Below are 111,020 nucleotides of genomic sequence, written 5' to 3'. Positions count from 1 at the left end.
GGCAAGTGCTTTCTTGAGCAACCGGTGCCTGTCGTCGAACTATGAAAAAAGGACTGGAGCATCACCGGTCAGTATGATCTTTCCGGACTGGAGTCATCATGATCAGTACAAATCCTCAATACTTGCGTATCTCGGACGCACCGATACTATCCCCGTAGTTGCATCGTCATTCTATCATATCATGCATCAAGTACCGCCACGCTGGGGACTCCCATGGATTATTCGAAACTTGGATGCTTCGTGCTGTGCTGTCTCATGTGCATGAACGGTCAGCAACACGCGGTTAACTTTATTGATAGAACTTGATGGTCACCGCAAGACCAATCCATCTTCTTTAGGATTAAGTATTACTACTAAGTGCTGACCATCGCAGGCCAACCATCAGTGGAGGAGCGGCAACACCCAGCACCACAAGCGATATATGTTACATCATGTGCATTGCATATTGGTGTAAATTTACGCAGGCCGGTCAGTACTATTGTCACGGCGGCGAACAGGCGAAGATTTCGAATGATGCGATCTATATGCATATACAGTGCGTAGCGCCGAGGTGATCACCTCCTTGATCCTAGTAACGTCACGATGAATTGTGCGATCAGCAGGCCATGATACGTTTTCTCGCCCATCATGTCCTTTTACTTTTGCCCACACAGCACTACCAGCCATTCCGCCGTGATATCTTGTGCTTGCGATATCTATAAATATCTGCGCACTTAAACTCCACAAGACTCAAACTTCAGCTTGTCTACAACGGGACAATCAGGTCGAGAGTCTATCAAGCTTGAAGCAGATAGCCTGGTTCAGCGCGGTGCTGCTAATCCCCACTCAGTCTAAAACTAACGCGCATCGCACTAAACATAACTCTAGACCCTCATGGTACCCCTTTTTCTTAGGCAGCGACTCGGAGGACTCTGCGGTCGGCTGTCTGATAAAGTTTCGCGCTAAACATTGACCCAGGCTAGAGTCGTATTCTGGAATCTCCAGGACGTCACAAACACTCTGAAATCCATGTTATTGTTCTGATCCACTTGTACGAGGCCAAGCACTTGAATCATGAAGAATGAGATTAGTATGCGCGAGAATTCTGGAGATAGATAGATCGGTGCATCATTTTTCTACTTATCAATGATGTATTGCTCTAGAACAATTCCGACTGATAGTGTGGGCCAGACTCTAGTAAGGCGAGTGAACCTAAAGTCATGTAGAAATATATATACACACCCAAACAAGCCCAAACCGCGGCTACGACCAAGGAAGACGCACAAGACTTTACATACGCACTGTGAAATCAAGATCGTTAGATAAAAGCCGGTAATACTTGTAGAAGGGTCATTGTAGCCGGTCACCTTCAAGGGTCCGAGGAACATGTTGATCGTATTGAAAGTGACTTGTCGGTTATTGATTGCTAACGCAGTATCTTGTTTCTTGAACCACTTCTTGGGTACGTCTGATGCCTCTAATATTGTTATATATGGAATAGAGATATGAGCGTTGCCTGGACTACCAGGATCTGGTTCGGTAGCGAAACTGGGAGTGAGTGGTAAAGAATCCTGTGGCAGTCAGTATCATTATTTCATACAGTGCATGCAAAAGTTGCACATACCTGGCTTGTGTCAGTGTGGGTCAGAACTCGTACACTGAAACGTGCAGCTGCAGATTCCAAGGCTTGGTAGAGACGCCGTACTTGAGTTTGACGTGAGCACTGAGAGGGAAACGATAGGCTGTGAGGGAAAAGTTGTGAGTGACACTAGTCGAGACACGACGAGTGTGTTTAGTGTGAGTGATGTTTATGAGCACGAGGCGATGAGAGAGGAAGTTGGTGTTAGTGAAGACGAGACGAGTACTAGTAGAGGTTATTTTACGAGCTTCTGCGAGATTCAGTTGACTGATACCGATACTGATTGACGCCATTGAGGCTCGGCACTGAATTGACCGTTTTAATGCGCTCGTGGTTGGCCAACCAGTCAAGCATAAAACGATCAATTCAATGCTCAAGCTTCCCAGTCGAAAAATCGGTCGGACGCCTTCGTAAAATCGTACACAGATTCAAGTTGTTCAACAAGGATCAATGATTACCACGTAATCAATTATGTAATCAGGGTTTGACTTACAACTTTGTCGGTGTAGGCTATGTCATCATGCGACAGTCAACGTACACTTGCAACTGACATCGTCGCCACTTCCTGAGACGCCTGTTGGCATATCTATCATTGAAGTGTTGATGCGTGCATGCCCCAGGCCAACAGCCTTGCAATGACCGGCAAGGTATATCGTGGTACACTTCCGACTTCAGGTTCGAACGTTCAAGCCTGATAAGCCATATACAGCTACGCGGTTCTCCTTTGACTTACCATCAGCTGGAATCGTAAAGATAACGTCTTCCGGTGTTATATAATCCAAGTCAGCGGTAACTCACTAGTCAGAACACGGTAAAGTTTCTGGCTGATACCGTGACTAGTATGGACTTATCGTGCGTTCCTTGGGACCTTGGCATCTGGCAGCTGATAATGCAGTGGCACATTACTTGCTGTTGCTTTGAGCGGCCATGTCCTGCAAATTCAAAGTGCGACATTTTCTGCACGTTGCCTTTATCGTGGATTCGTCATCAACCAATTTCGAGTGCATATCTATCTGTGTATGTATGTCCCAACTCATCGCGCCAGCGGCAGTGTCCAGGAGAACTGTATTCATCATCTTGACTTGGTTCTTGATGATAACCTAACTTATCATGATGCCATTTTCAGGTGGAAGTCAACATTCTCATCGACCGGCTATCTTTTCGATATTTGTTCGAGTGTTCATCATCTTATTACAACATGCTGCAGGTCGACGCAGAGGGAGTGGCAAGTTACATGCTCATTGCAGTCACAAGAGGCGACTCCTAGCTGTCCATATTCTAAAGGAGTTCCATGAAAGACCATGCTTGGAGAGTGTTCCCATCCCCGGAACGCGTAGTAGGTTGAGTTCCGAGCTTTCGGCGCTACCACTCGCATATTTATCCGTTCACAATGATAACAGACCGCTCAAGGTGACATGTCGTGGAAATGATCTTAGATTTCTCGATCCTTCAAAGCTGCGTTGACTTGAAGGAAGACTATTCTTATTAGATGCGACGTCGCCGGATGGTTGCTCAGGTTTTATTTGTGATGCAGATTGTTGACATAGTCAGTCACCGCCGTCAAATGGCGTTAGCTTCGCGCTTCATGTTCTCGTTCTCTATTGGGATATTTTTAAACTTCGTCCTAAGCACAAGCTTCGCATGGGTCGCAGAACAGGTGCTCAGAGCTGCTGTTCAGTAAGGATCTACCAGATAACTGGGATCATTGATGGGGCATGGAGAGTGCAGGAATAGTTCCCTGCAATACTATCAGTTGCTAGTGCGTAGATGTCCGGGCGCGCTCCCGAAATAAGTACCGCATTAATTTTGCTCACTTTGTATGACTAGTTATGAAATGGGTGCGGGTGCCTCCGGCCAGGAATGATCTGAGAATATTACCCCATGTACACATGTCACTAATTCCCATTCACGGTCATTTACCACCAGGCATCTAGGATCGAGTCCTCGCCACCTAGTGGTGTTGTCTCATTCAACTCTACGGACGGGAGTCGAATGCGAATTACTTACGGTTCCGTTTCATAGCTGAATCAATGAACGTTCTCTCTACTTGTTTAATACATTTTGCGGACCCTTGCCTATTTATATTGTGTTGGTAGTAACCATAAGTGAAGTGTAAACTAAATTATCTTCAAGACGCGCGGCGGAGCTAATCCCCTTGTGATAATAATAGGGGTATCATACCGGGCAGACAGACCCGAAGAACAATGGTCGTGTCATTGTATCCAGGCCCAGCGCTCAGCCCACGCACGCAACTTGGGCGTTTTACGCCTGCCACAGCTTCGATCCGCCGCTGCTGGCTGCCGCGCTACTCGCAACTTTCCGGGTTCCAGTGCACCCACAGAAGTTCCAGAACGTTATGGAAGAATTTTCATACCAACGGAAACTGTTAAGATCTAGACGCTGTGCTCTGTGTGCTATCATAGGAGAGAAGGAAAGATGGTGTAGTACGGCCAACAGAATCGTTTGATGCCAGTGTTTTCCAGCTTAGATGAGGCTGAATCATTGGTATGGTACATTCTCTCAATGAGAACGTCACGAATCACACTCTGAATATATCAGACCACCGCGGAAACTGAGTAGAAAACATCGCCCTGCGGTTTCATATTTAAGGAACATACTACGTATTTAAATAAGTATCTAGAATATATAAGATAGAGCTAGGTACCTCTTCCGAATCGTTCGACAGCACAGCGTTCGCAGATAATGTACAGTAGATACAACAGTATCCTGAGATATATCACCAAGACCAGGACATGCATATATATGAGATACAAATATGTGGCTGGGAACCTTAAGGCCAGGATCCCGTCAGGGCGTTCATGGTTCGCAGACCTGGCGGAGAAATTAATGGTGGAGACGTACTTTTGGGAGACACGAGAAAGTCAAGGAGACATCAATTAGAACGTCCCATGAACCCGTCATATAACACGTATACTGGTGCGAGCACTGTAAAAAAGGGTGTCCACAGTACAACTTGTCGCAGTGCTATCCTCGCTCGGGGAACGTATCCATTCCTTGTGGCTCCTTCGGGTAAAAGCGTGATCAACATCACCCCTCCGGGGAGCATCAGAGTCACAGCTCTGGCGGATCCACGAAGCTTCCGAGTGAAGCACAGAGACAGGTCTTCTGTCCTTAAATTGGGGTTCGTCCATGAGCCCATACCACCCACAAGCATCCCAACCAGAACCTCGCTTCCCACAACCTCCATCAAGGTCCAGGCCACCATTGTGAGGACCGAGGCTCGCGGGAGAATCTGGCCGGGGGAAAGGCGTGAAGAGGGCGGGCAGAGATGATGTTGGAAGGTCATCCTCGGGCTCAGGGGTAGCACTAGGCGTAGGAAGCTGCGCAGTAACAGGATTTTGATTTTCTGCGTTGTCCTTGGCCTGCAAACTTTGGCTCACCACACCTGCCCCAGTCATTGTGAGATTCTGGCGATCTACACCGAGGGAAAGGGTCCAGTCATCCCATTGTGCTGCTTGTAGAGCCTTATCGGCTTCATGAAGGCCCCCGTCCTCTGAAGGAGGCGTTGGTACACATATGCCACTTCCTGGTATATCGATGCAGAAAGGCAACGACAATGTCCAGTCTGCACATGCAGAAGGGATGAGCGTATCCTTTGATGTGGTTCCGCTTCGCAGCAGGGGAGCAGATCTTCTGCGCTCCCGCGGAACCGCTAGAAAGGGTATTGTGGAAACAGCACTCGACTTCCTCCTTGTTTTTTTTGATGGAGTTGCGGGCTCGGGGTTAGCCTCAGCATGAATCTGCACGCGTTTCGGAGGTGAATCGGAACAGCTGAGCGCCCCCTTTGAACGTCGAGTGCCTGGTACCAGTATGCTCTTCATGAGTCGCACTTGAGCTTCCAAATCATCGGCTGCCTCTAATACCCCGATACTCGCACGCTTGCCTAGGACAGGGGAAGTGGCATTGGACATGCCGTTATTGGCAGGGGAACACGGAGAAAGTTCTCTATTTCTCCCTACTTTTGAAGGAGAGGAAGGCGGACTTGGTAGACTTGAGGGAAGAGGAACCACAATGCGTCCTGTAGCACCCCAGCTTAAACGAGAAGGAAGTCGCAGGCTTCCAGGAGAAGGAGGGATCGCAACTGTGCCTAAAGGCGAGTCAGTACGCACAGGAGTACGAGCACATTTTGAGGGAGTCGGGTTGATTGTTGGAAGTGGAACTGGAGCGTTGGGGGGCGTGATAACATCCGAATTCGGTGCCGTTAAAGTGGGTAGTGGAGGAAGGGGGCTACTGGGTGGAGGTCCCGGCAATGGCGGTGTCAGTATGGAACGGGAACCGGCCCGTGCACGAGACCAGGGGAAAGAAGAATTCGTTGAGGTAGACGATCTAGGTGCGCTAGGTGAGGCTGAAGGAATGCGGGATGAAGGTTGGCATGATGGTATGGATGCAGTAGGAGATGGGAGGGAGCACGCAGAGACGGAACTTTCAGTATCAGAAGGTACGTGAGGTGATGCTCCAACCGCTGGTTGAAGGCAGAGAGATGCAATCTCTTGAGGAGGAAGAACCAGTGTCAATGCTGAGGGACGTCGTCTTGTTTTAGACTGGACAGTACTGTCACTACTTCTATGCGACGAAATGGCAAATCCAGTCGCTCGAGGTGTGGCATTATCATCGATAGGTTCGACGACGTTGCATTCTATTGCTGAGGTGTCCGATCCTATTTCCATGACGTCCGGACTCGTCATTGGTCCTCTGCATGTGTTACTCGGTGATGATTTAATACCAAATAGGAGCTGTAGCGGTGAGCGCGGTGTGGGTGGAAAGTAAGCCGTTTGAATCGGAGAAAGCCGAGAACGTGTTGTGGCAACTGGTGAGGGGGATCTCCTTGTACTGAGGGCCACATTTCCTATTTCCGTAGATGCCACTACTTCCGCGAGATGCTTAGAGAGACGCTCAGATGTGGGTATCACTGAACCAAGACTAGAGGTTGAAGACATGCTAGTCAGTGCTCTGGAAGGTGATAAAACGGCAGAAGTGACACTGCATCCAGACGACGAGCGAGAACGATTTAACAAGACACTTGGGATGTCTTCCACCTACATAACATGAATATGAGCATTCGAGTGCAGAGTCGTGTACGCACCGGTTGATCCTCAGCTCGGCGAGACTTATGGGGCGATAAACGGGATAAACGCCAAGTAAATGCCATCTTGCGAGGGCTCGGTGTGACAGGCTCGTCTACCTGTTTCGTGGGCGAACGTGGAGTGAGAGGTAGATGTGATGATGAGCGAGCGAACAGGCGGTGAAATGTTGAGGTTTTCGGTTTTTCTGAGTTCGAAGGCAGTGGGTCGTGAAAGACAGTGTCGGGAACGTTAACGTTTTCGAATCTTTCCAAGTCGAGAGACTCGGTGAGAATATGATTCAACTCATTTATAGATAGAGTTGGCGGTCTGCGGGTACAGAACATTCTAATAGAAGGAGTGACTGAGTGAGTGAAGAGAGTTGGACAGACAATTAAAATAATCAAGACGACGCGAGTCGACGGTGGACGGAGTCAAGGCATTTCTTCCTTGGAGAACGTGAAGTCAGGGTTGGAGGAGCCTTACCCGTTCTAGAAGTGCAATATATACGATACGTACTAGCTTCGTAATTCAAGATGAACTTTCTATTAGTCGGAGATTATCGGTTAACTTGAATGGGCTACAGTCTCAGCTCAAGTGAGCAGCAGCTACACTGGCACTGGTAGGAAGATCACAGATGGTTGGACACGGCGTGAGCGACGTGAGAGGCAAGCCACGAAATTCGTCGGTTGGGATCGACGCGAGTAGTTATCAGCCTAAACACGAGGCAGATTACCTCTTCCAAAGTCGTTCGGTTCTTAAATGACAAGGTAGTACGTGTGTTACCTCACTGCCCAAGGTCAAGACCTCCAGCACCGCTTGGTAAGTCTTAAGCACAACCTTGCCAACTCTGTGACGCCCGACCTCATCCGCCCCGGTAACCTCCAACTTAGTACGCTCTTCCGTATCACGCACTGCCTCTACGTCTCGAAACACTATGCTGACTCGGAATCACCCCAGGGGTGAGGCCCTGCTTTCTCCGCCGTCGGGGTGTTTATTTAACCTTATTTCACTTACTAAACCCCGGCTCAATGACAGAATATTAGATTTAGTCCAACTTCGTCTTTATAAGGAAGACATAAGACATATCTCCATGTTTTTTTAAAAAAAACCTCGTCCAACTTCAATGCAGGGTCCCGAAATGGACAACAGGTCGAAGACAATGTTACCGTGCGATGATGGTGGTACTGGCGCAGGCTCGTATCGTTTTGAAGTACCTGGCAATTATAATACCGATAGATACGAGTCACCGGATAAGAACGAAGGCAGCGAACGTGGACCTGGTGGACGAGTGGAGTTTGGCGTGGTGGAGGTTGCATGCGACCCAACTCAGTTGTAGGTTAAGGTTTAGATGCGGCTATGACGAATTGTCATTGCCGTTCATGATGCTGGCCCAAGTTGGAGAGCGCCACAGTCTGCCACAGTCAAGTTGCCCTGTTCGTGGCCAAGAGGTTAGTCACACTGCCACCGCTGTTCATACTACTCGGGTAAGTCGCAGCTGACGAGGTTTTCGAGGTCTTGTCATAAAGTTCTTACCTTTTTTTTCAATAATTGGGAGCCGAAGCACACTTTAGTCGTAATAATCCAGCACCTAGAGGCCAGCTTTAGCAGACTTGAAGCACAATAATCACCTTCTGAGAATCCCAATACCGGGTATTTATCATAATGGATGACTCCTAGCTCTCTAACTAATATACTAATTTCTAGTGCTAAGCTTAAGCAAGGAACAACACAATAAAATGACCTTCTGAAAAATTCACCGTACAGCATGTGTACCAAACTTTCATCGTCCTCGGCGTCGGGCGATGTCAGCTTACGTCGAGTAATTGTCAAACTCATCTTCATACTTGAAGAAATTTTCGTTGGGACCCGAACTGGTATTTCAAAAAGCTTTAATGCTAGTAGTCATCTTCCAATTTTCCGATCTGACAACTTAATTTGAAACTTGCGTTTTGACAGATTGTATTAGGCCATTTGTTTGTCGGCCTCTCCATTCGAGGACAAGCATACTACTAGTAGTGTCTTGGGTGTTTTGTAACTCAATAATGCGGCGGCAATGCGGGTCTCAGCCTTTTTTTTTTTTTTCAAAGTTATTGGTCACTTTGGTGTCTTGCTAGCCAGAGCGTTCCGACACTGCAATATGCTCCCAAATTTTGTCTTTCACTGGTGAGACAGTCAGCCTTGATCTTCTCTTCTGATAGACGCCCGTGATACATCCCTGCAGCAGATGACTGTCTCCTGATCTTCCTAACGGTAATTCTTACCCCGGGTTTACTATTACTAGCCTCGGAGCTTTCGTAACAATCATGTGTCCCGACTTCGGACGCACTAGCCATGACGAACAATGCTTCAAGCGTTTCTGGATGACCATCCGGTCGTTTGTCGAACCAATTTTACATCATTGTCATTTCCAGATGCGCAAGCATATATTATAATATGCCCCTTAACCTTTCTGCATGTCACGGACACTTATATCCATCTTCCAACGATCCCGGCTCCGCATAAACTATACATCTAATGCCGCGAATCAAATGAACCATCGTTTTCTCATATGCCAACTGAGCGCACCCATGTGGTACCTCAAGGCCTCATGACTCGGACCAAAATATTAGATGACTCGAAGTCGTCGGTAAAGTCCGCTCAGGCGAGCTGCCCAATCCAACACGAATGATGATTAATGTGGACGCGATGCCCTGATGATACACGTATATTCAGCTGAACCACGAACCAAGATGTGAGAGGACTCACATATATTTGTGTCCCAGTGTAACTTAATACCGCCTCGGCAGGATTTTGAATGGCTACGAGGACGACAAGGATGAGTTGCGTGACCATATACAGAGCACCACTCTCGATGATGAGCATCATCGGGCGCCCACCAGCCGCGATTTTCAAAATCACAGGCTTTCCATGCTCGTTGATGATGGGAACGCGAGATATGTGCCAGAGACGACCAGCGATGAGCCCAGTGACCATGATATTTGTGCAAAGAGGCAAAACATATCCAGCAATAGTCAAGGGTACAATCGCAGTTGGAGGGATCGGTGATGTCGGGTCGATTGACAGAACGAGGGATGGTATGGGCAAAATGCACCCTGACACATGAAAGGTGAAAGTGAGCATTCTCATCTAAAGAGAAGATTGATGATGATTTACCAAAGCCCCCAAGAGCAGTGAGCAGAGGGAGAATGATCACATAAAAATTATTTCCCCAGACAAACCAGCATCGATATAGTAGGAGTAAGTCTCCAATTAAATCTGCAACAGAGCTCAGCAAATTGGCTCCCATTAATGCGGGAGTTTCGTCCCCGAACTCTGAGAACGGAGCGTGATCCTATACCAATGTAAGTCTTCATTAGATCATGAACTGCTATTCCTCACGAGTGTAATGTAGAAATGGTTGAACACTAGTGCAAAATGAGCCGTCGATGTCATAAAGAGGAGGCAGTTTGCGACCCAAATCACTCGGTTAGACACTCGATAGTGTTTGATGAGGATTACGACAGAGATGATGAATAGCGTGCAGTAGACTCCTGCATGGTGATGTTAGTGATTACTGATTGGGGAATTAGCAGCAGGGAATCGCGCACCGTACAAAAACGCCTCACATACTGTACCTATAGCTGCAGACATATTTACTGAGACGCCCATATCAACCTTAGAGGGAGAAGAAGGCGAGAGTCGCAGAAAATGCGAGACGTTTTACTACGATTGAAATAGATTCATATCTAGCAAAAACCTTTGAAGCACTGACGTGATTTAGCTAATGGGCATAATAGGGCTCCGTGAGCCGGTCAAATAGTAACTCTCAAGTAGTTGTTCACGTAGGTTACCTGCCTTAAGGCTCGGGCCTTAAATATTTGAATAACAGTGTTGTTGGCAGAACTCGGGAGTTTCGCGGTTTCCCAACCGGTCTGGTTGTGCCTGGTCCATGACGGAACTCCCAGGATCAGGGTATCTGATCATGAGACTCGTGGAGATGTAATTTGAGTTTGATAATGATTTCAACAGAACACAAAAACCTATATCCGTAAAGTAACATGGTGTATGCTGGAAGACGCCCCCCTCGCATCACTAAGTTCCAATAAAATTTCACCGACTCAAAAGTTTTGTCATGACGGTGGTCTCAATTGTAGGACATGCAGACGAAGTAGAGCACACATTCTCTGATCTCAGTGTGATCTCTTGGCAGTTGACACACTTCGTGCGAACCTTCGACAACACAACACCGTAAAAGCTTATAAAAGCCGCACAGGGGAAGTCTACCCGACATGCACACATGCCAGTGCACACCCATGAAGAGGCTGTTATTGCTGTTGAGACTGCACAAAATCTGGAAGAGGTTAGAGACTGCACAGGATCTTGAAGCGTCACCTCGCGTGGATACCTCCGATCTTGACCGAGCTTCGTGATGAAGATCACCAGAAGATGACCTTGCTGAGAGTATCTCGCCTTGTGATGTTGCTGTTGAATTTGCAGCTCTCGAAGAGTCGAAGAGGACTGAAGTTCAGAGTATCAACGCAGGTGAAGTGCTCGGGGAAATGCTTTTGACGCGTTGAATCGGGTTGAACAAGGAATAATACCACAGCGCCCAATGTGCCTAAATTGTAAGCACTTATACATAATAATTAGCCCTTGCACACGCATACATATATATCAAAGATTCAAAGGTTAAACAGATGACCACTGTTCCACGCCCAATTGTGCAGCTAACAGATAAATAAAGGAACAATCATTTCTCCATGTCAACCGACTGAGCTCATCCCTGTATCTTGTCATTGGGAATGAAACTCCATTTGAGTTATCGTTAACATAGTCTGCTCGGACGAAATGCCCAGCCCGACACGAATTATGATCAAGGTGGACGCGATGCCCTCATACGCATGGTTGATTCAGCTGAATCACGAGCTAGAACTTGAAAGCACAATGACTTACATATACCTGTGTCCCAGCTAAACTTAATACCCCCTCGGCAGGATTTCGAATGGCTACGAGGACGACAAAGATGAGTTGCGTGACCATATACAGAGCATCACTTTCGATGATGAACATCATCGGCCGGCCGCCAGCCGCTATTTTCAAGATCGCTATATTTCCATGTTCGTCGACAATGGGAATGCGAGATATGTACCAAAGGCGACCGGCGATGAGTCCAGTGACCATGATATTTGTGCAAAGAGGCAAAGCATATCCGGCAATAATCAAGGGTACGATCTTAACTGGAGGAACTGGTGATGTTGGGTCGATCGACAATACAAGGGATGGTACAGGTAAGATACACCCTAGCATATGGGGGCGAAGGTGAGCTTTTTCATCTAAAGAGAAGACTGATGATAATTTACCAAAGCCCCCAAGAGCAGTGAGCAGAGGGAGAACAATCACATATAAATTCTTTCCGCAGATAAGCCAGCATCGATAAAGTAGAAGCAGGTCTCCGATGACATCAACCACAGAGATCATTAAATTTGCTCCTATCAATGCAGGAGTTTCGTTTCCGAAATCTGAAAACGGAGCATTTCCCTGTAGTAATATGAGTATTCATTTCATGATAAGTCTCTTGCGTTTTCCTCACGAGCGTGGTATAAAAATGGTTGAACATTAACGCAAAATGAGTCGTCGACGTTGTAAACAGGAGGCAGTTTGCAACCCAAACCGCTCGGTTAGACACTTGATGGCGTTTGATGAGAATCCCAACAGAGATGATGAATAGTACGCAGTAGACTCCTGTACATAGAATAATGTCAGTGATGGGCCTGAATCGCTCAGAGAAAGAACATCACACACCATATAAAAGCGCTTCGCATACGAGACCTACAGCTTGAGTTGTGTCTATTGAGACAGTCATCCCACTGCGGCAACGTGGGGAAGATGCAGAAAAAATGATCCACTTCTTTGACTTGAAGACTTGCCAAGTACGCGTTTCAGATGTCGGATCTGGTGGGGACAGTCCGTACTATGCTGAATCATGATCCCATCAGGTCCCCGTGACAAATCGAAGGTCCATGCAAGGCCTAAATAGTTGGTTCCTACCCATCCTTAAGTCCTTCCGCGGGGCTTTGGCCCTTTCTAAGCCTTACTGTTAGGTAGTCTAGTAGGGCATAGATATGCTCGCGAAGTAACACAGCAAGTTCCGAAAACTTCGTGCCGCTGCCGATGATCTAGTGAGTACTGCGGTCATAATTGTGCGGGACTCATCGGCGGGACGTATTGCGCTACAGAGTGTTACAGGGTGCTACAAAGTGCTTTGTAGCAAACTATGTTTCTCTGATGGGCTTGCTATACCTTTTTTGTTCGACAGATTGGATGACGAGTGTTTAATCGGGACACTTGTCATAGCATTCGTTAGATGATCACAGCACAGCAAGCGTATCTATAGCGCTCACCGAACTTGAATAACCGATACGTGATTGTTTATGGATACAACTTGGGAAGCGAGGAAAAACTTGTAATCAGTGCCAGTCCTGTGTTTGCTATTATTATGTACTATGTAGTAGCTCGGAATATCGCGAATCGATTATTGGGTATCGATGTGATGAATCACAGGAGTAAGTTGTTGCAGTGCCGAGTGTTTACGATTAGGAATAAAAATAATTATCGAATGCGTGAGTAGTACTGAGCTCGTAAAAGTCAAAATGGGTATCATTGGGGTATCAAGCAAAGGTTTATCATAGCCGTTGAACGGGTTGAAGGTTGAGAATCAGTTGCATGCCCTGTCCCGTAGGAGAGTAGCTTAATCCCATCCATCTACGAACATCTCCTAAACAGTCTATACGCCGTGGTCCTTGTCGATATTCCCAGCCATGCAGCGTCGGACTCGTGGAAGCTCTCTCTCGTAAAGCCCACAAAACTGCTTCGCCACCGTCTGGGCTCACCCATTCGATGTGTTCCATCTCAACCCGAGTAAGAGGTGTCTGTAACCATTCGTAAATGGCATCGAGAACATCCTGGACCTTGATAGCGCTGGACCTTTGCACCCTGACGACATTCCGCATGTACGCCATGGGACAAGCTGGGATGGCAATTTCGATAATGCCAACCGGAATATCCGCAATGTGAGAGCTCAGAACGTTTGCCAGATCTGTGGAGATGTGTGCACCCGTCGTCAGCCTAGCGGTAATCGGGTTCTGGCGGACATCCCACTGAAGTATAGGCATGTCTGGTTGGAAAGGATTTGTAGCAAGGTAGGGTGCAATTTTCGGGCGTGCATCGAGCATCTGAGGCCACGGTACAGCAAAAAGTGTAGCAGGAGTCCACCGAACTGTTTCGGGTAAGTAGCTAAGTGCGTTCATGTGTGGGGTCCAGGTTAGATTGCCAGCTGGAAAAGACCACACATTGTGGTCGGGTTGTCTGGCTGGCAGCATAGGCGTGCTAACCCTGCTTGTGTCGACCCAGGCAGGCACCCGCCACATATATCGTGGCGGGAAGCCATTTCGCCAGGGAGGGGCCGATCCTAGATCATACACATGCATCCCGTTACATTGATGCACAAAAACCAGAGAACAACTTACCAGGGGTGTCATGGTCTACACTTCGAACACTTCTCTGCTTTGTGCAGCGGAGGGAATAATTGCGCCACCAACCACACAAGCCTCTACTGTGACTGGAACAATCACAGGACGCGTTGTCGCAATGCATTATGGAAGAAGGTGTTGAAGACTGAAGTGCCTACAGGAAAAGCTTTTGTACTGTCGGACAGTCTAAGGGCGAGCACAGGTGTCAGTCCCATACTACATGTGCCAAGGAACACCCCAAGAATCGATGCGATGCTCCAGTGGGTGCCTATCTCAACACAAAAGCATCGCGCACAAATCCCTGCGGAACTACAAGGCTACTTCAGCAAATAAAAATACGTCGCTAAGAGAGGATTACATAGTTGACAGCAGAACAAGACGAAGTTCACAAATTAGGGCAATCGTGAACCCATAACTTGCTGGCACAATAGCCTGGCTGCACACATATGTACACATGCGCCTACAAGGGTAGTACTACGCGAGGGAAAGCCGTGACACGACATCTCACCACACATGCACGAAAAAGCGCCTTTCAGGAGTAATCAAGTAAACTGTCAGACCGCCAACATTACCGTGAATCTATTTCAATATTTTACCGAAGTACGCCGACAGCGACTCGTGTATCGAAAGGAACACGTCTGAGAAGGTGCCAGACTCAGTGAGTGTACATAAACAGGCGTCGAAACTTACTGTCGCGCAGATGATTCAGCAGGTATGTCTGCACTGACACGCCGACTCGGAGGGAGGCCCGGAACCAGAGAACGACTCGGAGCATTTAACTTTAGTTGCAGGGCTGAAGTCGAGAGCCTGCCAGTGAGAACTTCAAGGTGAACATTAACAAGTATCGAACCAGTATGGGAGAGCGCTTGAGTGTCACCAGTGTTTGACCAGTACTACTATCCAAGCGTCATGCATTCGAAACCAGGCAGCTGTAGAACGTTGGCGAGTGGAAGCCATCTGAGGCTGGAGTCTTCGGCACCGGCATCCAAACATCACACGAGCCTATCAAGAATAGGAAGCGAGTCGACTGAGGCAACCAATTAGGATCGAATTCTTCTCTCACATTTCAACATCAATCCTCACGCACACGACCAGCTAAGTGTATTGACGTTGACAGATCTAGCCACCCGCTCGGTTCCGAGCACTGAGATGTGAAACCTGATAACTTCCATGACAAAATTAACGACCAACAAGAGCGCAACAGCCACCCTCCACGCGTCGTGACGCTTCGGTCGTCTGTGATGTGGCGTAAAAAGCTCAATAACGGTTTGGAGATAATCGTGAAGTAGAACATATAGAAACGCGAAACGTAAAATGAATTACTCCTCAACTTGAGCAAAAGCATGGATAATGGAAAGGAGGCGTATGATAGTGTCTATGACCATCCAAGCCGAATTATACAAACCGAAACGAGAGCCGAGGATAGGGCGGGGACGTGTCCGACATCATTCTGAATTAGCGCTGGCAACACGGTCGCGGAGACCCTCAGATGTCACCGTGTCGGTCGGCGCTACAGCACGCGAGATTGCCAAGTTTGACACGACAGGCTTCAACACAACGGTGTAAATCGTTTGTGCGCCCTAGAAAAGATATCAACCGCCTGCGTGTTCATTAAATTTCTCGACTTACGCGGAAGGTTGGGAGCTGCAACCAGAGGATGAACACTGTCTTGAATGCAAAGTACCATGGGAAGTAGTAGAGAACCATTCTGAGTGCAATGCTCTCGAGAAAGTTGAAGAAACCAAAAACAACCCAATACGTGAGCCACTGAACGTCATCCTGGTGACCGGGGCTCTCTAGCGCCCTGAAGGAGAGGTATGATGGAAGAGCCCATCCAACGAGGTTAGAAACAGGTGCGGCGAGAGGGTTGACGAAGTGGAAAAGGGTGAGGAGAAAAACTGTGCAGCTGACAAAGTAGGTCTTTGGGATCTGAGTTCGCTGCTCAAATGTGTTCAACACTGGATACTTCGTGAGCTGTTCAGGAGTTTATGTTAGTTGAAGGAATTGAGCCAAGAGACTGTTACTAACTTCCTTGTCAAGCTGTTGGATGTAATAATTTGCCTTGTTCTGCGCCTGGATGAAAGCAGGGTGCTGCTGAACCTTTTGGGTTGCGGACATCTGCAGAGTACGGGACAATAAACGGTTTTCTTGTCAAAAGCCAGAAATAATGATATCTAATTAACACGACTGACCTTAAGGGGACGTGAAATATGTACTGAGAAAACTGATTAGGAAGCAGTCAAGACGACGATGGTAAGAAAGAAAGAGAGTGGGGGCGGATACGTCGTTGATATGGGTTTGATGACATGTGTTTGGCGGCCACAATACGTCAGCTTACTGTCAGCTTTGCCTCAAGTTTCCGTGGCCCAGAATCATATATTAGTGCAGCAATCTCCGCAGCAGCTTGCTCCCCGTTTCAGATCCTTTCACAACTCGTGCTAAACGTCTGCTGCAGTCATGGACAATTACGAGGCAATTCAGGTATGTAGTTGATATCCACCGCATAGTCAGTTTAAGCCAGATTCGGACACGTCTCAACCACGCTGAACAGGCCCTCCATAAATCACTGCCTTCATTCTCACCTTATGTGCCCGCGTCTCTTCTGCCGTCCATAGCTCTTACCCTATTGGCATCAACGTTCGCTCTTGCATTCTACTTTTCAACGTAAGTCGCCGCTTTAAGCTTCTGTAATACGTGTTCCTATACCCATGTCCACAGCCTTCCAAAAGACACGTTTCCGCTACGCGAGACCGCGGTGGCATCATTAGCAAGTGTCCTCGGTGGTTTCGGAGTTGTCGCCCTGTTCTGTAGTGTTGGAGTGAACGTGTAGGCTTCTTCGTGTCCTGACAGTTCCAATCAAACGTTGGATATCCCTATCCAAAACATTTTACACTAATTGTTGACACGCCAACCGTGTTTGCAAGAGACACACTGAACAACGATACATAAGACGGGGATAACGAATGACGGGGGTGACGTACTGTGTATAAAATTGTTGAACCTTCATCAGCACTGCGCATCTGCGATCGTGGTCAGCTCATTTTTAGTGTTAACGGTATTAACAGTCTTCCTTGCCTGTTTCTCTTCGTAATAAGCTTCCAGATGTCCGCAAGCCGGGCATTTTTCTGACACCTGTTGATGGTGTGAGGAGGTTTTATTATCTCCAATACGTTGATGCTGGTCACCTTTGGTAAAACTTTACCCTGATGAACCTTCGTTTGGGTTTTGCGCTTTTGTCTCAGCGCTGAAGGAAATGCTTCAGGGTGAGACCGAGTGGTGATCTCAATATTCTCATAAGCTGCGGTATATTAAAATGATGATCTGTGTGGCTCAGAGAGTACACACATGATGCCGGCTCCTCATAGCTGCATTGTTCGCAGATGACCGTTTTCTCGTCGTCTTTTGGAGGACTGAGGAGAGTACCACAATGAGGGCAAAAGATCAGAGAACCTAGGAGTTGATCACATTTTCTGTCTCGGATCTGAGTTCAGTCCATCGACTCACCAATTTTATGTGCGAGAGTCGGCATGATAGGAAGCTGGAAATGATACTATGGAGCACCTAGCATACGGCGCCTGCGCGTCGTCGCGTCGGATGCAATAACGACTACTTTCACCAGTTTTAGAACAAGACCTTTTTGTCAGCGCCCACACCGACGACGGTCTAAACATTCATTCATCCTTGCGCCCACACTGTATCGATGCAAGTTGCTAGACCCTAGATATCGCTTTGTTTTCGCTCTTGATGTCCGACGTAACTATCGCTGAAGAAAGGCCGGCTGGTTAATGATCATCGCTGCCATCTGATGATCTGACGGCACGTTCCAATGGGTTGCTTTGACCTGCCTTCCATGTCAAATATCACCGAGAATCACAATAAAGGGACACCAAAACGAGTGGCACTTCTTTGTTCTTCTGTGCCGAGTCCAAGCTAATCTGACGTATGAGCCCCCCTAGACTCAGACTCATCACATATATATGAACGCCTTTTTTCATCCAGAAATCTCGGACCTTCTTCGTCATCCTTACTTTCCTTGCCTTCATCCGGCACGCAGGCGTGCTACTGACTTACTGGGCTGCTACTATACAATTTTTTACCTTCTTTTTGCACTCACCGACACGTAAAACGCTCATAATTTTCACTTCTACCATCACGCGCCACTCGCTCTGATCCACTTCTATTCAAATAACGCCATTTTATATGATGTCTTCTCATACCGCGCTCTCTGACGCAGCTCTCTCTGACCTCGCTTCAAAGCTACGGTACGCTAACGCGCGTTACGGCCAGATCGCTTTTCAACTGCGCTGTCGGATAACAATCACGCGCACGTATCACGCACAACGACGTGCTTTCTGGTCTGGCTTGCGCGTCGATATAGCAAAGGCTAAGGATTGTCCTTCGACTGCAATTTCAATCAAGCCCCTGCCTGTCCTTGACACGACACCGAGTCCATTGCCGCTTATGCTTTCACCGCTTGCACTTGCTGCCGAAGCCCGCAACGAACTTGGCTTGGAGATTCCAGACATTATCGTATCTCCCCCCGATGCCTACGCCCAGCCCCGCAAGCGCCTTATCATTCGGATCCCACCGCTTGTTAGCCTTTATGACCATATGTACCGCCATGAACATTGTGACACGTCTGCTCCGGGCGCGCCACTCATTCGGACCAAGGAATTACCCGACTGCGAGATGGATGAAGTGTTCTCTTCAAGTTCATGTAGGCTCTGAAAAGATTGTTGTATTTTTCGTGACTGAATGATCATCTTCAGCTTCTTCCGCGTCTTCCACCCCCCTCTTAACACCCGTGAGTCCTCTTAAGTATGTGGCCCTTTAGCACACTAAACTGCTGCATCAGATTGACATTGTTCACTCCGGTCTTCGTATCAAAATTCCGGCGAGGAAGCGCAAGCTTGGAGAGGCTGACGACGAAGATTCCTGTCCGGACAATTCTGACATTCAGTTTCCCAGGGTTTGTTCCTCCATGATTCGATGATGCAAATGCTGATGCCTTTATTCTAGAAGCACATGAGGAAGCGCTGGGCTTGTTCACAGGCGACTAACGACCGACTATATTGGTCTCCTCATCGGTCACAAATTGCCTCGCTTTGAGCTTGCGAGTACGATAATCACATCACGATTTTATGCGGTTTCTGCGAATACATACAATACCCAGCTTGTCAGTTCATTTAATACCTCTCATTGTTGTGGACACTGGTCATACGAGACTGTATCTTCTTCCATGTCATTTTCAGTTGCCTTTGAGGGACTCAATAGTTACTACCTGCCTAATGGTGTACCGCGAAGTACTGTTTGTGCCATCTTACCATAAGAAACCTTCTTCGGTTCTCGCGCATCCCAAAGCTGCGACTGCATTGAGATGTGAACGAAAGTCAGTCGCGACACCAGTACTGAGGAGAAACTAGCACTGGACATCAGCTGACAGCCCGGCATGGACTCCGATCGAGACAGAAAACTTGAATAATGGATCGAAGTTGACTCGGATAAAGTGGTACTACTGTACGGCGCTGTTTGCCTGCCTAATGTAGCCCGGACTGTAGCTTTTGTTCTTGCCTCGTCTTATATTAGTCCATTCGGTTAACGCTATGTGAGCGCGTGAGCTTCGAGGCAACAGTCGTTAAATAGGGTACTTGGATAGGAAGCTCGTCTCCATCGTGACCTCTCTCGCTTACTACTACCACAACCGTGACGCTGCCGCTTATGATGAGTGCCGAAACTACTGATCCAACCTCTCAATCGAACTATCGTCAGATCAGCACAAGCCACTTTTCTCTCGACTGGTCGATTGATTTCCATGAGAAAGTGATCAAAGGCTCTATCACGCACGACCTTACCGCGCACACGAGCGACTTAAAGGAGGTCATGTGTGTTTCAAATTACCTATCCATGTTATACGGCAAGTACTTATGTATATAGTTTCGATACATCGGATATCGTGATCAAGAGCGTGTACGTCGAGGGCGAGTCTTGTCATGCTCAGGTGCGCAGACAGTCTTCTTTGATGCACAGGTTCAAAGTGCCATGACGAGCTTATAGTACTCCCTGGGAGAGAAGCATGAAGTCATGGGCTCTGCGCTGTATATTCCACTTCCTGCAGGTCTGCAGCCAGGATCAGTCGGTGAAAGTGACGATCGAGTACAATACCACAGAGCTGGGATGCAAGGCATTGCAGTGGCTTGACAAAGCGTCAGTATCCATTGAACAACTTCTTGTTTCGTGTTAACGCTAAAGCTGCTGGGTCGGAAAGACAAACGCATGGCAAGACCCATCCTTACATGTTCAGTCAGTGCCAACCGATTTATGCAAGAGGTCTCTTACCATGTCAAGGCAAGTTTCAATATTTTGATACACAATATGCCAAAGCAGCTTAAATGGTACACGATACATTCAGATACTCCATCCGTGAAAGCTGTCAGTCATTGTTGGTCTGGCGCAGTTGTGATTTGAAATTGACATCTTCGAATAGACATATGAAGCAAGGATCACGTCCGTCTTTCCTGCACTCATGTCTGCTATTCGAGTGTCTCCGCCTGCGGAGGGCCCTGTACACGATGGAAAGATTATCGGGCAGGATGAAGTCACTTACGTTTACAACCAGGTATGTGGTGCCCAGCAGGATTATTAACCCTTATCCTGACCTTCCTTGATGTTCAGCCAGTGCCCATACCATCTTATTTAATTGCAATTGCATCAGCAAATCTCTGCTACCGTGCATTCGAGAAGCTCGAAGGAAAGGACTGGACGAGCGGAGTGTGGGCCGAGCCAGACATCATCGATGACGCTTGGTGGGAATTTAAGGAAGACACGACAAGGTTCTTGCCAGAGAATTAGAGTTGGTGAGACATTTGAGAACTTCTTCCATAGGTTTTTGGCTGCAGAGGAGGAACTCGTTGGCATGCCGTATAAATTCGGTGTGTATGACCTCCTAGTGTTGCCTCCGGCATTCCCTTATGGTGGCATGGTACGTTCTTTTATATCCCTTGGTCAGATTCTGATAGATATCCAGGAAAATGCATGCTTGACGTTTGTCACGCCGAGTTAGTGCATATGACTTATCATGTTGCGTTTCTGATCAAAGATTAGCTTTGTTGACTGGCGACAGGACATTAGTGGATGTCGTCGTACATGAGATCACACATTCCTACTTCGGGAATGGTATAACGTCAGAACATCTACCTCCCTCTCCTGCCTCTTTTTGACTGTCATTCATGCATAGACACGCAGATGCTTCACACTTCTGGCTCAACGAAGGTTGGACGACGTACATCGAGCGCCTCCTCCAGCAGATACTGCATTCCCCTGCTCATCGCGGATTCTCTTTCCTGACTGGTTCGAAGGATCTTTATGATGACCTCAAACTTTATGAGCAGCGCAACAAGAAATATCAGAAATTGCAGATTGAATTTGAGAAAGGCGAGAATCCTGACGACGCCTATAGCACAGTGCCATATGACAAAGGCGCCAATTTCCTCCTTCACATTGGTTGGTGCTCATTCAGTCCGAATGCTTTGCAGGATGCTGACGGCGTTTTTGGGCTTTCAGAACGGACGTTGGGTGGTTTAGATGTGTTCCTCCCATATGCAAAAGATTATGTCAAGACGTTCATGGGTAAAAGCATCACCACAGAGATGTGGAAGGAGCATCTTTTTGCCTACTACACACAGTTTGGTGGGGACGACGAGCTTGAAGCACTCAAAAGCATTGATTGGGATGCAAGTATTGATTTTTTCTCCTTCGCATCATCCTGACTCACGATTGCGTCCACGTAGGCTTGGCTTTTTGGAACGGGTGTGACCCTTCCCGTGCCTATGGAATATGACATGACCCTCGCGCAAAAATCTTACAAACTTGCTGAAAGGTGGAGCAAGACCAAAGATACATCCGAGTTCAGCGCCACTGATATTGGTGGGATGGACGCTAACCAGATCGGTGAGGGCGAGTGTCGTTCATGGTCATTCCTGCTGACTGTGTTATAAGGCGCTTTCCTTGAACGACTACAATCTTTCGACCCGTTGCCAGTAGCACATATTGATGACCTTGGTGACCTCTACGGGCTGGTTAATTCCCCCAATGCAGAGCTGCGTCTGAGGTTCTATCAAGTAGCTTTGCTTGATCCCAAATCTACTAAGTCGGAGCAATATGCTACAGCGGCTTTGAAATGGATTGTTGGCGAAGAGGATGGGATGGTCAAGGGTCGGATGAAGTTCTGTCGGCCAATATTTAGAGCGGTGTTTGCTGTCAACCAGGCCATGGCACAAGACAAGTATGAAGAACACAAGAGTTCATTCCACCCCATCGCACGCGATCTTATTGAGCTGGTGAGAGATATATAGGTTCCTCACCGATGAAACTAATACCGGCGCAGGATATCGAGTTAATTGAAGATCACGGGACTAATGTATAACGGACATTTATCTATCAAACTGTATCAGTGCAAAATCGATATTACTTGAAGTCACCCCAAAGATCCCCGAATACATCGTCCTTCTTGGGCGCGGGGTGCGCCTGAGAAGTGCCGGAAAGGTTGGTGTTACTGGGCGTGGAGACAGACGATCCCCAGATGTCATTTGTATTGAACGAGTTCACTTGAGATTGGGGCTGTTGTGCCATAGGAGTCACAGAGCTCCCCCATAGTGTATTTTGCGAGGGTGCAACGGGAGTAGCGTTCCAGCCCGAAGAAGCGCCCCACAAACCGGTGCCATTGGTCCCCATCATGCTTGTAAGCTGAGGTTGTGTCTGAGGAGCGCTTCCAAGTTGATCCCATGCTGATTGTGACTGAGAGGGTGATGCAAAAGTGCCAAAAGCACTGGAACCGACACCTGTTGATAGGTTGGAATGATTGGGGGTGACAGCGGGAGCAGAGGAAAAGAGGGACATGATGTCTGATTTCATATCTTTAGATGGCGGTGGTGAGGCTACCTTTTGAGCGGGTGCATGGAAGTCCAGTGAGAATAGGTCGTCTTGAGCTGGAGGGGCAGGCTGCGCCAACGTTGGCTGAGATGCAGTAGACGTCGGAGAGGCAATGATATTAACTTCAGAGTTGATTGCTCTGCCGGCAATTGCGGAGGAGAGCAACTGACGGGATTGAGGCTGACGTGTTGTGATGTGGGTCTGGAGTGTTGGAGATGCTGATCTTGCACCAGAGATACTGGTATGTGTTATATGAGTTGGGCGTGAGGATTGCGTAGCCGCAGGGGATGTCTGTCTAGCAGCTTGTGAAGCATCTTCATTCGAGGTTTCAGTCTCAAGAACAGATGGATCGGACGGCGGGGGCCCATCAAGTGCCCATCTTCGAGATTCATATTTTGAACGAATGAAAGACTCCATTTTACTATTGTAAATCGTGAACTTATGTTTTGATCGAAGGGTTAAAATTGACATACTGGTCTGGGGGGACATGACCAGACTTTAGATGAGATTCCCAGTACAAGTTGGCACGACGATTCCCCCATTTCTGGATCGACTGCGAAGTGAACAACGTTGAGCAAGTGATGAGACTAACATACGGACGATATGGCTTTACCTCCATCTGTTCCGGTGTCCAGATATCGAGATCAACGGACTTGACGCGGCTAATATGCGTTCCCATGCCACGATGGATGCCCGAACAGCGAATGCACAAGAAGACGCCTCTGGAAAGCATGGTAAGGATAGAGCGGAGGCGGTAATGTAAAACGCACAAATTCCATGATGCCCAACGAGGATCTGGTTTGAGAGTAATTTAAGAGGCTGGGAGATGGGCTACGGGGACAAGACTAACCGTTCCGCTTGCAGTCTGCACAGACCTTATTGTCTGACTGCTTGACCAAGTCTTTGAGAATCTTAGCATTTCTCTCTGTCGTAGCTTTATCTTGCCTGGACATGATGGTCGACGAGAAAACGAAGTGGTCAGAAACAAGATGAATAGATATTTCGGAGGAGAATCAACCTCATTCCTAAAACGTGTCACCGCAAAGGGTCCGCTTCCTATTATTACGCACTAGCAACGTTTTTGCCTACCACATCAATCGTCAAAAGGCAGACAGCGTACTGTCTGCATCCAATAAGGCTAAACTAACGACCGTCACGATGTCAGCTACAGCTCGCGCAGAGGCTCGTCGCAAAGCTATCCTCAGCAGAGGAACTGACCGTTTGTCGAAATTGACGACAACTGCTCGCGGAGAAGATGCTCCCGCATATTTGAGTGCTGGTGAGTGTTTTGACTTGACGCACTACAGATAGTATCGATGTTTTGTACTTTGTACCGTAGGCATTCCTCCCAGAGCTACAGCTGCTAGTTTTGTGGGCGAGAAGCCAAGCATGCCTTCTCAGCCACCCCTGCGCTCTTTTGGAGATGCAGGCATTGGCGGAGCAGCACCCGACCCAACCGTTTGGTCAGAAGAGCATCAAAGGCAGTTCCTTCAAGCTCTCATGAGTGGTACAGCCAATTCTCCACAATTTCCTCAGCCTCAGATCTCGGCTGCGGCCTCCAATAGCACAACTACACCTCCAGGTGACCCTTTCGCTGCTATCATGAATTCGTTGCAACAAATGGACCCATCTCTTGGTGGCGCTACAGGAAAAGTACCTGCTCCTCCCGCACCTGCAAAGCCTCTTTCGATCGTGCAGAGGTTTTCGCCATTGCTGCACATCCTGTGCACATGGCTTATTCTTGCCTTTTTATTCTTTTCAAAGAGCCCCAAACATTGGTTGAGCGCAGCGGTGGCTTTTCGGAAACTTTCTGGAAACGTTGGGCGGAGCTTGCCTGGAGAGGCTCTAGCATCGAGGGCTGGGGAGTGCAGTTTGTGGTCTGTGTTCCGCGCTTGCCTTAACATATCGCCGCTGATCAACGTATAGCCGTTCATGTGGACCTTCATGACTGTGCAAGTTATACTTCACTCAATACGCATATCCACGGGCAATGTAAGTTTCTTCAGGTTGCGAATGCATTGTGCTGATTATACTTGCACAGAACCAAGTGCAGCCCCCGGTTTTGTTGGCGCTAGCTCTGCCTCATTTGCCCCCTCCATTCCCATCCATCATCACGAATGGCTTGCGCTATATCCGGATGGGTAGCGCCATTCTTGATGATCTGTCGGCAGTCGTATTTGGAATTGGGATGGTTGTGTTGATCGCTGGGTGGTTTGCTGGATGATCGGTTCATGTAAATCCCGCCAGTATTATGAGTTTGGGATCATTTTTGAGTAACACATGCGTATGCCTATTAGCTGGAGTGAAAAAGTACTATGAAGTTATGGTAGTATGGCAGCAGCTCCAGTCTTTGGACGCTCAGGTGATGATAACATATTTTCCACCATGGCTTCCAGATTCTCTGGGCTACGCGTGCTCAATTTCGGTGTCCGTTTCTTAGTTGCTGCTAAGCGTTCCTTCTCCTCGCCTGGAAGAATGGGGAGACCAGCAGCTTGAGCAGCGGCCTTGTGCTCTTTCCATAGGTCACCGCCAGCAAGATCCATTAGTTCCTTGGTAATGGACGTGGACCATTTATTTGAAATGTCGATGGTGGTCTTGGCTCCGTCCTCTGTAAATTTGATAGGAACATCGGTGAAGGGGAGAACAGGGAAAGGCGTCAGAACGTGAAGTAAATTCAAAAGATGAATTGAGGTACCGAACTCGATGACCATCTCAGGTGTCCAATTGTCTTGTAGAGATTTTGGAAGTTTGTTGATTTCCACGTTGAGTTGTGGGTTAGCATAGCGTATGCGCCTGAGCTCCTCCTTCACAAAATGCCTAGTTTGTCTTAGGTATGCATGTACCAGAGTTGTCCATAAGATAGCTTACCGTGCCCCGAAATGATCGTTTCTTGCAGCCAGCTTCAAGCTTATCCCCCGCAGACCGGCCAAGGATAGCCTTGGTTCCTCATTCAACTGCTTCAGTATGACAGATAGGCGAGAAGGCCCTGGAATGAACTTGGGTTTCCGAGGCATGCTGAATGAACTTGAGAGTAAATTTAAATTTGTAGTACGGGCTGTAGGTTGTTTGCTCCTGTTGAATTCGAATGCCTTGACCTTCCTTTCTTGGTGAACCCATCTCATCCCTTGGACATTCATCACTCTAATCCTGGTACTACGTCATCCAATATGGCTGAGGAGGAGACCCTGGTATCGCGTCGGTCGAAGAGAAGTACGGCGGGGAATAGGTTTGCAATATAATTTTGTTGGTACCCTGACTGAAAATGATTAGGATGGAGGCGGCCCTCGCCGAGCTTGCCGTCGAGGAAGTCAATGATGCTGAAGAAGATGTTGACTTTGTCAATGACAAAGGTGGATGAGATGCGCTTCATACTGATATAATTTATCTTACGCTGCCTCTAGATGAGGAGGATGTCTTTGAATCGGATTTCGCAAGCACGGACGACGAGGCAGCTGCTGAAGATGTTGCTGATACCGGAGAAAAGGCAGTCGAGGATGAGGAAAGGAGAGCGAGGAGGGTATGTATTGATCACCGTTTACATAGAAATATTATCATATCTATCTAGAGCGTGCGCGCAAGGGTGGAGAAAGCTACCGCCGCTGCTCATGCTCGACAGAGGGTCACTTTTAATCCCCAAATGGAGGCTTCGGAGAAGAGACCTAACAAGGAGGCTCAGAAGCTCAAAAGACGTGTATCTCTTGGTGTCGCAGTTAACGCAGAGACAGGAGAAGTCATTGAGGGCGGTACGAGGCAACGGCAGAGTCAGAGATCACATACAATCATGAATACGTCGGCAACTGTCAACAGAATGAAGGATGCAGAAGAGAAACGAGTAAGTCCTTATCTAACTTCATGCTCGAAGTACTTCACTGTCCCTTCTGCAGGCCACTATTCCGAAGAAAGCAAGAGTAGTCACGAAAGCACCAACACAGGATGAACTTATCGCGCGAGCCCTCGACACCGAGGAGGGGAATATCATTGAGCACCGGGATTATCTCAAAGTAGAAGAAGAGAAGCGCGCACGCGCTCGTGTAGTTCGAACCGCCCTTGAAGGTCCGGTGTTGCGATGGATCAGCCGGAAAGAACAAGTGAAGGTTGAGGTTACACCTCCAGTTCCTGCCCCATATCCATCGCAGTACGGTTTCATCTACAATCCACATCAAGGCACTTCCTACTTTGGGACACAAAATTATCAGTCTCCTTTCCGTGCATACGTTCCAGCGCCGCCAAGCCAGGCGCAGGAAGGTTCGCCCACGGCATCACAGGACTTGGCTGCCATATCACAACCGCAGTCATCAACACCATCTGCAAACACACCATCTCAGTCTTCATATTATTATTACCCCGTGCAACCCCCACTGGCACAGGAAAGAATGGTCGACGTTTGCAGGAATTACATCGTGCATGAACTATCGCAAGATCCATCTGCAGCCAAACCGCCATGGAAGGATACCATGTCAGCTATGTTTGGTGACGAAGTCAAATGGGACGAAGTCCGTGTGTTCACAGGGAAACAACGCCCATTGAGTGAGTTTTGTCTTTTTCGTTAGGTGTTTTGTATTGCTTAACTCTCACTGTAGGTCGACCTGTCCGAGTTTGTCCGATTACTGGGATACCTGCGAAGTATCTAGACCCGCGAACAAACGTCCCCTTTGCGAACGTTACCGCATTCAAGACACTGACTAGAATTTTGTCTCACGACTATGTTTGGAGCGAGGCATTGGGGTGCTATGTTACCCGTCATGAAGAGCCTAACCATGATATTAATGAGTCTATGGATGACATCACGACAAAACGTAGAAAAGTGGACGATCAAGACGGGCAAACTGACGAAGGTTAACTGTCCATCTCCCTGCACTCGATACGACTCAAGCCCTTCAAGAACAAGACTTGTCATTGGCGACTCGTCTACTATCTCAACTATCGCATATCAGGGATTTGCAACACAGTCAATTAGTTGCAGCAACATGGGCTTCCGTGATTCCTTGATGAGGATTCTCAGGAATTGTTGAAAAGGTCGCGTATGGTTCTTACCGTCCCGATCCACTGTTCTAGTACAAGTGGGTACCTCATATGCATATGCATGTCACTGTAACCCCGTTACCCCTCGTAAGAGGTCACCCAGTATGTACTTGTAAACTGGGATAATCGTGTTGTCGTTATCCTGTGTTTATCTGTGTCTGCCCAGTGGGGCCCATCCTAGTTGAAAGGATCACGCGATCATCCAGACAGCTCCATTAAACAAGACTTACTGCTTCCAGTGCTACTTGCAGAGTACAAGAGGAATGATGAAAACACACCACGCTCCAAGCTGTCAATCAGATGAGGACGTATCTCATTTCCAGTGTTGCCCTTCTTTCTGCATTTGGTATCACCACTGAGTCAGTATTCGGATTGGTTGTGAGTGGGTCATGCAGAGCCATTACGATGGCATGGAAGAAGGATGAGGCACGTACTACCGCTATTGACCATTGCCAAGGCATCTCATTAATGGTGTAAAATGTCGATGTCATGGACCGTAATACCCACTAATAAGAACCGTGGTCAAAGCAGGACTCGGAGAACGACAAGTTGGCAGTAGCTCAGCAGACATGAAGGAAATATATGATGCGCAGCAGATAGCAGAACATGACATAAAGTAGCCTCGTGAACGTTCAATTTTATTTCCAATACATGTTTCTGTTTTGTACTTACGATCAAAACACGGATTAGAAATACACAATGAGAGGGACATAATGTCGGCATGCCGCTGGTTTACACATTTCCAGGTGGCCGAAATACATCCCCAAGTACTCTCGTCAGCTCCGTGAGTTGTGCTGCTGGCACAAGCATCAACCGTCCAGCCGTGTCTAATCCAAATGACTCTGCATTGCGTGGCTGGGCATTCGAATACGGAAAAATCAGATGATGAGAGGCAAACTGAGACTAGGTGAGACCAATCTCAAAGCACGTCAATAGAGGGGGTGCACCTTTCGAATTTCCTCATCCTCTGGGTGGAACGGATATACTCCGTCCGCGCTTCTATCGTTCGTTTCGCCATTCGAGTTTTGAGATTTTTGTCTTTTTGATGCTTTTCCTGATTGTTGTTGAGGGATAGCCATCGCGTCCTCCTCCTCTGGAGTAAGTTTGTATACACGCGATATAAAAATCAGGTGGGTGAAATTGAAGGGTTCGTTCTGAGAGGGACAACAACCACAAGGCCTATGGTTCATATAGGAGCTCTATAAGTAGCAGCGACTCACCTCTTCAACTGCATCCTTGAGCTCATCCACGAGCATACGGTACATGGGAGGTATCACAGGCACAGGCATGTTGATCAACCTTTCGCATAGAACGAGTCCTACATGACACTGCGGATCACGTAGTACTGTCAATAGTGACTCGTAGAATGCATTGTCTCCCTTCGATTTTGCCAAAAATACTCTACAACCGACTTTATAGATACGTTGTCCTGACAGCAGTCCTTGCTTAAAAAACACCAGACAACAAATAAACGATACTCACGTTGTGTACACCGATATTTAAAACGCTCAAGAATGCATATGGGCTGCTCTCCTCTCCATCAGTCTTGATCGTGGTCCCTATATCAGGCTGTGAAAGCACCAGGTCTGTAAGAGCGTGTGTGCTGAGACCTTCAGCATCCACACCGAAGAGCTGATCGAGAAGACGCTTGATGGCGTGGTAGTCCATCGTTGCATTGAAGCCAAAAAAGTCAAAATCTACATCGATGAACGTCGGAGTCTACTGAGAGCTGGTCACCATAGATTATCACAGAAAGCCTCATGAAATCATACGTCTTCCGAGTCGCTATCGGAATCCTTGTTGTCGGCTTGATTTTTGCGTTTTGACATTTCGAATATGAAGTGTACCAATACTTAATGCGTGCAAAGTCACGAAACAAAGTGTTACGTAAGACGTTGTCGCAAAATCGTCACATATTCCCACGAAAGTAAAAAATATTATATACGAAACTACGATGCTTCAAGCCAGAAGCAGTCGTCATAAGTACACGCTAAAAACGACAACAACAGCAAGTTAGAACATTGTAAACATGCTTGCCAGTTGCAAATCATCCAACCAAAGTCAACCTGGCATTAAGATCAGTAAGTACTGCATTTGTCGTTACGTACAAACGAACCACAATCAGTGATCAGTGAACACGCAGCAGCTACCGCGTGATTCCCATCTTTAGAAACGCTCCCACTACCTCGACCTCATCCCATTGTCCTGGGTTCTCCGCCGTTTTCTTCGCGTGGATGTATGTGAGGGTATTGCGGAAGTGTCGAGTGATCACTTCGGGCGTCGCGACGCCTTCTATTCTTTGTGAGGGGTGGAGATATGAGGAAGATGAGGATGGAGACGTGATCGTGTCAATAGAGGAGGCAATGAGTTCAACAAGTGAGACTATAAATTTAGGTGCGATCTGATCCGAACGTAAGTATGTTATTGTTGCTGCTGAAACGGCGAGTACTCACTGCAGGCGCGCCCCGGTCGAAATAATACAAATATTGATCAAGCGTGTCGCAGTAAAGTTGAACGGTGACTATCTCCTCCGTAGCAGAATTTGCTATGCGTAGTGATTTCTGAAGGCATTCCAAGACACGTTTACTGTCCTGATGCGGGTACTAGATGCCGTCTATCAGTCATTGTATCTCAGAGTAGGGATCAAAGTTGCGAACCGCTTTAACACCTTCGCCATCTTCTCTGGGGGGGAATGCAGCCTTCTCAGATTCCTTCACGGCAGGCCCATCTGCCTCGCCCTCTTCTAACACAGGCTCTTGCCACCACAGATGGCTAGCGGCATGTACCGCCGTCGCCTGATGTTGTTTTTTCAACAACCTCGCACCGTGCAACGCAGCCTTCGTTATTAACGTATCGTACCCATCGATATTAAATACTCTCGCGCCTTGAAGGGTGCCAATGATAAGGGTGATAGCAGCCAGCTGCGCTCTGCTTTCTGAAATACTGTCTTCGTATACCGAGAAAGCTTGCACGTAGAAATCGTAGGCAAGGTCTTCGAATCCAGAGCCGCATTCCGATGCAATCTGTGCTGCGAGAAGGAATAACCTCAGTGCGAATGCTGGGGCGTCGACCTGGGTGGCGAGGATGGAGGTACACTGTCGAACAAACTTGAGTATCGTGTTAACCTTGTCTTGCCAACCCTCCTCCTGCGAATGGTAAGCAGCAGAACACAAAAACAAAAACAACAAGATATACCAAATGTTCACAGTTCTTATACCGTCTACATAACTTGATGCTGGAAGTGATGAGCGCAGGGAAGGTATAACGCATCCGCTCGCCACCAGCTTCGAGATGTTTCCGAGCTGTCTGTAACAGCTGCGCAGTATGTCAGCCCAGTAAATACCCCCACAAAGAAGAATCGCACAAGAAATTGGATATCCAATGAATCCGCACGGAACAAATGCACCATCCGTGCAACCCAACCTTGTTCCTCTGCTAGATCTTCCCTCTCTGTGTGATACGGTCCCTGTCTTCTGACTTCCTTGGCACCAACGCCGTTCTGCGATGCAGCGGAATCGGTCTGGTCCTTGATAAGAACATGACAAAGTTCCAAAACCCCATCAACATCTTCCGGCGCCTCGATGATCGTTTCGTTCTTGAGTACGCTCGAAATTACGGAGTGGGCGATTGAGCGTCTTGTCGAGAATAGTTGCTGGGAGAGCAGGGGGACATATTGAGGAATTGCAAGGAGTGTGAGGACAGATTGGTAGGAATTTATAGGTGCTACTAGGAGAGCGGCTAGGTTGGAGGCCGTCTGTGGTGCGTGGAGGTCAGGGCTGGAGAGCTTCATTAGTGAGAGTTGTCATAAAGACGCGTAACATGCCTTTCTGAGAACTCCTTTATTTTGTCACGCGCAAAGCCAAGGATTTGGTCCACATATTCTAGCCGGTCTGGGTAACAGCTTAGTGATAGGTTGGTGAGGGACACGAGCAGTGCGGTGATATCCTGTATCGATAAGTCTGGCCGAGCCTTGAAAAATGAGTGAGAATCGCGAATAGTAGCATAGAGTGTAACTCACTTTGATAAGCTCTACTACTTGCTTCCAAAACACCTCGAATAACCGGACGTTCTCTGGAACACCCCTGAATTTCCGAACAGGTGATCCGTCATGCCCGTGCTTCTCCTCCGCCAAAACGTCATTCGTAGCCATAGCCCCCGCACCAACCTCCATCTCAGCCATGCTTTTCTCCGTATCAGCAACAGCACTATCCCAAGCATCCTCCGCCGAGGGCAGTGCACCAGCCGCTGCCCCATTCTCCCTTACCCGAGCTTTCTGAGCTTTCACCTTATCTGCAAGTCTCCGAGCAGCAGCTTCTTCCTGGCGTTTCGTCTCCTCAGGGTCTTCGCTCTCAGCTTCACGAGCAGCATACGCAGCCAGCCGGTCGATGAGCGCAATCACAATCAGCTTGATGTTCACCTTTGGATGAAGTTGGGCTGTTGCTGAGAGGAACGGGCCAAGGGTGTGTAAATGGAACTCGTCCGTGAATACCTATTGATGTAGAGTCAGTAAGGTCTTCCATGATGCCCCGCAATCAACCCCATCCATCTATTCATCACCCGTACCTGAATAACAACCTCCATTAAATACTCTTGCGCAATCACATCTTTACAATTGACGACTTGTTCCAAGATAGCGGGAAGAATGCTGTGTCGGTACATCTCAAGGTCTACGCCGTCAAGTTGAGAGAGTCGGACAAGGTTGGTTCCAACGAGAATACGGAGGTCGCGGCGCTCCATCTCGCGTTTTTCGCGGTCGCGGGAATGGCCTTGGTGTTGGAGGCGTACCCAGAGTTTGTTCATCTCGATGAAATTGGTTAAGACGAAGGATATGGAATCTTGGAGGTTTCCTGTGGGTCTGGGGGATGTTAGTGTCTATTTTTGTGTTGGGATGGTATGTGGATGTACCCTGGATCGACGCCGATAGGAAGATGGTCTCTCGTCTGTCCGCTTAGGTAGTGCCTTAAGAAGAGCCCCCGTATGGGGTGTAGCACGCCACGAGACATTTCCATCATATCCTTCATGATCTCCTTCACTGGCGCATCCGGGATAGACATATACACAGCGCCGACTGTGATCATGAGATATAACCTCGGTACAATGTTCCCAGCATATTGAACGAGTTCGTAGAGGTCTGCAAGGTGATGTCGGGATTGGGTGTGTGCATCGTAGAGATAGTTAGAAAGATGCCTTAGGGCGTCGAACACTGCCATGTCTGTGCGAAAAAAATCAAGATGAGAAGGGAGAGGAGGAGGGAGGGCGCACAGAGTTCGTAATATTGCTTTGGGGATAAGGATGACGTCCGGAGTTCCGCTAGCATCAAGCTAGAGCTTTTGAGCGCGTCCATTATATCATCATTATCCTGTACCAATGTAATGTTAGTGGATTATGATGTGCAGGCATTGAAGCGAAATTATGCTTATACTGCGCAGGAAACTCACCAAATGTCGCTTCATCTGACCGACTTGTATTTTGACGGTGCTGAGTGACTCGCTGAGGAGCTTGCCTTCCTCTATCACTGGGATCACTGTCGTCGTTGCCATTGCTCCGTTTGACGAGATATGTTAGACTAACTGCCAGCGACAACGGTTCCGACTTGTGTACCCGCCGAGTGGGTGTCCGCTTCTGAAGATGACATAAGCCATGACGAGTCCTTGATCGCGAGCAATATTAATATATATTCCTCGTGGCTCATTCATACAGAACGTGGTGTATCAATCTTATACAAAACAGCCTCGATCAACGCATCCAGATCTGTATCACCTGCCCCACTCTCCTCCTTTCCAATTCTCTCCGCAATCACAGCTTCACCCATCCATGCCGGCATCTCCTCACCTTTACACTTTTTCCAATACGCCGTGAAGAGCTTCATTTCAGGCCTCCATTTCCTCCCCTTCCTATGTGCGCTCAAACTAACCAACATCGCAGCGTACGAAAGGCGATACAACACCTTGAGCTCCTCATCGCTCGCACCAAGACACGCGAGCTGGTTGTTTAATGCGCGATCCTGATGTTCCATGCGCAAACTAAGCCAGTCTTCGATGAGACTATGGCTCGAATCGGCTAGGAGGAGTGCAAGCTCTGTCGCTGCATCTACGAATGTAGCCCCTAGGCCTCCATAGGCTGCGTTCATCTCTTCGCGGTAGTACGTGCGCAGGACTTTACTCGGACGTGGCCATTGGACACATTTTTCTTCAAATTTGCTAGGGTTGAGACTGAGGATGAAGGTGAATGGCTCGAGGCCTTTGTTGCGTCCTAGGATACCATGTGCGAGGCAGACGGGTTGGCCGTCGTGCCCTGAAGATGTGAGGGGGGAGGAACGGAGGAGCCGTTGGGGGACTGCGAGGATGCCACGGCTGACGCGGGGGGAGAACCCGATGTGGGAGCCCCAGAGGAGGGAAGCAGATTTGTTGGGGTGGATGGGGGCGTACAGACCTGTCTTGTCGTCTGGAACGACGGGTGTCTCCGATTTCTCATCTGGCTGCTTTTCGGATGGTTTCATTAGGGTATCCAAGTGACGCTTCCTGGCCTTGAGGATGTCTGTGGGGTCCTCGGCGATGAGGTTTGATCTGAAGATGGGAAGACGGGTGTCGACGGGGTGTTTTTTCATTGCTGGGACCTCTTTGCTAAGGATCGGCCATGGATCGTTGCCTTCTATAAGTGGGACTAAAGTTGCGTCTATTCCTGTGCGGCTCGGGCCAGTCCATGCCGCCCATCGATTAGAGCAATAGTGTCGATTACGCCATGCAGGCCATGCATAGCGGAATACAGCGAGAGAGGATGCGCTGGCTAGCAATATGATTCCGAGTGAATCGTTATTATTGCCTAGACGAACATTGAATATACGGCATTAAAATTGTGACGGGTGCTTACCGGCAAGGAAAGACAGGACCATACAGCCAAAGGAAGCGACGAGAGCAATGGCTATGGCTGACCACCAGAGATGTTCCCTTCTGCCCAAACTGAATCTGATTGTCCATAAACCTTCGGACTCGCAAATTTCAACGAGAGTTGTGATAGCGCCTTGAAGTAGAGATACGGCTACAGCGATAGCAGTTGCAGTCCAGAAGATTTGTTTGCGTTGTGCATCTGTGAGTTTGCTCATGAGGAACGCGCTGCCGGTGTCGGTGGAAGGAGGAGTAGTGGGGGTGGAGGAGGTTGGTGATTCGGAAGCCAGGATTTGAACATGTGGATGTGGTACAGCAGCTGCGTACGTAATTGCGACATTGATAAGAGCGAGTACGGTGATCATTATGAGGGCCAGGCGAGTTGAATGATGACTTACATGTTCGCAGCGAAAGTTTTATAAGTTTGACTCAGATGCAGCAGGCAATTGTGCCGGCATAAGTGGCAGAACTGCCATGGTCCACCCACTTGGCAACATTACCAAAACACTACAGGGTTGTGCGTATGACAACGTATCACCATTAGAAAAGCATCAGCATGTCCACATCTCACTGTCTGTCGTTGTGATCAACTCGTCGGGTAGAAGACCTCGGTCAACATCCTCCGATTCTGCAAATCATGAACTTGACCGTGACCTTCCAACACTTCGTTTCCATCAACCAGCACTCGTTCTATGGCTTCTTTCTTGTGCTCTAATAGTGCAATCTCACCAAGTAATATGGATTCAGGACTTGCAAGATCGACATCAATGTTCCGAGTCTGAGGTGCGAGTGGTGGTGCCCATACAAAATTGGCTTCTAGATCAGCAGCTACATCGACAATGGTGCCTGGCTGGGTGCTGGTGTGCATGTGCGCATGACGTCGACGAATCGGCCTGCCATTAGCCACAGAATCGTTGAATCTTTGTCAGTGCTTCAAATGTGCCTACTGTGAGATTGCAGCGCTTCGGAGACCCAGCGGCGCTACCCACATCCGACGAGAGGCGTTTGATGTTGGCAGCATGGGGAACAATAGATGAAAGGGTGATTGCTAGTGCCTTCAAAGGATGTCTGTCGGCACTGACTGTGAGGCTTTCCCATATCTACGTGAATCCATTCTGGACCAGTAGTAGCGTCCAGATTTGTTGTTAACCTTACATAAATGGTGCTTCAAGCTTCAAGCTTCGTCGACATCGGATAAACCATGAACTGAAAACAGTAAGCGTTCCAACGTTGTTGGCATATGTTTGCATTTATGCATATCCTTAATATTATTGCACTTTGCAGCGAAAGATCTAGAACGGGGATCGGCGAACTCATATTGGCAGTTAGTTGACACTCATAAACCAACGATATCACCAGGTGCCCATTTCCTTAGGCTCTCTGGCACAAGTCATGGTCCCAAACTTCTTCGATGAGCTTTTTGGTCTGGAAAGTACTTTTCGATAGCGCAGGATTTGTCATATTGCCGCCGATAGCCTCTAGCTCATAACATTCAATCACCACAAGCTGGGCGGCCCTCATAGTATATTTTCTTCAGCACTCAGGGCCAGGCTGTGCACTGTGATCACTGCCTTCAAACCACACAACCTTTCCTATCGGACACATTTTTCGATCCGCTGAGACAGTACAAAACCGTACACGTCCCTCAGTGCTAATGAGTCGCAATATCTTACTCAAACTTCGTAATCTGAGCTTGCTTTAAACTGATTACCGTTCTGCAGAATTTGAATAGCAATTATCATGACCGAATTCAGTGCTTACGTAGTGCACGGCACATCATCCAACGACCGTTGTGCCTTCAAGTCAAGATGATTTCAAGACAAAGCTAGAGTTTGAGCCTGATATTGCAAAGACGGAGGATTTTGCTGGAGTGTCTCCGTACTGCAACAACAAGTGAATGAATTATCAATTCGGCGCCTCTGCAACTTGTCCGCAGCCCAAGGTCAGTCAATAAAGTTGCTCTAGGTGTTGTCCTGCATTCACGTGTCATGTCTAATGCGTACAGACGAATATTCACTCAAGCACCTGCTATGGACTAAGATGTGGAACGAGTTGGCGTCAGTTCATTTTCTCAGCTTGTTGCGTTGTGGCAATGCTAACGTACTTCTATAGAGACATTGATGCCTCAATCACTGATGGAGTTTGAGGTTGGTAGATTTTATTACACAGGATTTTTCTCCGTAGCTTCGATGTGTCATGTCAATGTACGGGTTTATGTAGAACCGGTCACATACGATATTGACATTCTCTGTAGTCCAACTTGTACGACCAAACCGGCACTAGGCAACAACTACGGATGATATGACTTAGGGGGGACGACTGCATGTCGCTGGTGCCTGCGGGTGGATCGAGATACGACAGACATATCAGGATTTGGGTCAGTTTCTCGCAACGGTGTCATCTATCCAATGTATGCGGGAGGGCCTCGCAAGCGCTCGTCGTCGCGATAATATGTCGGAAGCTTGAAGACTGATAATACTGGAGTAGTGCGAAGACCTGATACATGTGGTCAATTGGTGTGAGCACGAGAAATTATATGGTGTTCACCTTGTAAAATGTACCATGAGTGAAAGTATCGGCTTCCACGGTAGAAACAAATGCAAACTCGAGAGATGTGAGTCGAGCCGATTCGGCCTGCACATGCGATTAGTGGCGAGACACGCAGGCTGTTTTTAAGCTTTTGTGGACTGGCGATGGCGATGGCAGGTAACTTGAAGTACGAGAATACGAGATGGCATTAGGTTCTGACAAATGATTATGGCCAAGCTAGCACAACAATTCCATTGCTTGTTCTAGCTTTCACGTCCCAATGTATAGATCTGTTCGAATGATCGCTAGCATTTGAATGGTGAGCGTGACTAGTACTTGCCAATACCAGTCTAGCCGATAATAGTGCAATGATGTTGCCGTAGTGACCTGTGTAGCGGAGGCCTGTAAGTGACTTGGCTATATCCCCTACCCGAGCTATGCATAGAGCTACAGGCTGCTACAGGATGATGCTAGACAGTAATCGAGCTGCGCGCGTCAAGGGAAATGCGGCTATCAAGGCTGCGTGACTGGTGCTGCTAATTTCTCATTTATAGATCCTTTGCATTATTTATATTTGTGTCAAGTAGGCCGTCGACAAGGTTACCTTCATCCGATGTCTGCCATGGATGGACAGAAAATTGGTTGACGGGCTGATGACTCCTTGATATTTACGGCGTACGCTGGCAGATTCGGGTAAGCGCTGGCAGTGGGTGGGAGCGGGCGGGAAGTCCTTTGACGAACCATTTTTATACAAAGAACCACAGCGCCAACTCTGTGACAACGCTAATTTACCCTGGGAGGAGGATAAACCATATACGCAGGTCTATAAGGAGATTACGAAGGCGGCGATGATAGCACGTGGGATCTGGGTAAACTGAAATTAGGAATGGCAACGACGTACTCCCCAGTGAATTGTTTTGTCGTATTTGGTTTTTGTCCAGTTGTTGGTCGTCGCGGTATTCGTTGTCCGTCGTGTCGAACTCGTCCTTAAGGAAGGGGGGGGAGTACTGATTTTTTTTTCTTCCTTAATCTTTGTGGGTTTTTGTTTTTATCGTAATCTTTTCAACTAACCATCACGTCGTTTTGAAAGAAATCTGTTGTTGCAGTTTGCCCATGGCCGTTCTCGCACCACAAGATTGGCACCCACCTCGCGATCATACAACAATGGATACACGTCCTCAATCAACAAACGAGCAACAGTCTAACATACCCATCCAACCTTATCCATACCCAGTTCAGCAGCCTCATGGCACTTGGACTCCAAGTCCAAATGCTCAACCCTTTTACCCTTCTTACTACCAACCACAGCAACAACAGCAACAGCAACAACAACAACCTCATCAGAATCCTTATTTCGATCCTCAAGCAAATGCTCAACTAGCTCAGTGGGCATATCAGCAAATGATGTATTCTCAACAACAACAACATCCTCGTCCTGATTACTTTAACCCCTCCCAGTTATTTTCCCCTTTTCCAAGTGGAACACCCCCTCCTCATTCTCATCACCAGAATTACCCCCCTCCTCAAGTACAGCGTTCAGTATCATCAGATGCAGCTCAATATAATGGCTTTCATCCATATCGCCGTCCCAATAATACCCGTCCTCAAGAACAACAGGAATGGCGTGCACAACCTCCTTATGCACGCGGTGAAGCTTCCGCTTCTACAACTTCTGTTAATTCTTCTTCCTCTCACGGCGGAGCTTCACGCCAACGGACAACAAGTCAGGGTCAAGTCCCATCTCGTCCAAGGATCCCGACAACAACAACAACAGAAAATACACGCCAACGTACAGGAAGCAATTCATCCACTAACAACCATCCACACCACCGCACCGCATCTACCTCCTCCACAAATTCTTCATCCACTCCACGCCCTTCTCTATCTACCCCTCCATCTAGGTCCTCCCCCACCACCACAGCTACAACACCCCAAACCGCTTCTTCTTCCCATGCTCGTCCAGTCCGGCCCTCCCCGCTAAGTCAAGGCACATACACTGCTGCGGAAAAGCGCATGTCACGTGATGACTCCGATCTCGCAGCTATCCTTGAAGGTACTTCCATTGGTACAAAAACAGGTGGCATCAAAGGCAGACTTCGTCGTGCACTCAGTCTCAATGCCGCTCAAGCCTTGCAAGAAGAGGAAGAACAACCCTCTCCTGGCGCAAGCACAGCAAAAACCACTCCAACAACCCTTCCTGACCCTGACGCTGCCAGTACTGCCACAGTTCAGACCAAGAAAAAAGGTCGTGCAGCATCCTTGTTTAACTCTCGCCTCAACGCGAGCACAGACAACATCTCTCTTTCATCCACGATGTCCTCTGCTTCCGTCGTCATCCGCAAGATTGGTTCAATCGGAAAACTCGCAAGGCGGAACAGCCTCGCAGGAATAACGTCTCTATTCAAAGACAAGAACAAGTCCTCTGAAGGCACCGACGATAACGGCAAGAAGAAAAAGAAAAAGGAAAAGGATGCAAAAGGCGATCTCGTAGCTCCTACCCTTTCCCACGCTGTTGCCGAGCTCGATCGTGGCGATTGGAGCAGTCCAGAGATGAGCGGATTAAGTCCTGCTGCTAAACTTGCCCGCCAGCATACACTTAAGAGTAATGCAGAGGCTGCTGCTGCTGCAAAGGCCCGTGTTGAGTCCGCCCAGCCTCAGCCGAATGGGACCCATGTCCCTGCTGCCTGGGAGAAGAATACTGCTACAAGGGCCGCCGAATCGAGTTCCAGGGTCAATGAGGATGGGACGAGGGTCTTGGTTGAGGAGGATGATCAGAGTGATGATGGACATGCCTATCCTACACAAAACTTCATATCGGACGGCTGGGACGACGACGAAGTTTGGGATGAGGATGGGGAAGAGGACCTTACTATTCGTGTAGCGGGCGATGACGATGAGGTTGTCGCGTGGGCGACTAATATCAGGCGCAGCATCGAACGTCACAGGACACCTGCAAAGGGTATCCTTAAAGGTGCGTATCGAGCATATCGGGCACTGTTTACACTGACCCTGTTTTAGGTGCTGATAATTACTCGCAAGAGGTGTATAATGGTGAGACTGTGGCGAACCCTGCTATCCGCGTACGCTCGAATTCATATAATTCGCATCCGGCGCAATCATCCGAGCTGGGTCCGCTCGCTCGCATACCCTCTCCCGATCCAGACCATATCGATGGTTTGCATCGACACCCCTCGCATTCAAGCAATGCACCTGCAGGAGGTATGCCTCTGCACGCCGAATTGAATCATTCTAACAACCCAGTAGAGAAAGAAAGGAGCATGTTCACCCTCTCCAACTCATCCGCCCCAGCCCTATCAACGATCCCTACGACCCCACCCACGCTGACCCACCGCTCAGCGACCACGCCTGCCAAAAGGCTCGTGTTTGCAAACAATCTGTCAGTTTATGATACATTTTCGTCGGCTGTTTATGATCGTCGCAGCGAGCCTGCGACGTGGAGTCGATTGACGCCTGCGTTGGCGCAGCGCATTAAAGAAGAGCTCAATTCGTACAAGATGGAGGAGATGGAGGTGCATGCTTGCAGTCGGATGCAGTGCGTTCTTTGTTTTTTTGAATGGTTGCGTACTGATTAACGACTGCAGTACCCAATTTTTTATCTGAGCGGTTTTGTTGCTGGTACCGGTGCTTGCTCGGTTCGATTTCGGCTCGCTTTTATCCTTTATCTTCTCTTTTTTTCTTCCTGTCCGATGCCTCGCCTACGTTTCTTTCGTTGCACAACCACTTCTATCCCCCTGATCTAAAAACTCGGCATGAAGAGCATTCGCATTTTTACAAGCGGCTGCGCTGCACAGTACAGTACCTCATTAAAGCTGTCGGATCACATCGTGATATCCCTCATCACCCCCACGTGTTACAACCCATTTCCCCACGTCTTCGTTTCACTTCAATCACTTGTCTCTCTCTCATATACCCTCACGTGTAATACTATGCGCGCGCGCGGGCGTTGCCAACATCACACCACCACACCAACCCACTCTTTTGCAAATAGCTCTGCTACGTACGTACATTTGATATTTCTCTTTTTTGGACGCTTTTTGCGTTGAGTCGGGAGTTGATTTGAGAGCGCGATGTGACTTTTCTCTTTTTTTCATATCTATACATATCGCCATGTCATCGCCCAAATGCAAGATAAGTAATGAGGGTTCAAGTACATATGCTGACTTTCATGTTTAACATACATAGATACATACCGCATTGCAAGCTCGTTCGAATTTCAATGAATATGTTTATCACGCTTCGCTTTGAGATGTAGACGTGACAATAGGCATATCTAGCTTTGTATAGTAAAATGTGCTTAATCTACATGGAGTGCTTAACAGGAAAGAAACGTGCTAGATAATAACGCCAACGAATACGACAGGAACCAGACATGAAGCAGTGGTCTTACTCCCAAGACGGCGACGTGCTGTACGAGTGACTCCGGCCGTTTTGTGCCGGACTAGAAGGGGACCACTGGGGTGACGTCGGGCTATAGGCGGGAGAAGCAGGGGCTAAGAAGAGGTTAATGACGGGTAGGTTAGTAGTCGAACGAAGAATCTTACAATATGCGGGTGCTGCAGGGTGGGATTTGAGTTTAGCGGGTGTTAAATACGATAGGATGAGAATACTCACAAGCTGGCGAGTATGTGGGTGATGTGGGAGCTAAAAAGCATGAGCTGGCTGTCTTTGAATGAATTGAGCGACATACAGTATTTTGGAGAGGAAGGAGATACTGGTGACGTGGGAGAATACTTTGGTGAGGAAGGGGACATTTGAGCAGGTGCTGCAGGAGGATTTAGTCTGTAGTTGTCAATAAAGATATGAACACTTACAAGCTGTGGGTGTGAGTGGAGCGGTATTAATCATGAGTACATATCATACGTGAATAACATTCGTACGTACTTGGTGAGTCTAAGAAAGCAAGACATCAGCCAAAGATTGGAATACGAGAAAAATTAACCTACAACGTGGGGAAGCAGGGCTGAAGGAGGGACTGGTGGGAGAGTACCGCGGTGACGTGGGGGAGAATGATGGAGACTGTGGACTGTAGCGCGGCGATGTAGGAGAGAATGACGGAGAAGTGGGAGAATAGCGTGGGCTCGTCGGTGAATATCCTGGAGACGTGAGATTGAGTGCGGGCGATGTCGGCGAATATGTCGGCGATGTCGGTCCTCTGCCGCGGTCGTAGAAGGGAGACGTAGCATACGGAGATGTGCCAAAAGGTGATGTAGCGCCGCCAAACGGTGATTGTGGGACATATGGCGATGTCGGCGAGTATGTATTGGGAGAACTTGGGCTGTACCCAGGTCCTGCAGGCGACATGCCACCGGCGCCAAGAGGACTTTGCCCATACCCAAGGAAAGAAAAGTTTGCGGGATCCTCGCCGCCGTTGACAGCGAGAGGAGAAAATGCGGCTGATTCTCCTTTGAAATTGCCTTCTGACCATGCAGGAGAGTTGGTATCATAGGGCGTCATTGCCACTTGTCCTGGTGTCATGCCACCATCTGCCTGTGCCGCTAGCATATTTTGGACTGGTAGACGATGATCAACAATGGCGTCCTTCAGCATGTCAATATCGAGAGCCACATCAAAGGCGCCAGTGCCCATTGGCGCTAGCTGGCCAAACATGACATTCTCGGCGATGCCATGACAATCGTCCTTCTCGCCGACCGCAGCTGCTTCCATGAGAATCTCCACCGTCTCCTCGAATGAACATCGCATGAGTGCTCCAGTGTCAGCACGATTGATACCGTGACGGGTGATTGCCATCAAAGAACCTCGGTGCGTCATGAGATCGCAAAGGAGAGCAAGATGACGGTAGTTGACGTAGGAACCGTCAAATTCGATGACCCCACGTAACTCCTTCATAATAGCAGCACGGGCTGCTTCAATGCCCAGCACGTTGAAGATCTCAACGCAGCTGTTCGAATACGTACGAGTGAAGTCAACGCTATCGATGCACATGACAGTCTTGAGATTGATACCGTCTGTCTCCAATACCCACTCCTTCTTTGTCTTGATGGCGCCTGTCTTGTCGGTATACACCTTGTCATGCTGCTGTAAGAAGACTTTTTGGATGCCAGGAACCCCGCGCAGGCTGACGGAATTTAACATGGTGTTTTCAAGCTGGCGCAAGAAGATGTCTTCTTCCACAGTCCCTAGACCGTCATCATCTTTATCACCACCGCCGAGCACACGGCAACGGATGATAAGCTTCTCTGAGTTATCTTCGCTCCAGATGACGAAGAGATCAGTCTTGAAGCTCTCTGCTATCCGACCAGCAACATAAGCCATGGTAAGTTTGCGATCAATCATTTTAGCACGATCGAGCTCGAGACGAAGGAGCCACGGCGACTGTAGATGCAGCTTGGACTCAATCTCCTCGTCGGGGATGGCAAAGAATGATTCTACGAAGACGGAGTCCTCCTCGATAATGGTGGAGCTTGGGTCTGGGTCATACCAGATCTCCACAGCCGCTGTCACGGTACGCAATGAGGTATATGCGAGCTCTTGCTCCACGTTCTTGGCAAGCAGACTTTCTTCAGCAACGTCAGGCTCGAGGTAGACAGTGAGGGAGGGTGTTTTGATTTTGGTGGCAACGTTGATAATCTCCTTCAGACGCGGGACACCAAGTGTCACATTCTTACTGGAGACACCAGCATAATGGAATGTATTGAGCGTCATCTGCGTGGCTGGTTCGCCGATAGACTGAGCAGCAAGTGTGCCGCACATCTCCCCCGGGTTCACCAGCGACTGGTTGAATTTGGCCTCCACTTCACCAATGACCCAGTCAAATGCCTCCCTGGTAAGATGGAACTGTTCGAGTACGCGGCGAGTGGCCATGGTGGCACGGACATGCATGCGGAATGTGAGCGATGAGTTGGCTTGGACTTCTCTCGTTAGTGGATCGTCACCAACCACGACAGCCAAGCGGTTGTTGAGCTGCTGAACGGCCTCCACGATGTAAGCCGGCTCCAGATCACTGGGCTTCCGCTTGTCGATGTGGAATATTTGCGTGGCATTCTGAATAATGCGATGAAGGTTGACAGGCAGATAATGAGGATTAAGGCCGTCAGCCTGGGGAAATATGAATTCTCGCAGAAGACGGCGGTCGTTTAAAAGCTCGTTGTATTCTTCGTCCAACTTCATCTGGAGCTCCAGGGAGCTGTCATCCACGCCGATCTGCAGGGTATTTGGCAGGAATCCATTCTTGCCGTCTGTGACATCAACGCGATAGTTGTGCTCAAAGGCTTCATTGTCAAGACCAAAGGTCTCAATCTTTTGACGTTCAATGAACGCGCCGTCCATACCGTCTTCGCCGTACACGAACTGGATGAGATCTCCAAGCGAGTTGCGAACAGTGCCATCATAGTGAACCATGACATCCTCCAATGCCTTGACAAGTCGACGCTGAATGTAGCCGGTCTCTGCCGTCTTGACGGCTGTGTCAATAAGACCTTCTCTTCCAGCCATAGCATGGAAGAAAAACTCCTGCGGCGTTAACCCTCGCAGATATGAGTTCTCGACGAAGCCACGTGCCTCCGGGCTGAAGTCGTCCTTGGTGAAATGAGGAAGAGTACGATGACGGAACCCGAATGGGATACGACGACCTTCAACGCTCTGCTGCCCGACACAAACAGACATTTGTGAGATGTTAATATATGAACCCTTGGAACCAGCTGTGACCATCTGTTTTACGTTGTTGTCATCCTTCAGGTTCTTCTGCGCGTACTGACCAGAGTCATCACGAGCGCGATTGAGCTCGCGCTCTACCTTGCTCTCGAACGACTCTCGGATAGTCATGCCGGGTAGCGCCTTCAGCCGATCGTGATATGCGTCATCAATGATCTCCGCAACCAACTGCTTCTTCTCGCTAATACGCTGCGTGATAAAACCCATGACCTTGGGACCGGCAACCGTGTCCCCGATGCCGATACTGAATCCATTGTGAAACAGCCAGAAATTTACGACCATCTGGATGCCCGTGAAGAGGTCACGAGTAGCCTCAGGGCCCTTCTCGCGGAAGACAACGTGCACCAAACCACCTTGGGAAGCGCCTACAGTCTTCTTCTCGACAACACCAAAGATGATTTCGCCATTCTCAATTAACATACCGTCGTCGAAGATGGGGTTGGAGGACTTAGGATCTGGGGCCCGATGAATATTGATGCCACGGGGGATCACCATGCTAAGAATTTGCTTCCCGGTCCACATGGGTTTAGGCTTGATGACAGCAGGTATTGGTACATTGCCATCCCAGCCAGGGACCCACAACAAGATGTTCTGAACCTGGTTCCAGTCCAGGAACGTATCTCGCAATGTAAACTTGCGGATCCCACAAAGCGTGTCTTGCACGATGCCCATGACAGGTTTATTGGCTTGCGGTGAGATGATCTATGCACCAGTTAAATGAAGTAGCCATGAACGAGAGAGGATGCTATTACCTGACGGGGAACCCACGCTATTTGCGACAGTTCGGCACGTGTTTCTTCGCTCTGTGGGATGCTGGGAAACGTGAGTATCGCATCGTACAGGTGAAAATGTGACTTACTGCATGTTCATTTCGTCACCATCGAAATCGGCGTTATATGGAGGCGTCACGGACAGATTCAATCGGAAAGCTGTACTCATTAATTTCTTGCAAAGCACAAAGAGAACACTGTACTCACTAGAGTATGGCATCAGCCTCACTCTGTGGCTCATCATACTCATCTTGTGCAAACTAGGTTGTCGGTTGAACAATACGAAGCTGAAACGTGCATCAGCATGAAAATCAGCGCGCATCCTTCACTCCTCGAACTCACTCTCCATCCTTCAGATGCCGCTCGACAATCCATCCATATTGCAGGAATGCGTCCGCACGCTTATTATAACGCAGATCAATACGTTCGCCAGTATCTCTCACGACATAGCGTGCACCAGGATATGTAGTCGGGCCGTTGCGCACCAGCTCTTGAAGGTATGCGATATTATATGGTGTCACTATTAATGACACTGTAAGTTGAAATACCGTAAGCGATGACGAACAATGCACCTCGCTCGGGATAGGTCAAATTCATGGCAATGCTCCGAGGAACACCCACTTCGTCCAGTTCCAGGTTAGGATCGCCCGTAATGACCGTACGCGCAGAGAAGTCTACACGCTTGCCCATCAGGTTACCACGCAGACGCCCCTCTTTCCCCTTTAGCCGCGCACGGATAGCCTTTACCGGACGTCCTGATTTCTGTAGCGCCTGAGGAATACCAGCAATGTCGTTGTCCATGTAGGTGGCGACATGAAACTACAATCAAGCAGTCAATACCTGCACTGAGATGTGACTCCATAAAACTTACCTGGAGTAAATGTTCATGCTCGCTAATGACATGTGCGGGCGCACCCTCCTGCTCACACCGCCGTACATGTGCGGATGCCTTGATGATCTCACCAAGCTTGTAGGTTAAGTCATCTTCGCTCCGCATAGCACCACCGTCAACTGCTATACTTGGACGGACAGGAGGAGGCGGGACAGGCATAACCGTGAGAATCATCCACTCAGGACGAGCGTACTCATCCGAAAGACCTATCAGATGAAGGTCGGAGTCCGACATCTTCTTGAACGTCGTATAAACCTCAGATGGAGTAATCAACCGCTTGTCAGGCTGCATCGATTTCACATCCTGAAAACCGGTCAGCAACAGCATTCAGTAGTGCTGCCATATACCGACCTCATCCTCATCTTTGGGTCGCTTGTACTGGACGAAAAGCTTTAAGCCCTCTTTCCTAATGGCCGGTTGTACATGACCACATCCACCATGACCTTTTTTGGGCTCATCCGCATCTCCTTCAGCACCATCTTCCTTTGGCTCGTCAGTCTCACAGACCATTTTGGTCTTGCAGTGCGCCCATACAACGGCCATGCGTGCCTTGGGATCGCGAATATGGCGGATCTTGTCGGCGAAATTGGGATCGGACTAAAGCACGACAATGGCATTGAACGAACAAATTAGGAAGCACATGAAATGTAAACGTCAGCATCAACTTCGACGGAAATAGAAACATTATCTAAGGAATTTCAAGGCATCACAAGGAGGCAGCCGACATGACTTGGCATATATGTCGGCCAATGGTGAACCCTCTTCCCGCGTCACAGGGAGGGCCACCAAACGCGAGCCCAGGAAGGTGCCTTCAGCACTGGCTGGACTACGATTTTCGCACTCCTCGTTCAGCGCCCCATTTCACCGCGCACCTCGTGTCCAACCATCACTGGGCGTTTGCAATAGTCCACGCGGCGATCAAGCGATCGAAAACGCGCGCAGACCACGCCGCAGTGGGTCAAACGCCTCGTTTGTGCGAGGTACTGCCGCGGTGCGGGTTTGGGGTTCTCCGATGGATTATGGAGAGAGCCCCCAGAAAATTGGGTGGTGGGGTGCGAAACGAGTAGAGGAACGAAATTCAACTCACGATGTCGGCTTTTAGCTTTCCACAGTTTACGCAGATACACTCCAGAATCTTTTTCACTTTAATGATGAAACCTGAAAAACCGAATGAATGTCGCACACTAAGACAAAGATAGCTTTGCCAACACACCTGGGTGAAAGACCGGCCTCGCCAACTCGATATGACCAAAATGACCTGGACATTCTGACATTCCCTCTCCACAGGTCTGACACTTGAAATTTCGGTCGATGGTTCCCATACGAGGATCCATTAAACCGCCCATCTTAGGTTTGTGTGTTGTCTCGTCCATGACCTCTGGGTGTTCCACTTTTGCCACCGAATATGCTTTCTGCATGGTGAAGATGCACTAATTAGCACAGTAAGGTAAAGAATATGCCATTACGCACAATTTCTTCTGGTGACAAGATACCAAACTGGACCTCCTTCACTTTGCGAATGGGAGCGGCCGAATACGCGAACTGGTGGCCCAACATGATTGCCGCAACAAGAGTAAGGAGAATGAAAACGCGTAAGAATCAGGAATACGGAAAATGGGGCTTAAAGGAGTCCAGGACGTGAATTAACGCGAATGCGGTGTCGTAAATGCGATTGTAGGGCGAGTAGTGGAGTTGCGACCACTTTTTTGTGGGTTGAAAGGAACCACGAGTGTCTGGTGAAAAGTGACAAAAAAAAAAGATGGAAATCGTTCACGAAAACAGGTCAAGCGGAACTCAGCAAACCGCGCAAGTGGCGGGAACGTTAATGAATTCGCCTGAATCTGCAGGATAGCAGAAAAGAGCCGACAACAGGACCTTCGAAGACGGCAAGATGGCTGTTGAGAACAACCTGTGAATGAGTCTCACGTTCCAACTCCGCTCCAATTCACCTGCGTCCGGCCCCGAGTCACGCAGTCACACCCTTGGTCACTCATCATATAAACTACAATAATGTGCGAGCCAAAATATTCTGTAGAGGCCACAAAAAAATTCATAAAGCTCTATTTATATTCCCTGGTTATACTTCTGGAATCTTTGTGCGGCACACTATTCTTTACGGCGTTACTGAGAAATGATATTGACTGAATATTGGCTGATCGGAGTGCGAAAATCACGGCCGATTTGTCATCGAGTCACTCAAGGCTAGCTGTTGACGCGCACCACACCGCTCAATAATCGTATTCACTTCCACGGTGCTCATCCTGCATGGCATCAATCAGCAGCTGGTTGTGGGGAACTTCACAGCTCGACGACGCTGTCGGTGAGCATGCTCAGCAATATCAGTGTGCTTAACTCAACATTATCTTTCAGACAAGGCTACCTCGGAGCTCATCCCGACTGGCTCGGAGGATGTCGCTCTCAACCTCGAGATATGTGACCAGATACGCTCCAAGTCAGCACCCGCAAAGGACGCCATGCGTGCGCTCAAGCGCCGCCTTAATCATAAGAATCCCAATGTCCAACTCCTTGCACTCGGCGTAAGCCATATCATTCGAGTCTCCACAACATGCTTTGATGCTGGTTTGACAGTTGACAGACATTTGTGTCAAGAATGGCGGTGATCATTTCTTGAGTGAAGTGGCCTCAAGGGAGTTCATGGATAATCTAGTCTCCATCCTGAAAATTCCTGGTCTAAATCATTCTGTCAGAGATGACATCTTGAAGTATATACAGAACTGGTCCTTGGCTTTTGAAGGCAAGCCTAGTCTTAGTTACGTTGTTCAGGTCTATAAGACCCTCAAGAATGAAGGTATTCACTCAGTCTTTCTGTCATCACCATGTTTCACACTTGCTGTGCAGGACATCATTTCCCACCCAAGGACTTTGCCCTGGCGAACTCTGCCATGGTCGATACGTCAACCGCTCCAGAATGGATAGATTCTGAGTTGTGTCTGCGATGCCGCACTCCTTTTACATTTACCAATCGGAAACATCACTGTCGAAATTGTGGACAAGTTTTCGACCAACAATGTTCATCTAAATCCATACCTTTACCTCATTTTGGTATCGCTCAAGCGGTTAGGGTCTGTGATGCGTGTTATAATAAGTTGCAGAAAAAGGCTGAGAAAAGGTATGTATGTGTTTTTCCGTGCATAAGCCATTCTGATATGCCGCCTCCTGATAGTGACAAAGGACACCGACATGCTGCAAGTATGTATAGCCCGCGTCACAGCAGCGCGCGCGACCTCGCAGATGCTGAGCTTCAACGTGCTATTGAGCTCTCCCTCGAGGAGGTCGGTGCTGCTCACGGACGCAGACCGGGTTATGTCCCCGCTCAACCCTCCGCGCACGATTGGCACGTTTCCGAACCTCCTCTCGTGGATAGAATGACACACCCCGATCGTAAAGTTACTGATGCGGATGAAGACGATCCTGATCTCCGTGCAGCCATCGAAGCTAGTCTTCGCGAGGCTAACGCCCCGAAACCGAGTGCCCCTGTGGAGCTTGCAAGTAAAGATTCATACAACAACGTGTATGCTACGTCTCAATCGTATCCGCCCACTGTCACGCCCACCCCACAAGTGCCGAAGCTTACTGGTTATGATCTCGAGCCCTTAGAGACCGACGCTATTCTCACATTCAGCCAGACAGTGGAGCAACTGCAGGCCCAAGGAGGACGCGACATGTCGCGGTATCCTGCTGTCAACGAACTATATGACAAGGCAAACGGGCTCCGGCCCAAGTTGGCAATGAGTCTGGATGACACCGATCGCAAAGAACGTGGGTCAATTTACTTGGAAATGTCCGACTCTGCTGATGCTTGTAGGCAGAACTGCTATCTGAAATGCACGAAAAGCTTTCGCAAGCCGTCAAGCTTTACGACAAGTTACTGACGGATCAGGTCACACATCCCACGTGGCGGCGTTCTCCCCAACAGGTCCATCCTACGACTGTACCAGTGCGGCAATCCACACAAGGTCACGGTCAATGGGCGCCATCCCACCCTCATGCATCCTCCGTATCTTCCCCGGTTTTTGTGCCATCACGGACCGATTCTGCCCAATACGCCCCACAACTTCTTGTTTCCCGACCCACGTTATCTACTGTTCCCGAGTCAGAGCCTCGGTATGCTCATTATATGGCAGGACCATCACAACCATATACTTCAGAAGTTCCCGGGCCATCACAGCGCCTCAAAACTCCACTCGCCTCGCCACCCGCACCTCCTCAACCTCAGCAGCCGCCCCACTTCACTACTCCGCCATTATCTGTATCCTATCTTCCCCAGCACACCCCCGCTTCTCCCACCATTCCGGTCAACCAACCCGTGTCAATACCCCAGTTCGCCAACACTCCCGCACCATCTCAACCACCACCACCACCACCTGCACTTCAATCCATGACTCCACCCCTTACTTCACAAGCGCCAGTCCTCGCCCGGCACCACAGCGTCTCAGCACGCACTACAATGTCCCCGCCGCCTGCCCCTCTCGCTCGCTCAAGTACCGTATCGCGCACGTCCCGCCCTCAGTACCAGCAGCCCTTACAACCACAGCTCCCACAGTTTCCCTCCGCACCAACTGCAGCACCGCAGTCATTTGACTTGTATGCGCCGTCTGCACCTACGAATATTCCAGAGCGACGAGAGGAGCTGTTGATTGATTTGTAGTATTTTTATTGTTGCGGTGTATGAGTGGGTCACAGTAGGATTGCGCACTGAATACTGACAGACTGATAGATTAATGTGAATGCACGTGGTAGATGGATAATCCTTGAACTGTTCATGTTTACACGTAATAATCATGCTGCGGCAATCGTCTATCATGAAACTCTGAATGACTTAAGTAGTGTTAGTCTTCGGCTCCCACCCGGATAGAATTTCTAACGAAAGGACTAACTTATCGAGGCATCAATGGAATATGTACACATCGGAAAATATATCATGACCAGATTTGAGTCCCAACACGATTTCTGGCTCATCTATGGGTTGGGTGTGCCCCAGTACGCTTAGAAGGAACGACAATAGATATAATAGATATGATAGGTTTGCATTCAAGTAAACTACACAGTACTGTGGTACTTAAGTTATACTAAAGTAAAGCCACAATCTAAAACTACGCAACATGCACATGACTAGTAGGTACCTACTGTAGAGAAAATTCTTAATACACATAGGTATTAAAGGCTGAAGACACGCCTCTTGCCACTCAGCACAACGTCAGGCCTGAAAGTCCGCTTGGCCATCTTGACTCTAATGTCCGTGACGCTGAACAGTTCTGGGAGCCAGTTCTGGACCTCAGTGAGATCCTCTCCTAGAAGCATTAACGCAACGGCCTTGGAACTCAGCCACGCATGCACCATGCCCTCACCGGAGTAACCAGCCGCAATCCACTCACCGGGAGCAGCAGTGAGAACTGACTTCAGCTTCCTCGTACCTGAATTCATAGCAGAGGGTGCAGACGAAACAGGCGGTGCCTTCCTGCTAGCCACATTAACGGGCACCTTTCCAACCCACGGCATCCCATCGGCCGATTCGCTCAACAGACCGCTCCAAATTGCCTTCACTCTTCCTTCTGCCCACAAACCTACGCCCACATCCTGTTCATCTGTGGGAGTGCTTGGTAAGGCCTCAGCACCCCAGCTTTCCGCTCCAAAATAGATTGGCATTGCACCGCCTACATGTGCTGCGCTATGCACGCCATACATTGCATTAGCAACACTATCCATCCTCGACTCGAAGCCTGCGCCGAACATGAGTTCGTGCTCGCCATCTGGGAGTTGTGTCAAGTAGTCGAAGCCCTTACGTGGACTATCAAAGAACACAAAGCTCCGCCCACCATGCAGCGTGCTTGCATGGAGGTTACGGCCGGGTCGCTGTGCGGTCATTGTTTCTCGAATGGGAAGGATAGCTCCCTTAAAAGCGGGTAGGAGCGCAGGTGCGTACGCATTCGTGAGATGCACAACGTGTGGAGTCGTAATCACCCCGCGTGCTGTATTGAGTCTATAGAATGGGCAACTTGATGTGGGCTCATCGATCGATGTACAGGGTGCACGAGTGTGAATCTCAAATCTAAGTCGCATTAGTAGATATCCTCGTGAGCGCTTGCGGGCCACAATCAAAGTTAAACGTTAAAGGCTTACTCTTTGGGGTAGTCTGTGAGAAGGCGGCTTAATATCGAGGTCACAAAGCGATATGGATGTACAGCACCAGCTCGGGTGGCAATACATCCCACCGCAAGTGGTGACAGATGAAATTTCTACCACGCTATTAGTCAGATGTCACGATGTTATCCCACAACGTACCTCTTGAGCGTCTAAGCCCTCATAGCAGGTGTATGAACCAGCATATTCGCCCATATCACGCTGATATACTTGCAGCTTCCGCTGTGCCTCTTCAAACGTGGGTTTATCGAAGTACACATCGACACCCTCGACGGCACGACACTGTGCATACTCTGTGACACCCTCCTCTGCAGCAATGGCCAGAATCTCATCTAAGTGCGCCTTCCGGAAGCGTATCATCTTCTTTGCCATATTCTCGCCCACTCTTTTCTTCAGGTCTTCATAGTCATGGTATGTAGCGGGAAAGATATGTCCCCCATTTCTAAATAAGACATTAATATCACACCAGTGATTTAAGCGAAATGGGCGCTCATTGCTCACCTGCCAGTGGCCCCTGAGCATACATCTTGGGCTTCAAGCATAACAACACGAAGACAGTTTCCGTACTCAAGCAGAGTTCGGGCAAAAGAGGCGCCAGATATACCGGATCCGATAATAACTATTATCAATTATTCACCTGGTGACCTCTAAACAGGCGCATAGCATACTCACCCACGTCTGCATGGGATGGCAAATTCTTGTGAGACCAAGGTTTTCCTATTGGGGCTGCAGGAATCGTCCAGAAAGAAGTTGTTGGCTCCGCTATAGGTAGACCATCTAGAATGCGAGGAGTCGTATTCTTCTCAGCAGACGAACTGCTAGAGACTAGGAAAGACTGTTTAGGACGGGAGACACAGTTGCCCATGAATACTATCGTGTCACTGGGTAATGGAGAGAGTTCAAAGCGAGAAACTATGAGAGAGCGAATAAAGGCGCATATGCTCACGATAATGCGGGGCTAACCAAATGAGAAAGTGCCACAGCCCGTATGCTGCCAGTGAGTCGACTGGTTCGGACACGTTACGAAACGTGAGGAAATCAAGGGCCTTATCTTATCACCCATGCGCATAAGCACCTCAACCAGAGGCAGTTGTACCACATCGTGTGCAGCACACCTACCACCGCAGATTTGCAAGCACATCTTTGAAATATCCAGGGGGAAGCGCGAGCCCTGTTTTAAGGTATGAAAATGGCAGAAGTGAGGGAGTTGGTGCTCCATCTAATTAGTAGCTGGCAACAGAGGTACCAGGAATTCCCAGGGCTTGTCACATTTGGTGTATGACCAAGAAAGGGTATCGTAGTAGCCCTTCAGTCAAGGCGTAAGGCCTCTGCTGACAGGTTTAAAGCGGCACTTATGGTGATCACATTGCATACAAATTTTTTGTCAACTTCAAATCTAATGCTGGTAAGAACATGACTGTGGTCTAACATTCCGCGAGTATCTGCAAGAAAATAGACCTTTGAATGGTTTCTGGGGACGTCCTTGCTGAGTGCTCTCGTTTCATATCTTCGAGCTCCAACAAGCAGATAAGGGCCTGGCAACGTTATCTTTGTATTGCCGAGTCAGTATCTTGCATTGTTCCAGCGGTTGTCAAAGAGTGTCTTTCAGGATCTTCATGAAGTCCCTCTGCAGGCGTGCCAGATATGCAACCAGTTCCTCCTCAGGAAGCGAAGAGTGATCTAAAGCCTGGTTCAACTGCGTATGTAGCTGAGGAGATATGGAACATTCAGAACTAGGATTGTTCAAGAAGTTGATGATACCTTCAAAAGTGCACGCCTGCGAATGGTCAAGACGTTTATGCGACTTTCCTCCTCGCAACGCAGGTTTCTTTCAGTAATGGTCTCAGACACTTGTCTCGCTTCAGTGAGCACGTCATCGGGGAGATCAGCTAATTTGGCTAGTTCCAGTCCTGATCGAGGCTGGTCCAGATGTCTTTTCTGTCTGTCTGTTGTCCGCGACTTACCATAGTGACCTGTGTTTTCTGGAACTCCGTCAAGAATCCTGTGATTGTGTAATCAGTGGGCATCGTGCATTATCATGATATGAAATTGACTTGTATTGAAATATCAGGCCGAAGTTAGAGGCCGATGGACGTGAACGCTGGATGACAATCTGTGAAGAAGCTATAATCCAGAGGAATTTGAAAGCACCTGAACAGACAGATGCAAACTGTACAAGTTCGTCATGCATCAGTGGTCAAAGAAGTGACGACCACTCACTTCACCACAGCAGGCTGTCGAGAAAGAGTGGTCGATAGCTCATGAAAATGGCTAGCCATCGTATTAACGTGCAACTCAACCTAGAAGTCGCGTGCTTACGTAGCGAAGAGAACAAAACACTGAGGTTTTCGTAAGGAGAATTTAAACAAGACGCGAGAAACTGTGCTTACTTTTAATCTAACGAGTTCCTCTGCAATAGCATGTGCTATACCAACACCCTCAATAGGAGATGTCCCTCGACCCAATTCGTCAATGAGTACCAATGTTCTTGGGGTCGCAATGCCTAAAAAGAGTTCAGTATGATGTGACAGACTCATCTACACATCAAGACCTAGGATCATAGCAGAAGATGTCATTTCATTCGCAAACGTGCTGAGGCTCTTCTCTATATCATCGTCATTGGAGAGCCGAGTAAGCAGGGCATCATGCAGGCTTGAGAGAATGAGTGCATCAAGATTTGATGAATTCAACACCTATGGCTCACCGAAAGCTCGCGTACTCAGCAGGCACAAAACAACCGACCATTGCCATCACAGTGAGAAGACCTGTTTGACGCAGATATGTACTTTTCCCTGGTGGAAACGCTGAGAATGATCAGTGGGACGATTGTAGGTACATCATACCTGACATGCTGTTGAAGAGTATGAAAGTCTGTACATCCGGACAATGAATCATTTGTGAGACGCACTTTGGCCCCTGAACAATGTGAAAGTGGGCAGCATCGCTGCAATACATATCGTTTGAAATGACCATTCCTACGGGCTGGATGATCTCAAGGACAGGATGACGACCACCCTTGACCGCTAAGGTATCAGTAAACTCGGGACGCACTACGCAGAAAGTCTGTTAACATTATGTGAAAGAAGCTTTGCACCCTGTACCATAGCCTCGCACTAATAAAGGTTTTCTTAGACTGACGTAAGCGCAATGAATGAAATAACGGACTGATGGAGACATGAGCAAAAGACCACAACAAGTCGATAGTTGCAACCTGGACTGACGTTGAGAAACTTGAGCTTAGAATGGGATGTCATTACCGCTTCCGAAGCAGAATAGAGGACTCCCGAAAACGCCATAATCTGCCCTACAACGTCCCGGATGATCCTTTGCGTGTTATCAATCTCAAACGAGGATGAAGTCACCATGAAAAGTACTTGTCACTTAAAACCAGCGTCTCCTCTAATGAGTCTTTCATTCGAGCATTCATTTTTTTCTATCGTCCGATATTAATCCATGTATTGCCCTTTTGTTGAATCTCACCAGATCAATGCTTGAGAAAAGCCAACGACCCCGTTGCGCAGACACGTTAATGAATCCCTTCGGCAGCTCATCCTCAAGTTCATCCTTCTTGAGAGCAAACACAAAGCCACTTTCTTGGTAAATGAGAGTAAGGGGAAGTGAATGCTGTTCGCTAAGGGCGTGGTTGAGCTGATATATGTCTGCGACATTTTCTTTGAAAGTTTCGCGAGCAACATCCAATAGACAGTTGCGGTTCGCCTGTGACAACGGATCAACTAGTGGAAAGCGGGTAATTGTCGACGTACCTTAACTGCATATACTCTTGCGTTAATCGCGCCGATCCCTCCCTAGCAAGAGGCTGTTCAGGCAGCTTCGACAATAGCATACTCCAATTACCTTGACTGGCCCTGCGTCATCATTGAGGTTTTCCGCGATGAGATCCTCAATCTTGATCAGCCGTTCGTCAGACAGTATCTGTTATTCATATCGTGGTATGAGGAGCTGCAGACTCGAAATAGCAATGCAGGGCTCACGTCATGTATTATCAGCAGTAGCCGAGACTTGCATCCGTCCAAAGCCCTCTGCAAAAATGGAAGACTTCGGATAGCAGTGCGCAAGTTGAGTATTTGTGACACGCGGGAAAAAGCTCCTTTTGATGTTGTTGTTGGCCGTACTTCAGAAAACCCAAGCTATGGTCTGGGGAGTTATGTTCAAGTCCACACCACGATGTAGGGCTCACCGATGAGATGAGCTTGTCGAAGTCCATCTTGTTCAAGACTTTTAAGGCATCTTTGATCTCAGTAAATTTATCCTCGCTGTGAATCAGCTCTATTGTAATGTAGAGGTCAGTACTTAGAGTAGATATTTGCAAATATCAGACCTTCTACGGCGTCTAGGCGGGCATCCAAGGCGCTTTGGGCTACAGGCAAGGTATGTAGAATCAACTCATTAGGGTTCTATAGCACAAACACTGGCCTGTTAGGGGTGCCAGTATATTCGTTCGCAAGAGTCGTGTGGCCATTGCAGTGTAAGTATGGTTAAGCACCCTAAACCATGTCAAACTACGACAAATCGAGGAAATGGTGCCAGATACCCAAAGAGAGAATGTGTGGATTTCTTGCGGGTCTGGTTGTTGATGAGCTCCAAATTTCTAACAGTTTCGGGGTCTATCATCATTGTCCCTTCGACAGGGATATAGCGTATACGAAGAGAACACGCAGAAAAGCGGGTATTGAGGCGAGATTCCACAAATTTGAAAAGAGCGCATGCAGCTGAGAGTGTATAGTACCTGCACGCTGGCAATTAGCAGAGTGAACGTGAATATATGCGCACATCTCGACTTGTCTGTCACAGATACCAGTGTGGCCGCACGTTCATCGTCTTCAACACAGAATTGAGCAATAAACTGATAGCCTAGAAGGGTGGCTAAGCGCATATATACGGGAGAAAATGTATTGTCGGCTGACCGGCGCTATCGTTCCAGTATTTTCTCGATACCGGTTCGATGGGGACTTGAGGAAACTCCTCCCTAATGAACTGCACCGACAAAGATGACGATGAAACTCGCGTGGAAGAAGTAGAAGAAGTGAGGCTTTTGTTTGCAGAGGATATAAAAGTATCGGGAACTAATATCATGCATGGCGTGTGCACATGCATTTGGTGTAGAGTTTTGACATAGGTAGAACAGTCCGACAGCTAATTGGCATGGGTTAGTTGCCGTAAATTGGTAGGAGATGAGCCTTTACTTGAATGAGCATGACTCTACCCGTATCTTTGTCGAGAGCGGCCATACCCACTTCGTGCGCAATGCCTCTACTTTCGATGAGGGCGATAACAAAGCTAGCATCGTGCATAGTGGAAGCAGCGGTCTGGGGACGCGCCGTCCCAGGGCGTGACTGGGCAGTCCATGGTCGCCGGGATGCGCTTGTCTGGCGTGTATAAGGACGCGACCGCCCAGATTCAGGGCGCATTGATGAGAGTTCGTTGACTGACCGAAGTAGAGTACTCATGGTTGCAGATACTTGTGTGGTAAGTACCCAGTGCTAGTAGTAGTAATTAAGTAAGGTTTGTGCTGACGAAGAAGTCGGCGCTTCCCGACTCTTCTGAGAGTGAAGGGACTCCTACAAGTTTCTCTTTCTTAATCCATGTTCTTTGGCTCTATTTTAATGAACATTCCGGGGCGCGCGATGACTTTGCTCCGGATGTCTCGTATATGCCGTGACCCCGTGATTGGCGTTCCTGCGATGTCCGTACGTGTTAATCGGACGGAGCTAGCCTCGAGCCTCAGCCAAGATCCATTCCTGGATCAACCCCAAACACGCCTCTCAATCATCTACAATCATGAAATTGATCACTCGTAGTGGTGCATTGCGTTCCTTTGTCCGCGCTCGAGCTTTCTCCAGTGCTCCACCTCCACCTCTCAGACGACCGGGACGCGTGCTAGTGCTTTCCAGCGCATTGGCTACCTCCATGTTGGGCTACGCATTCTACAATGATGCTTCAAGTAGCGAACCGGCGCCCTTTGACACACGCACACTGTCGGATCTCGTGCGTGCGTATATCGTGTACGGGACATGTAGTATCACCCCCCTCGTTGATGCGGCACCGACAATATTGGGTATCTTGTTCAGTACCCCTGGAGTGAGTAAGATAGTCGAGAGTTTCGTACGAGCTACTTTCTTCCACCAGGTACATAATTTATTCGTCATTGTCTAATTCGAAGCCTTAACCAGGTCGGCAGTTCGTCGGTGCAGACACGGCCAATGGTGCACTACCACTGCTTGCATCTCTCCGTGCAGAGAACAAAGGTGCTCTCTTTTCTTATGCCGTTGAAGGCGACCAGAAGGAGGCAACGGGTCAGACGAACATGGAAGGGCAGCCCGTACACAAGTGTATCATAGAGGAGATTATAAGGAGTATCGACGCCTCCGCCGATTTCGAGGACAGAAGGGATGCACTTCAGAATGGACATATAGGGAGACGGACTTGGGTTTCTGTGAAACTTGTGAGTTGTCAGTATTTTACATCAGGAGGAGCGCAATACTCATGGTCGCCCAGACTGCTATGCTTCCAAATGCCCAATCCTTAATCAACTTGTCAGCACACCTCACAAATACTCGAGCACCGCTTGAATCCCCGGTACTCTTTCCAGGGACTCCTTCACCATCTGATCTTTCTATCCTGCGTTCCTCTACATCAACGGGAACACTAACAGAATCTGACATTCATGACCTGAAAGGGCTATACGACGACCTTGTGCTGATTTGTACCCGTGCTGAAGAACGCGGAGTAAGAATTTTTATCGATGCAGAGTATAGGTACTTCTCGAGTTTTTTCGGCTGCTTGCTAAATCTTACACACTGAATTATCTCACCATAGCTGGTACCAACCCGCCATCGACGCATTTGGACACGCATTGATGGAACAATTCAACAAGCTCCCCTCCCATGGCTTCTGGCGGACGTGGTGGGACATATCCTCTTGGACATCCTCTCCAACCACAAGAGAATCTGTGCATGACAGAGTGCAGCCTCTCGTGTATGTGACCTATCAAACATATCTACGACGGTCAGTATTCAGATCTACGCAAATGATCAAGCGTGCTCACTCAAATTACAGGATGCCCGCGCACCTCACGCACTCCCTGGCGCTAGCCCGTGCCAGAGGATATGCGCTTGGAGTGAAACTTGTCCGGGGAGCTTATCACCCATATGAACTTGCTGCCCATCAGCTGGCTTGTTCAGTTGGCTCTCCAGTCGGATCCCACTCGTCAAAACACTCGCGCTCGCTCTCCATATCTCCCGACCCTGAACCCCCTGTCCAACCCTCGAAGGATGCGACGGACCAGTGCTATCACGATTGCGTAACCATGTTAGTCGATGCAATCTCCCAAGACATCTACCACTCCGGCCGATTTGGTACACCAGGCATTGGTGTCTTTTTTGCTACACATAACATGACCTCGTGCGAGTTCGTCATCGAGGAACTTGTTAAGAAGGGCCTGGGAATCGTCGAGCGTGTTGGCGTCGATCAGGTACAAGAGGATGTGGTGCGGATCCCACTTGAAGTTGGGGAGAGGATTGCATTTGGGCAGCTGTATGGTACATTTACCTTCTTCGCTTTCTGTCAAGTATTTGCACGAACTTATTGTTTGATATGCAGGGATGTCAGATGCGCTGACGAATTACCTCGTCGGGCGGACGCAGTGTGAAAGTCCGTGTGTGATCAAGTATGTCCCATTTGGCGCCATGATGCAGGCGAGTCTCTTCACTGCTTATTCTATTTTTCTTTTTACTGGATTGACCCCTTTCCGCAACAATACATGAAGTCTGTCTTTTGCCGTGCTATTCTTGTTGGTGATTTCTAAGAATTATTCTGACTGTGCCTTCATGTCTAGGTCATGCCCTACCTTTCACGTCGAGCGATTGAGAACAAGAGCGTTCTCGGAGCAGGGGGTGCCACAAGAGAGAGAAAGGGGGCTGCGGCTCTCATTTGGAAGAAGATGAAAGAATTGCTTATGTCATAGATATTTGGGCCCTCAGGTTTTTATTGGGTGATTTTGATGCAAGAAAGGGCTTAGCTAGACGTAGGAATGTAAGTACTTGTGTAGATTCAACTCACTACCCACGTCACGGATTTGACGACGTAACATATATCCTAATCACAAGAACAGTTTGCGCTTTGCCTACAAGAATATTGGAAAACAGATATAGCCTACACTGCCTGCTAGTGAAATCCTTCAGTGCCCAAGTAACTCCCTAAATTCTAGGCCCCATTGGTCATTCTTTCGCGATTCCTCCACAAACGCATCGAATTTGGGCGCACTGCCCGCACTGTCGATTTTGCCGAGGGCAGCGACAGCACGCATCGTGCTCCTCCGTAGTTCTGCTGCGCGTTCGATGTCCTGCTTCACCGTGTCTTTAGTGACGGCTGTGCCGCGCATCGTCGATTCAAGAGAGGGTGTGAGTTCATCGAGGCGCTGCGCAAGTGCGATGGAGGTTGTCGGAGACGCTGATAGTCGTGCGAGGAGCATGTGCCCAATCACTTTGATCTCATCCGACGGATCACTGATGGCTGCAAGCAAGTGCGAGAGGAAGATCGACAAGTCGAGTTTAGCGAGGCAGGTATCGAGCTGGGAGAGCATGAGTGAGGGAGAACAGGGGTGTAGCAAAAGCTTACAAGGGTGTACAGTGTTTCCCATGCGGTCTTGCGTGCATCCAGTCCGTCATCGACTTTGTGCGTCCATGGCCCCATTTGGACCGTACGAATGAGATCGGAATTGACTTTCATCTCCGTATAGAGGCTCGGTAGCAGAGTTGGAAGGTGTTCGCGTATGAGATGAGGCTTCGTTCTGGCCGCAGAGTTGAGAGCGGACAACGCAAGGCGGCGGACATTCTGAGGAATGCCTGTCAGGATATCCAAATTTATTAGAGCAATGGGCGCACCAAATCCTTGTCATGTATTAAATCCAAGAAGTCCATAATGAGCGACGCCAAAAGCTCATCATATGATAGCGAAGACTCCGCGAGCGTATGACGGATGGCAGATACGACAGTGGCACGTGCTGCGGGGTTCTCGTCATGGATGCGAGAGTGAAGTTGTGGGAGATATCGTGTGGGATGTGTTGTAGTAAGTTTGCCTAGGCAGGCAGCGGCAACATTGCGTGTACTGTCCTCCGCATCCTCCGAGTATTGAAAAAGGGGTGCCCAGAGCTGCTCTGCAACACCTTCGAGCTGCCCATGCGAGCAATGCGTGACGACCTAGATTGACTCTTAAAACACAAATTAACACAAGACTAAATTCCAGACCTCCTTCAATGCATGCAGCGACAGCAACTTCTTATGCGGATCACTCTCTGCAATCCTGAGGATTGCAGGCAAGAATTGATGAAGATTTCCAATAGCAATATTTCCTAGGTACGTCAATCCATGCACCCAGTTGACGTGTATACTTCACTTACCAGCAGCGAATGCAGCAGCAGCACGAATCTCCTCCTCTTCTGCTGCGAAATGTTCGATGGTACTACTAAACGTATCTTGTTGCTTCGACATATCACTGCCACAGGGTTATCAGTGGAAACGGAGATACTGAGAAACATACATGAAACGGCCAAGTTCTCCGACAATAAGCAGACTTAGCACCACAATAGAAGTGGTGGACTTTGACTTTGAAGATTTCTAGAAGTAGCGTGATGTGAGAAATGCGTTGATTTACTGTGTCTGGGCTGACCTTCATATACTTGGAATAGACTGCAATTGTTCCTGCTGCCACTCCTTGAGAGCTTTGGACAACTTGGCCAATGCATTTAGCGACGTTGGCTAAATTGGCGTCTGACTTGTTTGCCTTTTCCACCGATGTCGCCAAACTGGGAACAACATGGGTTGCAATTTGACTATCAGCCTGCACCAACGAAGAGAAGAACATCAGAAGTGAATCGAGAGCAGCTCCTGAGACAAGAGGCGAATGTGCAATCTGATAGATATTACCAAGAAGCTCACGCTCAACTTCTGGAAAAGTAGCGGTCGGAGATAGCTCGAGTAACACTGTGATGATGGTCAATGCATGAGACAGTAAGGAAATGTCTGTGGTCGATATGTAGGGTTTGATCTGGGGGACCAAAGTGGGCGGAAGATCGGTGGGAACGCCAGATGAATATCTGGACAAAATGAGATCACTTCCAGATCTCCAAAAAATGAACTGACCTTTTTAGAAGAGTATCAAGGGCGATAAATATCTCCGGTTTTCCTCCCCTTTCACTTTTCTTTAGAAGACCCATGATCCATTCAACGCAACAGTTCACCCAGTCATCATTCATTTCCACGTCCCTCGCAACTTTCGTAACCACTCTCACAGCTCCTCCTGTATTACCCGTGGTTCGACATATAGCTTGCCATTCCTTGCCACCTTTCGGTTTGATGACATCAGGAGCACAAATCCATAGGTCTGCAATACAGTCCTCAGCGCATGCGCGAACCTCAGCGTCCGTGTCATGAGTGCTGAGACGCTGAAAAGCTTGATCGTACAGATGCTCCGTCCATTCACCATTCTTTACGGGTCTTGTGGCATTGAGTAAAGCAGAGAAGACGCGGAAGGCTTCTGAAGCAACTCGAGGGTGTTTCTCTCCAGCTGACTTCAAAAGAACAGGTGTCAGAGTAGGAAGTGACACAGAAAATGTCCCAGGAGCATGAGTCGTGAAATACAATGCTATGAAGGAGAGGCATGTAAGGTGGAGGGCTGAAGTTGAAGTCGCTGGCGACTGAAGTAGCACAGATCGAGAGATTGCGGCAATGGGCGTAATTTGGTTCGAAAGGCAACCAGGAAGAACACCAAGCAGAGCATGCAGAAGCTGGAAGCCTGCCTGAAGCGTCGGTGGTGGAGTCTTCGGGGACTTGAGTTGCTGGAGCAAGGCCTTGGATAATGAAGAAACCTGTGAGCGCAGAAGGGTATGTGGCGTTTCCTCGACATCCATTCTCTCTTCGCTATCTCTTTTCCTCTTCCGAATGGCGGAATCATTCTCTTGAGATTGTGATAGGCCGCCATACATGCTAGTCTGATTAAGTAAAACACCATAAGTTGCCCATACTTCGAGCCGAACGGTTTTCTCCCTATCGCCAAACCTCGATATTAGCACGGGCGATACCTCTTTGTACAGTGAGGTCAGGAGCTCGGGGCGAGTAGTGATCACAGCAGCTAGAAGTTTGGTAGAAGCACGCCGGATCTTGTATGATGTGTCTTCATCGTCTGAGTACCTATACGCGCATTGTGAGCAAAGATAAAATAAATTATGTAAGTCTCACTCATCAAGATCGGCATCATCGTCGTCGTCATCATCCGCATCTGCCATCTCTTCGTCCTCGCCGTCATCCAGTCCAGCATAATTCTGTGGATAGATGGGATCTAACCATACAAAGTTGTAGATTCATAACTCACTGGGTCATATTTGATGAACTGGCTTCCTATCTGTACTATCGAGCTTAGGAACGGCGCTGCTTCTGTCGGAGACCTTAAGATTAACGTCTCAAGAGCCTGAACCAACATAAGTGATCAGTAACAGTGTTGATGTAGAAGAGATATTTGCGAACCTGAAGACAACCCTCACGAAGTTCATCATCGTCCCTCTGGACAGCTTTGATGACTCCGGGGATGATGTCGTTATACACTAACGTCAGTTGCTGCGGTGCTTGCCGTATGATAGCAGCAACCAAATGCACGGTCGTGCGCTGTTTTTCCAGATTAGCGTTAGGTGCAAGGAACGAGAGGACATGATTCTGCAATAGATCGCTGACGAGCGTAGGAGGAGCGACGGGGACATATTGTGAAAGCGTCAGAATAGCACGTTTGCGTACGGCAGGACGAGAATGTGAAAGAAGCGGAGCTATTGCAGGCAGAGGATGTGGCGTAAGGGCTGGATCAGATACGTGGACAGGAAAACGAGTGATGAGTATAGATAGCGTTGATAATGTCTCGATCAACGTCTCCGGTGGGGTTTCCGTCTACAAGTGACCATGTGAAGAGCAAGGCAAGGACTGACAAAACGATCTTACATTTGAAACTTGCTGTAGAAGCTTTGGTGCGAGCTTTGCGCATGCTCTGGGAGTGATTTTGCCTTCCAATGGCAACTCAGAAGTAATCGTCTTCAATGCTGGATACTTGCTATTAGATTATAAGTTGCGCCAACAATCTTGATATCCTACCCAAACCAGAGATATCACGCAGTTCATCGTCCTTTCCCACTGAAAAGTTGATTAAGCTATCAACCACGAGTTCCATCTGCGTTTCGCGGATAATCTTGATCAATTGACCCAGACTAAATGCACAGTACCATACATAAAAGTCATAAGTTCCAAGAGCGAGGCAGAGTAGATGTGGGACATACCACTTGACAGCCTGATTTTTTACTTCCGAAATTCTGTCTTCTACCAAGGAAAGTACCTGTTTGAGGACCTTTGTCTCGGTAGGCTCGTCTCCGATGAAGCTGGCTGGATCTTGTTTGATCTCACTCATCAGGTCATTTAAACCCATAAATCTATCGAGAACTTCAGAAAATACGAAGATGATTGTCTTTGGAAACCTCACACACCGAAAGTCCTGGTCCGGAGATTGCATCTGTAGTACACGAGATCGCAAAGAGCTCAGTTGATCCTAGTGAGCAAACTTTAAGGTACTAACTTTCTCGATCAGGCTGTTCATAAGATACGTCTTCGTCATGGTGGTCGTCTGTCTTAGTCGTGGATTAAGATGTTAATCGTGATAGAAGCTGGCAGACAGGAGCCACACAATCATGATGCGCTTTTAGAGCTTTTAGAATACTTACAGATTTCAGTCACGCACGTCACACATGCGCCTATAATTTGGGTCAAGTCTACTCCAAGAAACAAGACAACCAGAGCGATCCGGATAACAACTCTTTAAAGGCAAAACAATAGGATACTATGGCGTCGGTGAATGTGTGGTAGTGTTACAATGCAATGTCGGTCATTGTATATGTACATGGAACATAATACGGTGTAAAATAAGGAAACGGTGAGTAGGTGCCAGCACCTTACAAGACACCTGCCTCCTCCAGCATCTTCCTTATAGGCGGAGTATCAGGCTTCAACTCGCCATTGAGAGGTGCTGCATATCTGCGCTTATTACGATTATAAGTGACAGGCCAAAAAAGTCCATCACCCTGTCAGTCACAAAACGGTCAGCAGGGCAGTCCAATAATTATGTCAAGAGATTCACCATCTTCGTCTGGGCAGCCTTGGGTTGTCCAGAAATTTTCCCTTGATACCAATCATAACCTGTGGAGTGGATCCACACGCTCTCGCCATTCTAGTAGTCAGGTCATTCAAGGAGCGAAGGAGTCGAAATTGAAATGCAATTCTACCCGAAATCTATATGGCCATGGCTCCTCGAGGGTCTCCGGTTGGGATTCTTGAAATGATATGTCACCGTAGGCACCATCGTCCCACTCCTCAAGATTCACATAGCGCAGTGGGTTTGGCCTTCGGTCGGTCCCCATGATAATGCGATGGTCCTTCTTGGAGGTTGTGTACATGTTTGAGGTGAATAAGTGGAACTATAAACCAGAAGATGACTTGGAAGTTATCGATCAAGGGCTTGGAGTGTGGTTATTCCTGCAAAACCAGATCGGACTATTCATATATACCCAGCTGGTGTGGACCGTCACGACCGTGTGGTAACTTCGCATTGCCACACCAGAGAAAGGGTCTCCTGTTACTTTCAGCTTTAACGGAATACAATGAAGTTCACGATGGCGTAGCTCACAATTAAACCATTGTTCTAAAAGGACCGACCACTACCCTCGGAGCATCGCCAGTATTAATGACCTGGAGTCGCCTTCTCCATTCTATTGTCACCTCTTTGGTAACTGCCTAAAGGAAGTCCACAGTCAGTGATTGACCTGCATACATACTTTTCAACGTTAGCGTTAATCGAGTGGCAAGCGGCTCTGCTACGTGATTGTAGCGTTCCTAAAAAGCCTTCATTCTTACAAGGCGTCATAGGCCATCAGTAAAACCTCGACTTACTTAATCAGACTTTTTTGAACTTTTCACATCTTTTCTGCCTTTTTTTCAATTGTTTTTCTTAATTCACTGCCTGATTCAAATTCATGTGTTCTAATATGTTTTATAAACATAAGAGACATGTTTAGAAACATAAAAACAGAAAGTTGTCACCAGTAAGTGGCACAGAGTGCTGATTATTTTCATTTTCAAATCCTCTCCTGAAGTGGTAATCTTTCCAAATTGTGAATTCCTATCATTGTAATAGTATGGAACAATAATAATAAACTATTCCTGATACTCAAGTTGGGACCATCCAGCTTCAACTGACGCTATAGAGTTGGTGACACGATCTGAGGTGTTGGGCTGGTCCGAGCGTTAGCTCGGGGTGGGACGCAGGCAGGTTGGAGCCGCTGGGAGGGCGGGAAAACCTGCTTACGAGTTTGATCGTGTGTTGACTCATGAGCGAGAGGCCATGTAAAAATGATATAACTTGATATTGCAATTATCCGCATTGATAATAATATCTAAGAAACGAAGCGAGAGCTTATGGTACGAAAAAAATTAAAAATTAACAAGGGAGTGGTGGGTGGGTGAAAATAATGACAGTAAGTGCGAGTGAGGATGCGTGAGCTATGCCAAACTCGACAATGATGGATGGTCGAAAATGAAACAGAATAAAATTACGCTATCGCTCAGCTGGATGTTTGGTGCCAGAATACTCTGTCAGGCTATGTAACCCGGCACCTGTACATTCCAGCTTCAACTGATGCTATAGAGTTGGTGACACGATCTGAGGTGTTGGGCTGGTCCGAGCATTAGCTTGGGGTGGGACACAGGCAGGTTGGAGCCGCTCACCCAATGAGCCGAAACTATCCGCGGCTCAAAGCTGCTGCTCAGCCCAACCAGGTGTGGAGGCAACTGTTATAGAGATGCTGCGTTGGTGAGGTGCTGCGAGGAAATTTGCTCGAAGGCACAGATATATGTTTCGTATGCTAGTGATTTCCATCGTCCTGCAATTCGAACTATTTTGGGCTCGACTTTTTTTACCAAGTAGAAAGACGCACCACCTATGTGAAAGGAGTGCCCAAAGGTCATTCCCCAACCCCAGGCCATCAGAATTGAATTGATTCGTTCGAGTGCATGAATTTTCGCCATCAGATGGATGTCACCCTTGCTGTCTCGCCACGAGAATAATGGATCATCACTCAGCGTGGGAATGATTTGTGCGAGGTTGTGGAGAGCGGCCAAGGGGCACAAGCTACCTTGCTCGTTGAGAAAAACAGATTGTATTTCCCCAATGCAAGCAGTTTTGGCTGAAGGTAGGTCCAAATGTGCATACAGATTGCCCCACATGTCGACGCCAAAGAAGGCATGTGCCCTTGTGAGGTGCTTGGAGGGCCTAAATGCTGCATAGGAAGTAACTGAAACCTCACCAAAATGCATCATGCCAAAGAAGGCACAAGATGCCATTGCCCAGATGCAGGCATCAAAGGAGTTGGATAACATGAGGGTGGCTTTGAGAGCTGTCAGCATTGCAAGAGTAACTGGAGGATGGAGGGGTTTCCGGCGGCCTCCGTGCATATTCTCGAGGCCCCGCAGAGACCAGTTAATGCGGCTATGATGTGAGTCCGACAGAGGTGGAGGCCAGCCTTGAGCTATGTGCCAGTCCCGCACTGTGGATAAGTATTTTCGAGCTATGCCAACAGAGACGGCCCATAGTGCAAAGGAATGTAGCAGCTCAAATGAAGCTGGGAGATGGTCACGCTTGGGAACAGAGAAGATGTCACAGAATAAATGATATTTTTGTAAACCAGCACCATAGCCTGCAGTGTCGTGAAGCGGTGCTCGATTAGCGAGGTCAGTGATATGCCGAATTATAGGATGACTGATAGTGGACAAGGGGGATCATCACACCTCGCCAGAGAAAAAATCTGTTCTGGTGCCTTGCAAGGCAGCCAGAGATGCGAGGAGCTGAGCTCGGCTAAGGCAGAGGTTGTGGGAGATGAGTGCACAATAGGTATGGTTGGCAAGGGGGAGTGTAATGTCATTGTGACCATGGAACGAGCTTGTCGGGCCAATGGGGTGGCAATGGGATAGATACCGGCGTCTGTCGCACCAGGAAAACCAGCTCGGAAAGCTCAATGTCGCCTCGTGAGAGGGCATCTGCAATATTGGTGTGGGTGGGCATGTGTACTGCATGCAGGTGTACACAACACTCTGCTTGCAGACGGTAAATGTGTTTCAACACCAGCATTCATTTCGGCGCTGCGTGAATGAACCCTTGTTGGTTACCATGACTATGCCTGCATTGTCTGAACGCACGAGATAGCATAAATTCATAGGTAAATTTTTGGGGATGATACCTTGAATTCTTGTCAGAAAAACAAGGATACACGGAAGGAAACAAAAAGAATACCCAGATGGATGGCCACTCAAAAACCGAGCTCAACAGCTACAGCTTCTGCCCAACCGATATCGAAAGCTCGATGGGGCCCAACTCGGAAGCCTGGTGATCAATACCACACAGCCCAGCGGCTCTGGATGACAATGCCAATTCCGAAGGATGTGCTTGCGTCGCCCCACCCAATATCGATTGGGGATGGGTTGGTTATTGGAACACGATTTGGGAGATATAACAATAAGGATTGAATCCAAGGGAGGTCTGAGATAACGGCTGCTGGAGGGTGAAGATGTGCGCGAGAAGAATGGAAACCAACTGCAAAACGTGCAATCGAGCGGAGGAAAGGTTGAATTAAAGGAAAAATACATGCAACATGTACCAGCTTGCCATGTAAACTTGCAGCCTCTTTCGCTGTAAATGATGCCCTGACAAGCAGCCAGCCAGTAATCATCTCCTGAATTTTGCGGAGCTTCTCCTCTGGCAGTTTCATTGAATGTGCCCCATACTGTAGGAAAATTGTCTGCGCTGATTGAAGCATTGGCAGACTGGATGTCTGAGAGGTTTTGTGGGTAGGATAGGTCTTGGACGATACAAAATTTGTTTGAGTGTGTTACAAGAACATCTAGACGCTTGGGCCCCTACCATTTTTCTTCTCATCCTCCTTGTCTCAGCCCTTGCATCACACCCTTACCCCGACCTTGCTCTTGTTATCCTCGTCATCCTCGCATTCCCCTTCGCTCTCTACCTGTCACTCCAGCAGAGCCAGTACATTTGGCTGGACCCTTTCGCTGACGAAGCATACCCATGCTCTGTTCCACCCCCTGACTGATCCTGTGGACAGTCCCCTTTGCCCTTACCGTCCGGACGGTAACCTATGATATGATGCACGCTGCATCCCCTTTACCCTATCTCCTTTTGTGATCTATGACTCAGTGTGCAGTCACACATGTGTACTTATATTTAGCTCCGCAGTTGCACGATCATGCCCCTGCGTGTTTCACTTCCTGTTTCTATCTTTGACTCGTTTTCTTACTTGCACGTTCTGGTTCACACATGACTCACCTCGAACGTGCCTTCCTTTTCTAGTATCACCCTTTGACCAAGTCTCTTTCTGGTAGTACAAGTTATCATCCACTAATACACATCCTCTCCTCTATATAAACTCGCTACCATGTATCTTATTCCTTAACTTGAATCTACTTGGTTCTTGACCTCCTACTCCTAACAAGAGTGATTCCTTTCTGCCTAGCCAGCAGTCTATATTCTACTTTCTTATCTGCTCATCGTGGATAAGTCTCTAGTCTTGATCTTTACTCATCGACTTTGTCGACAAGCAAAGCCCCTGTTAACTAGTCGGACTTCCGTCCTTCTAATTAACGACGATCTTATGATTAACCTTCGGGTGTCGTAAGCCTTGGCAGATACACTTATTGTCGAGCCCCCACTTGACATAAGCTACCCAATTTGGACATAGGCATTAAATCTTACTTGCCGAAACTCGCCAAGTAAGACCCCTAACCTTGGGCTAGTCCAAGGACGTCCTCGACCATTGACGACACATGCTCTGTTTGAGCGTCGCCAACAGATACCATCCAAGTCGTAACAGAGTGAGGTTTCGGGACTAAACACAGCAGAGAAGTACAAAATGGGCCAATTAAATGCTCTAAATCTGAGGGGGTGAATCCAATGGAATATCTGCCAGTGGCCTGCTCGGAGAGTATGTATGAGTCAATTATGGAGGGATTGAGTAAAGAGGATGCATGATTCTCGAAATGTATATGTACTGGTTGGCGGTTTCGCAACACCAACATTAAAACCATTATGGATATTGTCCACTATATGACACTAGTCATCGAGGATACCATATTTACGGAGAAGCTCTTCCACCCGTAGGTGATTGAGAGGGGGAATGACAGTGTGAGGATCATCTGCGAGCTTTGCAACTCCCGGCTCCATGAGACGACTCCCCACACAGGCTGCAGGAGTGGGTATTTTTGCACCCAGTTCCAAAGGAGCAATTAGAGTTATTGGCCCAATTGAAGCAGTAGTGTTTCCCACTGGCTGTAGCGACGGTGTGCTTGCTTCTTGCACCAGTTGCAAGGGCTGTGATGGGCCTGCCTGCAATGGTAGTGTCAGCAGCACAGTTGGCAGGCAAGTGACCATGTGCCCCACACTGAAAGCAGTGGTTCGACACAAATGTGTGAGACTTCTTTCGAGGAGATGATACGAAATCACTCAGAGCAGAACACTTAGTGGGAGTATTGGGATGCACAGCAAAGGAAACGGAAGATGCAATTTTATTGTTGGCTATGGTAAGGGCTGCTACATCGAGTCCTGCGAGGTTGTGCTCGTGGTTCGTGTGGGCCAATTCCTGCTGTTGCATGTTGTAGTGCATTGCAACTAACCAGCCGTGTGTTCGGCCAATATTGAGGACAACAAGATGATGTGATGTCAGGGCAGATGCTCTATCTGCACCCCAGTAGTGCAAAGTCCTTTCTTCAGCAGCTTTCACTGCACTGACCCAGTCAATGGTCACAATTGATAGCTCACTTGAGCGATCAAGGCCTTTGGCAGTAAGCCCGTCCTGAGTAAAAATAAAGGACAAGTCTTCTCCATGAAGGTAGGCTCTAGAGCGTGCCGCATGTGTGAGTGCCATATATGGCACATAGCGGTCAAGCTTGAAAACTTCCTCTACCTTCGTAGGAATGGCTGCAGTATGACATATCAGACAACTGAAATGATTGTGGTAGAGTGAAAAGATAAACACTGCAGAAATAACTCTGCCGAACGGTTGTGTTTGACGGACAGTCTGATGCAAACGGCACGACAGGGCACTCTAACAAAGCAGGCGCCAAATGAATGAACACGGCATACACCCGGAGCAAAATGGAAAGGGCGCAGGTATGACGGTAAAATAAGACTCACATAAGCTTAGGGCGCTGACTTTGTGCCCAGGTTGAAGAGCAGGCAAAGTGAGCTTCTTAGGCTCGTCTTTGGCACTAGCTAAATTCGTGCGAATGTGATTGACAGCAGTGGGATCTGCTACCAAAGCTTGATGAGGAATCGTGGCTCTGGCTGGTGATTGGTTGCCGTGAGCACTCCCGCATTCAAGCTCGGCAATCCTCGCCCTCAGCGCAGCGATTTCATCAGCAGGCTGGGCGGGGGGAGGGTTTTGGGCATGTGGAGCATTGGGCCCTGCTGGAAGCGCGACAGTCGTGGCTTGCTGCTGAACCGGATGTTGGCGGGATTGTGGTACTGGCTGCTGCATTGCAGCTTGGAGGGGTTGAGAAGGAGTAGCTCTCGGGGCCCCTTGATTGTTGGCATCCATTGATGACGATCCTGCGGTGGGCGGTTGAGTAGAGGAACTCGGCCCAGAGGGAACAGTGTTCTGGGTGGATGGTGGTGTTGGAGGGGCATTTGATGGCCCATTAAGCTGCAGACCGAGGTGTTCATGCATATTGAGGATGTAAGTAAAAGAAGAATGAAAATAATGACAGTAAGTGCGAGTAAGGATGCGTGAGCTATGCCGAACTCGATGATGATGGATGGTCGAAAATGAAACAGAATAAAATTACGCTATCGCTCAGCTGGACATTTGGTGCCGGAATACTCTGTCAGGCTATGTAACCTGGCACCTGTACATAACAGTGAATTCAGAAAAATAATTGAAAAAAGGCCACTCATTTTTGAAAAGAAGTGAAAAGACGTGAAAACCATTGGCAAGTCCAAAAAAGGTCGGATTAAGTAAGTCGAGGTTTTACTGATATACTTACATTTACTCACTCATTTTCTTATTGTTTCCGTACCTACAGTATATAAGGACTCCTTTATCTACTGTTAGGACAGTTGATCATTTACACCCCCAAATATATTTAAGTTCGGACTGTTCTATCTGTCTGAAATAAGTCTATACTACAAAGTTTGACTCTACTGTGTGTAACCCTTTTCATAGCGCCACATATTTTGAACAGCCTAAAATCTAAATATCCTCTTCTCCCCACTACGGTCACCATCAAGGAGGCTTGTTCACCCTCGTACGTTGAAGACCCTACTTTACAAACTCTCTTCCCTCTTTTAAACCCTGAAAACCCTAAAAATCAGTTATGTCCAATGACACTGATAACATACCTGGTACTTTTCCGCTGAGCTCCCCAGCTGTAGTGAGCGGGTTGAGTGTGGATGCGGGCGCTCTCGACCTGGGTGTCAAGAGTGCATGGACTTGTGGTGCGACCACCACTAGAGTTAGATGATCAGCTAGTATTAGGGCGGAAGCCCCTTCTGGCAATCAGATTCCTCGGACTCATGGTTAGGAGCCCTGGGGGCTCCCTCAAAAACCAGAATCTTGCCCAACGGAGGTGAAAAGGACGAGCCTATCCTCAAGGAGGATGATGGCAAGGGATCTACAATGATAAGCATAAGCCCGATTCTTGGCAGCGTTAATGGATTACAGACATCCCACCTTAGAATACGTACCAACAAATATCAAGATGTAGCTCTCGACAATCAGGATACCTCACAACAATCTGAAAGAAATATTAGCTGGATTGACATGCCTAACAATGGAGATATTGGTGACATGCCTGAATTCCCCGTCCTGAGACAAACCATCCAAACAATGTCAACTCCACATGAATCTATCAGAAAGGATCATAAAGAAAATAATAACTCTCCCGAAGTAGACAATATGTTCAATCTATGGACTGAAATAGATGAGCACGTCGCTCGCCTGAGCAAGTCTGATGCAAGAGACTCCAATGAATCCCTGAAGAAGCTCTGGAATGATGATTACCGGAGAGACTCAATCCAAGAGCAAAACCTTGCCTTGCAAAGATATCGCAACTTGGCCCATGTCGAGTTTACTGAGCAGGAGCACCTGGTAACCAATCTGAAAAATCAAATCCATCAGCTCCAATCACAAGTAATCAAAAGTAAGGCCTGTGAGGAGGAATCCAAAATGCTTATGCAAGAAACCCACCATGCACCTCCAAATGAACTCAAATTTCCTCCAGCAAATCAGAAGGTACCTATTGCTGATAGCGAGAACCGAGAACGACCTAAAGAACCTCAAAAGTGAGACCTGACTGAAGACACTTGCTATCAGAGAGCATCGTCAATCCTCCCAGCTGGTAGTTCTGTTAAACATGCCATGGCTGGCCCGAGTCCCGGAAACAACAACCCAAGCGACCTGGAATCCTCGGATAATGAAGAACATTCATCGACGGAATCTGATGCTGACGCAACCTCAAACAACAAGACTAAGACACGTACCAAAGCTCAACGAAAGGAGAAAACAACGTACCTCGTTCAAGACCATATTGATGAACCTGCTGATGCATTTGGAGTTGATTTCCTGGCAATGGAGCCAGAATCCGATCATGACAGTGATTCAGATAGCACCAAGCAAAACAAATGCCAAGCCAGACAAGAGTACTGCGCGAAATTGAACCTATTGAAGTATCAACAAAGCTTCATTAAGAATGAACCCCCTTTCACGTACAACAGTGACGCTAACGTTCAAGAAATGGGTGCGTGAAGTGAGAGACTGGAAAGACAGAGCCAGACTGTCACCTGAGCAGAGCATCAAGATGTTCAGGAAGTACTTGAACGGGTCCACCTATCATTTCTATGAGTGAGATATCCTGGATTTGAGGAAGAATTACTCACTTACTGAATTCTTCGAACAACTCTTTGATTATTTGTTTCCCCCGGATTTCCGCATGCAACAACGTCAGCGATTCCTAGAATGTAAGCAGGATTTGAAGCTACCTGTCTGGAACTATCTTCAAAGGCTTCACAATCCTGCCGACATGGTTGGCGACGTGGACGAAAAGGAGATGGTACACCAATTCTGGATGAACTGTCAACCATATATTAGAGCATCTCTAGTAGGCAAAAGGTACGAACCGAATACAGTAAGCCTAGACACAATTGAGTGTAAGGCTCTGAGGATCGAGAGGGCCCACCTGCTCCTAGCAGTATTATGGATAACCAAGTCTCATTAGAGACCACTGGTTATCCTTCCTTGTCATGGATTGCTGATGCTTGACAGATTATCCATTACCGCTCCCACAATGGATAATTTGCCAGACAGCTTAATTTGGTATGTTTCTGCTCATTCTGGCTCAATTCCTCATGTCAGGACTTCCCACAATAATACTACACCGCATTTTTGGCCACACAGCATGGGAATTACCCCACAACACCCAAAACATCGCCCATTTTGGTATTCTCCACAATATCAATTATTCCCACACCCTTCCCACCTCACTGCAGCTTTACCACTGCACCACAATAGGTCCCCCCATGTATCTAAGTAGTAGTTCAGTATATATATGTATCACATAATATAATAGACCACTTTTTTTTGCCCATTTGTATGTCTGCTCCTCCTCCAGGGGCAATTCAACATATGGTAGGATATAAAACACTTTCGCACTTTTGCCCCTTTGGCAGGGAAGTATCCTGGAGCATTCAGAACATGTTTAGTAGTATATATGAATATACTACTAAACATGTTCTGAATGCTCCAGGATACTTCCCTGCCAAAGGGGCAAAAGTGCGAAAGTGTTTTATATCCTACCATATGTTGAATTGCCCCTGGAGGAGGAGCAGACATACAAATGGGCAAAAAAAAGTGGTCTATTATATTATGTGATACATATATATACTGAACTACTACTTAGATACATGGGGGGACCTATTGTGGTGCAGTGGTAAAGCTGCAGTGAGGTGGGAAGGGTGTGGGAATAATTGATATTGTGGAGAATACCAAAATGGGCGATGTTTTGGGTGTTGTGGGGTAATTCCCATGCTGTGTGGCCAAAAATGCGGTGTAGTATTATTGTGGGAAGTCCTGACATGAGGAATTGAGCCAGAATGAGCAGAAACATACCAAATTAAGCTGTCTGGCAAATTATCCATTGTGGGAGCGGTAATGGATAATCTGTCAAGCATCAGCAATCCATGACAAGGAAGGATAACCAGTGGTCTCTAATGAGACTTGGTTATCCATAATAATAACACTATAGCCTGGAGGGCCTTCCTCGAAAATGTGAAGGACCCAAATGTCCTCCTAGCTTTGAATCCAACTCTTGTAACTAGCTTCACTTCTCAATCGCACCCTTCCCAGAGATGGAACTCAAGGCCGTTCAGGTCATCAAACTGCCCCAGCACAAACTCGATATCTGCAAATGCAGTGTCAGAGTCGCCCACGCGGAGCAATAAGGATCATAAAACTTACCAAAGATCCTCCAATTGTGGCACCAAGCAGCAACCTCGACGGCAAAGAAACCCTGAGCAAGTCAAGCACCTGTGTGAGCTGAACCAGTGCTTTGAATGTGAGCAGACCGGTGTAATGATGGTCGCAGCGCTGGGCTTGGAACCAGTCAATCTAACACTTACATTCCATACCATTCCCCGACCTCCCTTGACTTTACGAAGGCCAGGCACACTTGTCCAAACCTTCCGCAGGCAGTTCTTGTGTTCCAAGGCCCATCCGAACCTCATGAGTTACCATACTATGTCCTATCCTCGAGCCCATTCAGTGAATTCACCTGTCTCAGACAGGCAGCCGAGCGTGACAATGTACCAATGGGGACGGGCCATCCCACATGGGCCCATGGTAATAATTGTACCGTGATATAGGAGTGAGCCGAGTGAATGTGTGTACCCAAGCCAAATGGATGGGCCAGGGGTATATAGTATAGATGGTAGTGTAGGAATGTGCTAGGATATAGGACATTATGAATAGTGAATCCAGGTATAAAATCTGGTGTATATAATCTGGGAGGCATAAAATTCGGTGGGTGTATTATCCGGTGGGTATATACCTTGGTAGGTATATAATCCGGTCATATAATACAGTGGGTATATAATCTGGAAGGCACATAATCTGGTCGGTAGGTATATACACCAGTTGAAAAAATATCTGGTATGTAAATCATCCTGTGGGTATATCATCCGGAAGGTAGGTGTATTATCCAGTAAGATCTCATACAATCCACCATGGTATTGGACTGGCCTTACAACTGTTCACATGTAGGTTATGCAAGTCAACTTTATAATTGTGTGACATAGTCCTTTAAACATTGAAAGAACAACACATGTCCACCGGTATAAACCATAAGTAAAAATGAAAAAGAATCATGTATACTACCATTACTTGGGCCAATTACTGGAGGTGTTCTTAGCATGCCTGGCACTCACCGACCGACCCTGTTGGCATGATTGAGGTGCAAATGACTGGTTTGGCAAAGGAGCTGAGATGGACTGACCATCAGCCGGCACATTTGATGGCCCAGTGACCAGCATGTGAAGGGTGGTAGTAGAAGGCATAGATGCCATTGGGACAGTGGGAGGTGGTACCGGAAATGCACCAACCAGATGAATGGGTGGACCAGATTCCCCCATGGTGGGCACAGAATTCATGGTGGAGGTAGAGGTAGATGCAAATGCCAGTGCCGGCTCATTTTTTGTGACCGGTGAGCCATCGCCAACAAGGCGTGCATTGGTCAAAGATACATCTGGAGTAAACATATTATTGGTGATGGCATGACCTAAGGCACTGATGGAGCCGAACTTGGGGAATAAGGGGGTACTGGGAATGACAATGGGTGGTGGATTAAATGAAGGTGGAGTTGCAGCCATCACTGCAGTGGTCCTTGGGTTGTCCCTGAGGTACCAGGCAATGCTACCCATCTGAAAAGCCAAGTGATCCACCAGTCCCTTCTGGGTGTTACAAGAACATCTAGACACTTGGGCCCCTATCATTTTTCTCCTTATCCTCCTCGTCTCCGCCCTAGCCTCGCATCCTTACCCCGACCTTGCTCTTGTCATCCTTGTCATCCTCGCATTTCCCTTCGCTCTCTACCTGTCGCTCCAGCAGAGCCAGTACATCTGGCCAGACCCGTTCTCTGACGGAGCATACCCATACTCCGTTCCTCCCCCTGACTGATCCTGTGGACAGTCCCCTTTGCCCTACCGTCCAGACGGTAACCTATGACATGATGCACGTCGCATCCCCTTCACCCTATTTCCTTTCTTGATCTATGACTCTGTGCGCAGTCGCACATTGTACTTATACTTAGATCCGCAGTCGCACAATCGTACCCCTGCTTGTTTCACTTCCTGTTTCTGTTCTTTGACTCACTTCTTATCTGCACGTTCCGGTTCGCCCATGACTCACCTTGAACGTGCCTTCCTTTTCTAGTATCACCCTTTGACCACTTCTCTCCTTGGTAGTATGAGTTATCATCCACTAATACACATCCTCTCCTCTATATAAACTCACTACCATGTATCTTATTCCTTAACTTGAATCTACTTGGTTCTTGACCTCCTACTCCTAACAAGAGTGATTCCTTCAGCCTAGCCAGCTGTCTATATTCTACTTTCTTATCTGCTCATCGCAGATAAGTCTCTAGTCTCGATCTTTACTCATCGACTTCGTTGACGAGCAAAGCTTCTGTTAACTAGTTGGACTTCCGTCCTTCTAATTAACGCAGATCTTACAATTAACCTCCAGGTGTCGTAAGCCTTGGCAGATACGCTTGTCGTCGAGCCCCCACTTGACATAAGCTACCCAATTTGGACATAGGCATTAAATCTTACTTGCTGAAGCCTCACCAAGTAAGACCCCTAACCTTGGGCTAGTCCAAGGACGTCCTCGACCGTTGACGACACACGCTCTGTTTGAGCGTCGCCAACAGATACTATCCAAGTCGTAACACTGGGTGTTCAATTCTTCTGTATGTTACAAGAACACCTAGACGCTTGGGCCCCTACCATTTTTCTCCTAATCTTCCTCGTATCAGCCCTTGCATCATACCCTTACTCCGACCTTACCCTTGTCATCCTTGTCATCCTCGCATTCCCCTTCGCTCTCTATCTGTCGCTTCAGGAAAGCCAGTACATCTGGCCAGATCCTTTCGCTGATGAAGCATACCCATGCTCCGTTTCACCACCTGACTGATCCTGTGGACAGTCCCCTTGCCTTTACCGTCCGGACAGTAACCTATGATATGATGCATGACACATCTGTTAGTTGTGTGGTGACTTCACACTAGATAGGCCGAAGACTTCTAAGACTTCGAAGACTTGAAGGACACTTCAAGGACATTACTATATTAGTAGATAACTTCAAGGACTTTGAGGACACTTTGAGGACACTTCAAGGACATTACTATATTAGTAGATAACTTCGAGGACTTTGAGGACACTTTGAGGACAGACCTCTAAGACACTTCGAGGACACATACCATACTAGGAATTGTTTATATTTGTTTACATAGACTCGCCCATAGTGCAGAGTTCGAAGTTATCTACTAATATAGTAATGTCCTTGAAGTGTCCTCAAAGTCCTCGAAGTTATCTACTAATATAGTAATGTCCTTGAAGTGTCCTTCAAGTCTTCGAAGTCTTAGAAGTCTTCGACCTATCTGGTGTGAAGTCACCACACAACTAACACCAACAGATACCATCCAAGTCATAACAATAACTGGCCTCTCTTGTGTTAGCGGCACCGAGCATGCTCAAATATGTTGTTTTATCCTTGGTGTAATTATTGATGTTCAACTTCCCGGTGGTTTCTCTTTGGCATGTCTTTTACGTGCAATCTGTGGTCTCCTAGATTTCCTTTACTTAGCACGATATCCATGCCATAGCTCAGAGTCATTATCTCTCCTCAACGAAGCTCTTGCCCTATTCCACGACAACAAACAAATATTTGTCAACCTTGGTATTCAACATCATTTCAATCTTCCGAAGCTTCACGCCATTCGTCACTACATATCAATGATTCGCTTGTACAGCACAACGGATAACTACAATATGGAGTATACTGAACATCTTCACATCAACTTAGCGAAAGACGCCTACTGTGCAACAAACCACAAGGATGAGTTCATGCAAATGACTCAATGGCTTGAATGCAAAGAGAAGATCGTACACCACCAGAAATTTATCCAGTGGCGACTCCACAACACTCCTTCTCATCATCCTCAACCACCATACCTATCATTTGACCAGACACAAACATTGATGAAGCACCCAAGTGCTAGAGCTGTGTCTTTTCAACGTTTAATCTCAGATTACGGCACCACTTACTTTCGCGAAGTGCTCGCTTGATATGTCGCACAACAAAATCATTTAGATGTGTTAGAAGAACTGAGAGTTCAAAGTCAATGCACTTGATATTATTGTGTAAATAAGTAAAGTACTGTACCTGAGAGTTCAAAGTCAATGCACGAAGCATGTAAGACTTGTGAACTCTGCACTATGGGCGAGTCTATGTAAACAAATATAAACAATTCCTAGTATGGTATGTGTCCTCGAAGTGTCTTAGATGTCTGTCCTCAAAGTGTCCTCGAAGTCCTCGAAGTCCTCGAAGTTATCTACTAATATAGTAATGTCCTTGAAGTGTCCTCAAAGTCCTCGAAGTTATCTACTAATATAGTAATGTCCTTGAAGTGTCCTTCAAGTCTTCGAAGTCTTAGAAGTCTTCGACCTATCTAGTGTGAAGTCACCACACAACTAACAAGATGAAACCCTCTCTCGCAGACGTCTCAAAGACCTTGCTGCAAACATACTCCTGCCGTTTCATTCTGTGGCTGTCTACCACAAGATAAAGTGGCCATCTGTCGATGCTTGAGGGCACGGTGACCCACTCGTTACAGTGGATAGTGTCCACGTCAAGCCACATTGCACTGGCACTCACCAATGAAATGATGCCCTGCCTGCTCGTTTTGATACAGCGCTTATAAGCAACGGCACTGGTCAGTCTGTTGGTGTCGAAGGTAATGCTTGATGGCCTTATGTTGCCTTTACTTACTAATATACAACTCGGACTTCACAGGCTATCGTGTTGGACAAATTCGTGCAATTTTCTCGCTGCGAGAAAGAGATGCACAGTTATTATTCCCTCCAATGAATCAACCTCCCAAACACCTTGCTTACATCGATTGGTTCACTCCATTTACTACGGCACCAGATTCAAGACACTGGATGTACAAAATCACCTGTTTTTTTTCATTCAGGTGAGTGAGTTGCTAGCATAATCCCCATTTTGAACATTGCCCGCAGTGTACACCTTATCCCAAAATTTGGAGCAGTTGCACCTTGTCACTGGATGAGCAACAACGTCCTTGAGGAATGTGATGTATTTTTTGTTAATTGTTACATAGATAGGCATAGTTTTGTTACCCTTAAGTAGTACCCTCTAAACTTGCAATGATTGTTTCTATGTTATGAACATTATCGCATTTATGTATATCTACATCTAACTTGTGATAATTTATCGAGCTTAGACGTATTTTGTCTATTTGTATCTAACTTAGGGCGGGAGGTTTTTCCTGATGCATACTTACATTTACTCACTCATTTTCTTATTGTTTCTGTACCTACAGTATATAAGGACTTCTTTATCTACTGTTAGGACAGTTGATCATTTCCACCCCTGAATATATTTAAGTTCGGACTGTTCTATCTGTCTGAAATAAGTTTATTCTATGAAGTTCGACTCTACTGTGTGTAATGCTTTTCGTGAATGTAAGGTTTATGGAAACTCTAGGTCTAGTCTATGTAGAGTCTATTATGGGTCCTGTCTGGGTCCTGTCTGGGGGTGTGCCAGCCGCCTGGCCAGATTGAAGCGGAGTTCAATTCCAAATCAGGATGAGTCAGCTTGTAACAGGTGCTGGGTGGTAGAAAATGAGGCACCAAGGAGGTAGAAATTCCATAAGGCTGAGGAAGGAGGATGTCATCTTTGATCATACTGGCTGAGTTAATGAAGTGGGTTAAAGACAAATAGAACAGGCCTGCGAGTTTGGCTTCATTGGAGAGTCCTGCAAAGAGAGTGACGACATCCATGGCCCTGCTGGGTGTGTGGTCGTCGCGGTGAATGTCGACGAGCTATATTAGGCCTGGTGCTCAGTGGTCGTGCTGCACCATGGTAGTCCCGATCACAATGCTACCCAAAGCAGCATATCAGCATCTGCCAAATTTCAAATTCCTCACTTGGCCTGCCAAATCACTCTGAGTTCAACCAGTCTGACTACATCAATAAATTTCTCACCATCTCAAATTGACGCACAATCAGACTAGTTACAAGTCTAGATGAGCTAGGGGCTGGCGCAGTCATCGTGCGTGTGTGTGAGTACTCACTGGGCATGAGTTGTGACGCGTGACTTCCAAGCTGCCTCACATCTTCCTGATTTGGGAATTGAACTCCGCTTCAATCTGGCCGGGCGGCTGGCACACCCCCAGACAGGACTCAAACAGGACCCATAATAGACTCTATGTAGACTAGACCTATGGTGCAGTTCACCTATGCGCCGCTACTTTGGGGCAACCACCAAATCGAGGGCCAAAATTTCCAACTCTAATCCCATTGCTAAAAATGGTAGGTGCGGCAGCGACCACAGCTTCGATGCTAGTGTACAAGGTGTCGGATTGCGAGTCGCGACAGACAAGTGTAGTACTATGTACAGGCTAAAGTTAATTATTTCAACCTTTGAACAATGGCTCGCAAGTACCACAAATTGGCAGCTGCTTGCGCGAGACTCGCCCGACAAATTCAAGTGAATCCTGCTACTGTGCGGGAGCCTGACAACGACAACGACAACGGTGACGACGACGACGATAACTTCAATTGCGGGTTTACTGGCGGTGTTCACTGCTCGTTGCCTGACCCCGACAGTGACTCAGAATTTGAGATTGATTGGGACTCAGAATCAGATAGCGGAGAGAGTGTTGTTGAGCTGGCGGGCGAAGAGCTTGAAAGTAGTTTGGCACAGTTGAGAGACAAGGTTACCTCACTGGCAGAACCCACACCTTATCAGAAGGTGGCTGGACCCAAGACAGGCGAGAACTGGAAGAAAGCTGAGAGAAGCCAAGGATTAGGATATGATGGACACTCCAAGCGCACGCAGGAGTGCCGACTGCATGATGCTCGTGCTCGAGAGGATTTTCGTGAATATGCAAAGACAAGGTGAGCAGGACTCTTCAGTAAACAACCCCATCAGATCAGAACACTTACTGGTGTGGCTGTTCAGTACCGATCCACAAATCAGCATGATGCGTGCATTTACACAAAAGGGTGCTGCACAAAAGCCAGTGATAGCACCAGTGCACAATCAGGCAGCTGTGCCCCGCAGCCACGCAATATGTTCCAAGCTTGCTGGGCTTCCTTTCTGATTTCTCGAGTGATGAAGATGACAGGGATAGCAACACCAACATGGATCACAGTGACGATCATGATGGCACCAGTCATGTTTCCTTGGCACTACCTCGGAAACGCCAAAAACTCGAGGTTCCATATCGTGAGCAGCGAAAACAAAAGCAAGCTGACCTGGAGCATGCGTACAAAGATATCACGAAGCATTTGAAGTCGAAAAAGACAGTGTTTGCTGGGGGTCCACGTGGTTTACAGGCACGTTGTGCACGTACTATCGAGGTTCACTTAATGCTTGTGGTCAAGAACAAGCATAGTTTCAAGGTGGCCTCCGAAATGGCTGCAGAGACCAACGGGTTTGCTGCAAAGTGGGGAGGACGCCAGGTTCGTGGGTGGACTCGTGAGTGGATGCGAACAAGAATGCTTCCAGTTTCACAATGGGGACGGCATGCCAAGATTTCGTCACTCCTTGATGACCCTGCGATCGCATCCGAGCTCCGCACATTCATGCGCTCAAACAAATGGTCAATGGACCCTCAGAAGCTGGCGAAATTCACCAATAACGAACTTCTCCATACCGAAGCAACAAAATATCTTGAGGGGCTTGTGCAGACTGAAATGCCCCAGGGGCTGAAGAGATACATCGAGCTTGAGCTCTTTCCTCGTATTCACATGAAGGTTGGGCGTGGGGTATCATTGAGCACAGCCCGTCACTGGCTCCATCTTGAAGGATTTCGGTTCATGGCATACAAGAAAGGGCTGTATTTTGACGGCCACGATCGACCAGATGTTGTTGAATATTGACAAAATGTCTTTCTTCCTGCAATGATAGAACACGAGCATCGTCTTGTTCGATATGTTGTTGGAGATGTCGAGAAGGAGTCTGATATCCCTCCTTCCAATTTTGTCGAAACACGGCTCGTCATTTGTGCACATGACGAGATGACCACTCAAGCAAACAATGGACAGTCAATGAGCTGGGTGCCGGATGGCGAGCACAAGCTGAGAAAGAAAGGAGCGGGTCGAGGATTGCATCAGAGTAGTATCATTTGCTCGACTGTTGGACATCTCGAGGAAGCAGCACACACCATCGAGTATGGCAAAAATTACGACAGATACTGGAATGGGGAAATGTTTGTTGCGCAAGTGGGTGTTGTTGTTCAGATATCATGCATGAAACTGAAAATAGGGGAAGCTCCGCAACAAAATAATTCCAGCATTCGAACGTGCTCATGGACCTGGTTACCAGGCATTGTTTCTCATCGATAATTCTCAGGGACACTCAGCATATGCCGACGATGCGTTGCTGATCTCACGCATGAATATAAATCTGGGGGGCAAGCAGGCACAGATGAAAGATGGTTGGTTCATTGATGCTGGTGGGCAAAAAGTTATTCAGCCCATGATGTTTCCCTCCGATCACCATGATCACCCAAACGAACCGAAGGGCATCAAGGCTGTTCTCCAGGAATGTGGTCTTTTGCAGGGGAGACATTGAGGCAGGTGCCAATCAAAGTGTCCTGACTGAGGCGACAAACTGCTGCCTCAAACGAATTCTCGAACTTCAACCAGATTTCGCCGAGCAGAAACCACTTGTGCAAGATGTCATTGAGGCTGCTGGTCACTTGTGCATCTTCTTGCCAAAATACCACTGTGAGCTCAATTTTATCGAGTTTTTTTTGGGGGGCAGTAAAGAGGTATCTGCGCGAGAACTGCGATTACACCTTCGAAATGCTCAAGACCAACTTGCCGAAGGCTATGGCTTCCGTACGTCTCAGTACAATCCGTTTATGGGAACATCGGATGCACAGGTGGGTGAGTGCTTACCAGGTCGGGTCTGGAGACGAAAACAGCACAGTTGCAGGTCAAGGAGTTCAGTTCAAGGAAGTACAAATCTCATAGACGTGTACCGGAGACTCTTGCATGTCTTTTCGACTGATTTTACCGGTACCGTAGCCCTCACCGCCAATTTGGGTCTTGTCCAAAAATTTTTCTTGCTCAAATTTAACGCTATGCGAAATTGGTCTTGACAATATGTTTCTATCAGTAAGCTAAGCATTTTTGCAAGATAGAAAAATCCTAGGACTTTTTTTCACGACGCTGGAAATTTTGCACTAAAGTAGCGGCTGCATAGGTGAACTGCACCATAGAGTTTCCATTTCCCGGACGTCCTCCGCTTTTCATAGCGCCACAGTGATCCTGCGGCACAGCCACTGTAATTCATGCAAAACTTGAAGAGAATCAACCTCAACTTGAACGCTCATCGATGCATCTTCTATCCTTACTATCTGGTACATGGATGTTTCTTATGCAAAGAGTGATGATGCTACTATTGTTTATTTATCGAAAGAATATCTCCAAATTTTTGCGTTGAATAGACCTTGAATTTTTTTCTGACTGTGTCAGTGTGTGTTATGAAAGGGTCCTGCAAGTCAGTGACTTTGGACGTGACACTGAGACATGGTATGCTACTTCCGGACTTGCAAGTTTTCTGCTGGGTGATTAGTAGTTAGTAGTCAGTGGTCACTGGTTGCCAAGTTGAAGTGAAAAATATTAGAAACGGCAGTGTCGGACAAAGCGTGGCGGTTGCACTACTACCACTGTACATGTCTTGATTGTTCTGCACATGCTGTTCAGTCCGGCATGCCTCCGGTACCATATTTTATTACCTAGTATTAGAACTTACATACATCCCTGTCTACCTATGTAGTGGAGTATCTTTATCGACTCGGAGTCAAATGCTCAAAGTGACAAGCAGCCTTGAAATGCATAAGTTCTTACTGTCTGCCCATTGAACGTTGAACGTTCGAGGGTTTGCACTTATTGAATCTACCCACTGTCATGTACAAAAGGTCAAAGGATTACATGCATATTAATTACAACAATGATAATGCACAGGCGAGTGTTAATACATCCTTGTTATGACAAAGTCCTACAGTTGGACAAGGAAACTGATCAAAGGAAAAAACTGAGCTTCGGGAGAGAACATCGATGTCAATACAATGCGGCGTGATTGCGAGGCTGAAAGGATAATCATATAAAAGGCCGAAGACCCGAGGACGGTACCAATCGAAGGGTGGAAGCCTCATGGTGCACTATTCCTACCGTTTGAGCAAAGAAAGGGGTCTCTGGCGTCACTGGGCCTTCTGAGTCGTTGGTTGTGGCAGAGAGTGTGTCTGTAACTGCAGAAGGTGGCAGGGACTCCATGCCAAGCGTCCAGGTTGGCCCATAGAGCCCACGCATTACTACCATCGCATCATGGGCATTACTTGAATCTATCGGTGTGGATGTTTCGCGCTTAGATAGAGTCTTTCTAGAGATTTTGCGACGTATGACTGGCACCAGCTTTTGACATGCACGGATAGCGGATCGATAAACTGTTTTCGAGCGAGAAGAAAGGGGTTCCATAGGGCTGAAACCAATGCCGTAGCCGATCTGTTTGACGCCAAGTGGAAGTTCCTTGAGTAACGGATCAAGGTGAGGAGACCTAAGTGTAGGGGTGCTTGCAGGCCGCATCCTCTTGCGAAGCTTATTTCGGACATGCAATTTGGTGGAAGGGACAGTGCTTGCGATAGATAGAGTGGAACGGGCACGATCTTGAAAGGTTACCGACCGACTTTTTCGCAGAGTGCCAAAGATCTCTCGTGGCTCCTCGCGACTGGTTGTGCTTGAGTTGGAATAGTGCGAGGAAACAGAGTTGATCTCCAAATCAAGAGCATCCCACAACGATAATGGATCTGCTGGAGTGTGTCCGAGGTCCATGACTGCAGAGCGTTGCCCGAAACATCGTACATAATCTTGCGTGCTGGATTCCACCTGACCTACGTCCAGGAATTCCTCTTCGTCAGAAGCTTCGGGAACAATTTCTAGGCGAGTGCTTTGTGAAGAGATGCGTCTTTGGATCTTGAGAATAGCATCTTTATGTGTGTTGAGAGATCCAGTTTTGGGTTTTACTATTCGTTGCGGCATGGGGGTGAATGAATCCACGATTCTCTCTCCAACTAAGGTCAGAGGTTCGTCTTCTGTGTGGACCGCCACTTTCTTTGATTCTGAAGCAGTCATGTTGTGTTCACAGTGTGGTAAGTGGATGTCAGGATCCTTATCGTCGTATCTGAGGGGTGCTACAGTGGATGTCAGTTTAGTAGGCAAGCACCTGCAAATTCGTATCCAAACCCTTGCCGACCCTATTGGTCACGTTTTTCCAATCCCTACGTCAAGTTTCAACAATGCGGTAGCGCCAAGAGTCGTCAAACTCACACAGTGCAGAAGTATGCATGCGCCCTAATCTGTTTGATGTCCAAGCGGAGAGCTGCATTGCGCTCCAAACACTAATCACAATTACGCACATCAGCCAGTGCATGCGTGTTGGCATATTGAGAAAACCTACTTTGACTAGAAGATCTTGTGCTGTCCATGATACTGACACTGTCCGGGGAACCATTAACAAGCAGTGAAGGATCTTAACTTGCAGAATGGCAGCGTTGTCGTTGTCGTCTTCAGCAACGTATGGGTGCTAAATCGCGTAAATAAATGGAGAAATTGATGCTATAAACTCACAGATCCGAAAAGCATCATGTACATCAGTAGGCCAAAGTTCCAACAGTCGACACTAAAATTATGCGCCCACCCTAGGATGAGTTCAGGAGCACAATACAGACCAGTATCAGGCAACGGGAAAGACGTTGCTGAATCAGGTCTGCATGCTTGACCAAATCCCGTAATAATCACATGTCCTGACACGTCGAACATGATATTACACGGTGCTAAATCACGGTGAATTATGCCAGCAGCATGAAGCGTGGTCAATGCTTCTACCTATTGTAGGTGAGCATATTCAATCGCGTTGTTTGGCTTGGCTTACTATTTCGCAAGCTATGTGCAGGGTGTGGCTTTCACTAAGGCTCGTGTCGCGGTCGAGCAAATCCTGGAGACTACCATTAGGATAAAACTCCTGACTCGAAATGTTAAAACCTGGAGCGCAAGTGTAAAAGCAAAGCGTACCGCGATAGAATGAATTTCAAGGCCATCCTCATAGATCCAGATGAATGGTGAGAGAAAAGAAGACCGCAGTTCGTGAATTTCCTTGCAAATTTCCATTTGAAGTTGGATGTGATCATGAGGACTGCGAATTTGAAGGCGCTCCTTGTTCAGAATTCGCATAGCATAGAGTTTGAAGTCGTCGCGTTTTCGGCATAGATGTGTCGATGAAATGGAATCCTTGAACAGTGTGTAGAGTAATCGGAACTGCACAACGTTGTCTGACCTTAGAATCGGATCGAAATTCACAAAACCCACCTCGCCGGCCTTCACACACGCTTGCCCGGAGGAGTGGATGAGTCTTGGTTTCGGCGAAATGACCATCACCTCCTACAAAGATCATCAGTACTCGGACGCTCGTCGGCATGAGGAGACGCTGCACCTCAATTTCTCCATCCCTAAAACGGGGAGCGAGTTCAGCAATGTCCTTAATCTAGAGTTTAGGTGTCAAAGCGATTCTGATACGCAAAGGTGAGGCGATGAACCTCGACGTCATAACTCAGGTCTGAGACCATGCCTGCCTGTTTCTGAGTTTTCGGAGGGTCCGGAAACAACAGTGATGTTTCAATACCGTCGTCGAGAAGACCTGTGAATGACTCCTACATCAAAAGGTAGTTAGCGTGTAAGTCAGTCTATGGAAAACAATCATTTCAGTACTGAAAAGGGTGAGATGTCGAAAGATTCGACAGCGAGCCTTGGGGCCAACTGAGAGTATTGAGAAACGATGGACTTTGATATGCTGCGAGCGGGAGAAGAATTTGGAACTGGCTGTGTTTCGATAGCAGGCATGGTAATGTGCAAGTACCGAACTTCAATGATTGAAATGCAAACGCGTCAAGTGTGACTCGGAATTGGAATTGAAATCGCCAGTTTCACATGAATGCATGTCAATGTGCAGACGCCTCGTAGCCAAGGTAAACAAAATGAAAGGAAGATTTTTATAGTCGTTTCTTCAAGTTTATTATGGACGTCTCTACTCAAGAAACTCATCTTTCATTACACTGCTAGCAGCCTTTGCTCCTTCAGCCTGAAGCTTTGACATCCCAAAATTTCATGATCTATTGTATGTAACAGATATACCTAGACGAGGCTCAAAGATATGTAAGCTCTAACAGGTGAACGCAGGGAAAACGATATCAGGTTGTCGAGAGATAATGAGAGAACACAGAAAGATCAATCAGACAGTGTCCTTCACAAGCCTTGAACCTTTTTATGAAGTTGCGAGCCCCTGCTTAAAATCGGGTATCTTGTAGGACAATCCTTATGATGCTGCATACTATTAAATGGGGGTATAAGCAGGTGGAGGTCCATCATTTGCAACTTCCGTCTGCACAGTCAACGGACGCATCTCCATATTCTCTGGAGGTGATGAATGCCTAATGGGCATGCTATGTGGAGGAGTATATGCTGCCGGGGTGACACTAATGGACGGTGTTTGAACAGTATGTGGATCAACTCGCGAATGTGTCGAAGGGGGGGAGGGAGAGAGGGGAACCCCAGGGGGTGGTAAACGGGTTGAGGTTGGGGAAGAGGGAGGCGAAATGTGTGGGGCTCGATTTGAATATGAGTAGTGGGTTGGAGAAGGTATGGTTGGTGATCGCGTGCGTGCCATCGGAGATGGCTTAAATGGAAATGAGGGTGCTACATTCATTCCCTGTCGGTTCAACGAATTCATTTGACCGGGAACATGAGAACGTTGTGATTGAGTGGGGTATGGATGATACACATTTGATTGTGGCCTGCCATAATTGTTACTGGGTGTTTCATACACTAAGGTCGTCTGTGCAGCACGTCGTTGGAGTCTTCGGCGGCGATAAACCCTGCCGAAGATGACAATGGTCAAGAGAATAACTGCTGCAGTTTGAGCTAATGCCAACTATTCTGAAAATCACACCTACTTCCGCCAATAGCAAGACCGATGATGGTCGACGTGGGGAATGGAGTGCAGTCAGTCGAATCCATCCTAAAATTTATCTGAGACAAGGAATTAAAAAAAATATTTGGAAGAGTAGCTCACGAGTACGTGCAGGATGCATAGACTTGAGAAGCACAGAGGAGAGCGACAAAGAATGACAAAATACTAGCTTCGTAACGTTGAGGCATTAATTCTACTCAGCAGTGTCAGGTCGACGCGTAGGAGTTAGTAGATGTGGTCCAAATACGACACTGTTGGTCAACCGAATGACAACGATTTCTTTGGTAGAGCGTCGTGGAGGCGAGAGAGATGAAGTTTGTGTAGAGAGGATCGACTTGGCATCCAAGTTGACAACGGACAAGTCAGATACACTCGTGACCCCATGTGTATACCGGCCGTACAGCCCGTGGGCAGTCTGGAACAGTGCCTGATCTTCCAATCAGAATTTTCGAGCGTGCCGTGCGATAACTTTGAAAACAGTAGAAATAGTAAGCCAAGGGCCTCCTGGGCGATTCAGAGCAACTAACTAATGGGCATATAGACAAGTCACTAGCTTCTAATGGCTAGATGTACGTATAGCTCGCAAACTTGCAAGTCGGTAAAATGAATCACTACATAATAGACTGACTCGCGGAGATGCTATCAACGTCTATCGTACCACTTCACTTCACACCCTCGCCCGTTTTAATGACAGAATCAACTAGCACATCTACACAGTCAACCTATATCGTTAACAAGAATGGTGCAGATCGTGCGTTCTATATGTTTCTGTCTTTAACTGCTAAGGCGAACAACGTGCTTCAGAACTCGTAAACATCCTTCAACGTCGCCCGGACGGACAGGTGTATGTCCACTATGATGGGTTTGACAAACGCCTAGACGAATGGATTCCAGGGGCTAGCCTCAAACCTGTCAACGAATCCGCGCGTAAAAGGAGGAGGGACACCCCTTCACCTACGCCCTCAGAGCTAGAAACGCGACCCGATTCTCTCATGACCGAGGAAGAGTTTGACATCAAACACCACAAACAGATCACTGCGCAAAGAAATTTTGACAAGGTCAATTTTGGGCAGTGGCGGATCAAGACCTGGTGCGTAGCACATGTCATAATAGACTTCTTCTCACTCACATCATTTTGTAGGTATTTCTCACCTTATCCACTCACAGACTCAGAGCTCGAGGATAGCACTGGACTTCCTGGGGGTTCAGCTTCAACCTCCAAAATTCCTGGTGTCAACAGAGCGACCGTTCGCTCACATGGGCGTACCTCTGACCTCTTGGCCGGAGGGCTTACTCGTTCACACCTCTCTGCTGAAAAGAGCATATTATGGGTCTGTGATCGCTGTTTCAAGTACATGGCGGAGGGTGCAGCATGGGAAATGCATATAGTACGTCCCGATCTTGTGTTTATGGCTGGCTTATAGATATGTCTTGCTCAAGAAACAATGCGACAGAAGGCATCCACCAGGACGAAAGGTTTATCAGCGAGGTGCGCATATAATTTGGGAGGTTGACGGCGCCAAGGACAAGGTCTCTACATCTTGTTGCCCTTGTTCGAATACTTACCAAGACCTTCAGCTCTATTGCCAAAACCTCTCGCTCTTCGGAAAATTGTTTATCGACGTTAAAACTTTGTTTTTTGATTGTGACAACTGTGAGTCTATGCTTATGCCGGGAACAAGCTGAATGGCTCCAACTAACACACGCATCAGTCTTGTTCTATATCCTGACAGATGCGGATTCGCAACGAGATCACGTTCTTGGGTTCTTTTCCAAGGTATATCGTCTACTACTAATATATTTCTAGACCCGAATGTTTATTCCACCTGCAGGAGAAAATATCTTACGACGACTATAATCTTGCATGCATCATTGTTCTCCCTCCATATCAGCGCAAGGGCTATGGAATGCTCATGATCGAATTCAGTACGTGCAAGCAAGCTTCATAAAGCCGTCGAAATTGTGCGGCTCACATTACGCAGGCTACGAAGTATCCCGCCGCGCTGGTAAAATCGGCACACCCGAACGACCCCTTTCAGACCTGGGCTTGAGAAGTTATCTCACATACTGGGTGGCTACGCTCATTCGCTTCTTCAGGTACTTTTCAACTCTTCGCGCTTGCACTATCCTCATCATTTTGTGTAGACGACTTCTGTCAGTCCTCCCACCAGATCGGCCAACGATTATGTCTTCAGGGCGACTACCTGACCTAACTGGTGTGCTGCCTCCGCCTTCGGAGGATGCTAATTCGCGAAAAAAGCGGGCGAAAGGATGGGATGGGGAAACACCTGATTCAAATTCCACATTTACATCGCCAAATGGGCTGGATGGTGGGTGCCTACTCGTGTCTCCATGTGATCCCGTCCAGCACTCAACATATCTGTATGTGAATCTAGACACAATTGCAGCAATGCGCACTGTGCTGACAGTCTCTAATCCTGACGGCAGCGCTACCTCGCATGTCGTTGTACGGTCCACCCTTGCAGAGATCGCATCAGCTACGAATCTACGCATCGAGGATGCAGCGTTTGCGTTGAATGAATGTGGGCTTTTGGGGAGCACATTGGACGGTGTGGTGGGGATCACAAGGGAGATGGTGGAGACCGTGGCTAAAGAGAGGAATGTAAAGAGGATGTGTTTGGATCCTGCCCATGTCATGTTGACGTGATCATTTCGCCACCAGAAAGGCGGGTTGTGCACTCAAACACTTCGTTTATAATGTCAACTTCTTGTCGGTCGGCTGCAATATCTGACCTCAGGGAACATTGCACGTATTCATCATGTTTACGATGGAGAAAAATGAGAAATAGAATGCATGGTGAAGTATGTGAGCGATCGTAGAAGCATGTGGACATAGCATAAGTGCTATAGAGTGCGGGGCCGAGCAGGTCGGAATGAAATCGTAAATACACATGAACCATTTTACTCCTGAACAGCTGCCTCGTGCTCCACTGCAAGAATTGCTTGCCGCTTCTCTGCCAGTCTTTTGGCGCGACGTTCACGAGTGGCCTAAAAATGTCGGTGCCATATACAATTTTGAGGACTTGAAAACCAACCTTGTTCTTCCCACGGCGAGCTTCCATCTGGTCACTGAGGACCTTGGTACGGTTCTTTTCAGCCTTAGCTTTGTGAATGTACTCCATGAGGACGCGCTTGTTCTTGAAGACGTTACCCTTCGATTTTTGGTACAAGGAGTGATACCTGATCAACGCCGCCCACGTGAGGACACGAGATCAGCATACGGAGGGACCACAATATACTCACAGATGTTTGTCGATCTTGCCTGCTTCTCTGTATTTCCTCAACAACCGTCTCAGAACCCGTTGTCTCCGCATCCATTGCACCTTGGTGGGGAGACGAGCCTCAGCAGTACCCTTTCTCTTACCCGGACCAGTGTGACGACCCTTGCGCTTGGCGGCAAGAAGGTCGCGGGTGCGGGCACGGGAGTGGATAACAGTAGGCTTTATGATGACACGTCCATCTTTAATGAGTTTCTTGACGTGCGAGCGGGAGTTGGCATTCCCGATCTCAGCTTGCTCAGCAGGGTCGAGCCAGATTTTGCGCTTGCCAACACCGGCGACGGCTGCGGCGAGTCGCTTTTGAGAACGAAGGTTGACCATAGCGGTGTCTGGGTACAGAGATAAATAAATTGAGCAAAACTTGGACTAGCAGCGTTTCTCACCTTGATCTTGAGGATTGTCGATGAGGACAGCTGTGGCTTAGAATTCACAAACGTTGCCGCAATGTTACGTAATAAAGCCACTGAACCTTATCGAGTTTAACTATATAGATTTACCGGCCGTTCCCGTGGCTACTAGACCGGCGGCGGAAAGCCTTGGTCTAGCTGGTCCGGAGGGGTGAATCGTCCATACTTTATTCATATCGGAATCGTTATCATCTAGCTCAATGTCATAGAAACAATTATCGCAGATCTCCGTTTACATCAGATGGCAGAATATCGTATCAGAAGATTATGCATCCAAAGGCAGCTTCGTGGGGTCATGTAAAAATCTTATCCAAGTGCATATGAGGACTCCAAGAAGATTGCCCTCGGAAGATATTGGATGATCAAAGCTTGTCCACAACAAAGCAGAGCAATATAGAAGAGGAGTATTCCTGGACCTGTCTTGGTCCAGGTCTGTGGCCATTTTTTCCGCCAAAATTCTCTGTCACGTCCGATCATGCCGGCCCGCTCATCCCGTTTACTCACGCCACTTTTTGTTTTGATATGTTTTTTGTTTCCTCCTTTTCTCTCTCTGGACGTTACAAGGCCATTTGTATTAATCAATAAACCCATCTCATTATGTCTTATTCGTTCGGTCTCGCAGGCGAAGTCAGTGCGTGTGCCTTATCTGATTCTACAAGCACATGCAATGATGCTTGTTCGTCGCTTTCATCTTCCTTTAACGTTCTTTCCAGCGAAAATGCTCAGAGCTTCTGACATCCCTCTTCCTCGGGACGGAGAGCGATTAATAAGCAGTTGTGTTCTACACCAGAATTTCGAGTTCTATGCAGTTTCACGTAGTCGCTTGGCAATGCTTTGACTTATTATGGCCTTGACCGTTTGTGGGTTAGCTGGCTGTTATGCACTGAAAGAAATGTTGAGAGGCGTGTCAACTGTTCACATTGAATCTGAGCTGCAAAATTGGACATGATACGAGAGTTGAGAAAACTAACAGAACTGAGAAGAGCAGGTCCAGGGGGGCCTGTCAGGGCTATATCGAATGCCATCGTGAGGCTGGAAAAAGGGGCGAAATCTTTCGAGGTCTCTCATGGACATCATGGCTATATATATGCATGTCTCCCAGGGGATATCTCCACTCCTAAATTAGGTCTGGGGAAAGCCTGGAGGACTGTTTTTTGAGCAGTTGGTAGCCTATTTTCAAAGGTATGAATAGCCCGGACAAGGAAGTACTGGAAGCCAGAAGGCTAACATGTCACAGGAAGTGCTCAATATTAATATTCAATATTCAGCGCTGCAGTGCTCAGCCCTCAGCCCTCAGGGTTTAACGTTTAACGTAACGTTAACGATAAGTATAGTGCATCTATATTTACTATGTCTAAATAAATAATACTCCAAGTTGGCAACCATGATCTGATCCATCTCAGAAAGCACAATATTGAGTCAGGATTGGCCGAGCTAAAACTCTGATACTCTCAAGACAGACCAGTCTGTCAAAGGATCGGGTCGGTGTAGCTGCTCTATCCAAGCGTTGTCGAGTAGACAAGTCAGCAAACATGTAAATACCAAAAATAACGATGTTGTGGAAACCCGTGCAAACCAAATATATATTGACGAATAGCATTAACACCTAGTACTAGCGCGCCAGGTTCGTGGAATGATGTGACAAGCTGACTTTTACGTTGACAATTGAGTTGAATTGACAGACAGTCACCCCAATTGGTTTGTTGAGGCTTCAGTCCCTGTTGCTGACTCAGCCACGCCGCATCGTCGAACGTTCAAGCTAAACTTCCAAGGTTATCACCCGTTTTCATCGCATCCTGATTCTCGCCCCTTTCAATCTCTCTGTCGTCTCCATTGTCAACCTTGAACGGAACTATAATTTGGCAGATAAAAGCCCTAGTCCAGCGCTCAAGCGCTCACCAAACACCTCTTACCGGAGGGTTTAATTGTCATTTCTCGCCTTGCTATAGGCAACTCACCATCAACGGCTTGGGTTCGCCCCACGACGCACTTAGCATCGATCATCATCATCATATCATCAAACTTTTTTCAATTGTTTCAAACTAGCATGCTGTCCCTATAGGGCACGACCTTACCACACCTCTCGTTCCTTTCATCTGCGATTGGTTCTCTAACGAATACGATTCGGTATTAGGTCAGCAACGGAGACTAGTAGCCTCTGGTAACCCCCACGTTTATCTCGCCATTTCTACCACACTGTCTTCTTTCACATCAATGCTGGCTCTTGACTCAGCAGATACCCCTCAGAGCGAGGGCGAAGGCCCTGACGGCTCAGACAAGCCCCCGCTTGATTGCAGTACTCTCCAAACTTACCCCCATCATAATTCTTTGGTCAACGGTACCACGTACCACTTGACTTCGCACATGCAACCGCCCAAGGTAGTCAATGCTGTCATCGGCGGAACACCCCGCTCGGCAACGCCCTCCGTAACTGATTCACCTTCACCATCGGAGAGCGGCAACTGGAGTGCTCCTTCAACCCGTCCCCCAAGTCAGGCCGCAAGCCGGGCTCCTAGCTTGTCAGGCGGTGTGTCGGGCAACAGGCTAACCGTACCACATACGTCAAAGACTGCTCAGAAGGGAAAACCTTCGCCGTCAGAAAAACCTCCCTCGACGCCTACCAGCCGCTCTAGGGCACCATCTAACGCTCACTCGGACAGTGGGCAGAAATTCACTCTCAAAGATCTTATCACTGCTTCTGCACCTAAACTCTCACGCAAGTCTTCCGCCCGTTCAACTAGTAGCAAGAAGTCAGACTCTGACGTGGACCGAAAATCGGTTGGTGGTGAGAGCACAGCCAGTCTGACGCAGAAGTACGGTGTTTGCCAAAAGGTTGCTATTGGAAAGGGAGCCACATCTGTCGTCCGCTTAGCTCACAAATGGGATAGAAGTGAAGAGAAGCTGTACGCTGTCAAGGTAAGCAGACCTGCCAGTCACTAGTCCCGTCTTTGCCCATCACAGCCTCTGGCTGGTGCTGATCACATCTTTTATATCAAGGAGTTCCGTAAAAGACGAAAGAATGAATCAGAAAAGGAGTACGTCAAGAAACTCACTGCAGAGTTTTGTATTTCCTCCACCTTGCATCACATCAACATAGTCGAGACGGTGGATCTCGTTCAGGACGAGAACCAACATTGGTGCGAGGTCATGGAATTTTGTCCTGGCGGGGATCTCTACGCCGCGATCAAGAAGGGTGGTATGTCCCCCAGTGAAGTCGAGTGCTGCTTCAAGCAGATGCTTTCGGGTGTTTCGTACCTCCACAGTCAAGGTGTCGCACATCGCGATATCAAACCCGAGAATCTCTTTTTTGACACCAAGGGCCATCTGAAGGTGGGTGAACGTGCATTATGTATTCTTGTCTTCTCATGCTCTTGTAGATCGGCGATTATGGTGCATCAACTGTGTACCGCCTGCCATGGGAAGCGACAATTCACATGTCGACGGGACTTTGCGGTAGCGAGCCGTACATTGCCCCAGAGCAATTTTTAGGCAAACGTAAGCCACATACAACCCTCTTTGATTCAGTTACCTAACTGCGTAGACAATAATTTCTTTACCTTGACTTAGCATATGACGCCCGCTTAGTTGACATATGGGCGTGCGGTATCGTGTATTACTGCCTTCACTTCCAAGAGATGCCCTGGCGTGCTGCTCAAATGTCCGATACGCTCTATGCAGCGTATGTTGCAGCCTGTGGAGTTCAGCACAAAGACAAGGATAAAGACAAGGATGTCGTTTTCCCACCGACTATCAACAATCTGAGCCCACGGGCGTGCCGCAGTCTAATCCGGAGGATGCTTGAGCCCGACCCAAAATTGCGCTCTCCGATTGAGGACATTGTGGCGCATTCATGGGTGCAGGGTATAGAAGTTTGTCATGCTGTAGCAAAACCTACGCATGTGCATGTGCATGCGATGCAGCAAGCGCAGATCATGTCATCATGAGGCGCGTTCTTACGGGGGGCACGTCGCATGTGCCAACACCTTGTATGTTGTGTTGTAACCTAATATCAGCCCTCTTGGAACACAGCGCTGCCTGTATTCTTGAAGCATAATACAAAGAGAACAATATGCCTCTCCTGTTGTAGTATCCAATTTTCCTTCTGCTATTACATCTGTCACCGTCTGCGCGCCTGCTTACCATAGATCCTTGTAGTACTTACTTGGCCATGGAATGGATGTCTTTATGCCATTGTCGAACAGCGCAAGGGATCCTTCGCAGTATGGAATATGTCATAGAACAGTACGGTATTGTGGTATGTAATAATGAGGTAGGGTAAAACGAGAATCATGCCCCGTCGTTGCCTGGAAAATCAGAAGTCAATACAAGACTGGATTGCATCTAATTTATCGACAACATACCACTCTCCTTCGTCCAATCATCATGTCGCTTGATGTCCACCTCGGTGACCGTTGGTCGTACGTTGTCTAAACTCTTAATGAAATCTGCTAGCCTCAGCGGTGGTTCTACAAGCTCATCAGAGTCAATATCCGACCAAGTCTTTTCGACGGCATTTGGATCGCCCGGTGAGCATGGTGTCCACTTAGCCTTTCCTGACGACGAAGAAAGTGGTATAGGCTTGAAATGTGTCGCCGATATGACTTTGCGAACTGGCTGCATAAGAGCATCGCGAACCACGATGGATATATCCGAACCAGAATACCTAGGTAGGTAGTTGGATGGATCACCTCAGTTAGATGAAGCTAAAAGATCATACCCTTCCGTTCGATCGGCCAGAAGACGATAGTCCTTTGGCTCTAGCTCGCATGGCGTACTGCCAACGTGAATTTCAAACATTCTTTTCCGCGCATCCGGGCCAGGAAGTGGGATATATATTCGTTTCTCGAAACGACGCTTGATTGCAGGATCAAGTTGCCAAGGGATGTTAGTTGCCCCGAGAACGAGAACGCCTGTGTCATCATGGCCAACGCCATTCATTTGCACCAAAAACTCAGTCTTGATCCGCCGTGAGCCTTCAGATTCAGATTCATTTCGTGTTCCGGCTAGAGAGTCGACTTCATCGATGAAAATAATTGCAGGTTTTTGTTCGCGAGCCATTTCAAACAAATTCTTTACCAGCCTAAGGAATCTGAGGTGAACTGAACATAATATAGTGTTAAAACACCAACCGTTCTGAATCGCCTTGCCACTTGCTGACCAAGTCACTTGAGCTGACGCTGAAAAAGGTGCTTTTGGCTTCTGTGGCAACAGCTTTCGCCAGGTAGGACTTGCCCGTTCCCGGCGGGCCATATAGTAGGATACCTCGCCATGGTGTCCGTTTTCCAGTAAAGAGATGGGGAAATTTGATAGGAAGAATAACAGCCTCTTTAAGAGATGCCTTCGCTCCTTCCAAACCAGCAACATCATCCCACTTCACATTCGGTTTCTCTGCTAGGATAGCGTTTGAAAGACCTGCGCGTAGTTTCTTGAGCTCAGGGTCTTTGTCCTCATCGGGATTGTCAACAGAGCCCTTTCCACTGGTGCCATTCACTGAACCATCAGCGCTGACGACTTTGCGCGACTTCTTCTCATCTCTCTGTAAATGCTTCTTCAAGGTCTCCGCTCGCGCAAGATACTCCTCAATTTTCGCTCTGACGAGTAGCTTGGCTTTTTCATTCTTCTCGTCTACATTGGCATCTATACTGAGTGCAGACTGCAGAATATGCGGAAGTGGACATACACTTCTGAGCCAGCATGAAGTAGTCGAGTGAATTCATGTACTGCTTGTATGCTTCAAGATAGTTCTGCTTTTCATCATCCTCGATAGCACCCTTGACAAGCTCTATGGCTTTCTTCAGATTTGTTAGAAATCCACAGATCCAGAAGATCTAGAACGACACTCACATCTAGATTGCTTTGCGATGACATGGAGTGATGAAATGACTGAAAGGCAAGCTTTGCCGCAGTACCATTAATATATGACATAAGCGATTTGGATTAATTAGGCGTCGCTCAGTCGGAAGTCTTTCGAATTGAATCCTGGAACATGGCCAGCACGCCGGAATGGACTCATCCATTACCAACTGCACTCTTCGACAGATTGTTACCAAAGCTCGCTATGGTACTTGAACTCGCCCAAAAAGCAGAGGGGACTGCAACTCCTGTGGCTAAACACGCACTGCTACATGCGGTATGTCCTTTTCTACGGCAAGATGGAGAGTAGTTTGATCGGCGTCCTAGTAGACGAATGAATTCAAATATGCACTTGCTCAAGCGAAAGATTATGCAAGTACACTTGAAGGAGGTGACCTCTTAGTCCAGGAACAGGACAGTGTAGTTGCAATGCTCGAGATGCTGAAACGGCACAAGCAGTGAGTTCCAAATCCTATCTTGACCGCGAATCCAGGGAAAATTCACCATCAGGCAACAATTAATGCAATTTGCATTGGAGGTTGGGTCTTTGTCCACCACCGCAATTCCCAATGTCAGTTCAAAGATGGAGATTGATTCTACCGCTTCAACCCCATTTGCTTCTGGTGATCAATTATACTTATTAGGGGAGCTCACATCGGGGGTTTGAGAGTTTTTCGACAGGCAAGGCTTGAAGAATGTGACGCTGGAACTATAACAAAATTTGGCTGCCAGCATATGCATATGACAGAGCAAAATAACACATTTCGATCGCTAGCAAGCTATGAGCATTATTGATAACATCGAAGAAACTTCTCATGTCTGACAATGCTAATACAACAACTGAAACACTCTCCTCAAATCCCTCTACATGAGAAAACCGAGAGTTTGACGGAAACTTCATCAATCAACGTCTTGAATTCGTCGAAGAATTCACAAAGGGTCATATCCAAAATGGATACACCTTATTGCAAATACAAACCATTCTCCATGCAGCTATCGCAGAATTTGACCACCTTACCCAACTCGACTTCAAACCAGGCTTCCGACATTGGATGACTTTCCATGGGCAAAATAATGTGGAATAGAATATCTCGGAGTCTCCAAAACATTACCAATAACGAAGATATGTTAATCTATACCAGAATAATCCCCCATACGCTCAGCCAAATACATTTAATTGTGTTCTTGATGTGATGGAAAATCTTACAGTCCAGTACTTGATTCTTGATGAAGATGAGGCAGACCTTTTTGAAGACGATGAAAGAGCTCAGACACTGGCTGCCACTATCATTGCTGGAAGTGAGGTATCACGACAAGACCACATTGACACTCGTAACCCTCATCATTTATATCTTTGCTGACCCCAACTTCTTTTAAATCCTCACATCAACACCCTGTGGCATGTACTGTACAATAGCCAGAATGATTGAGTGTTCATCACTACAATGGGTGTGGATGTGTCTACTTTCTCTTTGCTACTTACTACAGGATTTGCACAATACTGGTATGAGACACCAGTCCCTTGTTATGACGTCTCTGTATGCAGAAATCCACAGCCAAATCAGTGCTCCCTCAATGCTGCAGGGGCACTTGGGCTTGTTCTACATTATCTCAGCTCTACCATGCATGCTGTCAGCCTCCAGCAAATCTTTGCTATCATCCCCAGTACTGTCACTTGATATCTCAGCTTCAGTCTTGAGCTTTTGCTATGCACCCTTCACACCATCCAAGATGCCAAAATTCAATGGCCAGGAGGCCTAGATTTTGAGCATTGCAGTGAGCTCGTTGTGGCGCATCATGGGAGACTGAGAGGAGCATTCAGCAGTATTGATGGCCTCAAATTACCTGTGCAAACATCTGAAGATGTTGACATTGAGAATGCAACATTTAACTGGTGACTCTCAGAACATTTCATTAGTTCTGTATTAGTATTTTCAGCAGAAGGTAAGTTTGATACAGACTCGCTATAGTCCTGATTAACCATCTTACAGGGGTGATCATTGCTGCGCAGTTGAATGCCCTGGGCAGTTGGCATGACTCACGTGTTGCTCATCAAATCTATGTCTCCTTTCAAAACAGCATTCCTACATGGCAGCAACAACATCCAGGGCTAGACCTGCGCACCTCTCAAACAGGGCCAACACATTCAAGGCACACTTGCCGAGATTGACGAACAGATGGTGTTCAATCATGAACTCCTTTCTTACCAGCAGACTGCTGAATGGAGCATGCATGGTCTTCAAGGTGCTTTTGGAGGATTGCGTGTACCACTCAAAATCAGTGACAAAGACTTGTGAGGTGATCTCATTGAGATCTGTGTGTGATTGCACAATCTGCATATGATCTGAGTTGGCATCAATCAAATATGGACAGTGTACCTCAAACATTGGCAGGAGACGGATGATGATATTGCAGTCTGGAGTGATTTTGAGAATATGTTATTTTCAGAGCAAAGACAGAAAGATCGAGTTGCGTGTTTCCATGTCACACTAGAGTACAAGTAGACAGTTTGTGGCTTCAATTAAAATAACTACACTATCACAATGCAATCATATGTCTATCTATATAAGCTGCACGAGTACCTTGAGCCGAGGAAGCGAGAAACAAGATCTTTGAGCAGAGAAACAAGAAAACAATCTAACTAAGCTGCATGAGTATCTTGAGTGAGGAAAGTCAGAGATCACACCTTATTGATCTAAGCTGTGCAAGTACCTTAAGCGATTACACCTCTGGTGTCTGACAACGAGCTGGCTGGCAGGTCATCCACATCATCCATAGCCACACTTTTGAGGTCTGTGCATACCTCGGTCTCTTTCCTACTAGAACAAATAATTCTGGAGTTGCATTGCAGTCCACCATGCAAATGGGGTCTGGATGCCCAGCGATGGTGGACAAAGCAAGGAGAAGGGGTGGAATTGAAAGGAGGAGGAGTAGGATGGGTGTATTGAGAAGAAGATGGACGGTGGTCTGAAGCATCAGATGCTGGGGTGTCACATTGGCTGCCATTAGGGTAGTAGGTATAATCCGCTTGTTTGGGTTTGCACTGGTGATGAGTTTTGTGAGCGGCTTTGTTGGGAGGAGGCTGTTGCATTTGTGTCATCTCCAGACAAAGCTGGGTAAGGTCATGCTCAGGCTTGGCTTCATACAGTCTCGTCTGCAAGTCAAACAGTTAGGTCCACAATTTCTCTGCAACTCCATTGGCATCACTCAGTTGCTGCCCCTGGGCAGGCAACTGCATGTTTGCAAGAGACCTGGTAGCGTGATCGTCATCCCGAGCTTGCTGAACAGCAGGGTCAAAGGCCCCACTAATATGAGAAAGCAACTCTGAAGCTGCTGCATCTCGACGACACAGCATATGTGTATCAGTCTGAGTGGCACGAGTGACCACAGTGTGCTCCAGAGGTGACATACTTCACACCTTGATGGGTTGTTCATTGCAATTTAACTCGTTGTCGTAGGTATTGTGGTCCAAGTCATTTAGGTCATGGGTACCAGCATGTTCATTGATAAGAGCATCAAGCTCATGGGCACAAGTTATGTCAGGAGGACAAACTCTATTGCCCATGGGCTTCATGGTCTTTACGGAGAGGACAGCCATTATGGCCTGCCCACTGTGTGAACTTCGAGTGTATCAGTTGCCACCCTTTCTGGCCCAGAGGAACAACATCCTCAACAAAGTCAAGAAGCGCTTTGATGTCAGCCGTGCTATAGTTGTTGGAGCCATTGGGCCAACCGCATTTGGTCCTTCGATAATCTTTATTGGCCTCAATAGCATGTGCATGCTTTTGAGGGTGGTTAGCACTGTGTAGGCCAGTGTTCTCTTTATCTTTCCACCTGCTTTTGATACTTCTAGTAGCCTTGTGATGTGCCCCGCCAACTTTGGTAGCAGGTGCATATCCATGAGACTTGGTGATCACCACAGGCTCCAGAAGGTCCCTATCTGGTAAGTCTGGGAGCAGGATATGAGCAGGGTCTTGGTATGTGCTGGGTGGCAGGAGGCAGGACTCAGATGGTGAGGGTGGTGACGATAAGTGAGACTGCAAGAAGTTGGCAGGAGTGGTGAGTCCATACATACAGGGCACTGCTGCATGTCGCTACAAGGTAAATCAGTACATGAAGGTCAGATAATGGTTGGGACTTACACCATATACCTGGGACATGTGACTGTCTTTGGACTGCTGTACTTGAGTCAAAACCTGTGCAATGCCTGGATGCAGCTTCCAAAGGCCTAGGTGATCACACACATATGTATTACCTGCATTATCATAGTGCAACTTGGGAATCATTTGGCTAGCAGGGACAGACATAGATTGGAAAGGCGAATATTAGATGTTGGAGGGACTGGAAGTTTGAGTACTGACCTTGTGGCTACTGGTATCTGAACTTTATATGATCCAAGTCTTTGTTGAGCCATCCACCATAAGGGGTGGAGATGTTCATAGTAAAATGCTCAAGGCCCCTGCATTGGTAACTGTGCAATACAGGCATGCAAAGGCAAAATGGATGGACTATGGGTGTGCCGAGTCCATATCGAGGGACTGAAAGTAAATTTTGGTTGTCAGAGGGTGAGGATTGATTGGAGATAGACAATAGGACAGATTGAGCCAGTTTGGAAGCACTAGTGACATGCTGGTCAGGTAAGAGGTTCATTGTGTCATACTGGGTGCTGGTCATCCTCTAAATAGAGCTGGAATTGAGAGAATTTAGCATACTTGGTCAGAGGATGCAAATGTACCTTGGTATCACTGCGCCAGGCGGTTGCATTGCATGACATGCATGTTAAGCAAGGCAGATTATGTCAGCATATATTACTGGCATTAGTGGCTAAAAATGGAAGGGAGTCGTTTATTTTAATCTGCAAAATCTAGAAGGGGGGAGGGGTACCCCCCTATAGATTAAGGTTTATTAGAGGGAGGTAGGTGACACATGCTTGCAAATTGATTGCAAATGAACAGCAGCATTGTAGTACGCCTGCCTAATATGGTCAGATTTATGATATGATAATCTAATGAGAATTTTTCAAGCCTATGGAAAGTCATCCATTACCTGGAGTTGCTTGACTGAGCAGACAATAATAATTGTCAGAAAAAAGTTTCCAGGGTTTGATTGGGTTTGATTTTTATTTACACTAAGCTAATGGGTTGCATGATTGCCAGTGTTGTTACAGGCAGCATGTTACTCTGTTTGAGTCTGACTCAAATATTGTTTTGCTCAAACCTCAGAGTCTGCATGGGGTTTGCTGGCCATTGGCAGCCAAAGTCAGTGCACATCCCATGTGTCTGAGTTGGTTTATCTTATTTCAGGCTCCATCCTCATATGGTAGAGCTAGGAACTTACCTAGCAGGCAATACAGGTTGTTGGATTTGGAGCATACAGGCAACTCAGAGTTTGATACTCACAAAGTGCACAGTGCATTATATAATATTGGTAATGTTCTGGTAATGTAGTTATCCGACCGAAAGCATAGGTATTTCACAGTAGTATATAAGACTAGTTTACATTTTTTGTACACTACACATTATCTACAGGTTCCCTGTACACCTGAGTTTGGTCATACTTCAATGAATGTGTCTGAGACTTGTAGTAAACTCAACACAGGTGGATTGAGTCTATCCTCTTTCTAACCTTTCCTGTTGCTTCACTAGCTGTTTTTGAGTGAGATATTTAACTTCGTTATCATTATACTTCATGTCAGATAATGGACACACCTCACAACAGCCACAACAACTGAACTTCTGGAATAGTTGTCTGAGGTCATCTCTGACCTCTCCTACATTGAATAATGTAATGAGCTCATCAATCAATACTGACTCAGTCAAAGTGGGAAAGCTAGCACGATTCTCGCCATCCATGAGGTGCTCCCTAAGTCATGAGCTGTCTGGAATAGAAGGAACTCTGATGAAGTGCTTGACACCTTTATTGGAATACTCAACAATATTGACTCAACCAAGTTTCAGGCAGCAGAGTGAGGACAACAACAAGTGATCAGTTCACGGAAGAGAAAACTCAGTGAGAGAATAGGGGAAGTGAGCCCAATGAAGAGGCAGAAGTGGTCAGAAAGTGGACTAGAAGTGAATCCAATTCTGAAGGAGAAGATGAATCCTCTATTAAGCAAGGAAAAACAGTCAGCTCTAGCAAGTTCCTGTGGTCCAGTAAAAGAACGTCTGTATATGCCTCTTTACCAGAGGATATCTGAGAAACCTATAAGCAACTCAAAAACTTTGCCGCTGATCCAAATAGTGTTGTTTGCAACATCTTATCCACTCCAGGATGCCCATCTTTCCCTCCCAGTGAATGGCTTAATGTTGTCCACTGGAAATACATCAATCTCAGAAGTGCTCAACTCAGTACATACCATGGAGTTGGACCTTAAAAAGACCCACATCATTTATAATGAGATTGAGCTTGCCCTCCAAGTATCCAAATCAGTCAAAGGAATTAAATCCTCTTTGGACCACAATATTGCCTTCTCTATGTACATTGAAGCTGTCAGATTTATCTTTCCTTAGTGATGGGAAGAATATGTCCAATATAACACCTATCTTAGTTAGCTCTTCCATGCCATGGAAGTCAGACTCCACTCTCAGGTCATCAAATTCAATCACTCAGTCAGAAACCAAGTGGCCATGCAGAGAAACCTTCATCTCACTGATTATTCCTAGTTTGAGCATCTCAGAATGACCTTCCTCACCTCCTTTGGCATTGGTGTCAATACTGCCTCATCCATATCTGAGCCAGGGGAGGATCAAATCAGAGAGAGAGAGTTGGAGGAAGGGATGATCCCTGTCATAAATGGAATTGAGGAACCTGTTAGAAGTCTGAGAGTGAGTGTTGATTCATGCACTGCTGTGATTGGAGAGGGTGTAAAGGACCTCACAGAAAATTGGACTTCCCAAACAAAGGAGGATCTAAATGAGTTGATTGCCACTGGACTGTGTTTCAAACGAAAAGGTGTTTGGAGTAACAGAATACATATTGGGATGTAGTTGAACTGCTTTTTTTTGACTGAGACAGTGACTCTACTTCCACAGCCTCTGATGCAAGAGTTCTTTAATTGTGGTGCATTAGACACTATCCAAGGCCATCCTGCGCTCTTCGAAGTCTCTATTCCAATCAAAATCGACATCTTTGAGTTTTTATGTCAAAGGTGAGAACTCAAGTAATATGAGCCTCAGTCAACAGTAAAAGAGACTAAGATTCTTGTGGATCAACCTAAAGTAGTACAAGCCTAGAGATACACTACTACTAGAGAATTTTACTCGTTGTTAGCAGTGACTATCTAAGTCTCGTGCACTAGTTGTCTGCCCTTTGCTTTAACATCAGCCAACCATAGTTGGGGTGTTATCAGTTGTCTCACCTTGCTTCTTTTTAGTCTATCTCGCTCTCGCTCACACGTGCTATCTTCGCGTCATGTACCTCACACTTCGCCTTTTGCACTCGCACGTCCACATATCATATCTCACATCGCTCTTGTTATGTGCTTTGCACATTCCAAGTCCTATTACCCTGGTAGTAGTGTGGTGTCCCTCTTTTTATAAGAGAGGTTTCCCTTGACTCAGACAGCTGCCCTTGGGTTGATATTTCACTTGCACCCAGGACTATCTGTGTTTCTTTGGCTTAGCACTAACTTTCCTTGCACTATAGATTCCTCATCTTCACTGCTCTCCTCTCCTTTCTGCAGTAGCTTCTGCACTGACACTGACACCATTTCAACAGCCTCCAAGTCCCATCTATACTCTTACCTACTTGTTACTCTCAGAATTCCTGCTACACCAATCCTTTGAATATAATGAAGTCTGCCATATTTTTGCCTACAAGAAAGTTGCTAACAAAATCAAGCCAGTCGCCACAATGATGCCAGCCCATGCATGGATCATTCATTGCATTCCCAAAGACCCACTTCTCACCTTTCCTGTGCTCTCACCTGTTCCTTCCAATTTTACCCCTGGAACATGCCTAACACAGGAATGAATGGATGATTTGGGAATTTTCAAAAATGACTTTCTCTGGCCCAAAGAATAGAAACTTGCAGCACAAGTGCTAATAAACAACGAGCAAGCTCTTGCATGGGATGAGTTGGAGAAAGGGTGTTTCAAGGATGAATACTTTTCTCCAGTCATCATTCCGACTATCAAACACACACCTTAGGCACATCACCAACCTTCCATTCCACTGGGTATTAAGGAAGGAGTCATCAAGCTTATTCAGTCCAAGATAGCTTCAGGCATCTATAAACCATCAAACTCATCATATCAATCCTGCTTGTTCTGTGTGGCAAAGAAAAGCAGAGCCATCCGCATTGTTCATGACTTATAGCAGCTTAACTCCATCACTGTCAAGGACGCAGCACCATGCCTTATATAGAGCATTTTGCAGAACAGTATGCCGGATGAGCCATATATTCAATGATGGACTTATTTGTTGGCTTCAATCACTGAGCTCTTGCAGAAGAATCACACGACATCATCACATTCCAGATGCCTCTTGGCACCTTTCATCTCACAGTATTGCCTCAAGGTTGGACAGACTCACCAGCAGTCTTCCAAAATGATGTAGCTGTCATTTTGCAGGATGAGATTGAGGTCGCACCAAACTTACAAGACAATGCCAATGTCCTGGGGCCTCATACTCAATATGAACTTCCTGACGACACTTATGAACTCTCCTCCAGCAACAAACTTATATAATGTTTTGTTTGGGAGCATTGTTTAGACACAAATTGAGTTCTTCACCGCCTCAAACATGCAGGTGCAATTATTTCCACCAAGAAACTCATTGTATGTGTTCCAGAGGTCATTGTTGTTGGTCAGCAATGCACCTATGAAGGCCGATGGACTAGGGCTAAGGGGCTCGCAGTCTAAAGACAGAGCAAGCAAGCTAAGATGAGATGATGCTATACTACAACACACTGGAACCTGGTCTGTATGCTGACTAAGCTAAGGAAATGGCTGACAGAGCTCTGGGTGTGCAGCTCCAACCCTTGGGACCCCTAGTCCATGCACCCCCCTAAAAAGAACCGGCACCGCCCTCGATGCCACTCTACTCCTCTATTATCCACTTCCCTTCCCTCTTACTGATCTGTCTTCCTTCTTGTTCTCATCTTCATCCTCTTCTTCACTCTCATTATCTTCTTCATCTGTTTCATTTTTATCTTTGTTTTCGTCCTCTTCACTATTCTTTCCTTTCTCTCCTATACTCTCTACTTTGTCTTCGCTCCTTTGCTTCGCTTCATACATCTCTTGTTTCTTTGCTAATTGTGTGCCTGTCCTGGGAATAAATGCTCTCAAGTGTCTTGTGCTGAACTCTCCCTGTATTGGTCTTTCTTCCAATGTCTCCAATTTGTATGAATTGATGTTTCTTGCTTGAATTTGACATGGAACCGACCATTTTGGTATTAGCTTCCATTCTGTTTTGAAGGTATAATCTAAATCACTGCGGTATACTTGAACTAATTGACCTATTTTGAAAATGACCTCACCAGGCGAGCCCCTTCCGTGACATATTTCCGTATTATACGGGTCACCTGACCTACATAATATCCCATATAAGATGGGCCAGTGGACTATGGGCCGATGTTATGTATATCCCCGATGTTGATGGATGGGCTGGGAGGGATATTATTTCTGATGGAGACGGGTGGGCCCATCTATGCTGATATTATATATATCCTCAAAGATGTCGGGTGGGCCGATGTAATGGTTTATTGTATAGATGGGTGGGCCGACGTACAGGAAGTATTTTGTACACGGGTGGGCCGAGGGAGTGGTGGAATATGTATTATATAGATGGGTGGGCTGATGTAAGGGTTTATTGTATAGACGGGTGGGCCGACATACTGGAATTATTTTGTAGACGGATGGGCTGAGGGAGTTGTGGAATATTCATTATATAACAGGTGGGCCGCTGGAGGGGGATGTTATATAGACGGGTGGGCCGAGGTAGTGAGATATCTGTCTGACATTGCAGATTACCGAGTCCCAGATGCCCAAAAACCGAATCCCATTGTGCAACATCCATTCCGGACACCTGAACACCCCAAGCTCGAGACTGGAAACTGGAAACTGGTGAAAATGTGTGAAATTTCTATTTCCTTACACCAAACACATGAACACCTGAACACCCAAAGCCTGAAGCTTGAAAGTCCAGTTATCAAATCACCGAGTGCCGAGTCCTGATAGACCCAAAGCCTGAGACCCAAAATCTGAAGCCCAGAACCCAAAAACATGTATGCAAAATGTCCATTTTTCATTCATTGCACAAATCACCGAGTGTCAAGTGACAAAACCCGAAACTCGAGACCCAGTACACAAATCACCAAGTACTGAGTGCTGAGGGCCGAACCCCAAAGTCCGAAACTTGAAAACATGTATATAACATATCCATTTTTCAGTCATTGCACAAATCACCAAGTGTCGAGTACCAAAACCTGAAACTTGACACCTGGTACACAAATCACCAAGTGCCAAGTGCTGAGGCCCGCACCCCAATGTCCGAAGCCCAAAACCCAAAAATATATATACAACATATCAATATTTCACTCATTGCACAAATCACCAAGTGACGAGTGCCAAAACCCGAAACTCAAAGCACGGTACAAAAATTACCAAGTGCCAAGTGCTGAGTGCCAAGGCCCAAACCCCAAAACCTGAAACCCGACACCCGAAAATATGTATCTAACATATCCATATTTCCCTCACTGCACCAATCACCAAGTGTCAAGTACTGAAACCTGAAACTCGACACCCAGTACACAAATCACCAAGTGCCGAGTGCCGAGGCCCGATGTCCGAAGCCCGAAACCCGAAGCCTGAAACCCAAAAATATGTATACAACATATCCATATTTCCCTCACTGCACAAATCACCAAGTGTCGAGTACCAAA

General features: G+C 47.4%; 40 protein-coding genes across 40 annotated transcripts; 14 read left to right on the top strand and 26 right to left on the bottom strand.

The window, feature by feature from the left end:
* Positions 1–4,536: 4,536 nt before the first annotated feature.
* EDB93DRAFT_1254473 (uncharacterized protein) lies at positions 4,537–7,046 on the bottom strand (the record flags this gene model as incomplete). Its single annotated transcript, XM_041453619.1, has 2 exons — positions 4,537–6,675; positions 6,723–7,046. 2 exons carry the CDS (start codon positions 7,044–7,046, stop codon positions 4,537–4,539), a joined length of 2,463 nt encoding a protein of 820 aa, XP_041303533.1.
* A 2,115-nt stretch (positions 7,047–9,161) lies between these two features.
* EDB93DRAFT_841409 (uncharacterized protein) lies at positions 9,162–10,579 on the bottom strand. The gene is made up of 5 exons (XM_041457660.1): positions 10,290–10,579; positions 10,081–10,232; positions 9,856–10,033; positions 9,448–9,794; positions 9,162–9,392 (listed from the first exon to the last, which is right to left on the bottom strand). The coding sequence occupies exons 1-5, from the start codon at positions 10,348–10,350 to the stop codon at positions 9,288–9,290; spliced, it is 843 nt and encodes a 280-aa protein (XP_041303532.1). The 5' UTR covers positions 10,351–10,579; the 3' UTR covers positions 9,162–9,287.
* Positions 10,580–11,474: 895 nt separating this feature from the next.
* Positions 11,475–12,544, bottom strand: EDB93DRAFT_1092686 (uncharacterized protein; the record flags this gene model as incomplete). The annotated part of the gene is made up of 5 exons (XM_041446452.1): positions 11,475–11,573; positions 11,635–11,981; positions 12,042–12,219; positions 12,272–12,423; positions 12,484–12,544. 5 exons carry the CDS (start codon positions 12,542–12,544, stop codon positions 11,475–11,477), a joined length of 837 nt encoding a protein of 278 aa, XP_041303531.1.
* A 471-nt stretch (positions 12,545–13,015) lies between these two features.
* On the bottom strand, positions 13,016–14,778 carry EDB93DRAFT_841172 (uncharacterized protein). Its single transcript, XM_041457659.1, has 4 exons — positions 14,569–14,778; positions 14,208–14,519; positions 13,083–14,149; positions 13,016–13,025 (listed from the first exon to the last, which is right to left on the bottom strand). The coding sequence occupies exons 2-3, from the start codon at positions 14,332–14,334 to the stop codon at positions 13,365–13,367; spliced, it is 912 nt and encodes a 303-aa protein (XP_041303530.1). The 5' UTR covers positions 14,335–14,519; positions 14,569–14,778; the 3' UTR covers positions 13,016–13,025; positions 13,083–13,364.
* An 877-nt stretch (positions 14,779–15,655) lies between these two features.
* EDB93DRAFT_1092632 (TB2/DP1, HVA22 family-domain-containing protein) lies at positions 15,656–16,328 on the bottom strand (the record flags this gene model as incomplete). Its single annotated transcript, XM_041446448.1, has 3 exons — positions 15,656–15,790; positions 15,840–16,184; positions 16,239–16,328. The coding sequence occupies 3 exons, from the start codon at positions 16,326–16,328 to the stop codon at positions 15,656–15,658; spliced, it is 570 nt and encodes a 189-aa protein (XP_041303529.1).
* Positions 16,329–16,667: 339 nt separating this feature from the next.
* On the top strand, positions 16,668–17,040 carry EDB93DRAFT_1254469 (uncharacterized protein; the record flags this gene model as incomplete). Its single annotated transcript, XM_041453618.1, has 3 exons — positions 16,668–16,691; positions 16,762–16,874; positions 16,929–17,040. 3 exons carry the CDS (start codon positions 16,668–16,670, stop codon positions 17,038–17,040), a joined length of 249 nt encoding a protein of 82 aa, XP_041303528.1.
* On the bottom strand, positions 16,878–18,074 carry EDB93DRAFT_840719 (transcription factor S-II-domain-containing protein). Its single transcript, XM_041457658.1, has 6 exons — positions 17,715–18,074; positions 17,556–17,660; positions 17,396–17,508; positions 17,286–17,342; positions 17,192–17,230; positions 16,878–17,141 (listed from the first exon to the last, which is right to left on the bottom strand). The coding sequence occupies exons 1-6, from the start codon at positions 17,737–17,739 to the stop codon at positions 17,103–17,105; spliced, it is 378 nt and encodes a 125-aa protein (XP_041303527.1). The 5' UTR covers positions 17,740–18,074; the 3' UTR covers positions 16,878–17,102.
* Positions 18,075–18,413: 339 nt separating this feature from the next.
* On the top strand, positions 18,414–19,319 carry EDB93DRAFT_1254468 (uncharacterized protein; the record flags this gene model as incomplete). The annotated part of the gene is made up of 4 exons (XM_041453617.1): positions 18,414–18,927; positions 18,980–19,014; positions 19,066–19,179; positions 19,230–19,319. 4 exons carry the CDS (start codon positions 18,414–18,416, stop codon positions 19,317–19,319), a joined length of 753 nt encoding a protein of 250 aa, XP_041303526.1.
* A 612-nt stretch (positions 19,320–19,931) lies between these two features.
* Positions 19,932–22,561, top strand: EDB93DRAFT_1242650 (peptidase family M1-domain-containing protein; the record flags this gene model as incomplete). Its single annotated transcript, XM_041452044.1, has 15 exons — positions 19,932–20,092; positions 20,145–20,208; positions 20,265–20,325; positions 20,354–20,414; positions 20,476–20,555; positions 20,620–20,639; positions 20,695–20,826; positions 20,883–21,040; positions 21,093–21,189; positions 21,235–21,265; positions 21,312–21,390; positions 21,445–21,710; positions 21,771–21,940; positions 21,998–22,157; positions 22,206–22,561. 15 exons carry the CDS (start codon positions 19,932–19,934, stop codon positions 22,559–22,561), a joined length of 1,896 nt encoding a protein of 631 aa, XP_041303525.1.
* EDB93DRAFT_1322814 (uncharacterized protein) lies at positions 22,549–24,091 on the bottom strand (the record flags this gene model as incomplete). Its single annotated transcript, XM_041454966.1, has 5 exons — positions 22,549–23,559; positions 23,612–23,691; positions 23,752–23,860; positions 23,909–23,933; positions 23,989–24,091. The coding sequence occupies 5 exons, from the start codon at positions 24,089–24,091 to the stop codon at positions 22,674–22,676; spliced, it is 1,203 nt and encodes a 400-aa protein (XP_041303524.1). The 3' UTR covers positions 22,549–22,673.
* A 205-nt stretch (positions 24,092–24,296) lies between these two features.
* Positions 24,297–25,362, top strand: EDB93DRAFT_1254464 (uncharacterized protein; the record flags this gene model as incomplete). Its single annotated transcript, XM_041453616.1, has 5 exons — positions 24,297–24,417; positions 24,478–24,774; positions 24,837–25,015; positions 25,065–25,130; positions 25,180–25,362. The coding sequence occupies 5 exons, from the start codon at positions 24,297–24,299 to the stop codon at positions 25,360–25,362; spliced, it is 846 nt and encodes a 281-aa protein (XP_041303523.1).
* EDB93DRAFT_1172197 (uncharacterized protein) lies at positions 25,108–26,200 on the bottom strand. Its single transcript, XM_041450384.1, has 3 exons — positions 26,007–26,200; positions 25,834–25,955; positions 25,108–25,746 (listed from the first exon to the last, which is right to left on the bottom strand). Exons 1-3 carry the CDS (start codon positions 26,150–26,152, stop codon positions 25,460–25,462), a joined length of 555 nt encoding a protein of 184 aa, XP_041303522.1. The 5' UTR covers positions 26,153–26,200; the 3' UTR covers positions 25,108–25,459.
* A 105-nt stretch (positions 26,201–26,305) lies between these two features.
* On the top strand, positions 26,306–27,978 carry EDB93DRAFT_1092648 (YL1 nuclear protein-domain-containing protein; the record flags this gene model as incomplete). The annotated part of the gene is made up of 6 exons (XM_041446449.1): positions 26,306–26,364; positions 26,409–26,488; positions 26,540–26,655; positions 26,704–26,970; positions 27,023–27,665; positions 27,719–27,978. 6 exons carry the CDS (start codon positions 26,306–26,308, stop codon positions 27,976–27,978), a joined length of 1,425 nt encoding a protein of 474 aa, XP_041303521.1.
* Positions 27,979–28,278: 300 nt separating this feature from the next.
* On the bottom strand, positions 28,279–28,861 carry EDB93DRAFT_841675 (uncharacterized protein). The gene is made up of 4 exons (XM_041457661.1): positions 28,833–28,861; positions 28,668–28,781; positions 28,391–28,599; positions 28,279–28,337 (listed from the first exon to the last, which is right to left on the bottom strand). The coding sequence occupies exons 2-3, from the start codon at positions 28,771–28,773 to the stop codon at positions 28,457–28,459; spliced, it is 249 nt and encodes an 82-aa protein (XP_041303520.1). The 5' UTR covers positions 28,774–28,781; positions 28,833–28,861; the 3' UTR covers positions 28,279–28,337; positions 28,391–28,456.
* Positions 28,862–28,892: 31 nt separating this feature from the next.
* On the bottom strand, positions 28,893–29,989 carry EDB93DRAFT_1242645 (p21-C-terminal region-binding protein-domain-containing protein; the record flags this gene model as incomplete). Its single annotated transcript, XM_041452043.1, has 6 exons — positions 28,893–29,057; positions 29,108–29,314; positions 29,381–29,539; positions 29,566–29,589; positions 29,643–29,879; positions 29,933–29,989. 6 exons carry the CDS (start codon positions 29,987–29,989, stop codon positions 28,893–28,895), a joined length of 849 nt encoding a protein of 282 aa, XP_041303519.1.
* Positions 29,990–30,032: 43 nt separating this feature from the next.
* Positions 30,033–33,786, bottom strand: EDB93DRAFT_1172165 (vacuolar protein sorting-associated protein 35). Its single transcript, XM_041450383.1, has 11 exons — positions 33,599–33,786; positions 33,423–33,519; positions 33,066–33,372; positions 32,724–33,015; positions 32,179–32,649; positions 31,984–32,129; positions 31,525–31,936; positions 31,356–31,475; positions 30,818–31,306; positions 30,614–30,763; positions 30,033–30,561 (listed from the first exon to the last, which is right to left on the bottom strand). The coding sequence occupies exons 1-11, from the start codon at positions 33,698–33,700 to the stop codon at positions 30,307–30,309; spliced, it is 2,841 nt and encodes a 946-aa protein (XP_041303518.1). The 5' UTR covers positions 33,701–33,786; the 3' UTR covers positions 30,033–30,306.
* Positions 33,787–33,815: 29 nt separating this feature from the next.
* Positions 33,816–35,465, bottom strand: EDB93DRAFT_1172162 (uncharacterized protein). Its single transcript, XM_041450382.1, has 3 exons — positions 35,443–35,465; positions 35,031–35,363; positions 33,816–34,982 (listed from the first exon to the last, which is right to left on the bottom strand). Exons 2-3 carry the CDS (start codon positions 35,260–35,262, stop codon positions 33,853–33,855), a joined length of 1,362 nt encoding a protein of 453 aa, XP_041303517.1. The 5' UTR covers positions 35,263–35,363; positions 35,443–35,465; the 3' UTR covers positions 33,816–33,852.
* A 165-nt stretch (positions 35,466–35,630) lies between these two features.
* On the bottom strand, positions 35,631–36,065 carry EDB93DRAFT_1254459 (uncharacterized protein; the record flags this gene model as incomplete). Its single annotated transcript, XM_041453615.1, has 2 exons — positions 35,631–35,937; positions 35,992–36,065. The coding sequence occupies 2 exons, from the start codon at positions 36,063–36,065 to the stop codon at positions 35,631–35,633; spliced, it is 381 nt and encodes a 126-aa protein (XP_041303516.1).
* A 2,621-nt stretch (positions 36,066–38,686) lies between these two features.
* Positions 38,687–41,194, top strand: EDB93DRAFT_1254458 (uncharacterized protein; the record flags this gene model as incomplete). Its single annotated transcript, XM_041453614.1, has 4 exons — positions 38,687–40,544; positions 40,592–40,792; positions 40,838–41,126; positions 41,176–41,194. 4 exons carry the CDS (start codon positions 38,687–38,689, stop codon positions 41,192–41,194), a joined length of 2,367 nt encoding a protein of 788 aa, XP_041303515.1.
* Positions 41,195–41,833: 639 nt separating this feature from the next.
* On the bottom strand, positions 41,834–48,841 carry EDB93DRAFT_1172137 (DNA-directed RNA polymerase II subunit RPB1). The gene is made up of 15 exons (XM_041450381.1): positions 48,398–48,841; positions 48,141–48,339; positions 48,015–48,085; positions 47,279–47,524; positions 46,907–47,230; positions 46,608–46,854; positions 46,378–46,555; positions 46,243–46,322; positions 46,125–46,194; positions 46,018–46,078; positions 42,538–45,967; positions 42,282–42,356; positions 42,206–42,235; positions 42,136–42,147; positions 41,834–42,084 (listed from the first exon to the last, which is right to left on the bottom strand). Exons 1-15 carry the CDS (start codon positions 48,482–48,484, stop codon positions 41,978–41,980), a joined length of 5,217 nt encoding a protein of 1,738 aa, XP_041303514.1. The 5' UTR covers positions 48,485–48,841; the 3' UTR covers positions 41,834–41,977.
* A 236-nt stretch (positions 48,842–49,077) lies between these two features.
* Positions 49,078–51,756, top strand: EDB93DRAFT_1331216 (uncharacterized protein). Its single transcript, XM_041455195.1, has 6 exons — positions 49,078–49,247; positions 49,298–49,464; positions 49,517–49,736; positions 49,787–50,057; positions 50,112–50,707; positions 50,758–51,756. Exons 1-6 carry the CDS (start codon positions 49,193–49,195, stop codon positions 51,594–51,596), a joined length of 2,148 nt encoding a protein of 715 aa, XP_041303513.1. The 5' UTR covers positions 49,078–49,192; the 3' UTR covers positions 51,597–51,756.
* A 200-nt stretch (positions 51,757–51,956) lies between these two features.
* EDB93DRAFT_1172130 (FAD dependent oxidoreductase-domain-containing protein) lies at positions 51,957–54,357 on the bottom strand. Its single transcript, XM_041450380.1, has 6 exons — positions 54,209–54,357; positions 53,762–54,140; positions 53,591–53,708; positions 53,231–53,531; positions 53,069–53,184; positions 51,957–52,997 (listed from the first exon to the last, which is right to left on the bottom strand). Exons 2-6 carry the CDS (start codon positions 53,952–53,954, stop codon positions 52,106–52,108), a joined length of 1,620 nt encoding a protein of 539 aa, XP_041303512.1. The 5' UTR covers positions 53,955–54,140; positions 54,209–54,357; the 3' UTR covers positions 51,957–52,105.
* On the bottom strand, positions 54,358–58,663 carry EDB93DRAFT_1331214 (muts domain V-domain-containing protein). The gene is made up of 25 exons (XM_041455194.1): positions 58,294–58,663; positions 58,015–58,243; positions 57,889–57,961; positions 57,642–57,836; positions 57,518–57,594; positions 57,429–57,467; positions 57,288–57,376; positions 57,082–57,237; positions 56,945–57,022; positions 56,854–56,895; positions 56,570–56,806; positions 56,464–56,522; positions 56,347–56,413; positions 56,255–56,300; positions 56,191–56,202; positions 55,998–56,139; positions 55,933–55,940; positions 55,794–55,881; positions 55,641–55,741; positions 55,480–55,592; positions 55,409–55,428; positions 55,315–55,360; positions 55,144–55,259; positions 54,851–55,091; positions 54,358–54,797 (listed from the first exon to the last, which is right to left on the bottom strand). The coding sequence occupies exons 1-25, from the start codon at positions 58,555–58,557 to the stop codon at positions 54,681–54,683; spliced, it is 2,655 nt and encodes an 884-aa protein (XP_041303511.1). The 5' UTR covers positions 58,558–58,663; the 3' UTR covers positions 54,358–54,680.
* Positions 58,664–58,723: 60 nt separating this feature from the next.
* Positions 58,724–61,327, top strand: EDB93DRAFT_839980 (FAD-linked oxidoreductase). Its single transcript, XM_041457657.1, has 7 exons — positions 58,724–59,236; positions 59,289–59,552; positions 59,606–59,865; positions 59,927–60,115; positions 60,167–60,648; positions 60,710–60,804; positions 60,945–61,327. Exons 1-7 carry the CDS (start codon positions 58,889–58,891, stop codon positions 61,071–61,073), a joined length of 1,767 nt encoding a protein of 588 aa, XP_041303510.1. The 5' UTR covers positions 58,724–58,888; the 3' UTR covers positions 61,074–61,327.
* EDB93DRAFT_1254452 (armadillo-type protein) lies at positions 61,287–65,755 on the bottom strand (the record flags this gene model as incomplete). The annotated part of the gene is made up of 16 exons (XM_041453613.1): positions 61,287–61,679; positions 61,727–61,942; positions 61,993–62,307; positions 62,356–62,459; positions 62,508–62,602; positions 62,648–62,724; positions 62,777–63,203; positions 63,250–64,296; positions 64,345–64,427; positions 64,478–64,573; positions 64,630–65,040; positions 65,092–65,189; positions 65,242–65,354; positions 65,424–65,573; positions 65,628–65,653; positions 65,717–65,755. The coding sequence occupies 16 exons, from the start codon at positions 65,753–65,755 to the stop codon at positions 61,287–61,289; spliced, it is 3,690 nt and encodes a 1,229-aa protein (XP_041303509.1).
* Positions 65,732–67,062, bottom strand: EDB93DRAFT_1172077 (uncharacterized protein). The gene is made up of 6 exons (XM_041450379.1): positions 66,821–67,062; positions 66,702–66,766; positions 66,420–66,651; positions 66,275–66,364; positions 65,862–66,218; positions 65,732–65,804 (listed from the first exon to the last, which is right to left on the bottom strand). The coding sequence occupies exons 3-5, from the start codon at positions 66,588–66,590 to the stop codon at positions 66,090–66,092; spliced, it is 390 nt and encodes a 129-aa protein (XP_041303508.1). The 5' UTR covers positions 66,591–66,651; positions 66,702–66,766; positions 66,821–67,062; the 3' UTR covers positions 65,732–65,804; positions 65,862–66,089.
* Positions 67,063–71,785: 4,723 nt separating this feature from the next.
* On the bottom strand, positions 71,786–72,920 carry EDB93DRAFT_1107263 (uncharacterized protein; the record flags this gene model as incomplete). The annotated part of the gene is made up of 4 exons (XM_041447705.1): positions 71,786–71,834; positions 71,869–71,974; positions 72,014–72,172; positions 72,389–72,920. The coding sequence occupies 4 exons, from the start codon at positions 72,918–72,920 to the stop codon at positions 71,786–71,788; spliced, it is 846 nt and encodes a 281-aa protein (XP_041303507.1).
* Positions 72,921–73,566: 646 nt separating this feature from the next.
* On the top strand, positions 73,567–76,310 carry EDB93DRAFT_1305918 (uncharacterized protein; the record flags this gene model as incomplete). The annotated part of the gene is made up of 7 exons (XM_041454751.1): positions 73,567–73,687; positions 73,753–74,483; positions 74,565–74,988; positions 75,206–75,359; positions 75,513–75,563; positions 75,994–76,097; positions 76,147–76,310. The coding sequence occupies 7 exons, from the start codon at positions 73,567–73,569 to the stop codon at positions 76,215–76,217; spliced, it is 1,656 nt and encodes a 551-aa protein (XP_041303506.1). The 3' UTR covers positions 76,218–76,310.
* Positions 76,311–76,573: 263 nt separating this feature from the next.
* On the bottom strand, positions 76,574–77,998 carry EDB93DRAFT_1107261 (uncharacterized protein; the record flags this gene model as incomplete). The annotated part of the gene is made up of 7 exons (XM_041447704.1): positions 76,574–76,647; positions 76,704–76,755; positions 76,865–76,939; positions 77,052–77,188; positions 77,293–77,490; positions 77,669–77,677; positions 77,737–77,998. 7 exons carry the CDS (start codon positions 77,996–77,998, stop codon positions 76,574–76,576), a joined length of 807 nt encoding a protein of 268 aa, XP_041303505.1.
* A 5,692-nt stretch (positions 77,999–83,690) lies between these two features.
* Positions 83,691–85,566, top strand: EDB93DRAFT_1242635 (uncharacterized protein; the record flags this gene model as incomplete). Its single annotated transcript, XM_041452042.1, has 6 exons — positions 83,691–84,027; positions 84,058–84,336; positions 84,583–84,773; positions 84,817–85,102; positions 85,318–85,457; positions 85,492–85,566. The coding sequence occupies 6 exons, from the start codon at positions 83,691–83,693 to the stop codon at positions 85,564–85,566; spliced, it is 1,308 nt and encodes a 435-aa protein (XP_041303504.1).
* An 802-nt stretch (positions 85,567–86,368) lies between these two features.
* Positions 86,369–87,925, bottom strand: EDB93DRAFT_839857 (uncharacterized protein). Its single transcript, XM_041457656.1, has 2 exons — positions 87,885–87,925; positions 86,369–87,835 (listed from the first exon to the last, which is right to left on the bottom strand). The coding sequence occupies exon 2, from the start codon at positions 87,687–87,689 to the stop codon at positions 86,661–86,663; it is 1,029 nt and encodes a 342-aa protein (XP_041303503.1). The 5' UTR covers positions 87,690–87,835; positions 87,885–87,925; the 3' UTR covers positions 86,369–86,660.
* On the bottom strand, positions 87,881–89,031 carry EDB93DRAFT_1242634 (kinase-like domain-containing protein; the record flags this gene model as incomplete). Its single annotated transcript, XM_041452041.1, has 6 exons — positions 87,881–87,955; positions 88,015–88,140; positions 88,185–88,442; positions 88,489–88,578; positions 88,629–88,871; positions 88,942–89,031. The coding sequence occupies 6 exons, from the start codon at positions 89,029–89,031 to the stop codon at positions 87,881–87,883; spliced, it is 882 nt and encodes a 293-aa protein (XP_041303502.1).
* Positions 89,032–89,823: 792 nt separating this feature from the next.
* Positions 89,824–90,991, bottom strand: EDB93DRAFT_839846 (uncharacterized protein). Its single transcript, XM_041457655.1, has 3 exons — positions 90,682–90,991; positions 90,563–90,627; positions 89,824–90,515 (listed from the first exon to the last, which is right to left on the bottom strand). Exons 1-3 carry the CDS (start codon positions 90,765–90,767, stop codon positions 89,944–89,946), a joined length of 723 nt encoding a protein of 240 aa, XP_041303501.1. The 5' UTR covers positions 90,768–90,991; the 3' UTR covers positions 89,824–89,943.
* Positions 90,992–91,266: 275 nt separating this feature from the next.
* EDB93DRAFT_1092676 (acyl-CoA N-acyltransferase) lies at positions 91,267–93,247 on the top strand (the record flags this gene model as incomplete). The annotated part of the gene is made up of 10 exons (XM_041446451.1): positions 91,267–91,330; positions 91,384–91,669; positions 91,721–91,967; positions 92,020–92,109; positions 92,158–92,233; positions 92,292–92,356; positions 92,412–92,505; positions 92,562–92,676; positions 92,725–92,909; positions 92,976–93,247. 10 exons carry the CDS (start codon positions 91,267–91,269, stop codon positions 93,245–93,247), a joined length of 1,494 nt encoding a protein of 497 aa, XP_041303500.1.
* Positions 93,248–93,322: 75 nt separating this feature from the next.
* On the bottom strand, positions 93,323–94,392 carry EDB93DRAFT_1232380 (60S ribosomal protein L19). The gene is made up of 4 exons (XM_041451302.1): positions 94,262–94,392; positions 93,844–94,207; positions 93,636–93,780; positions 93,323–93,588 (listed from the first exon to the last, which is right to left on the bottom strand). The coding sequence occupies exons 2-4, from the start codon at positions 94,197–94,199 to the stop codon at positions 93,502–93,504; spliced, it is 588 nt and encodes a 195-aa protein (XP_041303499.1). The 5' UTR covers positions 94,200–94,207; positions 94,262–94,392; the 3' UTR covers positions 93,323–93,501.
* Positions 94,393–96,499: 2,107 nt separating this feature from the next.
* Positions 96,500–98,229, top strand: EDB93DRAFT_1254440 (Pkinase-domain-containing protein; the record flags this gene model as incomplete). Its single annotated transcript, XM_041453612.1, has 4 exons — positions 96,500–97,201; positions 97,283–97,615; positions 97,663–97,780; positions 97,853–98,229. 4 exons carry the CDS (start codon positions 96,500–96,502, stop codon positions 98,227–98,229), a joined length of 1,530 nt encoding a protein of 509 aa, XP_041303498.1.
* Positions 98,230–98,481: 252 nt separating this feature from the next.
* On the bottom strand, positions 98,482–100,226 carry EDB93DRAFT_1172051 (P-loop containing nucleoside triphosphate hydrolase protein). The gene is made up of 6 exons (XM_041450378.1): positions 100,130–100,226; positions 99,966–100,077; positions 99,415–99,910; positions 99,003–99,365; positions 98,647–98,948; positions 98,482–98,589 (listed from the first exon to the last, which is right to left on the bottom strand). The coding sequence occupies exons 1-6, from the start codon at positions 100,208–100,210 to the stop codon at positions 98,573–98,575; spliced, it is 1,371 nt and encodes a 456-aa protein (XP_041303497.1). The 5' UTR covers positions 100,211–100,226; the 3' UTR covers positions 98,482–98,572.
* Positions 100,227–101,268, top strand: EDB93DRAFT_1172046 (uncharacterized protein). The gene is made up of 3 exons (XM_041450377.1): positions 100,227–100,415; positions 100,469–100,596; positions 100,649–101,268. The coding sequence occupies exons 1-3, from the start codon at positions 100,272–100,274 to the stop codon at positions 100,803–100,805; spliced, it is 429 nt and encodes a 142-aa protein (XP_041303496.1). The 5' UTR covers positions 100,227–100,271; the 3' UTR covers positions 100,806–101,268.
* A 63-nt stretch (positions 101,269–101,331) lies between these two features.
* EDB93DRAFT_1242629 (uncharacterized protein) lies at positions 101,332–102,642 on the top strand (the record flags this gene model as incomplete). Its single annotated transcript, XM_041452040.1, has 9 exons — positions 101,332–101,470; positions 101,570–101,670; positions 101,695–101,808; positions 101,839–102,032; positions 102,057–102,082; positions 102,130–102,200; positions 102,253–102,400; positions 102,437–102,454; positions 102,488–102,642. The coding sequence occupies 9 exons, from the start codon at positions 101,332–101,334 to the stop codon at positions 102,640–102,642; spliced, it is 966 nt and encodes a 321-aa protein (XP_041303495.1).
* Positions 102,643–102,851: 209 nt separating this feature from the next.
* Positions 102,852–104,445, bottom strand: EDB93DRAFT_1254437 (uncharacterized protein; the record flags this gene model as incomplete). Its single annotated transcript, XM_041453611.1, has 5 exons — positions 102,852–103,292; positions 103,332–103,505; positions 103,557–103,742; positions 103,804–104,232; positions 104,281–104,445. The coding sequence occupies 5 exons, from the start codon at positions 104,443–104,445 to the stop codon at positions 102,852–102,854; spliced, it is 1,395 nt and encodes a 464-aa protein (XP_041303494.1).
* Between the last annotated feature and the right edge of the window lie 6,575 nt (positions 104,446–111,020).

The sequence above is a fragment of the Suillus bovinus genome, assembly GCF_016758785.1.
Source record: "Suillus bovinus strain UH-Sbo-P2 chromosome Unknown EDB93scaffold_74, whole genome shotgun sequence".
Classification (NCBI taxonomy): domain Eukaryota; kingdom Fungi; phylum Basidiomycota; class Agaricomycetes; order Boletales; family Suillaceae; genus Suillus; species Suillus bovinus.
Note: the sequence above shows the minus strand (reverse complement) of the source record. Positions and strands in the feature narration are given on the sequence as shown.

What these genes read in the sequence shown, in the direction of transcription:
- EDB93DRAFT_841409 (XM_041457660.1), bottom strand. Translation starts at nt 10,350, where the DNA reads ATGGGCGTCTCAGTAAATATGTCTGCAGCTATAGGTACAGTATGTGAG. An exon ending in ATGTGAGGCGTTTTTGTACG is followed by an intron (nt 10,233 to 10,289) that starts GTGCGCGATTCC and finishes ATCACCATGCAG; the next exon opens with GAGTCTACTGCACGCTATTC. An exon ending in CACTGCTCTTGGGGGCTTTG is followed by an intron (nt 9,795 to 9,855) that starts GTAAATCATCAT and finishes TTCATGTGTCAG; the next exon opens with GGTGCATTTTGCCCATACCA.
- EDB93DRAFT_841172 (XM_041457659.1), bottom strand. Translation starts at nt 14,334, where the DNA reads ATGCATTGCGACAACGCGTCCTGTGATTGTTCCAGTCACAGTAGAGGC. An exon ending in TGTAGACCATGACACCCCTG is followed by an intron (nt 14,150 to 14,207) that starts GTAAGTTGTTCT and finishes TGTATGATCTAG; the next exon opens with GATCGGCCCCTCCCTGGCGA.
- EDB93DRAFT_840719 (XM_041457658.1), bottom strand. Translation starts at nt 17,739, where the DNA reads ATGCCGACTCTCGCACATAAAATTG. An exon ending in GACTCTCGCACATAAAATTG is followed by an intron (nt 17,661 to 17,714) that starts GTGAGTCGATGG and finishes ATCAACTCCTAG; the next exon opens with GTTCTCTGATCTTTTGCCCT. An exon ending in CTATGAGGAGCCGGCATCAT is followed by an intron (nt 17,509 to 17,555) that starts GTGTGTACTCTC and finishes AATATACCGCAG; the next exon opens with CTTATGAGAATATTGAGATC.
- EDB93DRAFT_1172197 (XM_041450384.1), bottom strand. Translation starts at nt 26,152, where the DNA reads ATGCCTCGGAAACCCAAGTTCATTCCAGGGCCTTCTCGCCTATCTGTC. An exon ending in AACGATCATTTCGGGGCACG is followed by an intron (nt 25,956 to 26,006) that starts GTAAGCTATCTT and finishes AAGACAAACTAG; the next exon opens with GCATTTTGTGAAGGAGGAGC. An exon ending in TGAGATGGTCATCGAGTTCG is followed by an intron (nt 25,747 to 25,833) that starts GTACCTCAATTC and finishes TCAAATTTACAG; the next exon opens with AGGACGGAGCCAAGACCACC.
- EDB93DRAFT_841675 (XM_041457661.1), bottom strand. Translation starts at nt 28,773, where the DNA reads ATGTCATGTTCTGCTATCTGCTGCGCATCATATATTTCCTTCATGTCT. An exon ending in TTTGACCACGGTTCTTATTA is followed by an intron (nt 28,600 to 28,667) that starts GTGGGTATTACG and finishes AATGGTCAATAG; the next exon opens with CGGTAGTACGTGCCTCATCC.
- EDB93DRAFT_1172165 (XM_041450383.1), bottom strand. Translation starts at nt 33,700, where the DNA reads ATGGCAACGACGACAGTGATCCCAGTGATAGAGGAAGGCAAGCTCCTC. An exon ending in AAGTAGTAGAGCTTATCAAA is followed by an intron (nt 32,130 to 32,178) that starts GTGAGTTACACT and finishes TCATTTTTCAAG; the next exon opens with GCTCGGCCAGACTTATCGAT. An exon ending in ATGGCGAAGGTGTTAAAGCG is followed by an intron (nt 30,764 to 30,817) that starts GTTCGCAACTTT and finishes GACGGCATCTAG; the next exon opens with TACCCGCATCAGGACAGTAA.
- EDB93DRAFT_1172162 (XM_041450382.1), bottom strand. Translation starts at nt 35,262, where the DNA reads ATGAGCAAACTCACAGATGCACAACGCAAACAAATCTTCTGGACTGCA. An exon ending in GGTCCTGTCTTTCCTTGCCG is followed by an intron (nt 34,983 to 35,030) that starts GTAAGCACCCGT and finishes ATGTTCGTCTAG; the next exon opens with GCAATAATAACGATTCACTC.
- EDB93DRAFT_1172137 (XM_041450381.1), bottom strand. Translation starts at nt 48,484, where the DNA reads ATGTTGGGCCACCAGTTCGCGTATTCGGCCGCTCCCATTCGCAAAGTG. An exon ending in GAAAGCTAAAAGCCGACATC is followed by an intron (nt 47,525 to 48,014) that starts GTGAGTTGAATT and finishes GTCGTGCTTTAG; the next exon opens with TCCGATCCCAATTTCGCCGA. An exon ending in CAGCCCTGCTTCCCCACGTT is followed by an intron (nt 42,357 to 42,537) that starts GTAGGTTAATTT and finishes ATCCTCCTGCAG; the next exon opens with CACCTGCTCAAATGTCCCCT.
- EDB93DRAFT_1331216 (XM_041455195.1), top strand. Translation starts at nt 49,193, where the DNA reads ATGGCATCAATCAGCAGCTGGTTGTGGGGAACTTCACAGCTCGACGAC. An exon ending in CAGAAAAAGGCTGAGAAAAG is followed by an intron (nt 50,058 to 50,111) that starts GTATGTATGTGT and finishes GCCTCCTGATAG; the next exon opens with TGACAAAGGACACCGACATG. An exon ending in TGACACCGATCGCAAAGAAC is followed by an intron (nt 50,708 to 50,757) that starts GTGGGTCAATTT and finishes GCTTGTAGGCAG; the next exon opens with AACTGCTATCTGAAATGCAC.
- EDB93DRAFT_1172130 (XM_041450380.1), bottom strand. Translation starts at nt 53,954, where the DNA reads ATGGGCAACTGTGTCTCCCGTCCTAAACAGTCTTTCCTAGTCTCTAGC. An exon ending in TGCTCAGGGGCCACTGGCAG is followed by an intron (nt 53,532 to 53,590) that starts GTGAGCAATGAG and finishes TGTCTTATTTAG; the next exon opens with AAATGGGGGACATATCTTTC. An exon ending in CTCACAGACTACCCCAAAGA is followed by an intron (nt 52,998 to 53,068) that starts GTAAGCCTTTAA and finishes AATGCGACTTAG; the next exon opens with ATTTGAGATTCACACTCGTG.
- EDB93DRAFT_1331214 (XM_041455194.1), bottom strand. Translation starts at nt 58,557, where the DNA reads ATGAGTACTCTACTTCGGTCAGTCAACGAACTCTCATCAATGCGCCCT. An exon ending in CTGGTATCTGTGACAGACAA is followed by an intron (nt 57,837 to 57,888) that starts GTCGAGATGTGC and finishes GCCAGCGTGCAG; the next exon opens with GTACTATACACTCTCAGCTG. An exon ending in TTTTCTCAAGCATTGATCTG is followed by an intron (nt 56,523 to 56,569) that starts GTGAGATTCAAC and finishes ATCGGACGATAG; the next exon opens with AAAAAAATGAATGCTCGAAT.
- EDB93DRAFT_839980 (XM_041457657.1), top strand. Translation starts at nt 58,889, where the DNA reads ATGAAATTGATCACTCGTAGTGGTGCATTGCGTTCCTTTGTCCGCGCT. An exon ending in TTTATCGATGCAGAGTATAG is followed by an intron (nt 59,866 to 59,926) that starts GTACTTCTCGAG and finishes ATCTCACCATAG; the next exon opens with CTGGTACCAACCCGCCATCG. An exon ending in TGCATTTGGGCAGCTGTATG is followed by an intron (nt 60,649 to 60,709) that starts GTACATTTACCT and finishes TTTGATATGCAG; the next exon opens with GGATGTCAGATGCGCTGACG.
- EDB93DRAFT_1172077 (XM_041450379.1), bottom strand. Translation starts at nt 66,590, where the DNA reads ATGTACACAACCTCCAAGAAGGACCATCGCATTATCATGGGGACCGAC. An exon ending in CATGGCCATATAGATTTCGG is followed by an intron (nt 66,365 to 66,419) that starts GTAGAATTGCAT and finishes CCTGACTACTAG; the next exon opens with AATGGCGAGAGCGTGTGGAT. An exon ending in AGGCTGCCCAGACGAAGATG is followed by an intron (nt 66,219 to 66,274) that starts GTGAATCTCTTG and finishes TGTGACTGACAG; the next exon opens with GGTGATGGACTTTTTTGGCC.
- EDB93DRAFT_839857 (XM_041457656.1), bottom strand. Translation starts at nt 87,689, where the DNA reads ATGACTGCTTCAGAATCAAAGAAAGTGGCGGTCCACACAGAAGACGAA.
- EDB93DRAFT_839846 (XM_041457655.1), bottom strand. Translation starts at nt 90,767, where the DNA reads ATGCCTCAACGTTACGAAGCTAGTATTTTGTCATTCTTTGTCGCTCTC. An exon ending in TATGCATCCTGCACGTACTC is followed by an intron (nt 90,628 to 90,681) that starts GTGAGCTACTCT and finishes GATAAATTTTAG; the next exon opens with GATGGATTCGACTGACTGCA. An exon ending in CGGTCTTGCTATTGGCGGAA is followed by an intron (nt 90,516 to 90,562) that starts GTAGGTGTGATT and finishes AAACTGCAGCAG; the next exon opens with TTATTCTCTTGACCATTGTC.
- EDB93DRAFT_1232380 (XM_041451302.1), bottom strand. Translation starts at nt 94,199, where the DNA reads ATGGTCAACCTTCGTTCTCAAAAGCGACTCGCCGCAGCCGTCGCCGGT. An exon ending in GGCAAGATCGACAAACATCT is followed by an intron (nt 93,781 to 93,843) that starts GTGAGTATATTG and finishes GGCGTTGATCAG; the next exon opens with GTATCACTCCTTGTACCAAA. An exon ending in CTCGCCGTGGGAAGAACAAG is followed by an intron (nt 93,589 to 93,635) that starts GTTGGTTTTCAA and finishes CGACATTTTTAG; the next exon opens with GCCACTCGTGAACGTCGCGC.
- EDB93DRAFT_1172051 (XM_041450378.1), bottom strand. Translation starts at nt 100,210, where the DNA reads ATGTCATATATTAATGGTACTGCGGCAAAGCTTGCCTTTCAGTCATTT. An exon ending in TGGCAAGGCGATTCAGAACG is followed by an intron (nt 99,366 to 99,414) that starts GTTGGTGTTTTA and finishes CAGATTCCTTAG; the next exon opens with GCTGGTAAAGAATTTGTTTG. An exon ending in CTGGCCGATCGAACGGAAGG is followed by an intron (nt 98,949 to 99,002) that starts GTATGATCTTTT and finishes CTACCTACCTAG; the next exon opens with GTATTCTGGTTCGGATATAT.
- EDB93DRAFT_1172046 (XM_041450377.1), top strand. Translation starts at nt 100,272, where the DNA reads ATGGCCAGCACGCCGGAATGGACTCATCCATTACCAACTGCACTCTTC. An exon ending in AACACGCACTGCTACATGCG is followed by an intron (nt 100,416 to 100,468) that starts GTATGTCCTTTT and finishes GCGTCCTAGTAG; the next exon opens with ACGAATGAATTCAAATATGC. An exon ending in ATGCTGAAACGGCACAAGCA is followed by an intron (nt 100,597 to 100,648) that starts GTGAGTTCCAAA and finishes ATTCACCATCAG; the next exon opens with GCAACAATTAATGCAATTTG.